This window comes from Lutra lutra, chromosome 6 (assembly GCF_902655055.1).
Source record: "Lutra lutra chromosome 6, mLutLut1.2, whole genome shotgun sequence".
Taxonomy (NCBI): domain Eukaryota; kingdom Metazoa; phylum Chordata; class Mammalia; order Carnivora; family Mustelidae; genus Lutra; species Lutra lutra.
The window spans coordinates 110,095,828-110,240,006 of record NC_062283.1 but is presented as its reverse complement, the minus strand read 5'-3'; the positions used below and the strand labels follow the sequence as shown (position 1 = coordinate 110,240,006).

The 144,179-nt window shown below is 38.8% G+C and overlaps 1 protein-coding gene across 2 annotated transcripts; it reads right to left on the bottom strand.

The window, feature by feature from the left end:
- Nucleotides 1-32,485: 32,485 nt before the first annotated feature.
- On the bottom strand, nucleotides 32,486-129,132 carry HTR1E (5-hydroxytryptamine receptor 1E). 2 transcript variants are annotated; one of them, XM_047733801.1, is made up of 2 exons: nucleotides 128,658-129,132; nucleotides 32,486-34,501 (listed from the first exon to the last, which is right to left on the bottom strand). In XM_047733801.1, exon 2 carries the CDS (start codon nucleotides 34,318-34,320, stop codon nucleotides 33,223-33,225), a length of 1,098 nt encoding a protein of 365 aa, XP_047589757.1. In that variant the 5' UTR covers nucleotides 34,321-34,501; nucleotides 128,658-129,132; the 3' UTR covers nucleotides 32,486-33,222. The 2 variants fall into 2 exon arrangements, with proteins under 2 accessions (XP_047589757.1, XP_047589758.1); XM_047733802.1 differs by lacking the exon at nucleotides 128,658-129,132 and adding an exon at nucleotides 35,376-35,513.
- Between the last annotated feature and the right edge of the window lie 15,047 nt (nucleotides 129,133-144,179).

Genomic DNA, 144,179 nt, shown 5'->3' with positions numbered 1-144,179 from the left:
CAAGCCTGTGATCACGTACAGCCCAGATTGCTATCTAAGTGACAGGAAGTTAGAGTGTTTTAACAGTAGAAAATCCAGGGTGCAATTTTCAACAACTTCCTTTTATCGATGTCAGTATCTGCTTCTAATAATTGTGAAATTAATCTTGGTCTGTTCCCCCTAGGATATAATAAACTATTAAATAATATCTAATCATTTGATGATGGAGAAAGAAATCCATTTCTCACTTTTGTAAAGTCTATGTCCTCAGTGACTTTTCCTCTTCTAGCACACAAGTAAAATTATCACTGTTTTAACCTAAAGATTTGAGTCGGTTCGACTTGAGAATATCAACTCTGTTTTATTTTACCAAGCTTCTAGTTTCAAAAAAAAAAACAACAACCCATATGTAACTGATCTGCCTATCAGATACCTGCATTGTAAAGGGAGTGTTTCTTATTTGAGTTCGTTTTGGCATGACATGAGCAGAGTTTCTGAAATCCTGGTGGAATACATTCTTCAGAGAAGGAGAGGTACAGTATCTCAATCAAAATTCTCTTAAGCATGTTAAAGCTCCCCGCAAATGCAGCAAGAATAAAGATGGCAGAAAAGAAAACTCTACAAGTAATAAAACTGTCTGAAGATTTAACTCCACAAATGTTACAAGGATTCTCCCTGGGATATTTGTTTGTGATGAGTCTCCACTTCAGTTGTCAGTTTTTGCCTCCTCATTGGCAGACGAGAAAAATACTTCAGAATAACTTTTGGCCTGGAGAAATTGGTGGGAAAAACCTATCCAATGTCCTAAAGTTAAGCAAGAATAGTTATCAAGTATGCAAAAGTTTAAAATACCATATTTTGTCACAGGAATCAGAAAAAAATAGATACCATAACTGTAATTGTAATAGCAGAAAACGGAATGACTTTTATCAGTGACAAATTAATGGTTTATTTTGAATGTGCTATAACTTAGTTTTATCATTCACCCTTGGTTCAATTTTGCAATCTCTAACCAATACAAAAACTACAGATATTTGAGGCTTTGATCCATGATTGATCCAAATAACTGTCCAGTTTCTGTTCAGATGGATTGAAATTGAAAGGCTTTTTTTGTGGCTATAGGATGCCATAGGCCACCTGCTTTCTGTATTAAAAAAGACAAAGGAAAACTGTTGTTTTGCTCAAAAGCTTTCATTGTTTCACAAGGCTTCAAATTACTTTCCAAGGAAAGATGCTGTCCTTGTTGTGTGTATTTCAGCCGTTTGGAATACATTGCTTAGATAGGACAGCTGAAAATGAGTCAAACCCAGCTGGTGAAAACTATTACACTCCCACACTCCCTTTTATGAGACAATCCCTCCGATCTCTGAGTTGGTTTCCGGACACCATCCCATAATCCCACTGTGTAGGAAAAATAAAAGACCTCACAATGACCAGTTTAAACAAGAGATTATAGGAGTTGAAGTCAAAGCTGAGGGGAATGGTAGACTTTTATTTGAAATCTCATGGTGTGTCAGTTAGCTTCTACTGAATAACAAACCACCTCAAAACTTAGGGGTTTAAAACAAGAACCATTCATTTAGCTCACACTTCTTTGCATCGGCCGTTGCAGGGAGAGGAAACATGTATGGCTATTTTCCCAACTAGCTGCATAGGTTTTATTGAGTAAGATTAACCATTGGATCAAGTGGGGAATCCTTGTTGTGTAATTTTGGCACAACCCAAAAGCTGTCATTTAAAGAAATATTTCAGAGACTGATCAAAGACAAGATTGATGCTGGATTGTAGGCAGTTCTACTTTTAAATTTTTGAGGAATCTCCACACTGCTTGTTAACTATACTGGGATTAAAATAAATAAATAAATAAATAAGACAGGGTTAATGCGAATAATAGTTATGTCCATATAAAGTCATGTTTTGTCCAAAACCTTTTGAGAGTGCTCAGGAAGAGGGAGTTATGAGCTTTCTCTGCCTGGAGTTACAGGATTGTCAAAGTCTGCATTAGAAAGTGCTGAGAATCTTTGCTTAGGTTCTAGAATGGATATCTTAGGCAATTCAGTGCCATCTATCCTATCCTTTTGTGTGCAGAGTTTTAGTAAAAGTATGTATTTTTATCTTATATGCTTCAAGTGTGTACATAATTATATCATGGATGACTTTTAGAGGAGTGCAGTTGTAAAGACAAGTTAGAGTAAGAGATGCAATTTGAAAGGGTTGAAAATTATTAATTCACAGAGCTCTAAGAGGCAATTTTTCATCACTGTCTTATGTTGTAGTGAGGCCTGTGAGGCCTGAATGTGACCCCTGTAAGCTTATTCTTTTGGAAAGGGGTAGAAGTTGCTCTTAGGTGATGAATTCTCTGATAAAAAAAAAAAAACCAATCACAACCCCCCTGGCCCCGTCCTACCCCATCCCATTCTATCCAAAACTTTGCTTTAGTATTTCTGAAAATTCAAGAGGTTTGCATTTATTTGGTCTTAAGAAAAGAACTAATTTTATTCTTATCATTTAAATAATTCACACCAATACATGTAAACTAATATTAAATCGTTTTCCCACTTAGTACTTCAAGTATGAACTTTCCTTTCTATATTAAAACTTCCCTAGGTGACATTCCTTGGCTACTGCTCAGTGGTTCTTTCCACCTTTTAAAAAAAAATTTGTCAATTTTCAAACCTCTTTTATGTTTCTTTTTTGATATCACAGAGTTTTTGCTCCAGAATTGGTTTGAGATGTCAAGCATGAATAAAATGCCAGATGAGGCACAGCCTCAGTAATTAACATTACTTGGAAAGATTGATTGAAGGAGTGAGAGGTTTGAACTCGAGCTACTTTGAAGAGAAAAATATTTACCGCATTGTGTTTCCACACTGTGTTGAACCCTTTGGATATTTAAAAAACATTCAAAGTCAGTAGTACCTGGCTTGAAAGAATTCACAATTATTTAAAGACCTGCTTAGGAAAAATAACTAGAAAGAAGAGCTGTATGGCATAGCCAGAGGTAGTGGAATGGATCTGGAAATTTAGAGAAGAGCAACTCTGTATGAATTAAATGACTCTCCAGTTGAGAATCTTGGGTATGATTTATAAATACATGAGGAGCTCAGAAAATTTTTAAAATTAACATATAATGTATGATTTGTTTCGGGGATACACGTCTGTGATTCATCAGTCTTACACAATTCACAGCACTCACCATAGCACATACCCTTTCCAGTGTCCATCACCCAGCTAACCTAGCCCTCCCCCTGCACCAGCAACCCTCAGTTTGTTTCCTGAGGTTAAGAGTCTCATGGTTTGTCTCCCTCTCTGGTTTCATCTTGTTTCATTTTTCCCTCCCACTATGATCCTCTGTCTTGTTTCTCAAATTCCTTATACCAGTGAAATCATATGATAACTGTCTTTCTCTGATTGACTTATTTTGCTTAACATAATACCCTCTAGTTCCATCCATGTTATTGCAGCAAGATTTCATTTCTTTTGATGGCTGCATAGTATTCCATTGTGTATATACACCACATCTTCTTCATCCATTCATCTGTTGATGGTCATCTAGACTCTTCCCATAGTCTGCTATTGTGAACATTGCTGCTATAAACATTCGGGTGCACGTGCCCCTTTGGATCATTACAATTGTATCTTTGGGGTAAATACCCAGTAGGGCAATTGCTGGGTTGTAGGGTAGCTCTATTTTCAACTTTTTGAGGAACCTCCATACTGTTTTCCAGAGTGGCTGCACCAGCTTGCATTCTCACCAACAACGTAGGAGAGCTCCCCTTTCTCCATGTCCACAGCAACACCTGCCATTTCTTGACTAGTTAATTTTAGCAATTCTGACTGGTTTGAGGTGGTATCTCATTGTGGTTTTGATTTGTATTTCCCTGATGCTGAGTGATGTTGAACACTTTTTCATGTATCTTTTGGCCATCTAGATGTCTTCTTTGCAGAAATGTCTGTTCATGTCCTCTGCCCATTTCTTAATTGGATTATTTGTTCTGTGGGTGTTGAGTTTGATAAGTTCTTTATAGATTTTGGACACTAGCCCTTTATTTGATATGTCATTTGCAAATATCTTCTCCCATTCTTTTGGTTGTTTTGGTTTTGTTGACTGTTTCCATTGCTGTGCAAAAGCTTTTGATCTTGATGAAGTCCCAGTAGTTCATTTTTACCTTTTTTCCTTTGCCTCTGGAGACATGTCTAGCAAGTTGCTGCAGCTGAAGTCACAGAGGTTATTGCTTGTGTTCTCCTCAACAATTTTGATGGATTCCTGTTTCATAATGAGTCTTTCATTCATTTTGAGTCTACTTTTGTATGTGGTGTAAGGAATGGTCCAGTTTCATTCTTCTGCATGTGGCTGTCCAATTTTCCCAACACCATTTGTTGAAGAGACTGTCTTTTTTCCATTGGACATTCTTTCCTGCTTTGTCGAAGATTAGTTGACCAAAGAGTTGAGGGTCTATTTCTGGGCTCTCTATTCTGTTCCATTGATCTATGTGTCTGTTTTTGTGCCAGTACCATGCTGCCTTGATGATGACAGCTTTGTAATAGAGCTTGAAGTCTGGAATTGTGATGCTGCCAACTTTGGTTTTCTTTTTCAACATTCCTCTGGCTACTTGGGGTCTTTCCTGGTTCCATATAAATTTTAGGATTATTTGTTCCATTTCTTTGAAAAAAAGTTGATGGTATTTTTTTTTAAAGATTTTTATTTATTTATTTGACAGAGAGAAATCACAAGTAGGCAGAGAGGCAGGCAGAGAGAGAGGAGGAAGCAGGCTCCCTGCTGAGCAGAAAGCCCGATGTGGGGCTCGAACCCAGGACCTGGGATCATGACCTGAGCCGAAGGCAGCGGCTTAACCCTCTGAGCCACCCAGGCGCCCCAGTTGATGGTATTTTGATAAGGATTGCATTAAATGTGTAGATTGCTCTAGGTAGAATAGACATTTTCACAATATTTGTTCTTTCAATCCATGAGCATGGAACATTTTTCCATTTCTTTGTGTCTTCCTCAATTTCTTTCATGAGTGTTCTACAGTTTTCTGAGTACAGATTCTTTGCCTCTTTGGTTAGATTTATTCCTAGGTATCTTATGGTTTTGGGTGCAATTGTAAATGAGATAGATTCCTTAATTTCTCTTACTTCTGTCTTGTTGGTGTATAGAAATGCAACTGATTTCTGTGGATGGATTTTCTATCCTGACACTTTACTGAATTCCTGTAAATTCTAGCAGTTTTGGAGTGAAGTCTTTTGGGTTTTCTACATAAAGTATCATATCATCTGCAACGAGTGAGAGTTTGACGTCTTCTTTGCCAATTCAGATGTTTTTAATTTCTTTTTGTTGTCTGATTGCTGAGGCCAGGACTTCTGGTACTATGTTGAATGGCAGTGGTGAGAGTGGACAGCCCTGTGTGTTCCTGACCTCAGGGGAAAGGCTCTCAGTTTTTTCCCATTGAGAATGATATTTGCTGTGGGTTTTTCATAGATGGCTTTTATGATATTGAGGTATATATTCTATATCCCTACACTGTGAAGAGTTTTGCTCAAGGAAGGATGCTGGGGGGCACCTGGGTGGCTCAGTTGGTTAAGCAGCTGCCTTCAGCTCGGGTCATGATTCCAGGGTCCTGGGATCGAGCCCCACATTGAGCTCCCTGCTCAGCAGAGAGCCTGCTTCTCTCTCTCTCTCTCCCTGCTGCTCTGCTTACTTGTGCTCTCTCTCTATCTGTCAAATAAATAAATAAAATCTTAAAAAAAAAGAAAGGATGCTGTACATTGACAAGTGCTTTTTCTGCAACTATTGAGAGTATTGTATGGTTCTTGTTCTTTCTTTTTATTAATATATTGTATCACATTGATTGATTTGTGGATGTTGAACCAACCTTGCAGCCCTGGAATAAATCCCACTTGGTCATGGTGAATAATCCTTTTGATGGACTGTTGGATCCTATTGGCTAGTATTTTGGTGAGAATTTTTGCATCTGTGTTCATCAAGGATATTGCTCTGTAATTCTCTTTTTTGATGGGGTCTTTGTCTGGTTTTGGGATCAAGCTAATGCTGGCCTCATAAAATGAGTTTGGAAGTTTTCCTTCCATATCTATTTTTGGGAACAGTTTCAGGGGAATAGGTATTAATTCTTCTTTAAATGTTTGGTAGAATTCCCCGGGGAAGCCATCTGGCCCTGGGCTCTTGTTTGTTGGGAGATTTTTGATGACTGCTTCAATCTGTTTACTGTTTATGGGTCTGTTCAGGTTTTCTATTTCTTCCTGGTTCAGTTTTGGTAGTTTCTAGGTCTCTAGGAATGCACCAATTTCTTCCAGATTTTCAAATTTGTTGGCGTATAGTTGCTCATAATATGTTCTTATAATTGTTTATATTTCTTTGGTGTTGGTTCTGATCTCTCCTCTTTCATTTATGATTTTATTAATTTATTAATTATTATTTTATCCTTTCTCTTTTCTTTTCGCTAAGTCTGGTCGGGGGTTTACCAATCTTATTAATCCTTTTAGAGAACCAGCTCCTGGTTTTGTTGATCTGTTCTACTGTTTTTTTTTTTATGTTGTTTGTTTGTTTTTTTGTTTCTATTTCATTGATTTCTGCTCTGATCTTTATGATTTCTCTTCTCCTGCTGGGTTTAGGCTTTCTTTGCTGTTCTTTCTCCAGCTCCTTTTGGTGTAGGGTTAGGTTGTATATTTGAAACCTTTCTTGTTTCTTGAGACAGACTTTACCCACTTTCCTCTCAGGACAGCCTTTACCTCATCCCAGAGATTTTGAACTGTTGTGTTTTCATTTTCATTTGTTTCCATGAATTTTAAAAAATTCTTTAGTTTCCTGGTTGACCATTCTTTAGTAGGATGTTCTTTAGCCTCCATGTATTTGAATTCTTTCCAACTTTTCTCTTGTGGTTGAGTTCTAGTTTCAAAGCATCATGGTCTGAAAATATGCAGGGAATGGTCCCAATCTTTTGTGCTGGTTGAGACCTGATTTGTGACCCAGGATGTGATCTATTCTGGAGAATGTTCCATGTACACTAGAGAAGAAGGTGTATTCTGTTGCTTTGGGATGGAATGTTCTGAATAGATCTGTGATGTCCATCTGGTCCAGTGTGTCATTTAAGGCCTTTATTTCCTTGTTGATCTTTTGCTTGGATGAGCTGTTCATTTCAGTGAGGCAGGTGTTAACATCCCCTACTATTATTGTATTATTGTCGATGTGTTTCTTTGATTTTGTTAATTGGTTTATATAGTTGGCTGCTTTCATGTTAGGGGCATAGATATTTAAAATTGTTAGATCTTCTTTTTGGACAGACCCTTTGAGTATGATATAGTGTCCTTCCTCATCTCTTATTATAGTCTTTGGCTCAGACAAAGACTGTAAGGATTGCTTTATCCAGCTCAACTACCCCAGCTTTCTTTTGATGTCCATTAGCATGGTAAATTGTTTTCCACCCCCTCACTTTAAATCTGGAGGTGTCTTTGGGTCTAAAGTGAGTTTCTTGCAGCATATTGATAGGTTTTGGTTTTTATCCCTTCTGATACCCTGTGTCTTTTGATTGGGGCATTTAGCCCATTTACATTCAGGGTAACTATTGGAAGATATGAATTTAGTGCCATTGTATTGCCTGTAAGGTGACTGTTACTGTATATTGTCTCTGCTCCTTTCTGGTCTGTAACTTTTAGGCTCTCTCTTTGCTTAGAGGACCCCTTTCAATATTTCCTGTAGGGCTATTTGGTGTTTGCAAATTCCTTCAGTTTTTGTTTGTCCTGGAAGCTTCTTATCTCTCCTTCTATTTTCAATGATAGCCTAGCTGGATATAGTATTCTTTGCTGCATATTTTTCTTGTTTAGTGCTCTGACTGTATCAGGCCAGTCCTTTCTGGCCTGCCAAGTCTCTGTGCATACTTCTGCTGCCATTCTAATATTTCTGCCATTCTGGGTTACAGACCTCTGGTCCTGAGTTGCTTTCAGGATTTTCTCTTTGTCTCTGAGACTTGTAAGTTTTACTATTAGATGACGAGGTGTTGATCTATTTTTATTGATTTTGAGGGGGATTCTCTGTGCCTCCTGGATTTTGATGCCTGTTTCCTTCCCCAAATTAGGGAAGTTCTCTGCTACAATTTGTTCCATTATACCTTCTGTCCCCTCTCTTTTCTTTCTCTGGGATCCCATTTATTCTAATATTGTTTTGTCTTATGGCATCATTTATCTCTTGAATTTTCCCTTCATGATCCTGTAGTTGTTTATCTCTGTTTCTCAGCTTCTTTATTCTCCATCATTTGGTCTTCTATATCACTAATTCTTTCTTCTGCCTAATTTATCCTAGCAGTAAGAGCCTCTCTTTTTGATTGCACCTAATTAGTAGCTTTTTTGGTTTCAACTTGGTTAGATTTTCGTTCTTTTATTTTTCCAGAAAGGGATTCTCTAGTATCTTCTATGCTTTTTTAAAGCCCAGCTAGCATTTTTATAATCATCATTCTGAACTCTAGTTCTGACATTTTACTAATATTTGTATTGATTAGGTCCCTTGTTGTCAGTACTGCCTCCTGTTCTTTTATTTGAGGTGAGTTTTTCCACCTTGTCATTTTGCCCAGAGAAGAATAGATTAATGAGAGAACAAAATGCTAAAAGGGTAACAATGACCCCAGAAAAATATACACTAACCAAATCAGAAGAGACCTGAAACCAGGGAGAGAAGAATGAAAGAAAAAAAAAAAGAGTATGATTAGGCTGGTGAATAGAACAAGCCTTACAATTGATTTTGGGTGTATTTTGGTGTGTTGGAAGAAACTGTGTCCCAAAATTTTAAAGAAAGAAAAACCTATATATCTATAAAAATAAAGGTAAACACAATGAAGGGATGGAATATGACTGTAAAAATAAAAATTAAAAAAAATTTTAAAAGGAATTGATAAAATAATCAGGTGGTTGAAAAGAGAAAAAAAGAAAAAGAGAGAATGTGATCAGTCTGGAGATTAGAACAAAGCCATATGCTAGATTTAGGGTATATTTTGTTCTGTTAGAAGAAACTGTATCCCAAAATTTTAAAGAAAGAAAAACTTATATGTATACAAAAAATAAGGGAAATACAATAAAGGGATAGAATGTTACTATAAAAATGAAAACTAAAATAGATTTTTAAAAAGGTATTGATAAGAAAATAGTTAAAATAGGTTAAAATAGGAAAGAGGAAAAATTAAAAAAAATAGAAGACAAAAAAAATAATGAAAATTAAAAAAATTTAACTTTGAAAGACTAAAGGATCATGGGAAAAAAGCCATGAATTCTATGCATTGTTTTCCCCTAGCTCTGGAATTCTGCAGTTCTTGTTGATTGGTGAACTTGGTCTTGGCTGAATGTTCTTTCTGATCTTCTGGGGGAGGGGCCTGTTGCCGTGATTGTCAAATGTCTTTGCCTGAGGCAGAATTGCACCACCCTTGCCAGGGGCTGGGCTAAGTAATCTGCTCGGGTTTGCTTTCGGCAGCATTTGTTCCCTGAACACTTTCCGTACATCTTTGGAGGACGGGAATGAAGATGGCGGCTACCCGGTGTCTGGCCCCGAGGAGCCAAGAGTTCAGGTCCCCGCTCCTCAGTGCGCCCTCAGAGAAGAGTAGTCAATCCTTCCCATCTCCCTTGTCTCTGGCCATGCTCTGAGCTCACCCAGCCTGTGACTGAGTGTTTCTATCTCTGGTGCATGGCCCATTTGGAGTCTCCAAACCCAGCAGGTTCCTGCCATGGTGCTCCCCTGCCACTCCTCCCAGAGGAAGAAGGAGGGGGTCTTCCCAGATCTGCCATTTGTGGGGTCCCTGCTCGAAGAGTAGTGGCTTGACTTTGCCTCGGATCATGGTTGATGGCAACCCTGAGCTGAGAGCTCATTACTGGGCTCCGTTTTTGCATCCAGCTTCCCTGCTCTGATACCTGGGAGCTCTGCCACACTCAGACACCTCTGGTCTTTCTGTGACTCCAGGGTCTTGAGACTACACTGACCCAGAGAGAACTACACTCCCTGCTTAGCCTCTGGAGCAATGTCCCTCCATGGAGCAGACTTCTAAAAGTTCCAATTTTGTGCTCTGCTGCTCTCTCACTTGCTGGGAGCCAGCTCCCTCCCCCCGTGGTCTAACTTCCCATGTATCATCTTAGATTTAATTCTCCACACGTCCTACCTTCCAGAAAGTGGTCTCTTTTCTGTTCAAAGAATTGCTGCTATTCTTCTCTGTGATCTCCTGTTGAGTTTGCACATATTCAGAATGGTTTGATAACCATCTAGCTGAATCCCTCAGACCAGGAGAAATTTAGTTCTACTCTTCTGCCATCTTGTTCCTCACCACCCGAGCTCAGAAATTCTTGAAAAGACGTATTTTTGAAGAGCAGTGAAGATATAGTTAGTTGACTAAAGATGAGTAGAAAACACTGAAGGAAGAGCTGGCCAACCTGCTTTCATGGCAAGAATAGGGTAAGTAGAAGTCTGCTCATGACTTACATACCAATGGCAGTGGGTGAAATTTATTCTCTCTTGTTTCTCAATTCTGCAATCTCCTGAACTCTTGCAATTGCCTCAGTGATTACTTTGGCCTCTAGGGTACCAGTGGAAGCTTCAGATTTTCCAGTGTGAATTTCAAATTAGTGATGTCTGAATCAGTAAAGCATTACTTTGAATAGATAATCTTAGAACTCTGAGAAGCTAGAGGACAGAATTAAATTTTATACTTCCATTTTCACATTAACCACCCTGATTTCTGCTCTTATTGCCAAAATGGTTGTGTTATGGACTGAGTTGTGTCATCATTTCCCCACCCCAAGTTCGTAAACCATGGAAGGCTTAACCCCAGTGTGACTGTTTTGGAGGCAAAGCCTTTGAGGAGGCAGTTAAAGTTAAATGAGGTCATAAGAGTGGGGCCCTAATCCAACAGAATTGCTAATTTTGTAAGAGCAAAAGACACCTGAGAGCTCTCACCTGCGAGCACAGAGGGAAGGTAATTGAGGACTCAGTGAAAAGGTGGCCATGTACAAGCCAGGGAGAGAGAGCTCACCAGAAAGGGAATTTTATTACAGCTTGATCTTGGATTTCCAGCTTCCAGAATTGTAAGAAAATCAATTTCTGTTGTTTAAGACACACAGTCTGTGGTACTTTGTTATGGCAGCCCTAGAAATCTAACCCAGGTAGCAACCCTCAAGATGAACAACATGAGGGCCTGTGGGCTGTGGCTTACAGCTGCTTAGCCTGCCTGTAGTCCATCCCAGGCATGGGGAGTATCTAGGCTTGCAGTTTTCTATTAGAAATACTGTAGAGGGGGTACCTGGGTGGCTCAGTGGGTTAAGCCTCTGCATTCGGCTTAGGTCATGATCTCAGGGTCCTGGGATCGAGCCCCACATCGGGCTCTCTGCTCCACAGGGAGCCTGCCTCTCTGCCTAGTTGTGATTTCTCTCTGTCAAATAAATATTAAAAAAAAAAACTAAAAAAAAAAATTTAAGAAATACTGTAGAGTATGAGGCCCCAGATCCTGACTTTGTCATCATCATGTACCTACAGGTCTCAAGTGTCAGGGGATCATATTTTGACGATACCTTGGTAAAGTCTATTGTAAATTTTGATTGTGGGTGAGAAATTCATGAGAAAATTTCCTTGAGGAAATCCATCCTTTTGTGTGGATGAGAGTAGTTATGCTTCTTAAACCAGAGTATTGATTCACAGTCTCTAATTGAAGTTGGTGAGTGACTGATATCTTGACAATAGCAGGGACTGACACATTTGTTTGCATAGCAAGTAGATGGTCATTTGGTTAATGGGCATGACTTGATACTATGCCAACAAACTCTTTCTCTTGAACAAACACGTGTTGCAATTTGTATTTGTATAATAGTTGGTTTCCAGGCAGAATCAATATGGTTTTGAAAGGTGAGTCTTACCTGTGTTTTTCAGATCTCTTTCAGGTTTCCCATTCCCTTAAAAATCAATTTGTATGATTCTAAGGTTAAGCCTGGTTTGCCAGAAACTATTTATTTTGTGCCAGAGGATGCATAATAACAATAATAATAATAATAATAATAATAATATCACTTCCTTCCCTTGCTCCCTCTGTGCCTTCAAAACTACTTGTTTTTAATTTCTTTGCCGTAAAAAGTAAATTAATTCAAGCATAACCTATTAAGATGTCTTGTTTTCAGGTTTTGTAACATTTTTATTTTAGTAGGATAGTTACTGCAGGTTCAAATCAGTTTTGATCATTTGGGATGGAAGCAATCTGGCCTTGCCTGGTATGACTGTAATCTAGAACTGGTGATCTCTGTGGCTCATGCCCAAATGCTAGCTCTTTCTCTTGTGGAGTTTTTCATTGGTCTTTCAGATATCCCTCCCCCTCCCTGGCCAAGAGCCTTCAACATTTCTCTGAAGTTGGCTTTGTGTTCACTGGCTACCCCCTTGCAATGTCCATTCTTGTCTGTGCCATGCAGTATCTTTCTGTGTGGCTCAGCTCACCTCTTTAGCAGTCCTCTGGGGCAGGGTCCCTCCCAGGTCACTCAAGCCTGATTCTGTTCTGCTTGACCCACTATGAGTGTAAATGTCATGTTTTCTCTTTGCCCCAATCAGTCAAAAGTCACTCCAACCAGCCTCTCCTGTAAGGTTTTCTAGATAATAACAGGCCCCAGAATGTTCCCTCTCCAACCCCAGAGGACACAGGTTAAACTCTGTTCCATGGTTACACAGGCCCAGTGCTCAGTAATGTTCTCCTGGGGCTCTCTTCCTCATTGTCCATCCTTCATTTTCCCAGAAAACACCTCTTTCCTCTCTGAGCAGTTTCTGAAAGCCCTATCCTTAGGCTAGTGGCAGGGGATGGCAGTCCTCTAGTGGGGTTGGGGTGGAAATGCATAACACTCAGAGTTCTGGTCAAGGACTCACCAACAACCTTAAATCACTGATTGGCTTGCTTTCCTGTATCCTGGAGATTGGTGAAATGCTATGGATTGTAGTTTTCTTTTCTTTAGGTCGGGGGGGGGGGGGATGCTTCTTAGCCAGTCCTGTATGGGTAGTTGGCACCTCTCTTTAGAACCTAGAGTTAAGTGACACCTATTAGTTTCAGCTGAGATTCGGAAATGTCCCGTTTAACATTCTATTTTAAGAAGAATGATTGGAATTGAGAAGGGGAGGAAAATGTTATAGGATTAGTCAAAATGAAATCTGAATATAAATCATCAACAACTTTCAATCAAGTTAGAATAGTGTAACAGAAAAGTATGTTTTAGAATTGGGAACATCGCAATGCATGTTACTGGGGACAGTTAAAGATAGATTGTAAGTATACCATGTGCTATCTTAGACACGGATTTTATTATAAGAGCTCTTTATAGGGCATGCACATGAAGTGCCAAGCTACAGGGAATGTATTAGAGAGTACAGCTTGCCGAGCATTCATATTAATGGTGCAGCATTCAATTCTTGGGTTTATTAAGTGTTATACTTAAGAATAATGTGATTGTTAATTGGGTTTATGATTAAATATATATAAATGAATGATGAAATGCACCAAAATGTTGTAAACAGCTGTGAAAATTTGATAGAACAGTAGCAGGTATTCTTCTTGATTCTTTAAAAAAAAAAACATTTATGTTAGGACAGTTTCGGATTCACAAAAGAGTTGCAAAGATAGCACAGATCATTCTTGTGTACCATGTACTGAGTTTCTTTTAACGTTTACATTTACATTTACATTTTAACATTTTACATTTGAATGGTACGTTTGTCACAACTAATGTGTATATAATGTATATAATTGTTACATATATTATTATTAACTAAGGTCAATGCTTTATTCATATTTTTGTAATTTTTAACCCAAAGTTCTTTTTTCAGTCCCTGGATCCTGTCCAGTTATCACATTCATTTAGTCATCATGTCTCCTTATCTCCTCTGCTATGACAGTTTATCAGACTTCCTTTGCTTTTGATGACCTTGACAGGTTTGAGGATTATTGCTCAGATGTTTGAGAGAATATTACTCAATTTGGATTTCTCCTGGTTAGACACGACATATGGGTTTTGGGAAGATGACCATGGAAATAGGGTGCCATTCTCATCACATCATATTAAGGATACATGACTTACCATCATGATTTATCACTGTTAACGTTAACCTTATCATCTGACTGAAGTAGTATTTGTCAGGTGCTGTTACTTTTTGTTCCCCTTTCCGTACCGTTCCCCATTCCCTCTTTGGGAGGGGGTCACTATGCATGGTCTACACGTTAAGTGATGAGTTATGCTCTATCTCCTTCAGGGGACACTATATATATGATTTGGAATCCTATGTGGATTTTTTCCTATTTCTTTCATGTTTAACTTAGTAATTTATTTATATCATTATGGACTTATGGGTATTTATTTTATACATTGGGCTGTAATCCAAAACTACATTATTTACTTTGTTCTTAAAATTGTTCCAGCTTTAGCAATTGGGAGCTCTATCAGTGAACTACTGTGTCTCTTTGACACACTCCTATCATTGTGTTTTTTGAGGATACCCTTGCTTTCTGAAACTACAAGGTATTTTAAATTCATCTTGTATATTTCCTGCCTCAGCCTTAGAGTCAGCCATTTTTCTAAGGATCCCTAGTTCCTTTAACTGGAGAATGATCTTGGAAACCAAGGTTTGGGCACTAAATATGCTCATCATTCCTGGGGGGGGATGGTTGTATTTTTAAACTTTGGAATTTCCATGGTATCAGGAAAGAAACAGTTGTGATGTTCATGTAGATCATAGATCAATGAAGAAATTTCCAGCAACCTTTGTACCTGGATCACACAATCTTAGAGAGGTTTTAGAGTATACACTGAAGCTCTTCTGGGCAATTAGGATTGACTTTCTGGGCTGGGAGTGAAGACTTTTGTTCAGAGAAGTAGGAAAGCTTCCAAACTTTAGGAGATGAATTTCCTGAGATTGACAAGGCATTGATGTACCAATTTCCATGGGTATTAGAGTCCTGTGTCCTATTTGTATATAGGACTCAAGAGGTGGCAGAACCTTGCATGATGACTCTATGGGTACCCTACTATGTGGGGCACTTCGGTGCCTCGGAAGTCCTCATGGCAGAGTGGATACCAGGAAAATATAGTAACAGTGGAACAAGACATCTTCAATGGTCCATATCATCTGGGAAAGGAGAATGGCCTGAGAATAAGGACTTTCTTTCATGTTTTTCTGGAGTTCATAAGCCCTGAGTTCACTTATGCTTCTCTGTGTGTTTATTCCAAACAGCAATATTTATTTCTTTTTTTAAAAAAAGAAGCTTATTTTGCTAAAGTACATACAAAAGTATGACAAACTGTGGAAAGAGCCAAGATGCCCTTTAACGGACGAATAGATAAGGAAGATGTGGTCCATATACACTATGGAGTATTATGCCTCCATCAGAAAGGATGAATACCCAACTTTTGTAGCAACATGGATGGGACTGGAAGAGATTATACTGAGTGAAATAAGTCAAGCAGAGAGAGTCAATTATCATATGGTTTCACTTATTTGTGGAGCATAACAAATAGCATGGAGGACAAGGGGAGATGGAGAGGAGAAGGGAGCTGAGGGAAATTGTAAGGGGAGGTGAACCATGAGAGACTATGGACTCTGAAAAACAATCTGAGGGTTTTGAAGGGGCGGGGGGTGGAAAGTTGGAAGAACCAGGTGGTGGGTATTGGAGAGGGCACGGATTGCATGGAGCACTGGGTGTGGTGCAAAAACAATGAATATTGTTATGCTGAAAATAAATTTAAAAAATTAAAAAAAATACTTAAAAAAAAAAGTATAAACCAGTCAGCCTAAACTTTAGGAACTATGTGTTCTACCAGTTTCCTGTGTTCTATGTGCCCTTTTTGGGGGAAGCATATCTAAAAAACATCAAAACCACAGTTGAATGTGATTGCTAGAATATTCCCATTTGAACCAACTGGGACAAGGTCAGGAGCTTGGGTAATAAGAGAAACTAAAACTGAGTGGAGTCATGGTCTGGTTACTATTGCTGCATAAGAAATTGCTGCCCAAACACACTGGCTCAAAACAGCATTTTATTTGCTCACAGTTTGGCAACAAATACTTCAAGAAGGACTCAGGGAGGCAGTTTTTGCTTGGAGGGTCTCACACATTTGCTTTCAGGTGCAACGAGGATTGCAGTCCTCTGAAGACCCGGGTCGACTGGTCACACAATGGCTCACTCTCATGGCAGTTGAAGCTAGTTGACAGCAGGGAGTCATCGGGAGCTGTCAGCCGGAGCACTGGCGCCTGAGCTCTCTCCTGCATGATGATCTCAGAGTTGGCAGATTTCTTACACATGATGGCTAGCTTCACCAGAGTGAGCATCCCAAAAGGACCAGGTAGAGAACTGATGGTCTTTTCTATCTTAACTGAGGAAGTCAGAGTACAATTTATTCCTACTTTATTGATCTAGGTTGGCACAAACACATCTAGAGTTAAAGAGAGAGGATGTGTACTCCATCTTGAGGTGGGAGTAGTATCATGTAATCTGAAGACTAGGTTTTAAAATTGCCATAAGCAATAAGTGTTTCCAACTTTAAATACATTTCTTACCCTAATCTATGTAAGTGTGTCTATCTACTGTTTGAATTTTGATTTTGAATGTCATAGAACAATTCTCACTTATCTCATATCTTTGAAGCATGGGTTCTGGGTGAGTCATAAGAGAGACAAAGCAGTAGATGGCTTGGCAGGTGAAACTCTGAGGGGTCCACATGGCATGGCAGTGCCTGAGACCTGGTAAGGAGCACAGGTTTGGGTGAACCCCAGCTCTGACACTTGCTGGCTATGTGACAATGAACAAGTGACTTAATGTCTAGAATTTGTCATTTTTTCTTATCTGTAAAAAAAGGACAGTTACAGTCTTCATGCAATAATTTTTTCAGGTAATTTTCAAGCATCTATTTTGCACCGAATTTACAGCATTGTTGTGAGAACTATGCATGAGAAACACTTGTAACAGTGCCTGGAACATGGCTACAACTCAATAAATGTTTTTATTATTATTATTATTTAGGTAGTAGTAATATTTTGGCAACATGATATAGATGAGAAGGTAGATGAATCTATGATTCAGCCTGACACTCACCCAGTAGGCCAGAGGAACCAGCGTAATGGTCAACATGAACTGTGGAACTGATCCTAAGGTTGAAAAATTCTGTTTCAGGGAAGGAGAACGCTAGTCTTAAGGCTATCTGGGTGTTTAGTACATTCATTCATATTTTTCCATTTCTTGCACTTCTAAACATGGTATCTCTCAACATTTCATAATTTAAATATTTTTAAAAATTTATTTATTTACTTGAGAGAGGGGGTAGTCGGGGAGAGAGAGAGAGCGGGGGTAGAGGTAGAGGAGAGGGAGTGAGAGAATCTTAAGGAGACTTCCTGCTGAGTGTGAAGCCTGATGTGGGGTTTGATTCCATGACCTCAGCTGAACCCAAGAGTGAAGGGCTGCTCAACTGACTGAGCCACCCAGGCATCCTAATAATTTAAACAACTCTGTTTTTCTGGGTCAAAGTCAGTAATATATTGTTTTATAGATCATCCTTAGGGAATCTGGTGTAGTTGAATAGGTAAATTAAGAACAAAATTCACAGCCTAGTTATATTACTTTGTAGAGCAAAATTAGGTATAACTAGTTGATATAATTTCTTAGCCTTCCAAATGTTGACAGCAATGATGGCTTGTTTCTGGTTTATTTCATTGCCTCAATGTTTTTATTTTTTATTTTTTATTTTATTTTTTTTAAAGATTTATTTTATTTTATTTATTTGACAGAGAGAGATCACAAGTAGACAGAGAGGCAGGTAGAGAGAGAGAGAGAGAGGGAAGCAGGCTCCCTGCTGAGCAGAGAGCCCGATGCGGGACTCGATCCCAGGACCCTGAGATCATGACCTGAGCCGAAGGCAGCGGCTTAATCCACTGAGCCACCCAGGTGCCCCGCCTCAATGTTTTTTATACATTCTTATATACTGTATATTCTTTTATCTACTTATTTTTATTCCCAAAGTAAACCTTTCTAGTGTCCAAGCATGTTATAAAGTAGATCAGTAGGCTAGGCAGAAATAATTAGCATTTCACATTGGTTAATAACATTATGGCCAGTAGAGGGCATCAAGGAATTGTCCCAAGTACAGGTTTTGATAAGACAAAAATATTGGTGTTTTAATTGCAGAATATTTTCAGCCAAAGCTTCTATACAAAAATGGTTCCATGATGTAAATATATTCAAAGCATCGTGGTTATACTATTGAGTGATTTTGGGTCTTGGTCACTATAGATATGCTTTAGTTATACATTTTGAAGCAAGAGTAGTTCTTACTCATGTCAAAATGGAAACTGTTGAATTTTGCATTCTTAGGAAAAATAAAAGGTTAAATTTCAAAATAGTGTAATTTCTAACTTCCAAAATAAGTATACACAGCCCCTTAGTGTCTTCATTTCCTCATCTTTTAAATATGGGAGATTGAGGAAATACTCTCCAAGGTCTTTTCTAGTTATATCATAACGTGATGGCTAGTTTTTATTCATCTTCTGAGAGCACCAGCTCGAAAGGGAGAATTCAGATGCATCCCTATCTCTCAACCACTGGAGGGCTCCCGACATCAGATCAGAACTTGGATTAAAAGTACTAGGTGGTTTGTGGACATGATGTGTCTGATTTCTTAGCGAGCGTTCTTATCAAAATAGAGCCCTCATTACATTGCATTATGTTAGGCAGTTTTAGAGATTTTCTGATTTCATTTCCCATCCTGTTCAATCTTTTCCTCTCTTCTACTCCCTCCTTCCCTTCCTCTCTTTTACTCCCTCCTTCCCTTCCTTTCTCCCTCTTTCTTCTTTTTCTGGCTTCGTCATGTACCAAGCACAGTTCTGAGCATTATGTCATTTAACACTCAGCATGAGCAGGTGGAGGGGCAGAGGAAGAGGGAGAAGCAGACTCCCTGCTGAGCAGGGAGCCTGGCTCCAGGCTGGATCCAGGGACTCAAGATCATGACCTGAGCTGAAGGCAGACACTTAATGCACTGAGCCACCCAGGTGGCTCATTTTTATAGATGAAGAAACTGAGGCTCCAAGAGGTTAAACAACTTCCTGTTGTCACTCATTAATTTTGGGATGGAAATTTAAATCCAGGCTTTCTTACCCCATGTTTAATATTCTTTTCAGTCTACCAGAATAAGTCCACACTTAATTCCAAATATGTTGTTTGCTAAGAGTAACTTACTAAACTATAATTATTCATGAATGTATTGTCAAGAAAATAAGATTTTAGAGGTGGAAGGAATTAGCTGTTCTAATTCCTCATTAGCAAAAATGCTGATGGCTCTATGCATATCTCTACCCTTATTTCATCTTATCTCTTGAGTTGGTCCATTAGCTCAGGCTCCTCTGTGCAGCAGAGAATATGGTCACTGGGTTCTTATGTTTACAATTCTCAGGGAGTGAACATAACTCCTAGGAATGGACTTTGGCTTCCTGGAGCCACATGAAATGGGGGCAAGAGAAAATTCTCCAAACTCCTGAAGGAGCTATTTCCAGAGGAAGAGAAAGATAAAATGGTTTTGGAGAATGGGCTGTTGGCCCAGGGTGGGTGTCTCAAGGAAGATCTGTGGGCAGCTCCTTTATTGGGGGCAGGCCAATAAATGCAGCCAAGAGCAAGTGTAGGCAAGGCCTAAAGACTCTAATGATGTTAAGGACTGATCTTCAGAAGTATCCTATAAGACACATTTTGGTTACCAATGTAACAAAGGCCAAAGAGAACTATGCAAAACCGTGATTCCTGGCTTTTCTTGACAGTCATGATGTACCTTCTTCTTGGGGCTCATCTCCTGCACTGAGGCATTTACCAGGACACACAGGGCTCAGAAGTACAGCTTTCTGGAAGGGAACAAGCTCACTAAATATGGTCTCATAGAGCTCTGGAAGCCAGGAGAGCCATGTTTCAGGATTCTGACTTAGACATTTAATATCTTCTGTTAATGATACAGGTATAAATTGTGGAACTTAAAGACACATTTTAGATGTTATATTGTATTAAAATGCAAAGTAAAGAGCATTCCCTGGGCGAAGAATCTTTCATTGATATCTCCAGATTTTCTGCATTATGTTTCTGTGCCTTGCTGTTGCATTGTTAGGATTCTGGGTTTGCAGTATCCAATATTGTCAAATGTGAAGCAGGCTAACTAAATAAACAGGGGGGACTTCCTTCCTTTTTCCATTTGCTTTCCATTTCTCTTGGCCTATTTATTTATGTATTTATTTAAAGATTTACTTATTTATTTGAGAGAAAGAGTGCAAGCAGAGAGAGGGACAAAGGGAGAGGGAGAGACTCCCAAGTAGTCTCTCCAATGAGCGTGGAGCTGGATGGGAGTTCCATCCCACAACCCTGAGATCATGACCTGAGGCAAAATCAAGAGTCCAACATCTTACTGACTGAGCCACCCAGGCACTCCTCTCTTGATCTTTTAACATGAGGATTAATTGAGGAGATATCAGCCCATGGGATAAAGTACATTTATTTATAGGGTGGTCTATGTAAGTGTAAAAGCACACTGAAAATTATTTAAAAAGTACTGGTATAACTTAATTTGGGGCCAGATGTTAAATACGAATTCTTCTACATTGTGCTGTGATTAAAAAAAAAAATGAAATCCTGTGAGATGAAGTAAGTGTTCTGTCCTGGCTCTTGTCCTCTACAACTCTATAACTCATCTTCTACATTTCTGCTTGAGGTTCCAAGTGTGGGCACTCTCATCCCCATTATCTTCTGTCCCAACTTTCTCAAAGATCAGCTAAGATCCCATCAGAATTCTGCAGATCTACGTGGATGGTGCATGTTATTTTTCTGTTCTTAATTGCCTTTGCTCAAATTATGAAATGTGGGAAATGCAAGAGATTACACTCTCCTGCCAATTTCTTTTCAGATGGCATTGGATGAAGATGTCCTAGACCATGTTACATGATTCTATGCCATGCAGGGTTCGGTTCCTAGACCAGCAACATCAGCATCACTTGGGAAATTGTTAGAAATGCACTACCTTGGGTCTTACCTCAGACCTTCCATATTGGAAGTTGGAGAAATATTGCTCTTTACTGAATTTTTAAAATTTTTGTTAAATGATAAATGAATATCTGCTTGAGGAAAGGTTGTTTGTTTAACTGAGTTGTTAAGTAACCAGTGTGTTTAGAAGGAAAGAGTAGTGCTAACTGTGGAGAAAAATGAGGTGTGTAATTAACCTATTGTAATTTCTTAGGAAAGATTTTCTGCCCAGTTGACTATGATTAAGGAAGGGTAGACAATCTCCAACATGGGAAAAGGATTGGTCTATTTGGCAAAGAAGGTTACTCTTGTTCTCTTCTATTATATCCCCAAATTGTGGGATTTATGATCTGCAGCTGAAATTATTACACATCCTCTTTGGCAGTCTGAAACTTTGCTCCCTTTCAGTTTAAAAAGGTTATCTTCTAGATAAGTCTACTGATTTGTCTGTTCTCTAGTTTTATCTTTGAAATTTCTTCAACATCTTCCACCATGTCTCCTTTTGCTCACTTTCCTTCTCTTTAGTACAGACTCTACCTTTTTTGCTCCCTGGCTTATTCCAACACCTGCTAGTCTGGTCTTCATTCCTCTATCCTCTTTCAATCAAGGATGCTTTCAAAACTTCAAGTCTGATCATGTTCCCCTTTGGTTAGAAACCTCAGGCAATTTTCTGCTGTCTGCAAGATAAGATCTAACATCCTTTGTGAGGCATTTGAGGTCCTTCATGGACACGCCTGGACCACAAGTCTCCTTTCTCCTTCCTACCTCATATGCTGGTTATGGCAGGCCTCTTCTCATTCCCCAAACACCATTTGAATCTCTGTGTCTCCATGGTTTTATTTATGCTGTTTATCAGAATGAATTGTCAGCCAACTGAATTCTTAAAGCATGTTCCATTTCAAATAGCATGTTCCATTTCAAATTTTTAGTGAAGGTTACTCTCCTCTATCTCGCACAGAACTGATAATTTTTTCCTCTGTGTGCACATAGCAGATTGTATATATCTCTACAATGCAATGTATCCTACTCTATTGTTTACTTGGTTTTCTCTTCCAATAGATCATGTTTTTCTTAGGGACTGGGGCTGTGTCTCATTCATAAGACAATATGTAGTGAAACTTGACCAATAGATGTTAATAGATACGTGTTGAATGAACTTTATCTTCAAATTATTATTTAGTAGACTAAATTTCACACACATCCCTTTGCTGGATTTTAGTAATTTCTTCTGGTTATTTTTATTAAGAAGGTGCTCATACCAGTAGAAATATGCTCTTTTGCTGGAGTACATTCAGATCTACAATATTTTATAAGATTAAAAGAGGTGTTTCTATTCCCTAGGATGCTTGTGACAGAGCTAAGCCTGGTTGAATACACAGTGGTCATTAACATCATGACTCTGTTCCCCTGTAGAGATGCTGATGACAGGCTGCCCCAAGATGGACCACATTGGTTTATTGGTTTTAAATGAAAGTTACTTAAGAGACAGCTTGAGCAAGAAGGACACTCAGACCCTTCTCTACCCCCATGAAAGTAGGAATTAAGTCTCCCATGTGAAAGGTACCCTCCCTATACCAGGACATAAAGAGACATCCTTATTACTAGAGATGGGAAATTTAGAGCCAAGAAGTCTATATAAAAAACCCTTGTTACTTTTTACTAATTTATGGCCCCAGCCCAGATTCTGCTTAGAACTGCTTGCAAATTGGGGCACCTGGCTGGCTCATTTGGTAGAGTCTGCTACTCTTGATCTTGGGGTCGAGGGTTCCAGCCCCATGTTGGGTGTAGGGACCACATTAAAAAAAAACACCTTTAGAATTTTTCCTAATTGAAGCTCCCAAAGTTAAATTTTCTTTGTCTGTCAATTCCTCAAAGGTTTATTGTCTCATTGTCTAAAAAGAATAAAAGCTGCCTGTCTTGGTCACTTTTTTAGGTCTAAATTTCATTATTGGGCCTCCATGTGCCCATAATAAAACTTTTTGTTTTTAACCTCCTGTTCAACTGTCTCATATAAATTTAATTCTTATTCCTCAAGGAAGACCTTGAGGGTAGAGGAAGAATATTTCCTTCCCTCACCCAAAGCCCTCCAAACATCTACTGAGGATGCAAGTGTAACTGGTTCACAAACCCTCTCAAGATGACTGTTAGTATTTGTCATGAAATGAATTTTGTGTCTCCCCCAAATTCATATATCAAAACCTTCCTCAGCATTCTATGAGCCACAAGAGGGTCTTTACCAGAACCCAACCATGCTGGAATCATGACCTCAGATTTTCAGCCTCCAGAACTGTGAGAAATAAATTCCTGTTGTTTCTAAGCCAACTGCTCTATGGCATTTTCATTATAGCAGCTCTGACAGACTGACAGTACTTTGGTCTCTCTGCCCACTGCCCCTCCCACCCTGTCCTTTCTATTCCTTTCCGATTCCCAAGGCTAAGAATTAAGGAAGTAAAAGTCAGTTGCTCCTTGGGCAAAGATAGGTTACTTTATCCTGGGCCAAAGCAAAAACAAATAACAACAACCTAAAAATAAAAAACAACCTATGAGGAATAGAATTGAAATTCATGGAGTAAAAACTAAATGGAAAAATTTAGTTTCATGAAGACAACTGAGACCTATCAGAGTAATGGAAACTATGTACATTTCTACACTAGAAATGTCAATGGGAATGAAAAGACTTGACTCTTGTCCAATTGCCCTTATTGTCCGAATGGAGCCAGGGTGTTTGTTCCAGAAGCTTATGGCTCAGAAACCTAGGAACTCTGTGTGTTCAGAATCCTTCCATTGGAAGAAAGAGAATAATACCAGTTACCTCAAGTAGTGGTGGTTGATTGTATTGGTAACTTGCAATGACAGAGAAAGGAGTTGGGGGAAATTGGAGGGGGAGACGAACCATGAGAGCCTGTGGACTCTAAGAAACAAACTGAGGGTTTTCGAAGGGAGGGGGGTGGGAAGTTGGGTGAGCCTGCTGGTAGGTATTGAGGAGGGCATGTATTGCATGGAGCACTGGGTGTGATGCATAAGCAATGAATTCTGGAACACAGAAAATAAATAAAAAAAATAAAAATTTTAAAAAATGTCAAAAAAGAGAGAGGGAGAGAGAGAGAGAAAGGAGTCTTTGGAATATTCTCACAGCTAAACCTCAAGGACCTGGTGCTTGAGTTTGGGAACTGGAAGGTTGTCTGGGATCATAAAAGGCAACTCTAAAGGACAGGCAACATTATTAGTTTCTCAGCAGCAGGAATTAATTGAGCTTCATTCTTGTGCTTTGCCATGGATGCCAGTTGGCTGCTCTTTTTGTTTTGGCTTCACTTTGCTTACCTTTCTAGTTCTGCTTTCACCGACAATAGTATGGCTCTGTATTTTTTGTTCAAATTCTTGAGTGGTAAGAATGTCATCACTGGGTGGCTCAGTTGGTCAAGTATCCGACTCTCAATTTTGGCTTGGGTTGTGATCTCAGGGTTGTGAGATTGATTCCTACATCAGGCTCTAGGATTCTCTCTCTCCCTCTCCTTCTGCTCCTCCCCCATTCTAAAAAGAAAGAAAGAAAGAAAGGAAAAAAAGAAAGAAAGAAAGAAAGAAAGAGAAAAAGAAAGAAAGAAAGAAAGAAAGAAAGAAAGAAAGAAAGAAAGAAAGAAAGAAAGAAAGGAAAGGAAAGGAATGTCATTATCACAAGCAATCACCTTCTGTGTGGGGGGAGTTTTCACCACTAGACCATGTCATAGTGCATGGCTAGAATATAGACCCCCTGTTCTTGGGTCAGGGGCCCAACTGCCCCAACTAACCAGCTGCAGATAGGGGAGCTCAGGATAGGCAGGGGAAGTCACATGGTGCCACAGTGACTTATGCTTAAAGAACCACTTAAAACTGCTTTTCTCAGTAGGAACTATGTCTGGTAACACAGAAGGAGTTTATGGGTAAGGCAAGATTCTAAGGCAAGATCTCTCTACTATACACATATCTTGGAAGCTCTAATCATGATTCTTCTTAAGTATTACCAGTGAAGTTGTTATCTTTTTATCTTCCTATTCCACTTGTAGAATATCCAATAACTATACGTGAAACAACATGTGCATACAGAGCACACTTGGCATTCGTTTCTATTTATTTTTAAAAAGATTTTATTATTTAGAGAGAGAGAGAAAGAGTGCAAGAGAACTCAAGCAGGGGGAGGGGCAGAGAGAGAAGCAGGCTTACCACTGAGCAGGGAGCCTGACACGGGTCTCAATCCCAGGACCCTGGGATCAGGACCTGAGCAGAAGGCAGATGCTTAGTTGACTGAGCCACCCAAGCGTCCCCTGGTATTTGTTTCTAACTGGACTCCTGTAACAGTTCTATCAATGACATCTGCCTGTATAAAACTGGCCTTTGCTTTCCATATTAGAGTTGAAGACATTGTTTTTATTTCTAGATGCAAGTGTATATGATTAGAAAGGGCAGTTAGGCCTTAGGTTTTTGTTAGTGAGAAACAGATAAATAAGAAGTAATCAGGTAAAGTTGTCAGGTAATACTATTTACATTGTGGTTGTGCTTATTGTTCTTTATAAAATACCTCTTCTCTACCCATCCCCTCCAAAGTTCAGGAATAGAGGATGACTGATGGTTTAGCATTTTTATATCACTGCTTCATACATCTGAATGCATATTTTATTAGCATGTTTCTTATGGACTTACATAGATACTTTTTTTTTTTTAAGATTTAATTTATTTGGATGTGGAGTTGGAAGTGAGGCTGATTACCAGGACCCTGAGATCATGACCTTAGCTGAAGTCAGATGCTTAACTGACTGAGCCACACAGGTGCCCCACAGAATTACTTTTGTTATATTACCAAGTTGTTCTCCTTTGCCATCCAAATGCTAACACAGGCTTGATGGCTTAACTGAATAATTCATTTATTCATTTCCCAATTCCTTACCGAGTGCTTAACCATGAACCAGAAACACTTGTGGTCACTGGTCTGGTTATTATAAGATTCCTTATAAATCTACATTTTTCTCAGAGCTGTTTCCATCCTCATTCCTTTGGATGTCTTCATAAATTAACTCTTTTTTTTTTTAAAGATTTTATTTATTTGACAGAGATTACAAGTAGGCAGAGAGGCAGGCAGGATGGGGCGGGGGGAGCAGGCTCCCTGCTGATCGGAGAGTCTGATGCGGAGCTCGATCCCAGGACCCTGAGATCATGACCTGAGCTGAAGGCAGAGGCTTAACCCACTGAGCCACCCAGGTGCCCCATAAATTAGCTTTTCTTAAATCGTCCTTTGATGTACCAATTGTTTGATACCATGCAAACAGGAAACACATGACCTTAAGACCTTTTTTTCTTGTATTCATATTGTTTATACACTTTCTTTGAAGAAACATCTGTTCTCCTCCATTTTTCAGAGTTTTTGGTATCACCTTCCTTTTCCGTAAGATTCAAATGTGCAAAATGCTCTCCTCTGTCTTCTTTCTCCCCAACCCCTTAGGCAAAGGCAATGTTTATGACTCCCACTGAAATGCTGTTTTATCCAAATAGAAAATAACTATAATCAGCTTTCTACAAATCTGCTCTTAAGGTTTGGGTCTTGTAGCAGTTTTCCACCTGAGTTATCTGCTCAATTCCTCCCCTCCCTCTTTCCTTACAGGGATCCCAGTGCCTAGTACAAGGTCAAACTCATGGCCGGTGCTCACTTGATATATGCGGCCCTCAAGCCACCACCAACCTTATCTTCCCAGCTTTGCTCTTTTCATTGCTCTGTTCTTGCTTTCATCATACGATTGCTCTTACACTTTTTCTTTTTCAATGAAGAACTTTTATAATCAACTCAAGCTCACCGCAGATGGTTAATTTTTTTTATTGCCTAATACTCTATTGATATTATCCCCAAATTCCTCCTGTTGCTGTTTCTTTTGTATCGTCATTGTCCTGATCCCCTCTTTTCTTAAGAAAAAAAAAATTAAATATTTGACAACTCCATAGGAGGACATTCCCTTCTTAACCACAACATAGTTCCACTTTTAAATTTCTTGGGTTCTGTAATCAATGTGTTCAATTAAATTTAGCAGGCATGTAAGCTATGTAAATTGAATGCCACCATGTACCACCCTCTGTGTTAGGTGTTAGGAGCTTCCAGGGAGCTGACAGTTCACTTTTCTGAAAAAATTCTCTTCTCCTAGTAATTCTCTTCTATTCTGAAGGAAATAATTTCAAACCATTTTCCTGGCAAAGCTGAAGCCTGCCATGTTTTCTCCAAGGTGGGGTTTATGGGGTGAGAGGAGGACCATGGGATAACTTAAGGGTGCCAGGAACATCCAGGGTCATCCTTCCTACCTTTTGAATATCTCCTGCTTCTAGTGACAAGCACCTGAGATTCTCTTTCAACTCCAACTCTGAAGTGACTTAGGTGAGACCATGTTTAACTTCTGAAAGCCTTTCCATCCGATAAGGATCTGAGTCAATCACCAATACCTCCTCCTTGCTGATAGACATTGTATTGTGTTCCTTTTCTCAATGATCTCTTCCAATGTCATGGGAGACTCTCTAATCAATGTGTTGTCTATATTTGTTGGCCTGACCCTCACTTTGATATTGGGCAGATTCAAATTGGCCTTGCACCTAGGTAACCCTCCATGGCTTGCAAAAAAAGATCATAGCAGCACTTTTGCAATGCTTAGTCTTCTAAATTTTCAAAGAATCCCTAGCCAATACCTGAATTAACATTAGGTTTCTGCATATCCCATGTCAATGGTGGTCCTCCTGTGTTTCTTAGCAGGTAGCGATATTGGTATTTTGGGTGTGGCAATTCTTTATTGAGTGAGGCTTTTTCCTCTCCCAGTTGCAGAATTTAGCCTCCGTGCCTCCTCCTACAAAATACCATTAGTGTTCTCTATTGTGATAGATATGCCCATACGCACTCTCAAACAGCTTTTAGAACTACTGTGTGGTGCTTCATCTCATTAATCATTTTTCCTTGTTTCCTGCTGATTATAGTCAATAATGTAAGCACATTGCTTTTTCACGTGTTGCATATGGTGGTCCTTGAAAAGTGAACAAGGTTTGATCCCATTCTCATACATGGTGCTTGTTGTTTCTAATTTAAAAAATTCTAATTTAAAATTAGAATTTAATTTAATTTTAATTTAAAAAATTGCCTTTGCTTGTATTTCCTATGTAGTCATATGCTCCTTTTCACTAATTTTTTCTGATGCTCTTACTGCATTTACAAGCCCTGTATATCTGGAGTTAGAAGTTGTTGTGCATAGAAGACCTCAAAAACTAAGCAAACACAGCAAACACATGGTAGACTGAGACCAGTATGATGCTGGATGTCTTGTGCTGGTAGCCAGAACAGTTACTGAACCTCACTCTGGAATTTCCCTTGTATATACGTGTCAGAGTTTGCAAACTGAAATTCATAAGTATGGGGGTTATACAGCTGTCCTAAGCAGACAATGGTGGCAATGCTCATAGGGGTTCTTATTGCTACTGGTTATAACTGAACACCTACCAGGTCTCCAAAGGAGTGACTTATATCCAAGAATTCTTTCACCAAGTACACAAGTCAGGAAGTCCTAATTTATTAGTTAACAGGAGTGTTTGAAATGTCACCCCTGGGGTTTACTTTTAATCCTTTAATATTTACACTAGAAAAACTAATGATATTGGAAGGAACGATTATTCAAGTTTTAATTGAAAGCAGCAATGGCAGTCAATACTAGCTAGCACTACTGGTTAAATGAGTAAACCAAACAACAGATTTTTTTCCCCCCGATAGGTTTGATTTATACTAGGAAATAGATACAGATTCTTCTTTGCTAAGGGCTAAGGTAGGTATGAGAGAGTTGCATTTAATTAGGACTTATCTAGTAAATTGTAAATATGTTAGTAAAAATGAGTAAGTGAAAATTACTTGTGCATCTGCTTTTTGTTTTTTATTTACTTAGACTCTTAACATTTTAAAATGCTTAAAATTACCAAGAATTTTCAATAGATGATATGTGGAAGATGATGAGAAAGCAAGTGAGTTGTTCATATCATTTCTAAATATTAGAGGTACAGTCATGATAAATATTGTATTTTCAGCATATGCACAATCTCAGTCCAGTCACCCATAATTTAAATCTCCACATCCTCATGCATAGATCATCAGGAGCTGGGTAGCAATTGACTTGCCTTGAGATACCAGAGCTCTACATACAGAAACCAATATCCCTTTGAGGTAGACTGTTCATTGTTCCTGTGTATTCATTCTCTCGTTCTTCCTTTTATTATAATGTCCTCAATTTTAGCAAGGCATGAGGTGCCCAGCTAGAGATTTACTCTCCTATTCTCTTTTACAACTTGGTGTGGCCATGTGACAAATTATTGCCAATGGAGTACAAGCAGAAGTTATGTGATCCCCACATAACTTAAAAAGAAACTGCTCTCTACTTCTGTCTCTTACTTCCTATGGACTGGAATGTGGATGTGATGGTGAGTCAGCTTTGGCCATGCAGATAAGAGCAAGCCCTGGGAGGAAGGAAGAACCACCTTGTCCTGGATAATGTTGTGCAGCAGAATCTCCTACTCACTCTAGGCTGCCCTCCTGCCTCTCTACTCTCATGTGAGGGAGAAAGAAACTATCTTGTTGAACTATTGTGTTTAGGGGGGGCCCTTCTTGAGAGCAGCTTAACTTGAATCCTATTGCTTAAAGTTTATTCATTTATATTCAACAGACAATCCTTTTCCTTTCCATGTGGAAGATTTTTCTAGCAGTTTTTGAACAAGGTTGGGCAGTGGCAGAGTAAGTTTTGGGGAAAAAGAAAGTATTGTACCATGGGATTTTAGAAGTTTGGTTTTCTCACTGGGAGAAGATGGCACATTGATATTTTCTTTTCCAGAGACATAATTCCATTCACATTAACAGACATTTATTGAGGGTCTACTGTGTGCAAAACACTGTAGAAGTCCCTAAGGATACAGAGATGAACAGACATGGTTCCTGCCCTCAAGGAGCTCACAGTCTATTAGGGCAGACAGCAGAAATACATAAACAATGCACTATAAAGTAGGGTGCATATAGTAATAGTGATAGAAATGGGGTTCTATGGAAGCATAGAGCTGGGAGGGTTTTCATAGTGATAGAGAAGGAAGAAGGATCTCGGAAAGACTTTACAGAGGAGATTGCATTTGTGCTGCAAGATTGCTTGAAGAGCTGGTAGAAGAAGAAGGGAAAGCCGTGGGGTCAGTTTTCTGAAGCTGTGGGAGCTACTGTTAGGGGAGCTCAGAAAACCCAGAAAATAACCAGGCTTTTCTGGAGTATGAGGTGGGTGAGAAAAAGTAATGAGTCACAACTCTGGAAAGGTAGTTAAAGTCACATAGTGAAGGAGCCTTGAATATTATACTAAGGAATCTTTATTTTAAACTGATAGAGAAATAGCAGAGGATTATGAATACTGTAATTAAAACCTGTGGTATGCTTGAGGATAGTGATTCTCAAATCAGAATCTCCTAGAGGGTTTATTAAACAGAAATTTTGCTCTCCAAATTTGTGATTCATTATGTCTTCGGCCCTGGACATTGCATTTTTCACAACTTCCCAGGTGATGCAAATGTTCCTGGTCGGGAGCTGCCACTCTGAAAACCACTGTTCTAGAAGATGTATCTGATAGATGTGCAGGTGTGTGGGGGCGGAGTTGCAGGCGAAGGACTCCAGAGGAAGGTGGACCAGATAAGAAGACTTGGAATAGATGAGGGGACCAACTTATTGGAGAAGAAGGGGGCATATTTCTGTAGAGGTAAATGGAGAAGACTTTAAGACTATCTGAATGTTACAGACAAGTCTTGAAGAGAGAAGATCACATTTATCTAATAGGGATGATAAGAAGCAAGGTAATCCTGTTATCTGAAACTGGGAAGGTGGAAGGAAGAGAAGGTGTGAGTGTGGGAAAATGATCATGAGTTCAGTATGGAAAAACTGTGTTTGAGGAATGAACAGGTTAGTCACAGGAAGGTGTTCACTGGAGGTAATTCATGGGTCTGGAATTTGAGAAACACAAATCTGAACTAAAGACAAAAATTGAAAAGCCACAGGCATGTGATGGGATGGGACAGAGTCTGGAGATACAGAAAGTAAGAGCTGAGGACAATGCCCCAGGAGGAAGAAAAGGAGACTAAGAATGAGGAGGTAGTTGGAGAAGCAAGGGAGTACTGTATTTTGTATTTTGAAAGTCATGGGCTTAACGAGAAAGGGAGGTTTAGCTATTTTAATTGATGAGAGATTGGAAAGTAGATAAGGACAGAGGGAAGGCCATTATATTTGCTTACTGGCAACTCACCAAAGACCTCTGGGAGTTCTGTTTCAAGAGAACTAGGAGGGACAAACTCACATGGCACAGGATAGGAAAGTCAGTGGAAGGTGAGAGGTGAGCAGAACAAAGGATTGATGAGTGGAGAAACTCAGGTGGGAGAGCCAGGAGAGAGACGAAGCAGGCTCTTGTGTGGGAAGTAGGAGTAGAAGAAATGTACACCAGTGTTCAAGATACTTGAGCAAACTGATAAGTGAGATTAAAGAAGAGAGGAGGGGGATGGGAGAAAGGGAGGGGAGAAGGGAGGAAGAGAGGATAAAGAAAGAAGGGGAGTGGCACCTGGGTGGCTCAGTGGGTTAAGCCTCTGCCTTCAGCTCAGGTCATGATCTCAGGGTCCTGCAATCGATCGAGCCCCATGTCAGGCTCTCTGCTCAGCAGGGAGCCTGCATCCCCCCCCTCTCTCTGCCTGCCTCTCTGCCTACTTGTGATTTCTCTCTGTCAAATAAATAAAAATAAAATCTTAAAAAAAAAGAGAGAGAGGAGGGGGGTAGTAGGGAAGAGGAGTCAGGGGTAAGGAGAAACATGCAAGATTACAGAAAAGATTAGAGGGTGTAGATTTTAGGGTAAACTATGGAGGTGGAGAGGGATCAAATTCATGTCTTCTCAGTGAACAAAGGAGAGAGATGACCTGTGGAGAGTGAAGAAATGGGGAGAAGCTGTGGTTGAGATGAGAAGAGGTATAAAATAGTCACCGACTTGAGAGTGTACACAAATTTGCAAACTTTCATTTCCGTCTGTCATCATTCTTGACTGTGGTAAGCTCCTCCACATGACTAGAGCAGGCACCCCAGGTCAGGCAGGTGCTGTGGCCTCAGGTCAGGTTCCTTCCGCATCTGCATCTCCTGGCCACAAGGTGCAGTCTGGCAGGAAGCCACTGAGATCCCAGGGGATACAATTTCATGCTTGTTTAGTCTATGGGTGACCTTTGCGCTAAACATAGATTTTCAACTTTTAATGGTTTTTCTAAGTGCACAACTGATAATGAGTAACATTCTCTAACAAAGTTCTTCAGATAATATATTCCTTCATTTGATTACTCCACCCTGTGAAGCTGCTTGTACTCCCACCCAAATCCTGCCAGAGTCAGGGAGAGTGTGCAAGGCTCAGTGGGACTCTTCTCAGAATGTGAGGAGGTCCAATGTTCCTGTCAGGTAATATAACAACACACTGAAGAAGATTTAGATTATCTTGTATTTGTTTTTGTTTCATTTTCATAGTTAAATACCTAGGAAAGGGCCAGAGTATTCATTCCAGGTTCTTTTTAGAGAATGAGGAAGCATATTTAATCATGAACTATAAAGGACACGTCAGCTGTACTATTTGTGCCTGAAAGGAGTGGGCTATGTAGTCACAGTAAATGACTTTAGCTCAGGTCTGCAAGCAGATGACAGTACACTCTTTTTTTCTTAAATTAATGCTTTATGTAGTCATGCAGTTCCCTCTAAAATTTGCACGGATTTGGAGCCACGACCTCAGATTTAATGGTACAGGAGGGCAAGTTATCAGGTATTTGATTTATAAGTAATAAGAAATTCTGCAAATGAAGATTTATTTTGGCATTCTTTAATCGCAAGATTAACTGAAATGGCTAAAAAAAAGTAGTTACTATTTCACCTTATTATTATGTCTATGAAATTTCTGTCTTTATAGGATGTTTATTTGAAATCATGTACCACAAATAAAACCAGAGGTAGAAAACGGCACACCAGATAACAAACCTCAAACAAAACAGAACAAACAAACAAACAAAAAGACCACACTACCTTACAAACTTTTCTGAACCAACTATGTTCCAGAATTAATAAGTTGAACCCCTTTCCTCTGTCCACAAACAAGGCTGGTAAAAACAATGCCTTTTGGCTTTATGCAATCTACGCATGTTCTCGGCACCTAATTAGCTTTTTAAAAGCCAGTTTAAAGTCTTCATTAAAACTTGTATAGAGCAGAGGGTTGATCAGAGAATTAACATAACCAAGCCACGTTAAAAAATCAGCCACTTCAGAGGACACTGTGTAGGTACTCAGACCCACAATCAACTCTTTGATGAAAAATGGAAGCCACGACAAAATGAATGCCCCCAAAATCAGTCCTAGGATGCGTGCTGCCTTGCGTTCCCTGGTACTAGAGATCTGCTGACGTTCTCCTGGGTGATCTAGATCATTATCGAAGGAAGGGATCCTGATAGAGTTGTGGATCTTTTCAAACTCGGTGGTAGGGTCTGAGGTGGAGAAATCAGACACACAGAAAGTCTGTGTGAGTTTACAACTTGCAAAAGAATTTTGGCTATCTGTGCTTCTGTTGCTTAAGTGCCGGCTCGATCCTCTTTTCTGATAAAGGCTCTTGGCTGCATGGTAGATCCGGTAATACAGAATAAGTATCAAAGTCAAGGGGATATAAAATGCTCCAAGCGTGGAGTAAATGGTGTAGATGACATGGTCATGCTGGATGGTGCACTCACTAGGAGGTGGGCTGAGTTGGCGGTGGCTTCTCCAGAACAGGGGGGGCATGGAGATGAAGATGGAGATGGTCCAGACGGTGAGGATCATCAGCACAGCCCTCTTGGCGGTCCTCTTCCTGGCATATTCAATAGCATTGGTGATGGCCCAGTACCTGTCTAGGGCAATCACACAGAGATGGAGGATGGAGCAGGTGCAGCAGGTCATGTCCACACTCAGCCACACCTCACAGATGAAGTACCCTAGCTTCCAGCTGTCCATGACAATGTACATGATGCTCAGTGGCATGACAAGTACTGCCACCAGGAGATCCGTCACAGCCAGGGAACAGATCAGGTAGTTGGCAGGCTGGTGGAGCTTCTTGGTGGTACAGATGGCCATGATCACCGCCAAGTTCAGTAACATGGTCAGGGTGGTGATGATCACCAGAGTCATGGAGATGAGCATCTTTTCAGTGATGGTCTTGGGTCTCGCAGCCACACTGGCTTCTGTGGTACAGTTAGTGATATTCATGTTTTCCCTGTTTCAATCTACACTGTGGAGAAGCTGTTGGTTATTTTCCTTCAGCTGGAAATTACTTAGACTTCAATGCCTCTCATTTATAAGAAGACCGTAGTTTCTTCAGCTATATAGTTTCTTATGTTCCATTTTGTATGGGTAAAAGGAAGCACCACATCATTTCTTCTGAGGGTTCCTGGAAGATAGTATGCTACTGGTTAATGAATGAAAAAAATCATATTTTTCCCCCTGGAAAATGTTATTGTATTTCAGTACTCATAAATTCTTTACACATTTTTGATATAATTTTCTTTTTATCTCTGGGTATAAAGTTTACCTTTACATTATTCTTCAAAAGATACTTTTTTAAAAAATTGATGTATAGTTGACACACAATATACATAATTTCAGGTATACAACATAGTGATTCACAAATCTAATCCTTATGCTGTGCTAACCACAAATGTAGCTACCAAAAAGATACTTTTTAAAAAGTTAAGTTCCCAAACTCTCATGAAGACATTATCAACTTTTAAGTCTATCTTGCCACCTGAATTACTTTCTTATTTATATTTATTAATGTATATATGCACTTAAACAAAGTTTTTTTTATTTGGAAACATATATTCACCTTGCATCATACTTTAAAATTCTTTAAAATTCTTTAAAATTCTGGGACATTATAGAAAAAAATTATATTGTTTACAATAAGCAGACTTCAAAGCAGTTTTAAAGTTTCATAGCAAATGCTCAACTCCATCATGAAATTGTGCGACTTTTGTCTAATTATTTCTGACATTTTACTTATACCACTGTGCATGTCTTTGGAGAAAAGAGAGGAAAAAAAGCATATAACATTACTTTGATGTTTATGGCAAATTGTTCTCAGAGTAATACCGTAAACTGACAGTGAAACAGCATCATCACCAAGGTCAAAGAATTCCACATTAAAAAAAAATGTCTTTAGTTTTGGTTAACATTTGTGTTCTTTCAATTTCTATCTATCATCTATCTATCTACCTATCTATCATCTATCTATCTATCTCTATCATTTCTCTCTATCTACCTACCATCTATGATCTGTCTCCTGGATAGCTGTGATTAAATTGGGCAATCAGTGAGATAGTGACATTTATTGAATGCATAGTTGTAAGGAATTTTAAGAAAAAGGTACAACAGTCCCCCTTATCTGTAGTTTTGCTTTCTGCACTTTCGGTTACCTTGGTCTTCAAGCTGATGATCTCTCTCTGATGAATCTGCAGAAAGTCAATAGTGGCCTATTGCTATGTCACAAACCTGCATCACTCACCGTACTTTGCCTCATCACGTAGGCATTTTATCCTCTCACATCATCACAAGAAAGGTGAGTACAGTAAGATAATTTGAGAGACTCCATTCACATAATGTTTATTATGGTATACTGTGTGTTTTTTAAAGACTTTATTTATTTATTTGAGAGAGAGAAAGCAAGAGACAGAGCATGAGTGGGGGAGGGACGGGCAGAACGAGAGGCAGAAGCAGACTTCCCTGGGATCATGACCAGAACGGAAGGCAGACGCTTAACTGACTGAGCCATCCAGGCACCCTTAGAGTATATTGTTATAATTGGTCTATTTTTTATTAGTTATTGTTGTTAATATTTTTGTTGTACCTAACTGATAAGCTTTGTCATAGGTTTGTAAATATGGGAAAAGACATAGTACATACAGGGTTCAGTACTATCTGTGATTTCAGGTATTCAGTCTTGGAATGCATCTTCTGCAGGTAAGGGGGGACTACTGTAAGCTCATGAAAACAACATGATCAAAATCCACATAGGAATATTCACAGCCAATGGCTGTTTGTCAGAACATTGATCAAATCCTCTGACTTGTCTCTGTGGGATTAGGTCCAGGATAACTTCAAAGACAACTCAACAGGCATTTTGGCAGTTATAAGAAGGGACATAGATTGATGTGGATTAGCTTAACAGACATTCTCTAATGAGGGCAGGAGCAGGTGAGGCATGTATGAAATGGAGAATGGAGTGGATGAGGGTCCTTGGGTAGACTGGGGACTGGAAGCCAGGCGGGTAGGAATAAAAATCTCCAGCCAGGCTGAGAGCTATCTAGCTCTAGATTTAATTTCTTCTGCCCACTGGGAAAAATCAAGAAGACTGGGGGATGGTTACCATTTATTCTTTAGATATAGAAAGTAAAAGAAAATGATTTCACTAAAGACAAAAAATGGGGCAATTGTTTTTAAAACAGTCTTTATCTTTCTGCAGTGAAATAAGAATCATTCTGCCTCTCTGTTTTCATTATGCTTTTATAGCATTTCTGTAGATGTACCTTCTTGAAATTCATGTTTCCCTACTTCTTCTATGGTTTTTGCTCCACCAACAGTACATTCTTTCTTGTAAATTATTTTATTTTATTTATTTATTTGACAGAGAGAGATCACAAGCAGACGGAGAGGCAGGCAGAGAGAGAGAGGGAAGCAGGCTCCCTGCTGAGCAGAGAGCCCGATGCGGGACTCGATCCCAGGACCCTGAGATCATGACCTGAGCCGAAGGCAGCGGCTCAACCCACTGAGCCACCCAGGCGCCCCTCTTTCTTGTAAATTAAATGTTTCCTTCTCTCCTGGATATTTTCCCTTCTTTTCTAGTCACTTTAAACTTGTATTTATATCTGAGACAGGCTGTAACATTGAAAGTGTATGGGCTTTGGAATCAGAGACCTGGGTTGCACCTGAACCATTTATTAGCCTGGACAAACTGTCTATATTTCTCCCTGTGGCCAACATGTGTATTTCTCTATTTTGACCCCCTTCTCCTTAATTACATGAAATAGAGTCTTTTTTCCCCTACAAACATTAATCCTAAGATATGTTTTTCTTGGGTCCATGAGATTTGTTGGAAGAGTAGTTTTGTTTTGTTTTAAAAGTAGGCTCCATGCTCAGCGTGGAGCCCAATGTGGAGCCCAATGCAGGGCTGGAACTCCAGATAAAACCTGAGCTGAGATCAAGAGTCAGATGCTTAACTAGATGAGCTACGCAGGCACCCCAGAAAACTAGTTCTAAACAAAAAAAGCTTTTCCAATCTGATTGGGAGAATCAGATTCTTCTACTCTTCAATCTTCTCAGATTGAGAATATAGAGAGTAGCCTGGGTAAGAGACAGAAAACTTTAGAAGTTTTAGTTTGATAATAGAAACAACTAGGAAATGCTATTTTAAAAACAAGAAGTTGAAAAAAAAAATCAAATAATTCAGCTTCATCAAGCTTTTAAAAGCTGCTCTTTTTCTGAGCTCCCATACATCCTAGTTCTTATTTCTCTGGTGACACCATCTTCTTCCTTATTTTGTACCTATTTATTTTTCATTCCTCTCCCTCCCCTCCACTCTACCCCCCAGCTAACTACACATTTCTGGAGGTTGGGATGAATGTCTGAGTCCTCTTTTTAACTGTCTCCTCTTAAATTAGCAAAAACATTACTGCTTGGGGCTACATTGTCAGTCCTTTAATGTGACTTTCTGGTTTATTTCATGCCCCAGCCTTTCAGAATAGGAGTTAAGTTTTATATCCTGGTGTTGCCAGTCCCTCGAAATTCCTGCATGCATCCAGCTTGCCATCTTTTAGCTTGAAGTGTGTTCCATAACACCATGTAGAACATAATCTTTTGAATAGCTGGATGGGATGAACTGGGGAGCAATTATGGATTGAACTAGTGTGAGAACTGGGTCCTGGAACTCTTCACTAATAAAGGATCAGAAAGAAAAGGAGGAACCAGGAAGGCAGAAGAGAACAGCTATTCAGGTAGAGGAGAATGATGAGAGATAATTCCGTCCCAAGACCGGATGAAAACAGTATATGAAATAAGAGTGATCAGCTATGTAAGTGCTGCTGACAGGCAGTGGGCAATGAGGACTTGACCATTGGTCTGGGTGATGTGGATGACACCAATGACCTTCACAAGACCCGTTTGGTGCTGTGGTAGAGATTGAAGGCTGAATGTGGTGGTTCAAGAAAGAATGAGAAGAAAGGAAATAGAGACATTGAATAAAAACAAGTATTGAAAGCATTTTGCTGAAAAGGGGAGCAGAGAAATAAGGTAGCTGTGGAGGGAGATGTGGGATCAAGGTTGTTTTCTTTTTAGGATGAGAGATTGTCTTTTTAAACTGGATTATTTGCAGTTTTCTTTACTACTATACTGTGTATTCTTTTTATTGGTACCCAGAGCATTTCTGGAGTGAGTGAAATGTACAAGAGGAAGCAGGAAAGCAATAATGGAAGAAGCTGGAAGTCCATGGGCTGGGGGCAGCAGGGAAGTAGAATTCTTTGATCAATTTAAGGGATTATACTGGGGACTGTGAAGCAGACAAAGATGCAGCCATACTCAGGAAATGATCCCCACTCCAATTATCTTGGATTCCTTTATCTTCTTAAGAAAATAACAGCATGGATTTATAATCACCACCAACTCCTTAGGAGGCAGTATGATGTCTAATTAGAACAGTGCTAGTTAAGCAGCACCTGAAAATTTAAGTATCTTTAGCTTTTTGCATCGTAGGGGAGGAGGAACTATAACACTTAACTCAAAACACCCTCTGCAGAACTAGTCCAAACACCAATATCAATATACCAAACTTCCACTAGTCCATTGGAATGGAAAATTAACTGCAATAATCATAGCTAAAAATGGACATATCCCATGAGGAGTTAATGTAGGTCCTTCTTTGGGGTTTTGTAACTTTTAGTTTCTGCTCTGATTATGACATGGAAAATACCAGTGCAGTCAAAAGCTATATTTATTTTATTTAATTAATTAATTAATTAATTTAAATTTATTTTCAGCGTAACAGTATTCATTGTTTTTGCACCACACCCAGTGCTCCATGCAAAAGCTATATTTAAATGGTTTTTCATTGAAATCACAAACAGGAGAGAATCACTATAAATCAAATGGGTCAATGTATGCTGCTCTCATTTACTGAGATGCTTCAGAATTTCTGATTTGTACTACCCCAATGACAGAATGCCAGGGACAAGAGGTCATGAGTACACTCATTTTTAATTTCACCATCTTATCTAGTCTTTCTTTGGTTTTCAATAATTATTGTTAATTTATCAGAAATATCCTTTCATCTCTTCTTTGGCCACTTCCATTTTGCCTAAATTTCTTCAAATAATTGTAAAATTCTTTAATATAGGATCTAAGAAATAAAACAAAACAAAACCACACTCATAAATCTCATAAATACAGAGAACAAACTGGTGGTTGCCAGAGGGAAGACTGGGAGGATGGATGAAATAGGTGAAGGGGATTAAGAGATACAAACTTCCAGTAATAATATAAATAAGTCATGGGGTTGTGAAGTGTAGCCTAGGGAATATAGTCAATAATACTGTAATAACTATGTGTGGTAATACATGGGAACAAGACTTACCATGGTGAGCCCTTCTTAATGTCTTTAAATATGGAATCACTATGTTGTATACCTGAAACTAATATAATACTGTATGTCATCTACGCTTCAATTAAAAAAAGGAAGAAAAAATCTTTAGTATGTGCCAGTTTCTTTTTTTTCTTTTCTTTTTTTTTTTTTTTAAATTTCAGGAGCAGCTGCTTGCCCTCATATTACTAATTTTATCTTTCCAATTACTCATTAAATTCACTTCCTCAGCCTTCATAAAGAATTTTCTTGGCCTGTCTACAGAAAAGAAGGGGTGGATAGTAGTTTGCTTCTCATTTGGTCTTCACTGGGAGCAAAGGAAGATGTAGAGGAGATACTGGAGTGTAGGGTTCTTTATTCTCTTATTCTTGTTTATTTAAATTGTGACATGTGACATGTGGTCATTATGAGGTTATTATATTCATAATAACAGGAAAACATTATCATTGTAAAAATCAAACAAAACAGAGTACATAGAGTTTTAGGAGATGTTTAGATATTCTGGACACATATCTTTTGTCAAAACAACGTTTTGTGAACATTTTCTTCTACTCTGTACTTGGCTTTTGTATTTTTTAGTGATGTCTTTTGAAAAGCAGAAGGTTTCAATTTTGATGAAGTTTAAGTTACCTATTTTTCTTTATGATTAGAACTTCCTGTGTCCTAAGAAATGACTTCAAGGTCACAAAGATATTTTCTATATTTTCTTCTAGAAACTTAGTACTTCTAGCTTTTGTATTGGAAGAGGTCATCATGGGGACCCTCTGGTGTCCTGTGAGCTGGACCCAGACACTCAGAGGCATCTCACCATCTATAGTCCAACATCCTTGGAATGTGTGTTTGGCCTACTATTCCTACAGTGGGAGCCATTTTCAAGGATACAGCCTTGAGAGAGCAATGTGTTGGTGAGACTATCTGGATGATACACATTATTGAACACAGGTAATTCTTCTATATAAACTTTAAAGATTCTGGAGGGTGGATGTGCAGGGCTACTCATCTCCTGGCCATCCAAGACAAGCCTCCTGTGTAGTTTCCCTTGGTTATTAAACCTGTCACTTACCAATCTGAAGTGGTCTATCTCTTAGACTGTCCTTGCCCTCCATGTTCAGGGGCCAATTTCAGATTTCACCTGAGAAATTCCCAAATTTATGAACCAACAATTCATGATCTATCTGGAATAAATTTTTGTATTTGGATATGAGGAAGGTGTTGAGGTTTATCTTTTTTCTTCCATGTGGATGTCTAGTTGTTTCAACAAATTTTGTAGGAAAGACTTTATTTCCCCATTGAAATGCTTTGATGTCTTTGCAAAAAAATCAATCAGTTGTATGTGTCAGTTTATTTTTATGCTCTCTCTCCTGTTTCTTGATCAACCTTTGTAGTCAGTATAACACTGTCTTTATTACTATAGCTTTTAATGTAAGTCTTGAGATCAGGTGGTGTGAGTCAAGTTTTTTTTCCCCAACCTTGTTTTGACTATTCCAGGTTCTATGAATTTCCAAATAGATTTTGGAATCAAATTATCAGTTTCTACAAAAACCTGCTGGGATTTTAGTTTGCCTTGTATAAAAACTAGACTACGGAGAATTAAAATTTATCAATATTGTGTGTTCTCCAATTAAAGAAAAAAGAAGCATTCTCTAATTATTTTGTTTCTTAGTTTCTCTCAGTAATATTTGTAATTTTCAGTGTAGAAGTTTTGTACATATTTCTTTAAATTTATCCCTATGTATTTGTAAATTTAGTCTTTATATTTGAATAGAAGTGGCATGCAATGTTACATTAGTTTCAGGTATACTGTGTAGTGATTTGACAAGCTTATATATTATGCTTTGCTTACCACAAGTGTAGCTACCATCTGCCACCATACAATACTATTACAATATCATTGACTGTATTCCTTATACTGTGACTTTTATTCCCATGACTTATTCATTTCATAACTGGAAGCTTGTATCTCTCACTCATTCATCCATTTTGTCCATCCCATGTACCCACTTTCCCTCTGGAAATCATGTTTGTTCTCTGTATTTATAGGTCTGACTCTGCTTTTTGTTATTTGTTCATTTGTTTTGTTTTTTTAGATTCCACATATGAGTGAAATCATATGGTATTTGTCTTTCTCACTCTGACTTAATACCTATATACCTATATGACAACGTATTACTGAGTGATACCTTTAGGTCCATCCATATTGTCACAAATGGCAAAAAAAACAAACCCCTCAACCTTTTTAATGGCTGTGTAATATTTCCCCCGCCGTGTGCACGTGCGCGCGTGTGTGTGTGCATACACCACATATTTTTAAAGTATTCATGTGTCAGTGCTCACTTGAGCTTCTTCTAGATCTTAGCTATTGTAGACAATGCTGCAATAAACATAGGGGTGCACAAATTGGTAGTGTTTTTAGAAACTCATAATGAAGTAGCAGAAAGAGGGATCTCTATGTATTTTAATATTTTTGATGTTTCTATAAATGGTACTTGTATTTCAATTTCCATTTTTATTCCTTGTATAGAGAAATATAATGTATTTCTGGATATTGATTTTGAATCTGTGATCTCTTATCTCTTACTGATCCTAGTAGATATTTTATAGATTCTTAAGATTTTTCTATAAAAACAATCATTTCATTTGCAAACAGAGATGCTTTTCTTTTCTGATTTTGTTGCTTTTATTTCTTTGTCTTGCCATGTCATACTGACTAGAACTATAGTAAAATGCTAAATAGAAGTGGTGAGAGCTGACATTCTTCTCTTCTTTCCTACCAGATGGGGGAAAGTTCATCATTCACCATTAATATATTAGCTGTAAGTTTTTCTTAGATCATGTTTATTAGTTTGAGGAAATTTTCTTCTATCCTAAGTCTCTGATAGTTTTTATAATAAGTGGGCATTTTATCAAATGTATCTTTTTCAACTACTGAGACAGTTTATGATATCATGTGGTGAATCATGGTAACTGATTTTTGGAAGTTAAACCAATCTTGCAGTCCTGGAAAAACTTCAGTTAGTTATGATGTATTTTTTAATACATATTACAGAGTTTGATTTGCTAATATTTTGTTAAGAAGTTTGTATTATGTTCAGGAGAGATTGTTTCACAATTTATTTTCTTGTATTGATTTGTGAGTTTAAAAATTTTTTGAAGGAGTTTGAGAAATATCAGTGTCCTTTCTTTTGAGAATATTTGATGGGATATACCTGCGGATCCCTTTGGATCTTGAGTTTTTCTTGTGGGGAGGTTTTCTTCTTTTTAAATATTTATTTATTTGAGAAACAGAGAGAAAGAGGGAGGCAGTGTGGGGGCAAGGAACGGAGAGAGGGAAAGGGAGTTTTAAGCAGATTTTGTGCTGAGCACAGAGCCTGATGTGGCTCGATCTCATGACCCTGACATCACGACCTGAGCTGAAACCAAGTCAGACACATAACCAAATGTGCCACGCAGGTGCCCCAGATGGGGAGATTTTTAACTGTAAATTTAGTTTCTTTACTATACTTCAATTAAAAAAAAATCAACACCACCACCACCATCAAAATCTCATATATTGGGGTTTTTAGGGTTTCTCTTTTTTCTTGTATGACTTGGTAATTTATGTCCTTTAAGGAATTTGTTCATTTAATCCAAGTTGTCAAATTCATAGTCATAAAGTTAGTCATAATATTCCTTTCATGTCCTTTTAATGTCTGTAATATCTATGTGGTATTCTCTCGTTCATTCCTTTTTAAAAAAATTTTTTTTTATTAACATATAATGTATTATTAGCCCCAGGGGTACAGGTCTGTGAATCATCAGGCTTATGCACTTCACAGCAGTCACTATAGCACATGCCCTCCCAAATGTCCATAACCCAACCATCCTCTCCCTACCCACCGCACCCCCAGCAACCCTTAGTTTGTTTTGTGAGATTAAGAGTCTCTTATAGTTTGTCTCCCTCCCAATAGCATCTTGTTTCATTTTTTTCTTCCCTATCCCCCAAACCCCCAACTTTCCCTCTCAAATTCCTCGTATCAGGGAGATCATATGGTAATTGTCTTTTTCTGACTGACTTCTTTCGCTCAGCATTATACTCTCTAGTTCCATCCACATCATTGCAAATGGCAAGATTTCATTTCTTTTGATGGTTGCATTACATATACATAGTATTCCATTGTATATAAATACCACTTCTTCTTTATCCATCATCTGTTGATGGACATCTAGGTTCTTTCCACAGTTTGGCTATTGTGGACATTGCTGCTATAAACATTCGCATGCACATGCCCCTTTGGATCACTACATTTGTATCCTTAGGGTAAATAACCAATAGGGCAATTGCTGGGTCATCGGGTAGCTCTATTTTCAATTTTTTGAGGAAGCTCCATATTATTTTCCAGAGTGGCTGCACCAGCTTGCATTCCCACCAACAGTGTAGGAGGGTTACCCTTTCTCTGCATCCTCACCAGTGTCTGTTGTTTCCTGACTTGTTAATTTTAGCCATTCTGACTGGTGTGGGTTGGTATCTCATTGGGGTTTTTGATCTGCGTGTCCCTGATGCCGAGTGATGTGGAGCACTTTTTCATGTGTCTATTGGCCCTCTGGATGTCTTCTTTGCAGAAATGTCTGTTCATGTCCTCTGCCCATTTCTTGATTGGATTATTTGTCCTGTGGGTGTTGAGTTTGATAAGTTCTTTGTAGATTTTTGATACTAGCCCTTTATCTGATATGTTGTTTGCAAATATCTTCTCCCATTCTGTCAGTTGTCTTTTGGTTTTGTTGACTGTTTCCTTTGCTGTGCAAAAGCTTTTGCTCTTGATGAAGTCCCAATAGTTCATTGTTGCCCTTGCTTCCCTTGCCTTTGGAGATTTCTAGGAAGAAGTTTCTGTGGCTGAGGTCAAACAGGTTGCTGCCTGTGTTCTCCTCAAGGATTTTGATGGATTCTTTTCTCACATTGCAGTCATTTTGAGTCTATTTTTATGTGTGGAGTAAGGAAATGGTCCAGTTTTATTTTTCTGCATGTGGCTGTCCAATTTTCCCAACACCATTTATTGAAGAGCCTATCTTTCTTCCATTGGACATTCTTTCCTGCTTTGTCAAGTATTAGTTGACCATAGAGTCAAGGGTCTATTTCTGGGCTCTCTATTCTGTTCCATTGATCTATATGTCTGTTTTTGTGCCAGTACCATCCTGTCTTGATGATGACAGCTTTGTAATAGTGCTTGAAGTCCGGAATTGTGATGCCGCCAGCTTTGGCTTTCTTTTTCAACATTCCTCTGGCTATTCAGGGTCTTTTCTGGTTCCATATAAATTTTAGGATTATTTGTTCCATTTCTTTGAAAAAAATTTGTATTTTGATAGGGTTGGCATTAAACATGTAGAATGCTTTAGGTAGCATACACACCTTCACAATATTTGTTCTTCCAATCCATGAGCATGAAACATTTTTCCATTTCTTTGTGTCATCCTCATTTTCTTTCATGAGTACATTATAGTTTTGTGAGTACAGATTCTTTGCCTCTTTGGTTAGGTTTATTCCTAAGTATCTTATGGTTTTAGGTGCAATTGTAAATGGGATTGATTCCTTAATTTCTCTTTCTTCTGTCTTGTTATTGGTGCATAGAAATGCAACTGATTTCTGTGCATTGGTTTTCTATCCTGAGACTTTACTGAATTCCTGTATGAGTTCTAGCAGATTTGGAGTGGTGTCTTTTGGGTTTTTCACATAAAGTATCATATCATCTGCAAAGAGTGAGAGTTTGACTTCTTCTTTGCCAATTTGGATGCCTTTAATTTCTTTTTGTTGTCTGATTGCTGAGGCTAGGACTTCTAGTACTATATTGAACAGCAGTGGTGATAATGGAAACCCTGGCCATGTTCCTGACCTCTAAGCAGAAAAGCTCTCAGTTTTTCTCCATTGAGAATGATATTTGCTGTGGATTTTTCATAGATTGCTTTGATGATATTGAGGTATGTACCCTCTATCCCTACACTTTGAAGAGTTTTGATCAAGAAAGGATGCTGACTTTGTCAAATACTTTTTCAGCATCTACTGAGAGTATCATATGGTTCTTGTTCTTTCTTTTAGTAATGTTTTATATCACATTGATTGATTTGCCGATGTCGAACAAACCTTGCAGCCCTGGAATAAATCCCACTTGGTCGTGGTGAATAATCCTTTAATGGACTGTGGATCCTATTGGCTAGTATTTGGTGAGAATTTTCGCATCTGTGTTCATCAAGGATATTTAGTCTGTAATTCCCTTTTTTGATGGGATCTTTGTCTAGTTTAGAAATCAATGTAATGCTGGCCTCATAAAATGAGTTTGGAAGTTTTCCTTCCATATCTATTTTTTGGAACAGTTTCAGGGGAATAGGTATTAATTATTCTTTAAATGTTTGGTAGAATTCCCCTGGGAAGCTGTCTGGCCTTGGTCTCTTGTTTTTTGGGAGATTTTTGATGACTGCTTCAATCTCCTTACTGATTACGGGTCTGTTCAGGTTTTCTATTTCTTCCTGGTTCCGTTTTGGTAGTTTCTAGGTCTCTAGGAATGCATCCATTTCTTCCAGATTGTCAAATGTGCTGGCATATAGTAGCTCATAATATGTTCTTATAATAGTTTTTATTTCTTTGGTGTTGGTTGTGATCTCTCCTCTTTCATTCATGATTTTATTAATTTGGGTCCTTTCTCTTTTCTTTTGGATAAGCCTCGCCAGGGGTTTATCAATCTTATTAATTCTTTCAAAGAAGCAGCTCCTAGTTTTGTTGTACTGTTTTGTTGGTTTCTATTTCATTTGTTTCTGCTCTGATCTTTGTGATTTCTCTTCTCCTGCTGGGTTTAGGCTTTCTTTGCTGTTCTTTCTCCAGATCCTTTAGGTGTAGGATTAGGTTGTGTAGTTGAGACCTTGTTTCTTGAGAAAGGCTTGTATCACTATATATTTTCCTCTCAGGACTGCAGTTGCTGTGTCTCACAGATTTTGAAGAGTTGTGTTTTTATTATCATTTGTTTCCATGAATTTTTTCAATTCTTCTTTAATTTCCTGGTTGACCCATTCATTCTTAGTAGGATACTCTTTAGCCTCCATGTATTTGGGTTCTTTCCAACTTTTCTCTTGTGATTGAGTTCTAGCTTCAGAGCATTGTGGTCTGAATATATACAGGGAATGATCCCAATCTTTTGGTACTGGTTGAGACCTGATTTGTGACCCAGGATGTGATCTATTCTGGAGAATGTTCCATGTACACTAGAGAAGAAGGTGTATTCTGTTGCTTTGGGATGGAATGTTCTGAATAGATCTGTGATGTCTATCTGGTCCAGTGTGTCATTTAAGGCCTTTATTTCCTTGTTGATCTTTTGCTTGGATGAGCTGTCCATTTCAGTGAGTGGTGTGTTAAAGTCCCCTACTATTATTGTATTATTGTCAATGTGTTTCTTTGATTTTGTTGTTATTTGGTTTATATAGTTGGCTGCTCCCATGTTAGGGGCATAGATATTTAAAATTGTTAGATCTTCTTGTTGGACAGACCCTTTGAGTATGAGATAGCGTCCTTCCTCATCTCATATTATAGTCTCTGGCTTAAAATCTAATTTGTCTGATATAAGGATTGCTTTATCCAGCTCAACTATCCCAGCTTTCTTTTGATGTCCATTAGTGTGGTAAATTGTTTTCCTCCTCCTCACTTTAAATCTGGAGGACTCTTTGGGTCTGAAATGAATTTCTTGGGGCACCTGGGTGGCTCAGTGGGTTAAATCCTCTGCCTTCCGCTCAGGTCATGATCCCAGGGTTCTGGGATCGAGCCCCTCATTGGGCTCTCTGCTCAGCAGGGATCCTGCTTCTCTGCCTGCCTCTCTGCCTACGTGTGATCTCTGTGTGTCAAATAAATAAATAAAATCTTTAAAAAAATAAATAAAATTAATTTCTTGTAAACAGCATATATATATATATATTTTATGGGGCATTTAACCAATTTACATTCAGGATAACTATTGAAAGATATGAATTCAGTGCCTTTGTATTCCTGTAAGGTGAATGTTACTGTATATTGTCTCTGTTCCTTTCTGGTCTGTAACTTTTAGGCTCTCTCTTTGCTTTGAGGACCCCTTTCAATATTTCCTGTAGGGCTGGTTTGGTGTTTATAAATTCTTTTAGTTTTTGTTTGTCCTGGAAGCTTTTTATCTCTCTGTCATGGCCAGCACGACAAATTGACCAGGAACGTGAGGATAAGAGGATGAAGAAAAGAACTCGAGAAGCAGAGAGATGGGGGCAAGAGGAGCACTGAGGAGGATGTCCAACAGTGCTAAGTTTATTCAAAATATTAAGGCCATATATATAGTGATATTACAATAGGAGAAGCAATACACCTGTGTCTAGTTAAACGACCACAAGTCCCCATAATAAGTTTCACCTTTGACTATAAGCAGACCTCGTGACGCCAAATGGCTGAAGCCAGTACAATTATTCTGTATTGATACAGCAAACCTGAAAGTAATTTATGGGCTCTACTAGGGCAGCAAGGACCAGCCATGAACTTATGACCCCAACCGAATTTTTTCTCATTTGTTTAGCAAGTGTGTGGGAAGTCATGTAGGCGAGCGCATAACATATAGCACAGACCCTTTCTCAGTGCTACTCAACATTTCCCGTCCTAAACCTTTTGTTACGTTATTTGGACTTTATTTATTTTTTAAAAGATTTTATTTATTTTACTTGACAGACAGAGATTACAAGTAGGCAGAGAGGCAGGCAGAGAGAGAAAGGAGGAAGCAGGCTCCCTGTTGAACAGAGAGTCTGATGCGGGGCTCGATCCCAGGACCCTGGGATCACGACCTGAGCCGAAGGCAGAGGCTTTAACCCACTGAGCCACCCAGGTGTCCCACGTTATTTGGACTTTAAAGGAGGCACAAGTCAGGGCCTGGTTTGGTCCTCGTCTCAAGCCTTATTGCGGCCTCCCACATCTCTCCTATTTTCAATGATATCCTAGCTGGACAGAGTATTCTTGGCTGCATGTTTTTCTCATTTAATGCTCTGAATATATCATGCCAGTCCTTTCTTGCCTGCCAGGACTCTGTGGTTAGGTCTGCTGACAATCTAATATTTTTACCATTATATGTTACTGACTTCTTGTCCTGAGCTGCTTTCAGGATTTTCTCTTTGTCACTAAGACTTGTAAATTTTACTATTAGATGATGGGGTGTGGACCTATTTTTATTGATTTTGAGGGGGGGTTCTCTGTGCCTCCTGGATTTTGATGCTTGTTCCCTTTGCCATGTTAGGGAAATTCTCTACAATTTTTTGCTCCAATATACCTTCTGTTCCCCTCTCTCTTTCTTCTTCTTCTGGAATCCCAATTATTCTAATATTGTTTCATATTATGGTATCACTTATCTCTCGAATTCTCCCCTTGTGGTCCAGTAGTTGTTTGTCTCTCTTTTGGTCAGCTTCTTTATTCTTCATCATTTGGTCTTCTATATCACTAATTCTCTCTTCTGCCTCATTTATCCTAGCTATAATTTTTGATTTCAGCTTGGTTAGATTTTAGTTCTTTTATTTCTCCAAAAAGGGCTTATATTTCTCCAGACAGGCTTTCTCTAATATCTTCCATGCCCTTTTTGAGCCCAGCTGGCACCTTGAGAATCATCATTCTGAACTCTAGATCTGACATATTACCAATGTCCATATTGATTAGGTCCCTAACCTTTGGTACTGCCTCTTGTTCTTTTTTTTTTTTTTTTTTTGTGGTGAGTTTTTCCACCTTGTCATTTTATCCAGATAAGAATATATGAATGAGAGGATAAAATACTAAAAGGCTCCAAAGACCTCAGAAAAATGTATAGTAACCAAGTCAGAAGAGACCCCAAACTGGGGGGAGAAGAAAAGGGGTAAAGAGAAGTTTAAAAAAAAATTAAAAAAAAAATATATCAGACTGATGAATAGAACAGAGCCACTCACTTGATTTTTGGTGTATTTTGGTCTCTTAGAAGAAACTACCTTCCACATTTTTAAAAAAAGAAAAACTAATATATGTATACAAAAATAAGGGCAAACACTGTAAAGATGAAAATTTAAAATTTTCTAAAAAAAGAATTGTTAAGATAAGTTGTTTGGGAAAAGAAAGAAAAAGAAAGTGGACAGAATTTGCTCAGGCTGGAGACTAGAACAAAGCCCTGTGCTAGATTTAGGGTATATTTTGATCTATTAGAAGAAATTAAATCCCAAAAATTTTTTAGAAGAAAAAACCATATATTTATACAAAAAATAAAGTTAGATACAATGAAGGATAAAATATGACTGTAATAATGAAGGTTTAAAAAGATTTTTTTGAAAGTTATTGTTAAGATAAACTAGTTAAAAAATGTTAAAAGAGGAAAGAGGAAAAGTTAAAAATATTAGAATAAGAAAAAAATAAAAGTAAAAAAATTTAATTATCTTTGCAAGACTAAAGAATCATGGGGAGAAAGCCAAGAATTCCATGCTTTGCTTTCTCTTCCTCTGGTATTCTGCTGTTCTCCTTGATCAGTGAGCTTGGTCTTGGCTGGATGTTTTTGCTGATCTTCTGGGGGAAGGACCTGGGCCTGTTGTAGTGATTCTTAAGTGTCTTTGTCCAAAGCAGAATTGTGCCACCCTTGCTAGGGGCTGGGCTAAATAATCTGCTCAGTTTCGCTCTTGGGAGCTTTTGTTCCCTGAATGCTTTCCGTAGAGCTCTGGAGGACAGGAATGAAAATGGCGGCCTCCCAATCTCCAGCTGGGAGGAACCAAGAGCTCAGGACCCCACTCCTCAGTGCACCCTTGGAGAAAAACTCACAATCACTTCCGTCTCCCTGGTCTTCGGCCGTGCTCTGAACTCATCTGCCCTGTGACCGAGCGTTTCTGTCTCAGGCACACACCCCCGTTTGGAGTCTCCAAACCCAGCCAATCCCTCCTGCTCTTCCGGGGGGGGGGGGGGTCTCCGCAGATTGACCACTTGTGGAGTTCGTGCTCAAAGAGCAGTCACCTGACTATACTGCAGATCACAGTTTAAGGTAACCCATGCTGAGGACTCACTCCTCGACTCCGTCTCTGTAGCTGGCTTCCCTGCTCTGATACCTGTGAGCTCTGCTACACTCAGAAACCCTTGACCCTTCTGTGACCCTGTGGGACTTGAGACCACACTGTCCTCACAAGGGCTTCACCCTCGCTTAGCCTCTGGAGTGATGTCCCTCAGTGGAGCACACTTTTAAATGTTCAAATTTTGTGCTCTGTTGCTCCACCACTTGCCAGGAGCCAGCATCCTCTTCCCGTGGTCTGTCTTCCCGTTACTTCAGATTCACTTCTCTGCACATCCTACCTTTAAGAAAGTGGTAGATTTTCTGTTTCTAGAATTGCTGCTCTTCTCTTCGATCTCCTTTTGGGTTTGTAGGTGTTCAGAATGGTTTGATAACTATCTAGCTGAACTCCTGCAACTTGATGTCATCTCAGTCTGCTACTCCTCTGCCATCTTGACTCCTCCCCTCTCTCTTCATTCTTGATATTGGTAATTTTGTTTTTTCCTTGATCAGTCTAGGTAAGGATTTTTAAAATTTATTAATATTTACAAAGGATCAGTTTCTGAATGATTTGATTTCATCTATTATCTATACTTTTCTTTAATTACTTTCAGCTTTTATATTCATTATTTCCTTCCTTTGTTTACTTTGGCTTAACTCACTCTTCTTTTTCTAGTCTCTTAACATAGAAGGTAAGATAATTAGTTTAGAACTTTTTTTCACCAACAACAGAAGCATTTAGAATTATAAATTTTGCTCTAAGCACTATTTTAGCTGCATCCTGCAAATTTTAATATTTGTATTTTCATTATTCAGTCAGAAATATTTTCTAATACCTTCATGGTTTCTTCTTTCATTTATGTAACATTTAGGAGTCCATTTCTTAACTTCAAAAATATTTAAGGATTTTATGTATTCTTTTAAAACTGACTTTTAATATCATCATACCCAGGCTCATAAAACATAGTCTTATGACTTCAATCATTTGAAATTTATTAGAACTTATTTTATGGCTCAGTTTGTAGTCTATCTTGGTGATATTACACATATGATTAAAGAAAATGTGTTTCTGTCATTGTTCCATGTAACTTGCGTGACAGTACTGTTCAAGTTTTCTATACCTTTATCAATATTTTTATGAACTCATTCTATCAATTGTTGAGAGAAGGGAGTTAAAATCTCCATAATTTTAGATATGCCAATCTCCTCCTTTGGTTAGGTCAATTTTTGAGTCATGTATTTTGAAACTCAGTTATTAGATGTATACTCATTTAGAATTGCTATGTCTTCTTGATGAATTGACTTTTATGTCATTGTGTAATATCTCTGTGTGTCCCTGATATTCTATGTTCTGATGTTTACTTTGTATGATATTAATATAACCACTCCAGCTTTCTTTTAACTGATGTTTGCATGGTATATATTTTTTCCTTTTCCTTTTAGCCTATCTATGTTTTTATATTAAATGGGTTTCTTATGGACAGCCTCTAGTTGTGTCTTGCATTTTTGTCCAATCTGACTTTCTCTGCCTTTTAGTTAAGATGTTTAAATTATCTGCACATAATGTAATTATTGATGTACTTGCTTTTAATTCTACCTTTTTTGTATTTACTTTATATTTATTCAAGTCTCCTTTTGTTATTTCTTTAGCATTTGTGATTTTTGAGCATACAAGTCCTGCACATGTGATGGTAGATTTATATGTAAGTGTCTTATTCATTTTTTTTTTTTTTTGGAGTGATTGTAAATGGCATTGTGTTTTTAATTTCAGTTTTGTATGTTTATTTTTAAGATACAGAAAAGTGGTTGATTTTGTGTTTTGATCTTGTTTAAATCACCTATTAGTTATAGGACATTTTGGGCAGACTCCAGAGTTTTCTACATAGATGATCATGTCATTTGCAAACAGGAACACTTTCCTTTCTTCTTGCTTGTCTCTATGGCTTTTTTTTGTCTTATTGAAGTAGGTAGACCTTCCAGTTCTATGCTGATTATTAGTAGTGAGAGCATACTGTTTTAGCTTATTCCCTATTTAGGGAGAAAGCATTCATTCTTTCCCTATTAACAGAAAAGTGATCATTTTTGGGGAATGGAATGCAAGCACAAATGGTATGTGCCACTTCTAGGCCTGGTCTACAAAAACTTTAAATGTACCATCCTTGCTCTCAATCTCCATCCACCAGTAGACAGATGGAAATAACTTGGTGGGAGGGTGGCTCTGAATGACCAGGTGGGGCAGAGTACAACCCCTTCCCCTTCTCACTTCCATTAGACGGTGATATAAATGAGAAGTAGCATTTTATTGTGTTAAACCACTGATATTTTGGGGTTTATCAGTTAAAGGAACTAATTACTTACCATAACTAATATGCCCTTGGGTGATTTAATCATTGGATGCTTGGTTTTACAATTTGGAAAGTGAGGATAATTATATTGATCCTCCATATTTATAGAAAAAATGAAATGAGACAGCATTTACCAAAGTGTTGGCACATTTCCTGACACCTATGAGGTACTCAATAAACATTTGTTCAGTCCGCTGTTTGCTGAGCATGTTCATATGTAGATATATTAATGGATTTGTTATCTTCATATTGAACTAAGAGGTATTTACTTGTGTTTTTGTCCTTGAATATTTAATTTATCCCTTTAAAATGTATTCTTCAGCTGGGATGTCCAGGTGGCTCTGTCAGTTCAGCATCCGATTCTTGATTTTGACTCTGGTCATGATCTCAGGGTCCTTGGATGGAGCCCCTTCATCAGGCTCCTTGCTCTGTGGGGAGTCTGTCTGTTTCCTTCTCCCTCTGCCCCTCCCACCAGCTGGTGAATGCACTATCTCTAAAATAAATAAACATTAAAAAGTAAAATGTATTCTTCAGCAATGAAAGTGATGAACCAAAATGTAAGCCTCATATATATTGATCAAAATATTATGCATTCGTCAGTTTCCCTAACATAGTTTCTTTATAAACAATCATAGTTGAATTCAACTTAAAGGGATGTCTTTAAGAAAATTCATACCACATGTATTATAAGTTATGCCCATACCTTTCTTGCATCTTTTAGAAACAGGATTGTATGTTTCTATGCAAAGATGAGGAGAAAAAGAGCAAGGTAGTTTTCCTCATATGCATAAATTTATATGGAAAGCAGACATATGCCTTTTTTTAAAAAAAGATTTTATTTATATATTTGACAGAGATCACAAGTAGGCAGAGAGAGAGGCAGAGAGAGAGAGGGGGAAGCAGGCTCCCTGCTGAACAGAGAGCCTGATGCAAGGGCTCAATCCCAGGACCCTGAGATCATGACCTGAGCTGAAGGCAGAGACTTAACCCACTGAGACACCCAGGTGCCCCAGACATAAACATTTTTTAACCCATTAAGTCACTTCCCTTCATTCACAATAATTTTTTAATTTAACAATCAGTTAACATATAATGTAGTATTCATTTCAGAGGTAGAGTTTAGTGGTTCCTCAGTTTCATATACCATCCAATGCTCATTACATTGTGTCCTCCTTAATGCCCATCACCCACTTACCCCATCCCTTCATCCACTTCCCCTTCAGCAACCCTCAGTTTGTTTCCTATTGCTAAGAGTCTCTTATGGTTTATCTCCCCCTTTTTTGGTCTTATTTTATTTTTCCCTCCATTCCTCTAAGTTCATCTGTTTCTTTCTTAAATTCCACATATGAGTATATGGTAATTGTCTTTCTCTGACTGACATTGTTTTGCTTAGCATAATACTCTCTAGGTCTATCCACATCATTGCAAATGGTAAGATTTCTTTTTTTTTTTTTTTTTTTTTTTGGTGGCTGAGTAATGTTCCATTGTATATATATACCACATCTTCTTTATCCATTCATCTGTTGATGGACCTCAATGTTTATAGCAGTAATGTCCACAATAGCCAGAATATGGAAAGAGCCCAGTTATCTATCCATCCATTCACAGTCATTTTGAAGGGATTATTATGTAGAAGATGAATCCAAAAGTGTGTCAAATGCAAGAGATAGGATTTAGTTGGGACTTGGGAGTGGGAGCACAGGTTGGGGAGTTTGGGTTGGGGCTGAAACCCTCATGATTGAAAGGTGAGGATGGCCCAAGTAGGAAAAGGAAGTAATTTAGAGAACTGGGTGGCAAGAAGGAGATACAATTTATAGGCAGAATGGTTTCACTACCCTGGAAATGATAATATAAATATCAGGTAGTATTATAATTTATCCTAGATAACTTATAAAGAGAATTTAGAGAAATTTCTCAATTTTTTTTAGAAATTTCTCAAAATTGAAGTGTTTGTCTAAAAGTTATGTTTTTAATTTGAGTCTTTTTTACTATTATTCACAGACATTATTGGATATTCAGCACACTTTTGTTACTTTGGAATCTGGTTAGTTTATTGGTTTGGGTTTCTATCTTATTACTTTTCCTGACCTATAAAGGAGAGCCTCAATTTTTGTTATGTTCAGAATATATTCTGCTTCTCAGATTATTACACAAATAATACTCAGATTATTCAGTGAAGAATATTACTTTTCCTTTTGATTGTGAAATGTGCTGTTCCACTCCCTCCCTAACTTTTGAGCTCACTGAACTTCCCTAAGCCTTCTTTAACTGCGCTTCTTGGATTGGGCAATGCATTAGCTATAGAATTCTGCCAAGCTCGAGGTAGGAGAAAACAATGAGATGAATTTGTACCATCTATTTTTTAAAATAAACTTTTCGTTTTGGTATAATTTTAAATTTATAGGGAAGTTGTGAAGATGGTACAGAGAGTATATCCACCATCCAGCTTTACCCATTGTTAACATCTTACATTACAGAGTATATTTATCAAAACTAAGAAAGCAACATTATTCATCACTATTAACTAAACTCCAGAACTTATTTGGATTTAACCAGCTTTCTCATTAATGCCTTCTTTCTGTTTCATTGCAGGATGCCTCACTGTAGTTAGTTTAGTTAGTTGTCACATTTTCCCAGTCTCCTCTGGTCTGTGACAGTTTCTCACTCTGCGTGTTTTTCATGACCTCGACAGTCTTGGGGAGTACAGGCTAAATATTTTGTAGAATGTTTCCTGATCTTGGTTTGTCTGATGTTTTTCTCATGAGTAGACTGGAGTTACAAGATTTGGAAAGAATACCATGGAATTGAAGTGCCTTTCTCGTTCCCTCACATCAGAGTACATTATATCCATGTGACATCACTGCCAATGTTAAACTTTATCACTTGGTTAAGGCAGCTCTTGTCAGGACTCTCTACAGCAAAGGGACTATTTTTCCCTTTCCCTTCTCTATGTTTTGAAAATGACTCCCTAAGTGTAGCCCACCTTCAAAGAAAGGCAAATAAAAGTTCTACCTCCTGGAGGTGGGAATATGTATATATATTACTCAGAATTCTTCTGTGAGGAAGATTTGTCTGTCCTCTATTATTTACTTATTCAGTGATTTATATTTATATGCATCTAAACATTTATGATTCAGTCCCAAGGAAACAGTAGACTCCACTTTGGGGAAAATTATCTTTATAAAAGTGCTGTTGATGCTTATTTACATTTCTGTTTATCTATATGGACTCATGAATATTTATTCTTTTGGTTATAATCAAAAACTGCATTATTTGATTTTGCTCAAATTGTTAAAGGTTAGGCTATTGAGAGCTCTTTCAGTCAGCTGGTGTTGCATCATCTCTTTTATCACACTGTTTTCCTTCGTCCAGAATGGACTGGCTATACCTCTCTGAAAGGTGTTGGGGAAAAACAATCTGCTCTGTGAAGTGTAGATAAGGTTTTAGTCAATAGAGAGTCTCTATTGCCAGCAAATAAAGCCTTTTAATATGAAGGACACCTGTAGAAGTGTTATTTACTTTTCAGCTGAGAATAATAAAAATGAACTTTATGAAGTGCCTGTCATTGAAGTGAGCTGGTGCTTGAGGTTATATTACCATATTTAAAAAAATGAAATGATTTTTTTTTTTTTACCTAGCTTTAATGATACCACTCAACTCCTTAGAGAAGATCTGGTCTCCTTCCTGTGCTGTGCACACACATTTTTTTAAAAAACTCTTCTGCAATGCAATGTGCCTTTGTGGAGGACCCAAGGGAATGAGCATTTAAGCTATGTGTAGGGCTAAGGTTTCCTACTGGGCTTCCACCTGGAGAAACATTGCTAGCTCTGACTACTTAGCTCTTCTCCAACTAGTTCCAAGGGTATATTCTACAAGAGAGAGGTTTTCAGGTATTTTTTTGGGGGGGGGGGGTTCAGTCCACTTCAAGGTGGAAATAAGAGATAGGGTGTTGAATGAAGTGAAGGGGTCAAGAGCAGAGACATCTGTGAATGCATCTCAGGTATATAGATGGTTGGTTGTGTGGCCCTGAAAAAGACACTCTATGCCTGTAGGTCTCAGTTTCCCTGCCTGTGTAATTAGGACTTCATTATTTCTGAGCATCTTCCAGGTCTAACATCCTATGATTTTTATGCTACAATTTTATGGTGACTGGAAGAGGGGTACTTGCATATATTTACAACTCAGTTCTGAGAGTGAAGTAACCTCTAGTTTTGAGGAAATTACATTTATAAATGTACTACTGATGCCCAATAAAAATGACAATGTTTCCTGACATTTATATAACACTGCTATTTTCAAAATTTACTTTCACCTTAATTTTCTTGTTTCAATATTTATTTTCTGTTTATAACTTTGGACACATAATCTTTCTATCAAACACACACATTTATCTGTACACTCTGACTCTGATGTTGATATTTAGACAGCTTTCCCTTTCTTTGCTGGTTTTCTCCCAGTTTGTCACTTGTCATGGGTGGTGTGTGGTCTCTCACGTTTATGCAAGTCTTGGGATTGCCTTTGTTCCAGACTATCTATTTCAAGGATATTTGCATAGAAAATAATCTTGAAAGGTAGAGATTGGGAAAGAGAGGCATGCTTATTGTTTAGTATGATAAAGATAATGTCTCTTTTTGGGGTAATAGGCAGGACGCTTACTGCCCATTATAAAATATTTGGGTTCCCTAAGCTCAGTAGGCAACCCCTAATGCACTCACTGCATGTGCAAGAGTCATCTGACATTTTTTGCATCACTGTGTGGTTTGGGCTTGGGAAATTGGTACAAGAAAATGCTAATACCCTGGCTACTGCTATTGCTATAATAAAATCCTTACTCTCTGATTCAGGAATCTCCTGTCTTCTGATGGCTTTCATGAAACTGTGGCATGCTTATTTGTTAGCTTGCAAGTAGGATAAGATTTCAGATTTTTGACAGTTAATTCTTTGTAGTATACTTCCTATTGAGAGTTTTTAGTGGATCGCTATTTTGGGGGGGTTGTCCCCTCTTGATTCATATTTACCTCGATCTTGATATGGTACCATAAAAAGAGTTGAGAACTTGGATTCCCAGAGTTGAGAACTTGGAATCCAGTTGAGAACTGGATTCAAGTATGATCTTGGTCACTTTCCAGTTATGTAATGTTGGCAAGTCACTTAATATGTCTGTACTTCCTTCTCTTTTTAATGGAGAAGAACAGCTTTGCCAGGTTATTGTGAAGGTAAAACAAGATTCAATATACCTCTGCTATCCAATATGGCAGCCACTGATGACTATTTAAGTTAAAATTAAATTACATTAAAAATCAGTTCCTTGATTATACTAGTACCATTTTTCAAATGCTCAATAGAGAACTTTGTTATGTTTCTTTTGACTTTGATAAACCCTCTTAGTTGCTAAGCTATTATCAGCTATAGTCCTTTTAGAATATAGTTAATTAGATTTCACTATTTTCCTGCAAAGTGTTGAAGGAGTCTACAGGGATTAGTGGCACTAATCAAAATTTGAAAGAGCACTGATATCTCTATTAATATTATAGGATTATATTTATTTTGTTCTTTTTAAACTGCTACAGGTGAAGTACTTCAACTGTAATAGAAAAGGCAAATAGTTTCACCTCATATAAACTCCAACTTATGGGTCCTGAGCAATGAGAATTCAGAGGTGGTGTCTAGACTCAGAAGAAGAGAATTATGACTGATTAGTGATCATTCACTAGCAACTAGCCTAGATTGGTACCCGAAAAGCTAAGATTTTTTATTTTCCTAGAAATAAAAAAAATCATTATCCTTCCAAATGGCAGCAAAAAGTCTTGAGGACAATTGTCTTGTTTCAATCTAATTTCAGTTCCAGTTCTGCTTAGAGAAAAACCAATTCTTTCAGTCACCATGCTTATGAATTGAAGCTCTTATCTGAAAACTGATAGAATTTTGACCCTTCTTGCTACTTTTTTATTGTTTATAAGAATCACAGCTAGGAAGTGATACAACTTTCTTCCCTTCTCCATAATATCACAAATAGTAAATAACAACAGTAGTGGTTACAAAATACATGCATTTAAAACATAAAATTGTCTTCTAGCCTGGAGGGTGATATAATTCTACTCCCACTAGGAAGTTCAAGACTCTGAGTCATTTTTCACAAATTGCAGTCAAATGTATTCATGTTCTGCAATTTGAGCTGTTGATAAACAGCAAGTGAACACTTTATGGCCCGGCACATATTAATTATGTGTCTACATTCAGTGGAAAGTAAACTAACAAGCAGCTCCATATTGGGGTACCTGTTGAATGAAGACTGATGAAAAAATACAAATAAGAGAATAATACAATATCTGTTCCTGAGTCTGATATTCATTAAAGCAAAATATTAGTGCTTTTGGCCCAACTGTTAACTCTATGAACAGAGGATGTCTTACCTTGTTACACAACATAATGAGTACTTATTGGGTAACAGAAATACATCAAAGTCAGAGTGAGTAAAATTTTAAATATGCTATTGTGAGATGGAGTATAATTATAATTTTTTCCTTTCCTTTTTGTTGTTTATTACATCCCTTAACTTGGCTTGAAAGATATGTTTTCAAACAATTGACAAGAAATTATGGGGAGGTGGGTGGGAGGTTGGGTGAGCCTGGTGGTGGGTATTATGGAGGACACATATTGCGTGGAGCACTGGGTGTGGTGCATAAGCAATGAATTCTGGAACACTGAAAAGAAATTTAAAAAATAAAAATTTAAAAAAAATAAAGGGGAAAAGTAACTTAGTACTCCTGATAGAATAATTAACATAAATTATAAGGTTATTAATAAAGATCTTAAGAACCATTAAAAAAAAAAGAAATTATGGATAAAAGAGAATCTGGTTAGGACATGAAAGCATTTCCAGAAGAGCATTCAAGGGTTTGGCTTCTAGAATGTTTGCCTTTCAGCATTCATCAAGCTTGTTGGAGGGCAAGGTTTCTAGTGTAGTGTAGAATAAATATGATGTGCACTCTGTGGTCAGAATGCTAGGGCTCAAGGCTTGTCTTTGCTGCTTGCCAGCTCCTTGCCTTTGCAGAAAAAATTAAACCTACATAGTCCTTAGTTTCCCTCATTTGGCTGTTGGAGGTGCTGGGAGATGGATGGACTGGAACACTCATTTTCTTGCCTGCAGTTTCCCATGGAGGCATGGGGGAGGTCTGCCTTACTTCCCAGGAGAGAGCAGCAGCATTTTCAGTAACAATTTTCCACGTACTGAAGAAACTTGAAAGAGAGTGTGAGATTGGGGAAAGCCTGGCATTTGTGCCCACCTCTCCCTCTGCTCACAGTCCTGCCTGGGAGCAGGGAAGGCTAGAGTTCACATCCTCAGGCTGTCAGTAAACAGATCATCAGACCATATAACCTGAGAACACCTCAGTTCTCTCTGTTCTAGCTTTATACCATGACACTGGGTGGAAAAGTCAGTATGGTCATTCCCAGGTTATCTTCAGTGCAGGAGAGAGGGACCGAAAAATACATTTTTTTTTTTCAAGCAGGTGGAAAGTGAATTTGCCAACCAACTTGAATAAAGCAGATGCCTCATTTCCCATTTGGAGACTTGTGATGGTTGGAGGAGGATTTGAGCTAACATGTAAAGTCATATAGGTCACAGTTGGCACATAAACAAGTCCTATTTAGGTACTAACTTTGATTAGTATGATCACGATTATCATTATTATTCTCAACTGGCTAAGTTGCAAAAGATTGGCATTAGTATTCCCAAACTTTCAACATGATTCAGTACTGTTACCTGATTCACAAGGTTGTCATGCTCATCAATTTAGATAATATGTACCAATTTGCTTTATAAAGTTTAAAGCATATTATATAATAGTGATGATAATGGAGTATTTAAGGTTTTTATGTGATTCCATGAGGTCATATTTCTAGCCAAGTTCTCACTTCTCTCCTGGCTTTTCCAGGATCATTTCAATCTCTTGGTCAAATAACACAGTTAAGCATTACAGTTGAATTAGTAAGTATTTTGTTGATTTCCCAGCACAAATAATTCATGGTAAAGATATTTCATAAACAGGCCATCTCTTAGCTCTCTGTTGAAACAAAGCTGTCATGGTTCTGGGCTTATGCCCGTTGTGCTATTTTAAAAAAATCCAGAACATTTATGTAAGAACCCAAGATAGTGAATAGAATTTGGACAGATGTCAATAGTATTTTAATGTTAACCCAAACCTGGATTGAACTCCTCTTGCTTTAAATATCTGCTAGTTCTCTTTCTAAGCTAAAGTATAGTCATTGAATGGCCAGGACCATTCCTTGTTCTTAGTATTGTCTTATAGTCCTCACTAACTTTGTCCTAATTTGTTAATTCAGCAGATAGTTATGAGGACACACTTTGTGCCATTACTGTTGCACCTGTTGGGTGATATCGTGTAAATAAACAAATAAAAAACTATACTTTCCACAAGTTTATATCCTGTTCCTAGCATAATTTATCTAAAATGAAATATTAATTGTGTCTCCTTTAGAGACAGACTTAAAAGTACATTTTATATAATTCCCAGGACACTGTAATTTCTAGGAAATGTTTTAAATACATACATACATGTAAACCTTAAGTGTTTATTGAGTTATTAATTTATTTCATCAGATTAACCTATCAGCATTATTTACATATTCATTTTATATATATAATCTCCCATTAGGAGAAAGGACATAATTGTTTTCAGCATAGATTATACTACTGATAGTATAGTTAAATATCAAACCACAGTAGAGTCAAATATCAAGTATCAAGGCAAGTACATGTATTTGACTTGATACTTTTATTTATTTATTTCAAAGATTTTATTTACTTATTTGTCAGAGAGAGAGAGAATGCACAAGCAGGGGGCATGGCAGGCAGAGAATAGAGCAGACTCCCTGCTGAGCAGGAGCCTGATGTAGGACTCCATCCCAGGACCCTGGGATCATGACCTGAGCCAACTGCAGATGCTTAACCCACTGAGCCACCCAGGCATCCCTTGACTTATACTTTTAAATGAGAGCTTTATGTTTTCCTCAACATCTTTCAGTCACTAAAACCTTATTCTAGATCTTGAGATATATACATATTTTGAAAGACTATCTTTAAAGTCTGACTGGAAGAATCTAGCAATAGGGATATGTATGTTTCTAAATCAGCAGCTCTTAAATCAACATGTAGAAATTAATTATGTTTTAGGAAGGAGTTTTCTTTCTGGGTTTTGCTAAATTCAATTGAAACAACAAAGAGTTACATGTTAAATTAGATCTGAAAAATGGTTCTCTGTGTTACAAATTGTAAATGGCTCAAGTCCAGGAAAGATGAAAAGGAAAAGTATTCTTACCAATAGTTTAAGATAATCAAACCTGGCTTATCTATAGAAAACAAAAGAAGAATTTGCATCCTTTCTTTTAATATTAAAGATGTTTCTGAATTTGCAATGCAGTCTGCCATCCTTAACTAAGCTTCTTTTTTGCATGGCCTCTTTCTTTCTCTTTTTGCTTTCTCTATCAGATAACATAGACTTCACACTGGGAGGTTTAGGGTGTGAAAACTGCATGGTAAGTAGAATATAATTAAATTATGTGAACTGATAATGAATCAGTAATATGCTATATTCCATACAGATTTGATTGGCTTTCATTCAAATTACCCAGTTCAGGCTATTATTTTTAGAACTTTCATATTTCATAATCTTTTCTTTATTCCACTTATTTTTCCAGGAGAGAAAGCTCAGGATCTTTTAAATTCTGCATAGTTAGATTTCAGACTGGTCTTTAGAATCTTAAAAAAACCCTTTGTCTGAAAATGATGCATATATACCTAAATTTTATATCTATGTATCAATCTAAAAAAAAAAACACTTTGTCTGGAAGAGAAACAGAAAATTAAGCTGAAGATACAAATTAGATCCACCATTCTGACAGAGTGTAAAGCATTCTATGCTGCTCCTTCCCAGACCTCTTTCCAGGGTTGACCTATCCCTGGGTCCTCCTTCCCTCTGTCCTTTTCTCACTTCTTTGCAGGTGTGTCACCTGAGAGCACTCCCCAACCAACATTACACACACAATTCTTGATCTCAGGATATTTTCAGGACATCCAGTTTAAGACAGAAGTGAAGTGGTCTAGGACACTGCCTCCAATCTTTCTTTATTTCTCAAAGATCAGTAAAGGTAAAAAATTTTCTAAAGCATATTTAGAAAGTAGATGTCTTCTAGAAAGAATTGGAGTTGGGACAATTGGGTAATTATAATGGAAGGAGATAGGAGGTAGATACTTATGAAAAAAAACGTAGTTTATAATTAAGAAGAGAGAAAAGAGATAGGGCTTTTCATGCCTGAAGACATACTACATTGATGTGTCAATTGTCCCTCTTCCAGAGCTTGAGAACACTGATATTTAAGGCCAAGTCCATTTCATTCTCATTCCTGAGGGATTGGTGGATGTTGCTGAAGGGACATGTAGAGGGGCTCAGCGAGCAGAGATATCACTCAAGGGAGAAAGAAAAATTAAGTGATCAGTTTCATTATCCCTGAAAAACAATGAAGTACTTGAGATGTAGTGGTGTGTCTGGCCAATGTTGCCAGAGACACAGGGGATAACAAGAATGAAGGTATTGGCTTTAGGATCTTAGGTTCAAATCCTGGCTCTGTCCCCTATTAGTTGTTGTCTCTGGTTAAGTTACTTGACTTTTCTGGGACCAGAAAAGTGGCAACAATGTCAAGGGAAAAGTGTGAGAATTAAACAATATACACAGTACACTTAATATGGTGTATAGTAGGTATTAAATACACAGGAATTTATACAATACAGTAGTGTTTTTGAATACCCATCTGGCAGCTTGTATGGACTACTTCAGCCTTTGCAGTGGATAAATAGCTCTTTCCTTTGTTCTAGGAGCTGAAGAAGATATTAAGGATATTAAGGAGAGTGTCTTCAATGGAGCTGAATTACAAAGTATATTTCTACTCTAGAGCATAATTTATCCTCATTTCTCATAGCTTTGTGGAATCATTACTTAGGCATGTAAATATTTACCTGTGAAATGGTAAACATAATTTTTGTAATTCAGGGAAATGTTAAGGTTCATGGGAAGCTGTAATTGTTAGACTCAAAAAGTCACTGAGGCTTTGCTGTGTTTTAATGTCATCTGCTAGTTTCTTTATCTAAATTTTAAATTAAAATAGCATATTTAGCATTCTCTATGTCAGTTTGAAAAAGGCCCTTTCAAACTAAAGCAATCAAGAAGCAGCAAAACCGATGGATCCTATTCGGCATGATAATTATGGATGTGCATGAGAACCACAGAATTTTAAAGCTGGAAGTGACATCAGAGACTCTGTGCCTCAACACCTTTGATGGAAATAATAGAGAAGCTGGTGAAGAAACTTGCCAGAGTCCTACAGCTTGTTAATGAAGAGACTGGTTATCGCCAGTGCCTCCCGACCTAGAGCACAGAACACTACTCATTTGTACCACACAACCTGTTTAATCAGTTCTTGAAAAGACAGACTTGATGAGCTCTTGGTGGCATTTGAGATCATCTGTGTACGTGGGCTTTCCACTGGTCAGCTCAGTAAGCTATACCTACCCACGCTCCACACACAATTTATGTTCATAACGACTCAAAAGAGAAATAGGAGAAATTGGAGATGGAGTCAAAGCAAATTGCCTTAAGTTTACAGAAACACTTCATTCTTTGACAGTAATGAAATACTGCCAGGTTTGTGGAACTAGAAGGATATTTTTGCCTGAGGGGAAAAAGTATCGGATTTACTGTGAGAAAGTTAATGATTGTGAAATATGTATTTGTTTATATTCAAAAGTTGTCAACATGAAGTATAATGACTAAAAACTAACATTAACAAAATGGAAAGGATTCTAAAATGTACATCTTTGCCCCAAATGTGTACCAAAGTTGTTGCACAACCAAATGTCTCCATCTTTTAATGAGTCCCGGCTGTGTTATTTGGGCAGTGTCTGTGTTGGGGGTATCTGTTTGCTCTGTCAGATTCCTTTTCCACCCTTGACTCTGGGGCCCCTTCAGACAGGGTAATCTAGCTCATCTTCGCTCAGTTTTTTTTTTTTTTTTAAAGATTTTATTTATTTATTTGACAGAGAGATCACAAGCAGGCAGAGAGGCAGGCAGAGAGAGAGGAGGAAGCAGGCTCCCTGCTGAGCAGAGAGCCCGATTCGGGGCTCGATCCCAGGACTCTGAGATCATGACCTGAGCCGAAGGCAGTGGCTTAACCCACTGAGCCACCCAGGCGCCCCTCTTCGCTCAGTTTTGTGTGGATTTAGCCAACAGAAGTCTTTGACGAGGAGGTCAGAGGATGGGGAGAGCATGAGGATGGTGTGTGTATTTTCCTGGCCTCTTCCCTGTGGGGTTGTGGTTTGGGTTTCTGCACCCCTCGCCTAAGGTCGTAGCTCCTGTCAGGTACACTTTTTTTTTTTTCTTTTCAGCATAACAGAATTCATTGTTTTTGCACCACACCCAGTGCTCCATGCAATGCACACCCTCCATAATACCCACCACCTGGCTCCCCCAATCTCCCACCCCCTGCCCCTTCAAAACCCTCAGGTTGTTTTTCAGAGTCCACAGTCTCTCATGGTTCATCTCCCCTTCCAAGTTCCTCAACTCCCTTCTCTTCTCCATCTCCCCATGTCCTCTGTGTTATTTGTTATGCTCCGCAAATAAGTGAAACCATATGATAATTGACTCTACTTGACTTATTTCACTCAGCATAATCTCTTTCAGTCCCATCCATGTTGCTACAAAAGTTGGGCATTCATCCTTTCTGATGGAGGCATAATACTCCATAGTGTATATGGACCACATCTTCCTTATCCATTCGTCTGTTGAAGGGCATCTTGGTTCTTTCCACAGTTTGGCGACCATGGCCATTGCTGTTATAAACATCGGGGTACAGATGGCCCTTCTTTTCACTACATCTGTATCTTTGGGGTAAATACACAGTAGTGCAATTGCAGGGTCATAGGGAAGCTCTATTTTTAATTTCTTGAGGACTCTCCACACTGTTCTCCAAAATGGCTGCACCAACTTGCATTCCCACCAACAGTGTAAGAGGATTCCCCTTTCTCCACATTCCTGTCAGGTACACTTGTCTCACTAGTCTGGTTTCCGAGAAAACGCCCTCTTTTGGCCTCTTCCTGTTTAGGAGTGTAAATAACATTTATTGTCATCAGTCCCAGGCTCCTTCATCAGCCCTGTGGCTTCATTTAATCCTGTCTGCTTTTCTTGTAAATATAGGTGGTCCCTGATTTACCACGGCTGGACTTAGGATTCTTCAATTTAACGATGGCATAAAAGCGATACTCATTCACAAGAAACTGTACTCTGATTTTTGAATTTTAGTCTTTCCTGGATGAGTGGTCTGTGGTACAGTCCTCTCCTGATGCTAGGCAGCCGCAGTGGCAGCCACAGTTCCCAGCCAGCCACATGATCACGAGGGGAACAACTCGTACACTCACAACCATTCTGTTTTTCACGTTCGGTACAGCATTCAATCAATCACATGAGGTATTCAATACTTTATGATAAAACAGATTTTATGTTAGATGAACTTGCCTAATTGTAGGTTAACACAAGTGTTCTGAGCCTGTTTAAGGGAGGCTAAGCTAGGTTATGATGTTGGGTAGGCTAGGTATATTAAGCGCATTTTTGACTTAGGATAGTTTTGATTTAGGAATGGTTTATCTGGACGTAAACCCACTGTAAGTCGAGAAGGGGTCTGCATTCCTTTTCTTTAAATTTCTTTAGTTACCCTTTTCGATTGTGTCTTAGTTTCCTGACGGACAGATACACATCTAATTTCTACATGCGCCACAATAGATTGTCATCAAATATCTTAAAGTGGCTTCCTGTGTGACTTCCTATGTGTTTGTAGTGTCTCCCACAACAAACTTTAACAGATTCAAATGCATATACAGCCACTTGCCCTATCCAGCAGGCACTTTCCTTGTATCTGTCCTTCCTTGGATTTACCATGACAAAACTTCAAAAATACATCTTATTTTATTCCTTCTATCTACTTTCCCTTTTCATGATAATTTCTCTGACCACCTACAGTTATTATTCAGTCTCCAGCAATAATTTTAACTTTTTGAGTCATGACTCCTTTATGAATTAGATGAAAATAGAATTCTTCTCCTCAGAACAGTATATAAAAATGTATGTGACAAATCTGCATAGGATTTATTTTACTAAATGGAAAATTGATTTTCCTTAAAAATTTTATTTATTTATTTGAGAGAGAGAGTAAGTGAGAGAGAACATGGGGGTGGGGGGGGCACAGGGAAATGCTGAGTAGGGAGCCTGACAGGGGGCTCAGTCCCAGGACTCATGAGATCATGACCAGGGCTGAAGGCAGACACTTAGCTTAACTGACTGAGCCACCCAGGTGTCCTAAACTGGAAATTGATTTTGATCACAAAATACTTATTTATGGAAAAGATTGCATAAGATCTAATAGTGATTTTTTCTGGAAATAATTGAAATAGATCTAATTTGTATAAAAAATCCCCCCAAACTCCCAAGGTAAATATTAACTCTGCCTAAATTAAGGTATCTGATGTTAAACTTGAAAAAGAGGTTGTCATAGTAACATGAAAGTTATCTTGGGCCCTAAGTTGACTTTGACATTTTGATTTTGATGGCAGCCAGTGCTTAATAACTGTAACTCAAAGGTAGGTTGTTATCAAAGAATATCAGAATTTTTCAGGACTTTTCTGGGTTGAATTTATATAGCATCATTTCCTTTGTCCTCAAATCAATAAGTTTACCTTTGCAAAGCTGGTATTACTGATATCCTCTATGCCAGGAAAGAAAGGACTATGAGTACATATTTAAGTTTTAAAGTTGCCTAAATAGAAGGAATCTGTGAGAGAATTCTCCAGGGCTTCTAACTATTTTCAGATTTCTTTCTGCAGGGAAGCTGAGAAGGCCTTGTAACTCTTGACTCTAACCTATAGAAGCACTTTTCCCAGCACTGTGAGGTTGGCTTCAATGTCTCCCTGCAATTCTGGCTTTCGTATTGGAGCTTAGACATGGTTTGATCAACTAGGATATTTTTGGCTGCAAATTAAAAAAATCCCAAATCAAGAAAAAATTATATAGTAAAAAAGTTTTTTTTACCTATATAACAGAAAGTTCAGAAGTAGAATTAGTCAGGGTGGTGACTCAGTAATTCAATGATGGTCATCAAGAATCCATATTCTTTCTATCTTTCTGCTCTGTAATCCTCAGTGTGACAGTGTTGAATTTAGACTTGCTCCTCTTATGGTTATAAAATACTTACCAGTACTATCTGATGCAACATACATTCTTGTTCACACCCTAAATGAGAGAAAATCCTTTCCCCCAACTATAATTGGACCAATGTAGACCATATGACTTCTCTCCTTCCAACAGGGGCTAAAGCAATGCCATGTGCTGACTACTTTCAAGGAAACAGGAACAACTTGACAGTGAGGTCTGTTACCCTCAGTCACTGGGTTGGGGTGGGTGGTGGGGGGGACAGCAGCACTATCCAAGCAAAATCAGGATTGTATTAGGAAAGAAGAAAGAGAAAGGGGTTGGGAAGGTAACTAATATTCTCTATTGATCTTTTCAGTAGTATCTATAATAGCACCTAAAATTATATAAAAAGATTTACCTCAGCTGAAAATATCTGCCAAATACCATAAACCATGAATTAACTCTCTATTGAGTTACTTTGAGAATGAGTATTCCTTTTCTCTAAAAGTTTTCCCTTAAGTTTTATTGTGTTTCAAGAATACTTTTTAGAAATCTGGCAACCAAATGTGTAATAGAGAACAATTTTATCTTCTCTTACACTTAAAAAAAAAAAAGGAATGGTTTGATACCCTGGTTTTGACAAGAACCACAACACTAGGCAAGACATCTTTCTGATGGTTGGTAGGGGATTGAATCTGAGACATTGACATCATCATCTACAGTATATGTAGCTTCTTTATCAAGGCAGCAAAATCAGGTGTGATATTAAGAATTGCAGATGTTCCACTTATACATATAGTATCCATATTTTGCCTCGCTGAAGTTTTGACTGAGAACCTTCTCACCATTTGCAGATATTTTCAAAAGTGACTCTCAAAATAGGAATCATTTAAAGGTGTCATTAAGCAGATAGATAAAATCCAGAAGTTGGCTGTACCAAAATCCCAGATGTCAGTTTCATTCAGTTGTGTATTAGTGAAAGTGTATGAAGTAACTTTCTTCATTACTTGTCAGCAATCTTGGAGTAGAGGATATGTTTTCATTCTGACAGTGACACTGCTTTGGGGCTGATTACAGGATTAGAGCCCTTTTCATGGGATTTGGTGGGTGAACTAGACTCTTCTGAATGGCATCCTGCATTCCCTTTTCACATGTCTCCCATTTAGCCTCCCTTTTCTGTCTTTTCTGTCCTAGGTCTCTCCTCTTTAAGTCTCTCTCCTTGCTCCCTTCCATTGTTCCTACCTTTTCTCAATTTCTCACCTCTCTCCTTCCTTATGTCTTCCCTAATATCTTCCTTGTACCTCCGTTGGTTGTTGCCATTATTCCTGTTACATCAGAAGAATTTTTCTAGCAACAGAATGCAGTAGGCAGTGCTTTTCATTAAAAATACTAATGATTTTATTCTCTTTTTTCCAATTTTTAAAAAAGATTTTATTTATTTATTTGACAGAGAGAGATCACAAGCAGGCAGAGAGGCAGGCAGAGAGAGAGGGAAGCAGGCTCCTCACAGAGCAGAGAGCCCAATGCGGGGCTTGATCCCCGGACCCTGAGATCATGACCTGAGCCGAAGGCAGAGGCTTTAACCCACTGAGCCACCCAGGCACCCCATCTTTTTTCCAATTTTTTTTTCTATACATCTTTATTTTTTTTTTCTTAATTTTTTATTTTTTCAGCATAACAATATTCATTATTTTTGCACCACACCCAGTGCTCCATGCAATCCGTGCCCTCTACAATATCCACCACCTGGTGCCCCCAACCTCCCACCCCCCACCACTTCAAAATTCTCAGATCGTTTTTCAGAGTCCATAGTCTCTCATGGTTCACCTCCCCTTCCAATTTCCCTCAACTCCCTTCTCCTCTCCATCTCCCCTTGTCCTCCATGCTATTTGTTATGCAACACAAATAAGTGAAACCATATGATAATTGACTCTCTCTGCTTGACTTATTTCACTCAGCATAATCTCTTCCAGTCCCGTCCATGTTGCTACAAAACTTGGGTATTCATCCTTTCTTTTTTCTTCCTTTTTTTTTTTTTTTTTTTTTTTACAGCTTTATAAACATATATTTTTATCCCCAGGGGTACAGGTCTGCGAATCGCCAGGTTTACACACTTCACAACACTCACCATAGCACATACCCTCCCCAATATCCATAACCCCACCCCCTCTCCCAACCCCTTCCCCCCATCAACCCTCAGTTTGTTTTGTGAGATTAAGAGTCACTTATGGTTTGTCTCCCTCCCAATCCCATCTTGTTTCATTTACTCTTCTCCTACCCCCTTAACCCCCCATGTTGCATCTCCTCTCCCTCATATCAGGGAGATCATATGATAGTTGTCTTTCTCCGATTGACTTATTTCGCTAAGCATGATCCCCTCTAGTTCCATCCACGTCGTCGCAAATGGCAAGATTTCATTTCTTTTGATGGCTGCATAGTATTCCATTGTGTATATATACCACATCTTCTTTATCCATTCGTCTGTAGATGGACATCTAGGTTCTTTCCATAGTTTGGCTATTGTAGACATTGCTGCTATAAACATTTGGGTGCACGTGCCCCTTCGGATCACTACGTTTGTATCTTTAGGGTAAATACCCAGCAGTGCAATTGCTGGGTCATAGGGTAGTTCTATTTTCAACATTTTGAGGAACCTCCATGCTGTTTTCCAGAGTGGTTGCACCAGCTTGCATTCCCACCAACAGTGTAGGAGGGTTCCCCTTTCTCCGCATCCTCGCCAGCATCTGTCATTTCCTGACTTGTTAATTTTAGCCATTCGGACTGGTGTGAGGTGATATCTCATGGTGGTTTTGATTTGTATTTCCCTGATGCCGAGTGATATGGAGCACTTTTTCATGTGTCTGTTGGCCATCTGGATGTCTTCTTTGCAGAAATGTCTGTTCATGTCCTCTGCCCATTTCTTGATCGGATTATTTGTTCTTTGGGTGTTGAGTTTGCTAAGTTCTTTATAGATTTTGGACACTAGCCCTTTATCTGATATGTCATTTGCAAATATCTTCTCCCATTCTGTCAGTTGTCTTTTGGTTTTGTTCACTGTTTCCTTTGCTGTGCAAAAGCTTTTGATCTTGATAAAATCCCAATAGTTCATTTTTGCCCTTGCTTCCCTTGCCTTTGGCGATGTTCCTAGGAAGATGTTGCTGCGGCAGAGGTCGAAGAGGTTGCTGCCTGTGTTCTCCTCGAGGATTTTGATGGATTCCTTTCTCACATTGAGATCCTTCATCCATTTTGAGTCTATTTTCGTGTGTGGTGTAAGGAAATGATCCAATTTCATTTTTCTGCATGTGGCTGTCCAATTTTCCCAACACCATTTATTGAAGAGGCTGTCTTTTTTCCATTGGACATTCTTTCCTGCTTTGTCGAAGATGAGTTGACCATAGAGTTGAGGGTCTATTTCTGGGCTCTCTATTCTGTTCCATTGATCTATGTGTCTGTTTTTGTGCCAGTACCATGCTGTCTTGATGATGACAGCTTTGTAATAGAGCTTGAAGTCCGGAATTGTGATGCCACCAACTTTGGCTTTCTTTTTCAATATTCCTTTGGCTATTCGAGGTCTTTTCTGGTTCCATATAAATTTTAGGATTATTTGTTCCATTTCTTTGAAAAAAATGGATGGTACTTTGATAGGAATTGCACTAAATGTGTAGATTGCTTTAGGTAGCATAGACATTTTCACAATATTTATTCTTCCAATCCAGGAGCATGGAACATTTTTCCATTTCTTTGTGTCTTCCTCAATTTCTTTCATGAGTACTTTATAGTTTTCTGTGTATAGATTCTTAGTCTCTTTGGTTAGGTTTATTCCTAGGTATCTTATAGTTTTGGGTGCAATTGTAAATGGGATGGACTCTTTAATTTCTCTTTCTTCTGTCTTATTGTTGGTGTAGAGAAATGCAACTGATTTCTGTGCATTGATTTTATATCCTGACACTTTACTGAATTCCTGTACAAGTTCTAGCAGTTTTGGAGTGGAGTCTTTTGATCTTCAGAGGAATAAGTGACACTGAAGGAGTATGAGTATGTCCTACATGTGTGTGATATTTAATAATAAAAAACTGTTACACTTTCTCTTTTAAAATGATTACATTGATGACTGGCCTTTTGGGTAGAAAAGGAGGAATACCTATTCCTTGAGTTTATTTCCCATATTCTATAAAATCAGGGTTAGGCTAAGGACTTTAAGGTATTAAAATGTCTGTAGACTAAAAGTTCTTCCAGTATCTCTTTTCCTTTAACTTAAAAACTTCATTATTTGTAAAGAGAGTGAAGAAGATGCCCATGTATGGGGCAGCCTGGCAGAGTGAAAGAGTACACATGTAGGATGGCCTGGGATGGGTATTGGAGTCCAAGCAGGGTAAAGTCAGCATTCACATGGGAGCCAGTGGTCCAGCATTGGCATGTCAGAGATAGAACAAGCTGAAGAGGGTATACAGGAAAGGGGGTATGTAGAGTAATTTGGCATGGGCTTTTGTGATGGAACAGGGTGGGAAGAACATCCATGTGTGGTCATGGCCTGAGTAGAGTAAGGAGGACATCTATGTGAGGGAGGTGGTAGTTGCAAAGATGAGAGCCTGGTTACATATAGAGGAAGTGTTTAAATAAATAATTATATTGAAGTTCATGGGAACCAGGTTTCTCACCTTGGGAAAAAGGAATTGCAAATATGGAAAGGAAGAAGCTGGAATAAAAGTGGAGTTAGAAGTCTTAATTGTGAAAACTCAAGGTTTTCAGAATATATAGACCAATGTCTTAATAATTATAGATGTAAATGTGTGTAGATTTGTATGTATGTGTATATACACATATTCCAAGATTCCTAATCTCTGTCCACTGCCTGGTCCTAGGAGCACTGATACTCCAAAAGCAGGAAGAACTCCTAGGGCTGAGACCTTGTCTTCTAAATAACATACTTTTTTTTTAAATTTTATTTTTTATAAACATATAATATATTTTTATCCCCACAGGGGTACAGGTCTGTGAATCGCCAGGTTTACACACTTCACAGCACTCACCATAGCACATACCCTCCCCAGTGTCCATAAATCCACCCCCCTCTCCAGACACCCCTCCCCCCATCAACCCTCAGTTTGTTTTGTGAGATTAAGAGTCACTTATGGTTTGTCTCCCTCCCAATCCCATCTTGTTTCATTTACTCTTCTCCTACCCCCTTAACCCCCCATGTTGCATCTCCTCTCCCTCATATCAGGGAGATCATATGATAGTTGTCTTTCTCCGAATGACTTATTTCGCTAACCATGATACCCTCTAGTTCCATCCACGTCGTCGCAAATGGCAAGATTTCATTTCTTTTGATGGCTGCATAGTATTCCATTGTGTATATATACCACATCTTCTTTATCCATTCATCTGTTGATGGACATCTAGGTTCTTTCCATAGTTTGGCTATTGTAGACATTGCTGCTATAAACATTCTGGTGCACGTGCCCCTTCGGATCACTACATTCGTATCTTTAGGGTAAATACCCAGCAGTGCAATTGCTGGGTCATAGGGTAGTTCTATTTTCAACATTTTGAGGAACCTCCATGCTGTTTTCCAGAGTGGTTGCACCAGCTTGCATTCCCACCAACAGTGTAGGAGGGTTCCCCTTTCTCCGCATCCTCGCCAGCATCTGTCATTTTCTGACTTGTTAATTTTAGCCATTCTGACTGGTGTGAGGTGATATCTCATTGTGGTTTTGATTTGTATTTCCCTGATGCCGAGTGATATGGAACACTTTTTCATGTGTCTGTTGGCCATCTGGATGTCTTCTTTGCAGAAATGTCTGTTCATGTCTTCTGACATTTCTTGATTGGATTATTTGTTCTTTGGGTGTTGAGTTTGCTAAGTTCTTTATAGGTTTTGGACACTAGCCCTTTATCTGATATGTCATTTGCAAATATCTTCTCCCATTCTGTCAGTTGTCTTTTGGTTTTGTTAACTATTTCCTTTGCTGTGCAAAAGCTTTTGATCTTGATAAAATCCCAATAGTTCATTTTTGCCCTTGCTTCCCTTACCTTTGGCGATGTTCCTAGGAAGATGCTGCTGCGGCTGAGGTCGAAGAGGTTGCTGCCTGTGTTCTCCTCAAGGATTTTGATGGATTCCTTTCTCACATTGAGGTCCTTCATCCATTTTGAGTCTATTTTCGTGTGTGGTGTAAGGAAATGATCCAATTTCATTTTTCTGCATGTGGCTGTCCAATTTTCCCAACACCATTTATTGAAGAGGCTGTCTTTTTTCCATTGGACATTCTTTCCTGCTTTGTCGAAGATGAGTTGACCATAGAGTTGAGGGTCTATTTCTGGGCTCTCTATTCTGTTCCATTGATCTATATGTCTGTTTTTGTGCCAGTACCATCCTGTCTTGATGATGAGAGCTTTGTAATAGAGCTTGAAGTCCAGAATTGTGATGCCACCAACTTTGGCTTTCTTTTTCAATATTCCTTTGGCTATTCGAGGTCTTTTCTGGTTCCATATAAATTTTAGGATTATTTGTTCCATTTCTTTGAAAAAGATGGATGGTACTTTGATAGGAATTGCATTAAATGTGTAGATTGCTTTAGGTAGCATAGACATTTTCACAATATTTATTCTTCCAATCCAGGAGCACGGAACATTTTTCCATTTCTTTGTGTCTTCCTCAATTTCTTTCATGAGTACTTTATAGTTTTCTGAGTATAGATTCTTAGTCTCTTTGGTTAGGTTTATTCCCAGGTATCTTATAGTTTTGGGTGCAATTGTAAATGGGATTGACTCCTTAATTTCTCTTTCTTCTGTCTTATTGTTGGTGTAGAGAAATGCAACTGATTTCTGTGCATTGATTTTATATCCTGACACTTTACTGAATTCCTGTACAAATTCTAGCAGCTTTGGAGTGGAGTCTTTTGGGTTTTCCACATATAGTATCATATCATCTGCGAAGAGTGATAGTTTGACTTCTTCTTTGCTGATTTGGATGCCTTTAATTTCCTTTTGTTTTCTGATTGCTGAGGCTAGGACTTCTAGTACTATGTTGAATAGCAGTGGTGATAACGGACATCCCTGCCGTGTTCCTGACCTTAGCGGAAAAGCTTTCAGTTTTTCTCTGTTGAGAATGATATTTGCAGTGGGTTTTTCATAAATGGCTTTGATAATATTGAGGTATGTGCCGTCTATCCCTACACTTTGAAGAGTTTTGATCAGGAAGGGATGCTGTACTTTGTCAAATGCTTTTTCAGCATCTATGGAGAGTATCATATGGTTCTTGTTCTTTCTTTTATTAATGTGTTGTATCACATTGATTTGCAGATGTTGAACCAGCCCTGCAGCCCTGGAATAAATCCCACTTGGTCGTGGTGAATAATCCTTTTAATGTACTGTTGAATCCTATTGGCTAGTATTTTGGCAAGAATTTTTGCATCTGTGTTCATCAAGGATATTGGTCTGTAGTTCTCTTTTTTGATGGGGTCCTTGTCTGGTTTTGGGATCAAGGTGATGCTGGCCTTATAAAATGAGTTTGGAAGTTTTCCTTCTGTTGCTATTTTTTGGAACAGTTTCAGGAGAATAGGAATTAGTTCTTCTTTAAATGTTTGGTAGAATTCCCCCGGGAAGCCGTCTGGCCCTGGGCTTTTGTTTGTTTGGAGATTTTTGATGACTGTTTCAATCTCCTTACTGCTTATGGGTCTGTTGAGGCTTTCTTTTTCTTCCTGATTCAGTTGAGGTAGTTTATATGTCTCTAGGAATGCATCCATTTCTTCCAGATTGTCAAATTTGTTGGCATAGAGTTGCTCATAGTATTTTCTTATAATTGTCTGTATTTCTTTGGTGTTCGTTGTGATCTCTCCTCTTTCATTCATGATTTTATTTATTTGGGTCCTCTCTCTTTTCTTTTTGATAAGTCTGGCCAGGGGTTTATCAATCTTATTAATTCTTTCAAAGAACCAGCTCCTAGTTTTGTTGATCTGTTCTATTGTTTTTTTGGTTTCTATTTCATTGATTTCTGCTCTGATCTTTATGATTTCTCTTCTCCTGCTGGGTTTAGGCTTTCTTTCTTGTTCTTTCTCCAGCTCCTTTAGGTGTAGGGTTAGGTTGTGTACCTGAGACCTTTCTTGTTTCTTGAGAAAGTTTGTACTGCTATATATTTTCCTCTCAGGACTGCCTTTGTTGTGTCCCACAGATTTTGAACCATTGTGTTTTCATTATCATTCATTTCTATGAATTTTTTCAATTCTTCTTTAATTTACTGGTTGACCCATTCTTTCTTTAGAAGGATGCTGTTTAGTCTCCATGTATTTGGGTTCTTTCCAAATTTCCTCTTGTGATTGAGTTCTAGCTTCAGAGCATTGTGGTCTGAAAATATGCAGGGAATGATCCCAATCTTTTGATACCGGTTGAGACCTGATTTAGGACCAAGAATGTGATCTATTCTGGAGAATGTTCCATGTGCACTAGAGAAGAATGTGTATTCTGTTGCTTTGGGATGAAATGTTCTGAATATATCAGTGATGTCCATCTGGTCCAGTGTGTCATTTAAGGTCTTTATTTCCTTGTTGATCTTTTGCTTGGATGATCTGTCCATTTCAGTGAGGGGAGTGTTAAAATCCCCTACTATTATTGTATTATTGTTGATGTGTTTCTTTGATTTTGTTATTAATTGGTTTATATAGTTGGCTGCTCCCACGTTAGGGGCATAGATATTTAAAATTGTAAGATCTTCTTGTTGGACAGATCCTTTGAGTATGATATAGTGTCCTTCCTCATCTCTTATTATAGTCTTTGGCTTAGAATCTAATTGCTCTGATATAAGGATTGCCACTCCTGCTTTCTTCTGATGTCCATTAGCATGGTAAATTCTTTTCCATCCACTCACTTTAAATCTGGAGGTGTCTTCGGGTTTAAAATGAGTTTCTTGTAGGCAACATATAGATGGGTTTTGTTTTTTTATCCATTCTGATACCCTGTGTCTTTTGATTGGGGCATTTAGCTCATTAACATTCAGGGTAAGTATTGAGAGATATGAATTTAGTGTCATTGTATTGCCTGTAAGGTGACTGTTATTGAATATTGTCTCTGTTCCTTTCTGATCTACTACTTTTAGGGTCTCTCTTTGCTTAGAGGACCCCTTTCAATATTTCCTGTAGAGCTAGTTTGGTGTTTGCAAATTCTTTCAGTTTTTGTTTGTCCTGGAAGCTTTTAATCTCTCCTTCTATTTTCAATGATAGCCTAGCTGGATATAGTATTCTTGGCTGCATGTTTTTCTCATTTAGTGCTCTGAATATATCATGCCAGCTCTTTCTGGCCTGCCCAGTCTCTGTGGATAAGTCTGCTGCCAATCTAATATTTTTACCATTGTATGTTACAGAATTCTTTTCCCGGGCTGCTTTCAGGATTTTCTCTTTGTCACTAAGACTTGTAAATTTTACTATTAGGTGACGGGGTGTGGACCTATTCTTATTGATTTTGAGGGGGGTTTTCTGAACCTCCTGAATTTTGATGCTTGTTCCTTTTGCCATATTGGGGAAATTCTCTCCAATAATTCTCTCCAATATACCTTCTGCTCCCCTCTTTCTTTCTTCTTCTTCTGGAATCCCAATTATTCAAATGTTGTTTCGTCTTATGGTGTCACTTATCTCTCGAATTCTCCCCTCGTGGTCCAGTAGCTGTTTGTCCCTCTTTTGCTCAGCTTCTTTATTCTCTGTCATTTGGTCTTCTATATCGCTAATTCTTTCTTCTGCCTCATTTATCCTAGCAGTGAGAGCCTCCATTTTTGATTGCACCTCATTAATTGCTTTTTTGATTTCAACTCAGTTAGATTTTAGTTCTTTTATTTCTCCAGAAAGTGCTTTTATATGTCCCGAGAGGATTTCTCTAATATCTTCCATGCCTTTTTCGAGCCGGCTAGAACCTTGAGAATCGTCATTCTGAACTTTAGATCTGACATATTACCAATGTCTGTAGTGATTAGGTCCCTAGCCTTTGGTACTGCCTCTTGTTTTTTTTTTTTTTTTTTTTTTTTTTGTTGTTGTTGTTGTGAATTTTTCCACCTTGTCATTTTGTCCAGATAAGAGTATATGAAGGAGCAAGTAAAATACTAAAAGGGTGGCAACAACCCCAGGAAAATGTGCTTTAACCAAATCAGAAGAGATCTCAAATCATGAGGGGGGAGAAAGGGGATAAAAAGAGGTTCAGAAAGAAAAAAAAAATGAAACAATTAAAAAAAGAAAACGAATAAAGAAAAAATATAAAAAGGAAAAAAAATATATATATTAGATAAACTAGTTAAAAAAACGTTAAAAAAGAAAAGGGTAAAAGTTAAAAAAATTTAGCAGAAGAAGGGAAAAAAATTGAAAAAGAAAAAAAATTAAATTACTGCAAGGCTAAAGAATCATGGGGAGAAAGCCATGAGTTCCGTGCTTTGCTTTCTCTTCCTCTGGAATTCTGATGCTCTCCTTGGTATTGAAACTGCACTCCTTAGTAGGTGAACTTGGTCCCGGCTGGGTTTCTTGTTGATCTTCTGGGGAGGGGCCTGTTGTAGTGATTCTCAAGCGTCTTTGCCCCAGGTGGAGTTGCACCGCCCTTACCAGGGGCCAGGCTGAGTAATCCGCTCGGGTTTGCTTTTGGGAGCTTTTGTTCCCTGAGCACTTTCCGCAGAGTTCCGGAGGATGGGAATGAAGATGGCGGCCTCTCAGTCTCCGGCCCGGAGGAGCCGAGAGCCCGGGGCTCCACTTCTCCGTGTGCCCTCAAAGAATAGCGCCCAATTACTCCTGTCACCCTGGCCTCCAGCTGCACTCTGAGCTGACCGAGCCTGCGACTGGTTCAAGGTAACCCCGAGCTTAGAGCTCACTCCTTGGCTCTGTCTCTGTAGCCGGCTTCCCCATTCTAATACCTGTAAGCTCTGCCACACTCAGACACCCCCGATCCTTCTGTGACCCTGCGGGACCTGAGGCCACGCTGACCCCACGTGGGCTTCACCCCGGTTAAGCCTCTGGAGCGATGTCCGTCAGCGGAACAGACTTTTAAAAGTCCTGATTTTGTGCTCCATTGCTCCGCCGCTTGCCAGGAGCCTGCCCCTCCCCCCACGGTCTATCTTTCCATCACTTTGGATTCACTTCTCCGCCAGTCCTACCTTTCAGAAAGTGGTTGATTTTTTGATTCTAGAATTGCTATTCTTCTTCTCTTCGATCTCCCGTTGGATTTGTAGGTGTTTGCAATCTTTAGATAAGCTATCTAGCTGATCTCCTGCTACCTGAAGTAGTTTCAGCCTGCTACTTCTCCACCATCTTCACTCCTCTCTCTATATAACATTCTTAAATGAGCCAGAGGTCCTTGTAGAAATGGATGATTCCAGTCTGGGACAAGGAAAGTATAAATGAGCGTGAAACATCTTCTACCACAAAACAAGGAAATGCTCAAAGAATGATGAGGAGGAGTCAAAGAACACAAGAACCACTTTGAACAGCCTCCCCTGGCCCAATCTGTGTCAGTTCGAACTTCAAATAAATAATGATAGTATTGGATTATAGCTAATCGAATAAAATGACAGTGAGTTCATACTGATAAAAATACATGAATGAATAAAAGTTTCAAAGTACATCACCACAGAATATTATTAATTCCATAGCGAAAAGAGTAACTTCAGAGTTGAGAAGACTGGCAGAAATCATCTTAATCAAGATATCAATGTAAACCTAATCAATAAGAGAGCAAATTGCAGTCATGTACCATTTAATAGGAAAACAGCATAACTTCTGTGATATTTTTACTAAGGATGCACATAACTTAGATCGAGTCAAGAGGAAATGCCAGAAAAACCCAAACTGATGCATTTTCTACTGGACCATAATTTTCTAGGGTCAAGGTCATGAGAGTTAAGACTGAGACACTATTCCTGAGTGAATGAGATTAAAGAGACATTGTAATAAAGTGCAACACTTGATTCCAAACAGGATCTTTTCCTGTTAAAAGCATTACTGGAATGAGGATTGTAGTATTAATGTTTTGATACTAATTTTCTGATTTTGATGGTCTACTGTGGTTATGTAGAGAATGTCTTTTTTTGGGAAGAAATACATACTAAAGTATTCATGGGTGATGGGGCATTATTAGCTTGGCAACTTACTCTCAAATGGTTTAAGAAAAAGTTTTGTACTATAATTGCATTTTTTCCCCTGTAAGTTGGGTTGTTTCAAAATGAAAATGTGTGTGTGTGTGTGTGTGTATAAAAAGGTAAAAAATGAAAATAAAAGGAGATGAAATGGTTTTCAGTTATGGGCACAAGGAGGATTTTATAGGGGAGAAGGCATTTGAATCAAAACTTGAAGGATGGGAGGATCTGGTTGAGCAAAAATGAAGGGAAGGTCATTCTAGGCAGAGGATACATGTGGGCTATGCCATTTCTTGCCCAGACTGTTGCAGCAGTCTCTAACAGATCTTCCTGCCTCCAGACAAGGAGCCTAGAACCTAATGTGGGTTTTAAGCCAAGGACTTATTTATTTAATTTTTAATAGACTTTATTTATTTATTTGACAGAGAGAGATCACAAGTAGGCAGAGAGGCAGGCAGAGAGAAAGGCGGGGGAGGGGAGCAGGCACCCTGCTGAGCAGAGAGCCCGATGCGGGGCTCAATCCCAGGACCCTAAGATCATGACCTGAGCTGAAGGCAGAGGCTTAACCCATTGAGCCACCCAGGCATCCTGAAGCCAAGGATTTATGATTAGAAGGTAGATGGTAGCACTGGAGAGACTTCACAGAGAAGGAGAATAGTTTTTCCCTAGGAAGATAAATCCTTCTACTGAACACCAAGGAATTACCCAAACTTGCTAAAGTATTATGCCTCCATCTGAAAGGATGAATACCCAACTTTTGTAGCAACATGGACGGGACTGGAAGAGATTATGCTGAGTGAAATAAGTCAAGCAGAGAGGGTCAATTATTATATGGTTTCACTTATTTGTGGAACATAACAAATAGCATGGAGGACAAGGGGAGTTAGAGAGGAGAAGGGAGTTGAGGGAAATTGGAAGGGGAGGTGAACCATGAGAGACTATGGACTCTGAAAAACAATCTGAGGGTTTTGAAGGGGGGGGTGGGAGGTTGGAGGAACCAGGTGGTGGGTATTGGAGAGGGCACGGATTGCATGGAGCACTGGGTGTGGTGCAAAAACATGAATACTGTTATGCTGAAAAGAAATAAAAAATAAAATAAAATAAAATAAAATTCAAAAGGAAAAAAAAAATTTCTACACTATAGACCAAGCTGTGAAGTGCAGCAATGATAACAAACTGGCTAATGAGAAATAGTAGGTATAAAACAAACTTTAGTCTTATAGTCTCTTTTTAGAAAGCATTTTCTAAAGAGGGCTGTATACCTAATCTACCTGCTCTGGGAACCACCATCTAGGTATTGAAATAAAACTCACTCTTACAAAAGCTATATGTATGCATTACAGAAGTTTGGGATGGTAAAAGTTGAAAATGAGAAGCAAAAATTATCCATCTAATAATCACTGGCAAATTTTCTTCTTTTTTAAAGATTAATTAATTACTGACCTACCTAATTAATTAATTAATTAATTTAGAAAGAGTGTGAGCAGGCAGAGAGGGAGAGAGAGAATCTTAAGAAGACTCCACACTAAGTTTGGAGCCTGACGTGGGGCTTGATCCCACAACCCTGAGATCATGACCTGAGCTGAAATCAAGAGTCAAACACATAAGTGGCTGAGCCACCCAGGCGCCCCTCACTGGCAAATTTTCTTCCACATGCCCCCATCCAGCTGCAACTCCACTGCCCATACCCTCATAGATAGCTGGGAGAATTCTCTGCTTCTGGGTGTGTGTGTGTGTTTAATTTTATTTAATAATTATATTAATTAGCCGTCTTGCCAAGCCATGAAGTAATCTCTGAAAACATGATTTCTGAAGTTATAGAAATGCTATTATTGCTAGAAATTTAGATTTTCCCCATAATAAATAGTGCTACAATGACATCTTTTTTGTGTTAATTATTTTCCTAAGATAATTCCTCAGAGTGTAATTGAGTCAAATGCTAAACATATCAGGGATTTTTATACAAATAGGAAAACTGCCCTCCAGAAATAATATCTCAATGTACACAACCACCAATAACAGTAAGGGTACCAGATTCCTGTAAAAGAAGTTTGCTTTATCTAGTTTAGGTAAATTATTTTTCTCAGAATGCCCACAGTAGTCATATATTCTGTCTGGCCTTTAAACCATGCCTAGCTAAAAATATGAAGCATGGAAAAATGCATAAAAATTTTTTTAATACATTTCACAACAGAATTTAAACAGCATTGACTTATGAATAGAATGAATAATGCTTTAGCCATCACTTAAGCTATTTTAAGAAGATGGTAATTGAAACATGAAATTATTCAAGTGGTTTAAAATTTTACAGTTAATGAAAGTCCTATCAACTAAAGTAGGTAAGACTTTTTAAAGTCATTGAAAATAAAAACTATAATGCCACATTAAAAATCATAATGATGCAGTAGAACAAAAAAAAATTCTTATACTCAGTTGACACTTGCCCCTCTGCTTTGTGGATTATCTGCTTTGAGGATTACATGAAGTAAAATTAAAAAAAAATTTTTTTTAAGATTTTATTTATTCATTTGACAGACAGAGATCACAAGTAGGCAGAGAGGCAGGCAGAGAGAGAGGAGGAAGCAGGCTCCCCGCTGAGCAGAGAGCCCAATGCGGGGCTCAATCCCAGGACCCTGAGATTATGACCTGAGCCGAAGGCAGAGGCTTTAACCCACTGAGCCACGCAGGTGCCCCTACATGAAGTAAAATTTTAAAACATATTTAAATGGCTTCTGCTCCTGTCCAGCACAATGATTATCATCTTTATCACCCAGTTAACATATGCTCAGATAATCCAAACTCATTTTGGTGCCACTCTAGGCAAAATGCAATTAGGAAGGAAAATTTACTACTGAACTCATCATAGAACAAGGTCCCCAAACACATATAAATGATTTTTGATTATCCACTACTTTGCATTCTCTCATCAGCAGAGACAATTGGAAGCTGAATAAAAATGTAATTTTATTTGCAGAACTCAGAGTAATCTCCTATAGCCATGATGTCTTCCTTTCAGAGTTTAGAGAGTTCTTTGTGATTTTTATAATCTGTAAAGATTCTGAAGAGAATTGAGCCTATCTATATGAGGAAAAGGTTGAAATAATCAGGTCTAAGAATAAGTATTTGGTATGTCTAGTTATTATTATCACAGTAGGTGTATGTTCCAATAAACCTTTATTTAGAAAGACAGGTAGGGGGCCAGATTGGGCTCATGGACTGTAACTTGCCAAGCACTGCCCTTGAAGGTCCTTGGATGAGCCGCTGTTCAAGGAGACTATGGCCCAGTCCGCTGCTTGGTGAGATGGAAACCACTCTATGGCCTGGTGCTATTCTGACAGTTGCACATGTGGGCCCAATGGAAAATGGTATTTGGGAGTTTAGTAGTGGGTGCAGAAGCTGGAATGTGAAGGCTGTGCTGGAATAGGTTGAGCCTTTCTCATAAGAAGCATGAACTGTGAGCAGAGCATCACCTATAGAGTAGCTGAGTCATTACATTGTTTACCTGAAACTAATGCAACAATGTGTGTATACTATACTAAAAAAAAAAAACAAAAACAGTTGCTAATTACAGATCAGGCCTAAATTTCTCTCCTTTTCCCTTCTTTACACACACACACACACACACACACAGAAATTTAGTTACCAGGACAAAGAATTACAAAAGCTGGGGTGTGAGGGAAAATGTCCACAACAGAGGAGAAAGCATTAAGAAACTAGACTGCTGAACACTAAAGTACACAATCCTGCAGAGAGACCTAAGAGGAATGTTTGACTCAGTCTCAGCCAGCTTAGAAGTAGACCTGGGGAAATAATGTGTTAGCTGAAATATGAAAGAAAAGTTCAGGGGAACATGCCCTGGGCTAGATGGGTAAGCAGAAGCCAGATGAGACAGGTGTGAGAGTTCACATTGCGGAGTCTGGACTTTATCAATGAGGGCAACTGGAATAGGTCTCCTAGTACCCTCTGTATCATCAAAGCATTTGTTTTGGAATTTTCTCTACTTTTTCTCCTCATTTTTTAAAGAAGATTTTATTTATTTATTTATTTATTTATTTATTTATTTATCTATCTATCTATCAGAAAGAGAGAGTGTGCACCCAAGCAGGCAGAGTGGCAGGCAGAGGCAGAGAGAGAAGCAGGCTCCCTGCCGAGCAAGGAGCCCGATGCAGGACTCAATCCCAGGATGCTGGGATCATGACCTGAGCCAAAGGCAGTGGCTTAACTCACTGAACCACCTAGGCATCCCTCTCCTCATATTTTTATCTTAACTTTTCTTTGTTCCTATTTTCTATCTTTTTAAAAAAAAATTATTCATTTATTTGACAGAGTGCAGGTGCACACAGGTGTGTGCAGGAGGGAGGGGCAGAGAGAGAGGGAGGGGCAGAGAGGGAGAGTAAGCACCCATACTTGGCTCGATCATGCCACCAGAGATCATGACCTGACATTATAACCTGAGCTGAAACCAGAAGTCAGACGCTCAAGCCACTGAGCCACCCAGTACCGCCTCCCCCCATCCACCCAATTTGCTATCTTAATTCCAGCTAGGCATTCTGCCTGTTTCCTGCATATTACTTTTTCTGTGTTCCTTGCCCTACACGTCTATGTGGATTAGTAGGTCATTTTTTTTTTTAAGATTTTATTTATTTATTTGACAGAGAGAGATCACAAGTAGATGGAGAGGCAGGCAGAGAGAGAGAGAGAGGGAAGCAAGCTCCCTGCTGAGCAGAGAGCCCGATGTGGGACTCGATCCCAGGACCCTGAGATCATGACCTGAGCCGAAGGCAGCGGCTTAACCCACTGAGCCACCCAGGCGCCCCTAGTAGGTCATTTTTAACACCGGCTGTGGTAAATTGACCCAGAGGACTTTCTACATCCCTAAACTGAATAGCTTTAACATAGCACTACTCTCAGGGCGCCTGGGTGGCTCAGTGGGTTAAAGCCTCTACCTTCTGCTCAGGTCATGATCCCGGGGTCCTGGAATCGAGCCCCACATCAGGCTCTCTGCTTGGCAGGGAGCCTGCTTCCCTTCCTCTCTTTCTCTCTGCCTGCCTTTCTGCCTACCTTGATCTCTGTCTGTCAAATAAATAAATAAAATCTTTAAAAAACAAAACAAAAAAAATAGCACTACTCTCTATAAAAGAATTTAATATATGGTGGAAGTGGCATTTAAAATTGTGGGGGAAAGGTGAATTATTCATTATTCATTAATGCAGTTTGGACCACTTAGTAGCCATCAAGAAAAAAAAACCAACAAAGGTAGATTCCTATCTCACATCAAATAAATAACAAATGGATTAGTAATTTACCTACAAAATCATAGCACTGGATGAAAATGAGGGAACTTCTTTTAAAATAATCTTGCATTAATAAATACTTTTATAAATATGAAGTAAGCCAAATATTATTAATTCACTAATTTATTAAAACTAGACAATTCTGTAAGGCAAAAAGTGTCATTAAAAAAGTCAAAAGACAAATGACATATTAGGAAAAATACATGCAATTCGGATTATGCACTAAGGACCAATTTCACTATTATGAGAAGAATTCCCGAAAATCAATCAGTAAAAGGACAACTACTAAAAAACAACAACAAACAAAACCCAAAAAACTCTGAGAGGATATAAACAGAGTGCACAGAAAATGAAATATTGATGTTTTTTAAATCTTGAAAAAATGTTATAAACCTTGAAAAAAATTCTCATAATTAAAAGGAAGGCAAATGAAACTACCATGAGATCTTATTTTCACTTATCAAGTTATCAAAGATTAAAAAAATTTGATAATATTGTGTTAGTGATAGTGGGGAAATGGGCACTCCTATACTTCGATGCTGGGAATTTTAATCAATACGTATTTTTAAGAGGAGAATTTGGCAACAGGTATTGAAATTACCAATTCATATACATTTAGGCCTGGCAATTTCCTTATAGGAATTTATGGTGTGTGTGTGTGTGTGTGTGTGTGTGCGTGTAAAATTAGATAAGTATATAAGTACAACATAAGTATATATATAAAATAAGTATATAAGTATAAGTATATATATAAACAACTTGCAGAGTTGTTTCTACAAGGCTGTTTATTGAATCATTATAACAGCAGAAGTTTGCAGAAACAAGCGAAACAAAACCCCTAAACATCCTTTAAGAATAGGCTGGTTTAATAAAATATGGTACATTTGTACCTAATATACGATGTAACCATTAAAAATGGAATAATCTCCAAAATATCATAAGAGAGAGAAGTGGGGTGCAGAGCAGTGCATGTAGTATGAAGCCACATGTGTAAAATGTGTGCTAGTGAGTGCATTTGATATCTTGGGAAGGCTACACAAGAAGTTGGTCATGGTGGCTGCCTCCAGGGGGGAAAACTGGCTGAAAGGTGGGAGAGAGAGGGGTTTTGTGCGTATATTGCTTCGCTGCTTCTGCAAAGCACAACTGTCCTTTGATATTCTGACAGGATAGCTGACCCCTCTAAGCTTTTGGTCTTTTGAAATGAAACTACCTCTGTTTAGTGTTTACATTTTCCAGAGACCATCTGCCACCTAATCTAGTGAGAAACATATTTAACACCCTTCATAAAACAGAAAACACTGAACACAAGGAAGGAGTGACTATCATTAGTCCTCAGATAATATTGTGAGTTATGTTAATTTGACGAGTGAAGAAAGGAAAAGTTGGAGCAGAAAAGTACATTTCTCAGATCCCAAGTAGATTTAAGCTCTCCTAACTCCTGTGTATTTAATCCTTTCTTGTCAAAGAACCATATCTTTCTGAAGTTTAGTACGGTGCTTAGCTCACTGTGGGTGTTTAACGAATGTTAAATAATAATAATAGCTATTTATGGATCATTGCGCCACTTGATAATACTTTCCCTCCATTGAATCACACCTTTTAGCAAGCCATTTTTAAAATGTATTCCTAACTAAATTAAGGTGCAATAACTCACAGTGAAAATTGATATTTATATAAAAAGGAGAACTGGCACAAAACCAATGATTTAAACTGCAACTTTCCAATTCTTTCTTGGTGGCATTAATAATGGTGCCCTTTTGAAATGTCTTTTCTTCTTTCAAATACCATATTATAACTGTGATAAGCTGGCTAGAGGATACAGTCTTCCCAGGTGCTGTTTTTTCCCCTTCCCTTTGCTTTCACATTTTGTGATATGCTGGCGAGGGGGCAGGGTATCAAAGGGAATAATAACCTAATTTTAACCTGTAATTGCTCTTGCTCTTTAACTATGTCTGTGTTTTCACACTCTTCCTGCTCATTATGCTGTATCACTTCTTAGCTAAGGCACATGTGTACATGGGAGCTGAGATAATGATCTCTAGAGCCCCTCCAATTCAGACGCTCTGTTTCTCTAGAGAAAAAATGCATTTTATGCGTCTTGTATTGTATGTAAGTATGTCTGTTTAATAAGCCTGTATAAAATATTTAATTAGCCTATATAAAATATCAATCCTTTTACAGGATAAAAATTCTCTAAGTCCTCTAAGAATATGTCCATGGAGTGGAGTTTCAGAAACTTCAGGGTGATGAAAATGCATAGTCATGTCTTTGAAGCGTCACAGAAATTGGCTATTCTTACCTGGAATGCCTTTTCTCCGCCTGACAAACGCCTACTGAGCATTTAAGACTCAGCCTAAACATCATCTCCTTTCTGAAACTTTCCCCAACAAAGAAAAGCCAGCTCTGCTCCCTTGTGATCTTAACAATGCTGCAACACTCTCTTACGCTCTATACTTATTTCTTTTGCGACAGCATCTTCCATCAGAATGCACACTCCTTATTGGCAGGAGTGTTTCTTATCCACCTTTGAATCCCCAGAGGCTGGAAAAAGGGAAGTGCTCACCAAATGTTTCCTGAAGGAATGTATGAATAAAGTATTGGAAGTAAGGAGTCCCGGGTTCTAATCCCAGCTCTACTGCTGATAATGTGTAGCTGAAAAACTAGATTAACTTTCCCAGTTTTCCAGCTTCCTCAAATATAAAATGAAGGGATAATTTAGAAACCCTCTCAGGTGCGTTTGATGATTTTGTCTTCTTAATTAAGCTTACTCCTTTTAGCAGGGATTCTATCTTCTGTGTCATTGTGCATCACACACTGGTAATAAATATTTATTACATCACTCAGAAAAACATATGTCAAAAAAGTAAGCTATGATTGAATTGTTGGGCAAATGACCGGTATCATCTCTAACCAAAGGGCTGGTCTTTATGCGTTTAAGTTTAAAAGAGTATCTGTAATGAATAAATATTTGTTCATGTTCTTATGCATCTTCAAGTTTGATGGGCCACTATAAAGTGGTGGCAGAGGCCAGGTCTCAAAGAGACAATGGTTAATGGAAATGAACAATGATCCTTATTATGAATTGATATTTTATTGAGCACTTATTTCAGGCCAAGTAAATTACACATTATTTCTAATTTTCAACACAACCTTCCAAAACCTTAGAAAACCATTGAACCAAACATTAGAAAAGTTATTTAACTTACTGTTCCAATTATCTATTGCTATATAACACTCACACCCCTCCACCCATCATAAGGGCATAATATGGTGACTATTTTGTTACATTCCTGGATTCCCTGGGTCAGGAATTGAGAAACAGCATATTGGGGATACTTTGTTTCTACTCCTCTATGTCTAGGGCCTCAGCTAGGAAGACCTGAAGCTAGGAATGCCTAGAGAGCTAGGGGTTTGCCCTAGAGGCTGATGCTGGTAGTTAGGGGAGATCTCAGCTGGATCTTGGAGCCAGAACATCTGCATTTGGCCTATACATGTGGTCTCTCACTTCTTCATATCATAGTGAATGGTATCCAATAGAAGTGTTCCAAGAGGTCTAAGGAAAGCTGTATTGCTTTTCATGACATAGTTTCAGAAGTCCTGTAGGGCCACATCCCCTGTAATCATAGGCCTACCCAGACTCAAGGGATGGAGAACATAGACCTGCCTTTCATTAGAAGATTTAACATCTTATTGTAAAAAGGCATGTGTGATGAGAAATCTTGTGAGCATCTTAGAAAATCTGCCACAATAGCCCAAGTTTTCAGAGCTAGAAAGAGGTAGAGATGAGATTCAATCTGTCCATTTGAGTTTATGACCTACACACTTTTCATTACAGCATAGGATCTCAGTCATTTGATGATGTTAATACTTGGAAAGAGATTTCCCTTATTTGTAAGTCTGTTAATTTAAGTAAGGTTACCTTTCCTTAAAATCTCAATTATTCCCTCCTTATTTTTCTCTCTTCCCCTGTATCTCATTTTTTGTTGTTGTTGTTGGACTCAATTACTTCACTTGACATTTGTTTTTTCCTCTCTTTTTTCTTGGTATGTCATTTTTCTCTCTTAAATTCCATATGGCCATAGCATTTCCTTTATTCATTTTTTTTCAAGTCTGGAAAATTATGAAACCACCCATCATTTCATCTCTATTGTCTTCTGAGAAAGACTATTAGTTAGAACTACTTAGTTTAGAGAAAGACCACCTATTTGTAATCATTCCTCAAGCTATTTACTTGTAGCTTGTGTGTGTGTGTGTGTGTGTGTGTGTGTGTGTGTGTATGTGTGTGTTGGGAACCCCTGGGTGGACTGGTCTGGCTATTGGAATTACTTGAGAAGGTGAAACTGGGAGTATGTGTGAAGTTTACTAGGGCAGTGGTTTTCAACCCTGGCTGCATGCAAATTAGAACTACTTGGGGACCATCTGCAAAATGCTGATGACTGTAGCCCACCCCAGAACCATTAAATCAGAATCTATGGGGGCAGGGCCTGACACTGATATTAAAAAGCAAAACAAAACCAAAACTTCTAAGGTGAATAAAACACAAGATCATGTTTAAGAAACACTGCACTAAGGAATTTGATGTTTTCAGTTGAGAATCATTGAGAATCCCTGAACTGGGACTCACAGTAGGTGGAAGGAGAGGTATACATCCCATGCCAGGGAGAGGAGCCTCATTATTGGGTAGGGAGCTCTCCTACAGAAGGTGGTGAACTGCCTAGGGGCAGTGGGCAGCACTGGTCACACTTTGGGTCAGAATACAATGAGCACTGCCCAGGACTGATGGAGACCCCCCCCCCCACCTCAGACAGCTCCCCTAAAGGGGTAGGAAGCTCAAGATGCTGAGTCCCTCAAGTCAGGACTGGTCTGGAAGGCTACCAGTGGGGCATCGAGTGGGTGCAGTGATGGAGAACTCGGCCTGTAGAGGCAATGGAAACAAGGCAAAGGTGATTTTAATTGAACAGATTTGGTTCTGAACCAACAGCCTGAATGACATAATCTGGGGGCGGATGAAGCACAGGAAATTTGGAGACCATGTTTCCAATGATGTTCCTTCTCATTTCTCTTAATGGTACCACATTGTTTTGTTCACTAATTTTAAATTATCAGTTTCAGTCTTATGTGAAAGTTATCATTTCTACATATTAAGTAACTCTTCATAATTCTCCTTAATGTGCAAAAAAAAAAAAAAGAGAAATTCTCCTTAATGTGCAAATAAAAATCTCACCTGCCTTATGTTCCTTTCTTCTTTGCCCATTTTCTGTAAACAAGAAAGGTACATGGAAAAAATGCTCACTTACTTAGATTAGTCTTGGGAACTAAAGGCAAAACAGAAGCACAGGCATGGGTTGTTGATTCATTCTTTCTGCATGATTGCTATTAACCTCAGTAGAGTTTTCGGTGGTGGTAGTATCCTTCCACCGGGATGTATTCATGTTCACGTATCTGTTTTCCCACACATTTTTCAGTATTGGCAGTGTCTGAGGCTGAGCCATGCCCCCAGCATGCACCTTAGGGAAGGAGTGAATAATCCCATGGGGGGCTGCAGTGGACCAGGGACATTTTTACACCTTCCGTGGACAGGTGTCATACACACCATTTCAGATTTAGTATGTCTCCATTCTTAATTCCAGGCACTCACATCATATTCTTCGTTTTTAAAGCAGGTCTGACATTTCCCTTAATGCCAATCATGAGCATGTATGCCTGATCTTGTACCACAAGTTCATGCATTTGTTTCTTATCTTCCCTGCTCTGGATGTCAGCCTTGACTTTGCTTTGACAGCCCAGGAATATAAGTAGCCAAGTGTTAAGGGAATTGGAGTAATTAGAGGGCTCATATTTAAAAAGGGGTTACTCAGATGAAGCTCTGCAAAGGAGATGAATTTAGATGAGGTTAAAAAATGTGGAATACTCCCTCATCTTCACTTGCCACCTATTTCTTCCTTTCTTCCTTCTTTCCTTTCTCTTTTTCTTTTTAAGATTTTATTTATTTATTTGAAAGAGAGATAGAAAGCATAAGTAGGGGAGGAGCAGGCAGAGGGAGAGGGAGAAGCAGACTCTCCCCTGAGCAGGGAGCTGGATGCAGGGCTTGATCCCAGGACCTTGGGATCATGACCTGAGCCAGAAGGCAGTCGCTTAACTGTTTGAGCCACCCCCCACCCGTCTTGCCACCCATTTCTAACATAAGGATCCCTGCAAGGAGGCATATATTTTGTATGTGCACCTGTTCCATTACAAAACCCAAGGGCAAAATGAAGGTGACAGTCGCTATTCAGTGGCATGACCTCATCCCTCTTCTCCTGCTCAGCACACTCTTTCAGTTTCTTCATCCAGAGTCAGAGCCTCTTAACAGCCATGCAGACACCTCTGGCTAACAATACCGCTCTGACGCACTTGGCAAAAGAAGGGCATGGAAGTGAATCATTAAATCCCCTGATAAGGAAGAGAAAATTAATTAGAATAACCAGATGCTCAGGAAAAAAGTAATAAAATTTTACTCTGAGCTTGGGCAAATTAAACTCATATAATTGATTTTAGACACACTTCATTCTTATTCAAGTAGCATATGAAAGAACAGGCAAGAGTTAAAGTCTGGTAGAACAATAAACTGAATCAGAAAAAGTATTCTTTATTTAACATGAGATCTTACACTCAGATGCTTAGCATTATAACTCAGTCTGACTTCTAATTGTAAAGGCATGAAGAAAGGATTTTTTTTATTTACATTTTTTTAATTAATTTTATTTTTTATAAACATATAATATATTTTTATCCCCAGGGGTACAGGTCTGTGAATCACCAGGTTTACACACTTCACAGCACTCACCATAGCACATACCCTCCCCAGTGTCCATAATCCCACCCCCCTCCCAACCCCCCTCCCCCCATCAACCCTCAGTTTGTTTTGTGAGATTAAGAGTCACTTATGGTTTTGGGAGGGAGACAAACCATAAGAAAGGATTTTAAAACAGATGAAAAGCCCATTTGACTTCCATAGCAACAGGAGATCTTCTGAATCAAGTGAGTGGCAAGAATTTAAAAAAAAAATCAACTCCCCAAATATTAGAAGCTTATTTGAAGCCAAAATATTAAAGACTGTAATGGTATTTGGAAATATGACCAGATTCTCTTGATAGTTACTAGCTTCATTTTTCTCACTGGCACAGTATTATTTCCATTTATAATTAGATAAACAGACAGTATATGTGTAAAGCAATTTAGAACCTGTTTTCTGACTCACCATTGTGGGGAAAATCTGTTTTGTATTTTTTTAAATATTTTTATTTATTTATTTGACACAGAGAGAGAGATCACAGGGAGACAGAGAGGCAGGCAGAGAGAGAGGGGGAAGCAGGCTCTCTGCTGAGCCGAGAGCCCAATGAGGGCCTCCATCCCAGGTCCCTGAGACCATGACCTGAGCTGAAGGCAGAGGCTTAACCCACTGAGCCACCCAGGTGCCCGGAAAATCTGTGTTTTTTAATATGGGTTTTGCAGTACTCAAGTGGTAGAAATAAAATAAGCAGCGGGTCGCCTGGGTGGCTCAGTGGGTTAAAGCCTCTGCCTTCGGCTCAGGTCATGGTCCCAGGGTCCTGGGATCGAGCCCCACATCGGGCTCTCTGCTCAGCGGGGAGCCTGCTTCCTCCTCTCTCTCTGCCTGCCTCTCTGCCTACTTGTGATCTCTTGTCTGTCAAATAAATAAATAAAATCTTAAAAAAAAAAAGCAGCAACAGCAGTGTATTTGAAAACACACAGGGTTAACATCAGGCATTAGGAGAGGTGCCTGAGACCCTTATAACCAGCAGAGTGTCTGAGATTAGATATCCTATGAAATTGTAAGGCTGGGAGAGAATCAGAGGGGAAACTGAGACTGGAAGATTGAACAACTTGTCCCAAATTACCCAGAGGGGTGTTAAAACCCATTTGAATTCTGTTCCGTTTACACCAATCTGGTGTTTCATTAACTCCCACTTTCCCGAAGTGGTTGTACATAATCCATTCCTCTCCTCACTAGTGCATCATAGAGCTTGACAAAACACCTGTGGTAACTGAACATGGACCTCAGCTGAGTCATAAAGGTAATCTAACTGGTGAAGTTCCCTGGGTGGGATAAGAGGGACCCAAAATATAAGCTTTTCAAATTTATCTGCCAAATCTCATCCTGATTTATCTGCAGTTTTTCGGTGTGCCACTTAAATTTGCTTATTTAGACAGTCTCTCTTTCAATGTACTTATCCATAAATTGGGTGGAATGGCTTGGCTTCCTTACTAGTGCTCAAGAATGTAGCAACACTAGGAAGGAGTCACTACAAACAAAGCTGGGGATTCAGGGCCACCTAGCCTCCACCAACAGCTTAATCTTGGCTGAGATGGGATTGGAAAGCTAGGGCTCCCATTGCCTAACTTGGCTCCATCTCCTTTCTTTGTATATGTGTTTACACACACACATACACTCACACGTATATTTGTATACATATATATGTACATACATATATATAAGTTGACACACAATGTTACATTAGTTTTATGTGCACAACATAGTGATTCAATGAACTTGGCTCCATCTTCTGATTCTCTTTCCAAAAATTGCATTAAAAAAAGGTTAGGAGAGGTTTGAAGTCTATGAGGAAGTCACATAACACTTGCCCCTTCTTCATACATGCCCTTGTTCCTAATCTTTCACCATAGGACCCTCTGTGTCACCTGTGTCCACTGAAGCACTGTCATCCTGCCTGTGAGGGTTAATTTTATGTGTCAACTTGGCTAGGCCATGGTACCCTGATGTTTGGTCAAATGCTAGTCTAAATGTTTCTGTGAAGATGTTTTTTAAAAATGAGATTAACATTGGGGCGCCTGGGTGGCTCAGTGGGTTAAGCCTCTACCTTCGGCTTAGGTCATGATCTCAGGGTCCTGGGATCAAGCCCCATGTCAGACTTTCTGCTTGGCAGGGAGCCTGCTTCTTCCTCTCTCTCTCTGCCTGCCTCTCTGTCTACTTGTGATCTCTGTCTGTCAAATAAATAAAATCTTTTAAAAAATGAGATTAACATTTAAATCAGTAGACTTTGAGTCAAGCAGACCCTCTATAATGAGAGTGGGCCTCATCCAGTCAGTCAAAGACCTTAAAGGAAAAAGATATGTTCCCCAAGGAAGAAGTAATTCTGCCAGCAGACTGCTTTGTTGCTTAAGCTGGGACATTAATTCTTCCCTGGGTCTCCTGTCTGCTGGCCTGCTGTGTAATTTTGGACATGTCAGCTCCCTTAGTTTTGTGAGCTAATTCCTTAACATAAATCTCTCTCTCTCTCTCTGTTTCTATCTCGGTCTCTCTCTTGGTAGTAGATAGAGTGATGCTCCTGAAGCCAGTGGAACTATTGAATAGGACAAGAGAGGATGAATCTCCAATTCAAAATGTGCCCAAAGGACACAGTATTATCTTACATGTCACAGTCACAATTCTGGAAGCTCTTGTTATCCCCTCCCAGTAGCAGGGCTTGCTTGTCATGTGCTGCTGTTCTTTCATCACACCTAAGCTCTAGAAGGATTACAAGCTTAAATTCATGCTACTTTTTCCCCCTAACCATTATTACTGAGAATTACTTAATTTCATTTCCTTCATGTTTTACTATATATAACATTGTTTATTCCTCTTCTAGAATAATTCATTTCTTTATTACTTGCTGCAAGAAGACAGAGATACTTTGAGACCAATTTTGGATTCTTTTGAACAGTATCATTGCCTCACTAACAGTGTGTGATGGGATTCACAGTCTGATACATGACCAAAGCTCTGTACATAAGATGGTGGCTATAGTTATTTCTTTGTGTTCTCCCCTGTTGGAAAGAAATCCATGTTTTGTCTTTTTATAAAACAAATAGAGCTATACTGTATGGAGACAGAGAGAGCTATTGATTTTGTTTTTCTGGAGAACCCTGACTAACACTCTGCTTCATACTGTTTGGGAGCCCGGCTGACATCTGTAGACGGACGTTTCCCCTTCAAGTCTCTGGCTGCTAGAATCCTCCACTGGGCAAATACTCTCTGAGGCTCTTTAAACAAGTGTCTCTAACAAAGAAGGGAGGGTTCCTTCAGAAGCAGAAGTCAAACTTGAAAAAAACCTGCTATTTTCCTTATAGCTCCTGCCACCTTGGGATGGTGCAGCTGAGAAGAATGGTTCAAGGGCAAATGGGCATTTGTCTCATTCATCCAAATGCTTATTCAAGTATTTATTGAGCATCTACTCTATGACAGTTCTCTTCTAAACATTAGCAAATCAAAATTGAACAAGACTGATGAAACTTATGCAGTCACAAAACCTGACCTCTAATTGGGGAAGAAGCTAGCAAACATCTGTACAAGTTAATTTTGGGTTGTGGCAACTGTTTTGAGTTAAAAAAGGAAAGCAGGGAGAGAGTTAAGGAAGAGAAGTTAATTAAAAAAAATTTTTTTGAAGACAGCTTTTAAAAATTTTCTATTATTTTAAAAATTTTTTTTATTTTTTATTTTTTTAGATTTTTTAATTTTTAAAATATTTTTCATTTTTTAAAATTATTTAAAAACTTTTATTATTAATTATTATTATAATTATTATTATTATAATAATAATTATTATTATTAATTATTAATTATTAAAGATTTTTTATTTTTTATTTTTTATTATTTTAAAAATTATTTTCTAAAGAATTTAATTTCAGTATTGTTGATATATAGTGTTAAATTAGTTTCAGGTATACAATATAGTAGTGATTCAACACTTCCATACCTCCTAGTGATCTTCACAAGTGTTTTCTCCTTAATCCCCAACATTTATTTCACTCCGCCCTCAACCTCCCCTCTAGTAACTATCAGTTTATTCTCAAGTCTGCTCTTTGTTTGTCTCTCATTCTCTCTTTTTTCTCTCTGATTGTTTGCTTTGTTTCTTAAATTCCACATATGATTTCACTTATATAGTATTTGTCTTTCTCTGACTGACTTATTTCACTTACTGTTATACTCTCTAGATCCCTATAGCATTTCTTCTTTATCCACAGCAGTCTGTGGATGCTTGGGCTGCTTCCATAATTCAGCTATTGTAAATATTGCTGCTATAAACATAGGGGTGCATATATCTTTTTGAATTAGTGTTTTCATATTCTTTGGGTAAATACCCAGTAGTGGAATTAGTGGATCATATGAATATTCTATTTTTAACTTTTTGAGGAACCTCCATACTCTCTTCCAGAACGGGTGTACCAGCTTGCATTCGCACCAACAGTTCAAAAGAGGTCCTTTTTCTCCACATCCTCACCAACACTTTTGGTTTTGGTTTTAGCCATTCTAACAGGTATGAGGTGATATCTCACTGTAGTTTTGATTTGCATTTTCTTGATGATGAGTGATGTTTACCATCTTTCTATGTGTCTGTTGGCCATTTGGATGTCTTTTTTGGAGAAATGTCTATTTATGTCTTCTGTACATTAAAAAAATTTTTTTTTGTGTTGATTTGTGTAGGTTCTTTTTGTATTTTGAAAACTCTTTATCAGATGTGTTATTTGGAAATATTTGTCCCATTTAGTAAACTGTCTTCTAGTTTTATTGATTGCTTCCTTTGCTGCACATAGTTTATTTTTCCTTTTGTTTTCCTGGCTTCAAGGGACCTATCTAGAGAAAAGCTGCTATGGCCAATATCAGAGAAGGTACTGTCAGTGCTCTCTTCTAGGATTTTTATGGTTTCAGGTCTCGCGTTTAGGTAATTAATTCATTTTGAATTTATTTTTGTGCATGGTGTAAGAAGGTGGCCCAGTTTAATTGTTTTGCATATAGCTGTCCAGTTTTCTTCACACCATTTTTTGAAGAGACTGTCTTTTCCCAATTGTGTATTCTTGCCTCCTTGTCAAAGATTAATTGACTGTATAATCATGGGTTTATTTCTGGGGTCTCTATTTCTTTTTTCATTTTTTAAAAGATTTATTTATTTATATACTATTTGAGAGAGAGAGAAAGGGAGAGAGTGAGCATGGAGTTGGGAGAAGAAGAGGGAGAGCCAATCTTAAGCAGACTCCCCTGAGTATAGAACCTGATGTGGTGCTCAGTCTTGTGCGGCTCAATATTGTGGGACTTGATATTGTGACCCTGAGATCATGACCTGACCGAAAACCAAGAATTGGGCACCTAACTCACTGCATCACCCAGATGACCCTCTGGGGTCTCTATTCTGTTCAATTGATGTACATGTCCATTTTTGTGTTTTGATTACTACATAGTGTTTTGATTACTACAACTTTATAGTATAGCTTGAAATCTGGGATTGTGATACCTCTAGTTTTATTCTTTTTTTTTTAAAGATTTTATTTATTTATTTGACAGAGAGAAATCACAAGTAAGCAGAGAGGCAGGCAGAGAGAGAGGAGGAAGCAGGCTCCCTGCTGAGCAGAAAGCCCGACGCGGGGCTCGAACCCAGGACCTGGGATCATGACCTGAGCCGAAGGCAGCGGCTTAACCCACTGAGCCACCCAGGCGCCCCAAGTTTTATTCTTTTTCAAGATTGCTTTGTCAATTTGGGGTCTTTTGTGGTTCCATACAAATTTTATGATTATTTGTTTTAGTTCTGTGAAAAATGCTATTGGTATTTTGACAGGGATTGCATTAAATCTGTAGACGTCTTTGGGTAGTATTGACATTTTAACAATATTTGGTCTTCCAACCCATTAGTATGGAATATTGTACCATTTTTTGGTGTTGTCTTCAATTTCTTTCATCAAAGTTTTATAACTTTCAGAGTACAGTTCTTCCACCTCTCTGGTTAGGTTAATTCCTAAGTGTCTTAATTGGTTTTGGTCTGATTGTAAATGGAATTGATACCTTAATTTCTCTTTCTGCTGCTTCATTATTGGTGTATAGGACTGGAATGGATTTCTGCACATTAATTTTATATCCTATGACTTTACTGAATTCATCTGTCAGTTCTAGTAGTTTTTCAGTGGTCTTTAGAATTTTCTATATAGTGTATCTTGTCTTTTGCAAATAGTTAAAGTTTTACTTCTTCCTCTCCAATTTGCATGCCTTTTATTCCTTTTTCATCCCTGATTGCTGTAGTTAGGACTTCCAGTACTAAGTTGAGTAAAACTAGTGAGAATGAATATCCTTGCCTTGTTCCTGACCTTAAGGAGAAAGCTCTCAGTTTCTCCCCACTGAGTATGATGTTTGCTCTGGGTTTTTTATATATGGCCTTTATGATGTTAAGGTATGTACCCTTTAAACCTATTTTGTTGAGGGCTTTTATCATGAATTGATGTTGTACTTTGTCAAATGTTTTTTCTTCATGTATTGTCTATTGAAATGATCATATGTTTTTTTTTCTCTTGTTGATGTGGTGTATCACATTGATTTGCAGTTATTGAATTATCCTTGCATACTGGGAATAAATCCAGTATTGTGGTGAATGACTTTTTTAATGCACTGGTAGAGTCTGTTTGCTGGTATTTTGCTGAGGATTTTTGCATGTAAGTTCATCAAGGTTTGGCCTGTAGTTGTCTTTTTTTTCTGATGTCCTTATCTGGTATTTGTATCAGGGTTATTCTGGCCTCATAGAATAAGTTTGGAAGCTTTCTTTCCTCTTTTATTTTTTGGAATAGTTTTTAACTCATTAACTCTTAAGTTAAGTATTAAGTTAACTATTAAGGAATAGTTATTAACTCATTAACTCCTCTTTAAATGTTTGGTAGATTTCACTTGGGAGGCCATCTGGTCTTGGACTTTTGTTTGTTGGGAGTTTTTTGATTACTGATTTGATTTCATTGCTGGGAATTAGTCTGTTCAAATTTTCTTTCTTCCTGATTCAGTTTTGGGAGGTTATACATTTCTAGGAATTTATTCATTTCTTCTAGGTTGTCCAATTTGTTGGCATATTATTTTTCATAATATTCTTTTTAAATTGTATTTCTATGGTATTGGCTGTCATTATTCTGATTTTGTTTATTTGAGTCTCCTCTTTTTTTTGATGCGTCTGGCTTAATGTTTATAGACTTTGTTGATCTTTTCAAAGAACCATCTCCTGGTTTCATTGATGAGTTCTATTTTTGTTTTGTTTTGTTTGTTTTTTGTTTTTTGATATTTTAATTTTTAAATTTTATGTTTTTCGTTTTTTGTTTTAGTTTCTATTTTGTTTATTTCTGCTCTGATCCTTGTTATTTTCTTCCTTCTACCTGTTTTCAGTTTTGTTTGTTTTTCTTTTCCTACCTCCTTTAGATGTAGGGTTAGATTATTTATTTGAGATTTTTCTTGCTTTTTAAGGTAGGCCTGCGTTGCTATAAACTTTGAAAAAAACGAATCATGGAAACTACATCAAAAACTAATGATGGGGCGCCTGGGTGGCTCAGTGGGTTGAGCCTCTGCCTTCGGCTCAGGTCATGATTTCAGGGTCCTGGGATCAAGTCCCGTATTGGGCTCTCTGCTCAGCAGTGAGCCTGCTTCCCTCTCTCTCTCTCTCTATCTGCCTGCCTCTCTGTCTACTTGTGATCTCTGTCAAATAAATAAATAAAATCTTTAAAAAAAAAAACTAATGAACTGCATGGTTACTAACATAACGTAATTTAAAAAAACCAAAAAACAAACAAAAAACAACAAAAAAGAGTCATTTTTGCTATACTCCAAAGATTTCAGACCACTGTATTTTCATTTCAGTTGTCTTTATGTATTTTTTAAATTATGTCAGTCACCATACAGTATATCATTAGTTTTTGATGTAGTGTTCCATATAACACTCAGTGCTCCATGATATGTGCCCTCTCTAATACTCATCATCAGGCTAACCCATTCCCCCAACCCCCTCCTCTCTAAAACCCTCAGATTGTTTCCTGAAGTCCAAAGTGTCTCATGGCTAATCTCCCCACCAGACTTTCCCCTTTCATTCTTCCCTTCCTTCTCCTAATGTCCTCCATGCTATGTCTTATGTTCCACAAATAAATGAAACCATATAATTGTCTTTCTCTGCTTGACTTATTTCACTCAGCATAATATCCTCCAGTTCCATCCATGTCAAAGCAAATGTTGGGTATTCATCTTTTCTGATGTCTGAGTAATATTTCATTGTATATATGGACCACATCTTTATCCATTCATCTGCTGAAGGGCATCTCAGCTCTTTCCATAGTTTGGCTATTGTGGACATTGCTGCTATGAACATTTGGGTGCATGTGGCCCTTTTTTCACTACATCTGTATCTTTGGGGTAAATACCAGTAGTGCAATTCCTGGGTCAAAAGGTAACTCTATTTTTAACTTTTCAAGGTACCTCCATACTGTTTTCCAAAGTGGCTGTATCACCTTGCATTCCCACGAACAGTGTAAGAGGGTTCCCCTTTCTCCACAACCTCTTCAACATTTAGTTGTTCCTTGCCTTGTCAGTTTTTGCCATTCTAACTGGTGTAAGGTGATATCCCAACGTGGTTTTGATTTGAATTTCCCTGATGGTTAATGGTGTTGAACATTTTTTCATGTTTCTGTTAGCTATTTGTATGTCTTCTTTGGAGAAATGTTTGTTCATGTCTTCTCCCCATTTTTGGATTTATTTGTTTTTTGGGTGTTGAGTTTGAGTATAGATCTTGGATACCAGACCTTTATCTGTAGTGTCATTTGCTAATAACTTCTCCTATTCTATGTGTTGCCTCTTTGTTTTGTTGACTATTTCCTTTGCTATGCAGAAGCTTTTTATCTTGATGAAGTTCCAAAGTCCATGTATTTTGATTTTCTCTTTGATTTCTTGATTGACCCATTCATTGTTTAGTAGCATGTTATTTAACCTCCATGTATATGTGTTTTTTCCAGATTTTTCTTGTGGTTGATTTCCAGTTTCATAGCATTGTGGTCAGAAAAGATGCATGGTCTAAATTCCACCTTTTTGAATTTGTTGAGACTTGTTTTGTGGACTAGTAGTGATCTGAAGAATGCTTCATGTGCACTTGAAAAGCATTTGTATTTTTATTCTTATGTTTTAGAATAGAATGTTCTGAATATATCTGTTAAATCTGTCTGATCCAATGCATCATTCAAAACCACTGTTCCCTTATTGATTTTCTGTTTGGATGGTCTATCCATTGATGTGAGTGGGGTGTTAAAGTCCCCTTCTATTATTGTATTACTATCAATTATTTCCTTTATGTTTATTATTAGCTGCTTTATGTATTTGGGTGCTCCCATGTTGGGTGCATAAAAATTTATAATTGATATATATTCTTGTTGGATTGCTCTCTTAATGATTATATAGTGCCCTTCTTTGTCTCTTAGTATAGTCCTTGCTTTAAAGTTGATTTTTTTCTGATGTAAGTATTGCTACCCTGGCTTTCTTTTTGTTTTTATTTGTATGATAAATGCTTTTTCATCTCTTTACTTTCAATGTGGATGTGTCTTTAGGTCTGAAATGAATCTCTTATAGGCAGTGTATAGATGGGTCTTGCTTTTTCTTTTTTTTTTTTTAAGGATTTATTTATTTATTTATTTAACAGAGAGAGAGAGAGAGGGAGGGAGGGAGGGAGACAGCAATAGAGGGAACACAAGAAGGGGGAGCAGGAGAGGGAGAAGCAGGCCTCCCGCCAAGCAGGGAACCTGATGCCAGGCTCCATCTCAAGACCTTGGGATCATGACCTGAGCTGAAGGCAGACACCCAATGACTGAGCCACCCATGTGGCCCTGGGTCTTGCTTTTTTATCCATTTTGTCACCCTGTGTCTTTTGATTGCAGTGTTTGGTCCATTTATATTCAATGTAATTACTGATAGATGTGTACTTATTGCCGTTTTATTATTATTTTATGGTTGTTTTTGTAGTTTTCTGTTCCTTTCTTCTCTTGCTCTTTTCTCTCATGGTTTACTTTCTCTTGTGATATGCTTAGATTCCTTTCTCTTTATTTTTTGCATGTCTATTACTGGTTTTTCATCTGAGGTTGCTGTTTGGTTTGTATATACCTTCTTTTGGATATAACAGTCTATATTATGTTGATGGTCACTTAAATGTGAACCCATTCCTTACTTTTCTCCCCTGTGTTTTAAGTATATGGTGTCATACTTTACATCCTTTTATTTTGTGAATTTCCTGACCAATTTTTATAGATGTATGCATTTTTTTTCTGTTTTTGTTTTTCCTACTTTTCTTACTCTTGCTTATGGTCTTTCCTTTCCACACAAAGAGTCCTTTCAAACATTTCTTGTCGTGCTTGTTTAGTGGTCATGAACTCCTTTAACTTCTATTTGTCTGAGAAACTGTCTCTCCTTCTATTCTGAATGATAGCCTTTCTGGATAGTGTATTCTGGTGGCAGGTTGTTGTTGTTTTTTTCCCTATCATCACAGAATATATCATGCCACTCTCTTCTGGCCTGCAAAGTTTCTGCTGAAAAATTAACCGATAGCCTTATGGAGTTTTCCTTATATGTACTTGTTGTCTTTTCTCTTGCTGCTTTTAACACTCACTCTTCATTGCTACTTTTTACATTTTTAATTACTATGTGTCTTGGTGTGGATCATCTAGAGGCTGCCAAGAGTTCTGTGCCATGTGGCTTACTCTGTAGTTCACAGAATAGTTGCTTTCTTAAGGCCAGTAGGAGAATGAGGGTATATCTGTTAGCAAAACTCAGTCTTATGTAATGTAAGGGAGTGGCATCACATCAACTTTGCTGTATTTTAATGGTTAGAAGAAAATAACGGGTCTCACTCACATTCAAGGGGAGGAGAATATATAAAAGTATGAATACCAGAAGGCAGAATCATTGGGAATCACGTTATGGTCTATCAACCACAAACAGTTTTCTGAGTTTTAAAATTTGAGATACTGGGCCTGATGGAATCCCCTCACTTTAAACCTCACAGGAACCAATTACAGAAGGAGTGGCTGTTGTATGAAACCCAGGTGAAAAGGAACCATGTTTATATTAGTGCATGAATAGACAGACCAGTGAAACAGAATAGAAACTCCCAAATAGACTCAGGTACAAGTGGAAATTTTGATTATGATAAAAGTGGCATCTACAATCACTGAGAAAATGATGGAGGTGTAAATAAGTGATGTTGGGATAACTGGATAGCAACTTGAAAAAAGATAAAATTAGATCTGTATCAGAATTCCAAGTTAATCAGAATTTTAAATACGAATGTATAGCTGTCTAAGAACAGAAGAAAATACACATGAGTTCCTTTATAACCCAGGGAAAGCTTTGATGATGTCGATTCAAAATCCAGAAGCAATGAGAGAAAATATTAATAAATTTGACTACATTAAGAAAAGTCATGGGGCACCTGGGTGGCTCAGTTGGTTAAGTGTCTGCCATTGGCTCAGGTCATGATCCCAAGGTCCTGGGATCAAGCCTCACACTGGGCTCCCTGCTCAGTAGAGAGCCTGCTTCTCCCTCTCCCTCTGCCTGCTGCTCTGCCTGCTTGTGCACTCTCTATCTCTCTGTCAAATAAATAAATACAATCTTAAAAAAAAAAAAAGTCACATTGCAGAACACAGATATACACAAACTCCCAGGGAGAAAATTTTTGTAGCATTTATTAAAAATAGAGATCTAATCTTCCTAATATAAAAGAACTCCTAAATTGAGTAAAAAAGACCCAAACCCAATATAAAAAATGGGCAAAAGTCATGAATTGACAGTTCATAGAAAAGATATGTAGATGAACTTTAAACATATGAAAACATGTTCAAATTCACTCACAATAAGAGAAATGAAAAAAGTTATACTGAAATATCATTTCTTACCTAGCTGAGTAGAAAAATTTAAAAAATTTGGCAATATACTTTATCAGGCAAGGTTGAGAAAAGAGTATCACTCTCTCACACAGCTGATATATATTTATAACATTTTTAAGGATGTTTAACTATTGTCTTAATAATTTTAATTGTTTAATTTGTTTAATTAAACAAATATAAATTGTTACCTGTGGGGGCGGGTAAGTGAGGATGAAGTGAAGAATAGGTATACTTACTTTTCTGAGTATACTTTGAGAAAATATATTTTGGCTTTTGAAGTCAGTCAATATTTTGTGTTCAAAAAATAATTAATTGAAAAATAATGGAAAAAGCAAATTATGAAGTTTATTGTAAACAGAAATGAATGTACATAAACTGATAATATAGTGACACATGCTCTATAATACAAAATGATACATATTCTAAGGGAAGAAAAGGAACTGCAAAGAAATCTTGACCTTAGAAGTTTTATTGTTAGCAGTAGTATTTGGTTGAGTATTCTGAAACTATTTTGTGTGTACTGCAGGACAGAACACATGAGAATACCTGAATGTAGCTGGAACTACAGAAGAGTTCTCCCAGTGAAAGAAGGGAGATACATACAAATATGAAGCAGGGGATGGTGAGAATGACCTCCAGGGTGCTTGATTTGAATTGGAAACATCAATATAATCTCATAATTTAAAATTGTTTTCCTGGTTCTCCAATTATTGACATTTTCCCACATTGATTTGCCTTCCTATTCCTTCTCTCAGAGAGAGAAAGACAGACACAGACACACAAATTAAATATAAATACACAATGCATGCCCTATTTCTGTTCACCAAAAAGACCTAGAATTGGGGCATCTGGGTGGCTCAGTCAGTTATGTGTCTGCCTTCGGCTCAGGTCATGATCTCAGTGTTGTGGGATTGAGCGCCATATAGGGCTCCCTGCTCATCGGGGAGTCTGCTTCTTCCTCTCACTCCCCTCTGCGCATGCGCTCACTTTCTCTCTCAAATAAATAAATAAAATCTAATAAATAAATAGATCTAGAAGTAATAACACCCTAGTAACAAGTACACTTAAAGCTAAGATTGTGGTTTATAAATACTGTTCTCCATTAAAAGAAACAAGTACTCCTTGGAGAAACAGATGATTCCAAACTGACGTAGAGTAAGTCCAAGATGAGCCCAGAACATCTTGTCACTTCAAATAGTACAACCTGGGCGCCTGGGTGGCTCAGTGGGTTAAGCTGCTGCCTTCGGCTCAGGTCATGATCTCAGGGTCCTGGGATCAAGTCCCGCATTGGGCTCTCTGCTCAGCAGGGAGCCTGCTTCCCTTCCTCTCTCTCTGCCTGCCTCTCTACCTACTTGTGATCTCTGTCTGTCAAATAAATAAATAAAAAAAAATCTTAAAAAAACAAATAGTACAACCTATACATATGAGTGTGTGTATAAATATATATAGACATGTATCAATATGTATAATTTATTTATGTTTAATTTGTATATCTATCTCTATTATCTATCTATCTATCCTTCTATATCACCTATCTATCATCTATATATAGAGAGAGAAAGAAAGAAAGTCAGAAAACAAATGTGGGAGAATGTTAATAATTAGAGAATCTAGAAGGATATATTCATGCTCATTGTACTAGTCTTTCAACTTTTCTGTAGATTTGACATTTATCAAAATAAAATATTAGGGGAGGGGAAAATTTTAACTGTAAGAATGAAAAATAATGGGGAAAGTTACTAAATCCAGAACATAATTTGAAAATGTTCTAGCATTTTGTGAGTCTTTTTGACACTTTGGGACTAACTTCAAGGATGAGAACACATGATCTGTTAGAGAAGAATTCAGAGAAAATCACAGAAGACAATAATGATAAATTTAGGAGAAAATTATGAAGGGATGTGAAAAGATGGGTGGCCCAAAGGGCTTCTAAAGTAGACCAGTGTGACAAACCACCTTTGAATCCACTGGGAAGTCTTCTGGAGGCTTTTTCTAGGACAACCAATCTTTATTAAATTCACACACCTTTGGCCTTATTCTGATGGACTTATTCAAGTGTTTCTCCTTAAAGAGGAAGGCTAGGAGGAAAAGTCTCAAAAACTTTGCAAGAGGCAGCAGCCTCCTGGGGTGGTAGAGCAAAAATTCTATATGTGGTCACCTACATTTCCAGGGTGGGATTTTTTTAAAAAAATCTTTTAAAATTAACATATATTATATTATTTGTTTCAGGGGTAGAGGTCTGTGATTCATCAGTCTTATACAATTCATAGCCCTTACCATAACACGTACCCTCCCCAATGTCCATCACCCAGCCACCCCATCCCTTTCCCCCCCCTCCCCTCCAGCAACTCTCAGTTTGTTTCCTGAGATTAAGAGTCTCTTATGGTTTGTCTCCCTCTCTGGTTTTGTCTTGTTTCATTTTTCCCTCTCTTCCCTTATGATCCTCTGTTTTGTTTCTCAAATTCCTCATATCAGTGAGATCATATGATAACTGTCTTTCTCTGACTTATTTTGCTTAGCATAAATCCTCTAGTTCCATCCATGTCATTGCAAATGGCAAGATCTCATTTTTTTCTTGATGGCTGCATAATATTCCATTGTATATATGTACCACCTTCTCTTTATCCATTCATCCATTGATGGACATTTAGGCTCTTTCCGTAGTTTGGCTATTGTGGATATTGCTGCTATAAACATTTGGGTGCACGTGCCCCTTTGGATCACTACATTTGTATCTTTGGGGCAAATACCCAGTAGGGCAATTTACTGCCCTACTACTTCCTGCCCTACAATTGCTGGGTAGCTCTATTTTCAACTTTTTGAGGAACCTCCATACCGTTTTCCAGAGTGGCTGCACCAGCTTGCATTCCCAACAGCATAGGAGGATTCCCTTTTCTCTGCATCTTTGCCAACACCTGTCATTTCCTGACTTGTTAATTTTAGCTATTCTAACTGGTTTGAGGTGGTATTTCACTGTGGTTTTGATTTGTATTTCCCTGATGCCAAGTGATGTGGAGCATTTTCTCATGTGTCTGTTGGCATTTGGATGTTTTCTTTGCAGAAATGTTTGTTCATGTCTTCTACCCTTTTCTTGATAGGATTATTTGTTCTGTGGGTATTGAGTGATAAGTTCTTTATAGATTTTGGATACTAGCCCTTTATCTGATGGTTGTCTTTTGGTTTTGTTGACTGTTTCCTTTGCTGTGTAAAAGCTTTGGATCTTGATGAAGTCCCAATAGTTCATTTTTGCCCTTGCTTCCTTTGCCTTTGCAATGTTTCTAGGAAGAACCTGCTGTGGCTGATGTCAAAGAGGTTGCTGCCTGTGTTCTCCTCAAGGATTTTGATAGATTCCTGTCTCACATTGAGGTCTTTCATCCATTTTGAGTCTATTTTTGATTATGGTGTAAGGAAATGGTCCTGTTTTATTTTTCTGCATGTGGCTGTCCAATTTTCCCAACATTTTGTTAAAGAAACTTTTTTCCACTGCATATTTTTTCTTGCTTTGTCGAAGATTAGTTATCCATAGAGTTTAGGGTCCATTTTTAGGCTCTCTACTCTGTTCCATTGATTGATAGGTCCATTTTTGTGCCAGTACCATATTGTCTTGATGATTACAGCTTTGTAATAGAGCTTGAAGTCTGGAATTGTGATGCTGCCAACTTTGGTTTTCTTTTTCAACATTCCTCTGGCTATTTGGGGTCTTTCCTGGTTCAATATAAATTTTAGGATTGTTTTTCCATTTCTTTGAAAAAATTGATGGTATTTTGATAGGGACTGCATTAAATGTGTAGATTGCTCTAGGTAGCATAGACATTTTCACAATATTTGTTCTTCCAATCCATGAGCATAGGACATTTTTCCATTTCTTTGTGTCTTCCTCAATTTCTTTCATGAGTATTCTATATTTTCTGAGGTGGGATTTTAACTTCTGTGTGATGAGAATGGGCATAAAATGACTGTGATAATTGGTCTCACTACCAAATGCCTATTAGAGAAGTTCCATTTCTTCTCATATGTAGAACACTGTATTGTTTTCAAGGTGCTACCACATGTAGACATGATCTCATCTGATCTTAATAACCAACATATGAAGTACCAGCAAGAACAGATATTTAAATCTAAATTTTGCATGTGACAAGTTGACAGAGAGGAGGCTCTGTTAGAGGTAACGTGATTGGTAAGTGCAGATGGGAAGATAACATGCATGGAACCCATGTTCCCTCTCAGTCACTCTGTACAAAATAGCAGTGGTGCCAGCAAGAGATATAGTTTGCCCCAAAAAGACTGCCAGGGAAGTTGATTCTTTGTTGGACCTCTAGAAATTGTAGGTAAGTGTGATGGAGTTGTAAGATGTGGCTCAGGGAAGCTCCTGAAAATCAAGCTTGCTATTAGGAAGCAGATATTCTATTTTGCTCTGGTTTATGCTATGCTCATTTCTCAGACATGTCCTGTGATGGTGCTCTGGAATACTTCTTTCAATAGGGCATGTGCCCATGATAAGATAAAGGGAAAAAAGTAAATGAAAAAAAGTACACGACAGATGAAATTTAACTCCCATTAAATACTGTTTATCAACCTTTTAAAAGAACAAAGAGTACTTCAGATTCAGAAGGGATAAAAGAAAAAGACAATCTTGTTTTCAGTTGTTGTTGCAATTGCTTGCTACTGACTTGGTAATAGAGTACTTATATCATTTGAAGAGTTGTCCTTTTCATAGCACACAGGCTTTGTCATCACACAATGGGATAGAATGTGCCTCCTGGCTCTCCCTCTGAGAAGGATCCCATACCTCCTTCCACAGGGTGGGCTCCCACCAATCTTGTGTCTCCTCTGTGGCTTTCTACCCAGACATAGTGGGTGAACTGGGTAAATATATGCCCATCGGTACCAAAAGACACTGTTTTGTTGTCTGTGTAGGTCACCTGAATTGAATGCATGCTCACTGGTGAATAATAGGACTATCCTTTCAGGTCTTACATATACACATAGAAAAGAAGAAAGTCACAGAATAAGGTTAGTTGTCTTATGGATAGAAGCAGAGCAAGAGACTATCTGATAAGAGGCAGACAGCTTGAAGAAAAACTGAAATCTCCTAGGCTCTGGGGGATTTACAGTTCCCAGTTCCAGTGATGTTTGGCTATACATATTATCTTTGACTTGCTTGAAATATCACTCACTAAAGATTGAAAAAATGTCCATAATATTTTGCAGCTCCCATCAAGAGGTGGATCTGTTTCTGCATTCCTTGAGTCTAGGATGACTTTATGAATTACTTTGACCAACAGAACATGGCAGAAATAGAATTGTGTGAATTTTCAGTCTGGGTCTCAAGAGCTTTGCAGTTTCCTCCATTGCTCTTTTAGGACTCCTATGACCACCATGTGAAGACACCTCATCTAGTTTCCTGGATATTGAGAACTACATGGTCCACCTGATTCCTTTGCAATGGCTGATAGCCTGCCAACCCCCAGAAAGATGAAACATACTAGAAGAATTGTGACTAACGTGCCAGTTGTGTGCCCATGCATGAGTCATCTCAGCAGAGACCAGCTGAGGCCACAAAAACTATCCAGCCAGTTTTCAAAGTTGAGTTAAATAAAGGGTGTTGTTTTATGTCATTTAGTTTTGGGGTCATTTGTACTCAGTAAAATCTAACTGATACATCTCTGTACCCTGCCAGTACACTTCTAACTTATATTTTCCCTAAGCTAACTTGAAGTGTGTGGCTTTGTATCTGTGTATATTTGTACTTGCAATCTAAAGAATCTTCACTAAAAGAGAAATTGTATCAATAGAGAAGGCTATAATTAACAAAGCTATAGAAAGAATGTGGAACTGATTGGCTGAGTCACTCAGAGTGGCATACCCAAATAATTCTTTCATTTGCATTATGAGGTAGTAAAGCAGTTGATTAAGCAAAGAACCCAGCCCAATGCCAGTGGATGCCCAAATGTGTTTATCCTACCCTTTACCTTGTAATCCTTGTCCTGTGGGATGCAATATATTCTGTGGTCTGACAACCAATATGTGGTGTCGCAGTGACTGTTCTTGCTTCTTGCATCTTTTCCTATGTGGGAGCATTTGTGGTTCTGATAGCTTTCTAATTTTACCAGTTAAGCACTGCATTGCAGAATGGAAAAGAACAGCGTCTGAACAAAATTGAGTCTGACCTAGAAGTAAAATGGACAAATCTGGAAATCATTCACTATGAAGACAGGGGCCTATTGATGACATTTTTGGTCTCAGTTGTTAGATATGTCTAACTGGATTATCTCCCTATTGGAAGAAGGTGGATAAGAGCATAGTTCAATGTAAGATAGTTAAATCACGTATGGCGGGGATACTTCTAAATGAAGAGGAATAAAGATAGGTATATTCGTGTGTGTGTCTGCATGTGTGTGTGTGTGCGTGTATGTGTGTATGTGTCAGCTAAAGGAAGAATAGAGAGACAGCTTTTGGGGGAGTGTATCTATAACCCATATCCTCATTTTTTCTGCATACTGTGCCTCTCCTGCTAGGTTTAGATTCTCAGCAATCATGTTTACATTCCATAAACTTACCCTCGGCTATCATTGATTGGGCCAGGGGTAGACACCTCGTTACGGCTGGGCCAGTCAGTCTCTTCTAAAAATTTGGACCTTCAAGTAAGAGACACTTAGTGGTCTTCTCTCTGGATTATTTCAACCTGGACATCTAAACTAAATTGCTGTGGAACACCTTCATTTGGCTACATGCTTGCAGATGCACTGAAAGACAAATCCAGCTTAGAACAGGGAGAAGGGGAAGGGGGTTGGAGGAAAACACATGCATACTGAGTCTCAGGTTCCTGATAACTTCCTAGCAGCTAGTTCTGGCTCTTGGATTCCCACCAAATATCCTTGTGTCTTCTAATAAACTCCCATCATGAGTAAGGTAATTTGAAGGGGGAATCTGTTACTTGTAATCAAGAGAGCATTGACTAAGGAAAATTCACATCAATAAGGGGCAGTTAATCTTAATTAAAATTGTATGAGAGGATATTTGCCAATGCCTGGCTATAAATAGTTTCTATTTTATTTTCTGTTACTTATGACAGTACTCAATCTGGGAGCCAAAAATATTGTGTGCCACTTCAAACTCAGGTGACACTATTTGCATTATCCCATTTATATTATTATTAGAAAAACATTTTTCAATTTCCCAGGGTATATTTAAATAGACATATCTATTGTTTTTTTCTTTTAGTGATTTGAGTTTTGAATATATTCTTCATCAATCTTCAATTTGCTTTTGGAAAATGAGTATAAATATCATCACAAAGACATGTTGTAAGAGGAATATTCACTATCAGTTTAAAATGTTTTCTCTGCTTAACAGCCAATGCTCCCCTAGTCTGTCTTTTTCCCTAGTGGTAATTCTTCCTGGAGTTATAAATCAATATAGTTATATTCACGTAGGAAATGGCCCTGGTTTTAAAAGTTGCGTCTTTTAAGGGAAAAAATACCAATTTGGATTTAATGATGATGTATGGAAGCTTTCAGAAGTCTAGTTTGAAAGCAATATTATTTAAATTTAATTTCCTACTTTGGAGTCTAAGAAAAAAAAATCTTAAGAGGACTTCATGAAAAGAAAAACACAAGTACTCCAAAAGCTCTGTTGGGGAAGTATAAAATTAAGGACTGAGAAGTGATTTTCAGGTGAGCTTGATCAATGTAGACAACTAAAAAGAGTACCCAACACCCACTCGAGTTGGGGAGGAGCAAGAGAGGAGGGAGAGGGAGAGACTCACAAGCAGATTCCACACTGAGTGTGGAACCCCGAGATCATGACCTGAGCCAAAACCAAGAGTCAGATGCTTAACTGACTGAGCCACCCAGGCACCCCTGAACACAATATTTTTCTTTAGAAAATGTTTTATTCACTCTGCATTTAAGTATTAGACCAATTCTTGGTGGAAAAATTCACCAGGCAGCTGTGTATTCATTTGCCATATGCCATGTTCTCTCCAAGCCAGACATGATGAAATCTGATTTACATTTAGGAAAGACCAGCTGCCTCCTCCAACAAACATGTCCACCCAGCACTCAGAAGGTAATGGGAACCTACTAACTGAGAGCCAAATGACTCAAGCATTTTACAAGAGCAATTGGTTTAGTGGGAAGGTATATTTTATTTAAAAAATTTAAAAAAAACTGAAAGAGGTACCAACTATTTCTTTTTCAGTCACTTGTTAAATAGAAATTATAATAAAATGCATTATAACTTTAAAATTAAATCAATAACTTTAACAATAAATTTAATTGAATTTATTATAATAAAACCCATTCAGTTTCAAGTTGTAATAACCTACAGTTCTACCAATAGGGTCTGGTCACTGCTGTAACCTACACCTATTTTGGGGCTTCAGACCTTTCTCAAATGCTTTTCACAGAAATATTCAAATATGTGCACAGAAACCCTCTCAGATCTTAATGCTTAAATCTCTGTCACAAAGGTGATGATGTTAACCACACCATCTTTTGAGAAGGCACAACAAACAGAGACGAGAGAGGATTTAAGTTTGAATATAAGCTTTTGGATAAATCTCTGCATGAGTGAAATTTATTCTTCTGTGTTTCACTTTCCACCTACAAAAAAACCCCAAAAAACAAAAAAACAAAACAAAACAAAACAAAACCCCAAAACACAAAAAACACAAAAACAGCAGCAGCAGCAGGCACACACAGGCACACAACAGGTGCCAGGCACTGTTCTAAGCACTTTTACATGTCAACTTATTTAACCCTTCATGGTCCCTCCTAGGTAAGTATTAGCATTCTTCTCATTGGATGATAAGGTAGGGAAACTGAGGTGGGGAAAGGTCTTGCAACTTTCCCTTAGCTACATAGTGAGCAATGGAACTAGGGTTCAGTTCCAGAATTTGCCTGAACCACAATTCAAAAAGTTATAAAGTATGTAGTTACACCATCTTAACCAAAACTCATCTTCATCAACAGAGAGTGTAAGATCTCTGGATTAGTGAAGATTGTTTTAAAGTCATATAGCATAAATCCATTTAAATTGGTTTGTGCAGGGGCGCCTGGGTGGCTCAGTGGGTTAAGCCGCTGCCTTCGGCTCAGGTCATGATCTCAGGGTCCTGGGATCGAGTCCCGCATCGGGCTCTCTGCTCAGCAGGGAGCCTGCTTCCCTCTCTCTCTCTCTGCCTGCCTCTCTGTCTACTTGTGATCTCTGTCTGTCAAATAAATAAATAAAATCTTAAAAAAAATAAATAAATTGGTTTGTGCAAAAACAGGAATGTATTTGCTCATGAAACTCCAGTGTCCGCAGGAGGTCAGGCACAGGTGGATGCAGAAATCCAAACAGCAGAAATAGAGAATCTCATTCCATTTCTTCTTTTCTCTGTGTAAGGTTTTAACCCTTGGGAGTTTCTCTCATTAAATTGGGTCTCAGCAGTTCCAGGCATAGATCCTCAAATTTCCAAAGCCAGTACAGACAGATTGCCTTGATGGTACTGATAAACGTCCAAACTGAGTTTCACTGACTGACTGGCCTGTTCTGGATCATGGGCCATCCCTGAACAAATCACAGTGGCCTGGATAACAAGATACTGTGATTGGTCTAGGTCACATGTAACTTCTGCAGCAAAGCATTCATTCAATTTGACCTAAACCATATGAACTGAGAATGAAGAGGTGTGATTCCTTAGGGAAAATCAGGCCACTATTACCAGAGGACAGGGATGGATGCTGGTGGGCAAAAATATATGACAGACGGCTACCCCAATTAGACTGTTGCTTTGACCATTTCCAGAAATAAAGTCTCTAAATTTCTACCAAAGGGGAGAGGGCAGGGAGGGGTAAGAAAAGGCCATGGGGTATACATAAATCCTAACCACACTTAAATTACCAAACCTTATTTCCTCTTAATGACTTCAAGAACTCTTTTGCTATAGAAATTTTACTAAAATAACCAGAATCATAAAGAACAAGATTTATGTAAAAACTTTTGTTTGCATTATAATTTATAGTATTAAAAAAAAACCCTGGTGATAACCCAAAAGACCAGTAGTAATGATTGGTAAAATCTATGGAATATGCATCCAGTAGAATCTTATATACTTACTAGAAATGATGTTTTTTAAAGAATATTTAATTATATGTGAAAATATTAAAGATATAATGTTAATTGGAAAAATGTAGAAATCAAAAATACATAGCATGTTTCTAATTTTATTTAAAAAATTTCTATCCATATAAAGGAAAAGCAGTAGGGCAGAAATCAATAGTGGCAATCTCTTGCTGGTGGGAACAGAAGTAGTTTAAATTCTCTTCCCTATACTTTTCTCTATCTCCATATTTTCTACAATGAAAATATGGAGATACTTTTAAGCAAAGGAAAAATAACCTCTTAAAGTGAGTTGAATGAACCTTTATGTATTTTGTACCTGTTAAATTTGTGTCACCGTACAGTGAGAGACAAAATGTAAATAGCACAAGAATCAAACATGAAACACTCTTTTAGTTAATCAAGAGTTGGTTGTATTTGACTACTTCAAAAGGCTGTTTTGTGAGTTCTTTCTTCAATCACTATAAAGGTTGATTATATACTAGAAGAATACACATGTGTGCCCACTTCTACAGCACATGATATAATAGCAGAAAATTCAAGCCAATACCATACCGTCTTGATGATTACAGGCCTGAAATTGTGGTGTCTCCAGCTTTGCGTTTCTTTTTCAAGGTTACTTTGGCTATTTGGGGTCTTTTGTGATTCCATATAAATTTTAGGATTATTTGTTCTAGTTCTGTGAAAAACACTATCTGTATTTTGATAGAGATTGCATTAAATGTGTAGATTGCTTTGGGTAGTATGGACATTTTAACAATATTTGCTCTTCCAACCCATGAGCATGGAATGTTTTTTCCATTTCTTTGTGTCATCTTCAATTTCTTTCTTCTTTTTTTAATTTTTTTTTCTTCTAAGATTTAATTTATTTATTTGACAGACAGAGATCATAAGCAGGCAGAGAGGCAGGCAGAGAGAGAGAGGAGGAAGCAGGCTACCCACCAAGCAGAGAGCCCGATGCTGGGCTCGATCCCAGAACCTGGGATCATGACCCAAGCTGAAGGCAGAGGCTTTAACCCACTGAGCCACCCAGGTGCCCCTTCAATTTCTTTCATCAATGTTTTACAGTTTTCAAAGTACAGGTCTTTCACTTCTTTGGTTAGGTTTATTCCTAGGTATCTTTTTTTCTTTTTTTAAAGATTTTATTTATTTATTTATTTGTTAGAGAGAGAGAACACAAGCAGGGAGAGTGGCAGGCAGAGGGAAAAGCAGGCTCCCTGCTGAGCAAGAAGTCGACTGTGGGACTCCATCCCAGGACTCTGGGATGACCTGAGCCAAAGGTAGACACTTACCCAACTGTGCCACCCAGACATCCCTATTCCTAGATTTCTCATTGTTTTTAATTCTAATTGGGGTTTTAGATGAGATTGATTCCTTAGTTTCTCTTTCTGTTACATCTAAATAAAAAGTTTCTTTGTGCAAAGGAGACAATCAACAAAACTAAAAAGCAACATACAAAATGGGAGAAGATATCTGCAAATGGCATACCTGATAAAGGGTTAGTATCCAAAATATATAAAGAACTTATACAACTCAAAACCCCAAAATAATGCAATTAAAAATAGGCAGAAAACATGAACAATCATGTCTCCAAAGAAGACACCCAGATGGCCAACAGACACATGAAAAGATGCTCAGCATCACTCGTCAAAATACAAATCAAAACTACAATGAGATATCACCTCACACCTGTCAGAATGGTTAAAATCAAGAACACAAGAAACAACAGGTGTTGGCAAAGATGTGAAGAAAAAGGACCCCCTCTTGTACTGTTGGTGAGAATGCAAACTGGTGTAGCCACTGGGGAAAACAGTATGGAGGTTCCTCAAAAAGTCAAATATAGAATTACCCTTGATCTAGCAATTGCACTATTAGATATTTACCCAAAGAATACAAAAGTATAGATTCCAAGGGGTACATGTACCCCAATATTTATAGCAGCATTACCTACAATAGCCAAATTATGGAAACAGCCTTAGTGTCCATCAACTAATGAATGAACAAAAAAGATGTGGCTGGCGCACGTGTACACACACACACAGACAACTCAGCCATAAAAAGGAATGAAATCTTGTCATTTGCAACAACATAGATGGAGCTAGAGTGTATTATGCTAAGCGAAATAAGTTAGTCAAAGAAAAACAAATACCATATGATTTTATTCATATGTGGAATTTAAGAAACAAAACAAAGAAGCAAAGGGAAAAGAGAGAGAGAGAGAGAGAAATCAAGAAACAGAGTCTTAGCTATAGAGAACAAACTGATGGTTACCAGAGGGGAGGTGGGTGAGGGGATGGGTGAAATAGATGATGAGGATTAAGGAGCACACTTGTGATGAGCACCAGGTGTGGTATGGGTGTTAAATCACTATATTGTATAACTGAAACTAATATTACACTCTATGTTAACTAACTAGAATTTAAACAAAAACAAAAACAAAAACCTAACGAAATCTTGATTTTTGTTTTGATTTTTCATTTTACAAATATCTTTTACATAGATTATCTAATTTCAGTCTAAGAACAGTACTGAGGTAGTAATAGCCACTGATAGTGAATTGAGTCCTTATCAAACTGCTTTTAGTATACTATCATTTTGTGGTAGACAGCTTTAAGGTGGCTCTCAATGATCTGTTCCTCCTGGTATGTCCTGCCCTTGTGTAACTCCTTCCCTGTGAGTATGGGTTGGCACTAGTGACTTCCCTCTAATGAATGAAATACTGCAGAAGTGATGGGATGTCACCTCTGAGGCTGTTACAAAAACGCCGTGCCTTCTGTTTTGGAATCTCTCGCTCTCAGCCCTTGCTCTGGAGAAAGCAAGCTGGAACATCTGAGAGAAGCAAGCTCTGTGAATAGCCCTGTAGAGAGGTCCATGTAGCAATGAACTGAAGTCTCCAGGTAACAGCCAGCTAAGATCTGAGGCTTGTCAACAGCTACATGAATGAGTTTGGAAGCGTATCTTCCCCCAGTTGAGTCTCGAGATGTTTGCACTCCTGCTTGACACTTTGATTGCAGCTTTGTGAGAAACCTGAGCCAGTGGAGCCAGCTAAGCCATGCCCAGATTCCCAGTCCACATAAACTGTGGGAAAATCAATCTATTGTTTTAAGCCATTAGGTTTTGGGGTAATCTGTGCAGCAACAGGTAACTAACACACATTTTAAATTCTCACAATACCTCTATGATGTAGTACTGTCATGCCAGCCATGTCTAACAAATGAGGAAATCAGGGTTTAGAGAGGTAAAGTAATTTTCCCAAAAGCAAATAGTTAGCAAGTGGCAGAGCTCCTGGCTCATTGGACAGCAGAGCGTGAGCCCTGTGCTGAATTGCCTCCTAGGAGTAAGACAAGATGTGATTTGACTTAACACAGGGATGATGTGAAGGACAGATTCCAACAGTACACTTGATTTGAGGAACCTTCCTAAAAGGGATCTAGGGAGGTACTGCAGGTGTTACTGTCTTATTGTGGTGACGACAAACCTACAGCTCACACAGCCAGGATTCGGGGATGTTCACCTGGCCCTTCATAGTCTCTGTCTATGCTCTGTGCTTTCTCACCCTTAGATTCATGCTCCTTTTTTTATGAAACAGACAGACCATATGTTGCAAATACACACGTTTTATATTATAACAGTAATGTGTGTTGTGTAATAACAATATTACAGAACCATCAGCTATTAACTAAATGCACATCAGTGTTATGTGTGTCTGTGAAAGGAGCGGTTAGTACACTTGAAGCAATGTGAAAGATTATCCAGAAGTCAGTGGGACCTGACATATCTTTTTAGTATGAAGGCATAAATTGCCATGGATGAGCTGGAGAAAATTGCTCCCGTCTGTATCGCAGGAGCACTGCCTCTGCTACCAAACTGAAAACCTAATCAGGTCTTGTGAGCTTTGAGACTTTGGTTTCCTCTACAGTCATTTTTCAACCCTTCTTATAAGGTGCTCCATTTATATATGCGTGACCAAACCCTAGGGTAAGTACATTTTGGTCTTCCAATGCCTTGGGCATAAATTAAGGCCTCAGATGGCCTTAGAAACAGGCTCTATCATGTCACAGAAAGGGTCAGGAGATGACATTGTTTTACTAGTTTACAATCTTTGAAATAAAATATGCTAAAAAATATGCTAGCCAATGTGAGAGTATCTTGTTCATTTATTTGCAAAATTGCTAATTACTAATTAAATATCACATTTAATACTTGATTTTTTAAAAGCATCTGTGTAAGGAACTGAATTAGGTTCAGAGGGAAAGAATGATCAAATGAAAACATAATGGTAAAGGAAACCCTTCTTCTTTCCCTGAATGTTTACTTAAATTGTGCTGGACAATACTTCTGGAGAGATTCATGGTTTACTAAATGCCAAATTCTCATACAGGTGACAAAGATTTCCTTGAGTAGGACAGAGTTCAACGTTAAAATTTGTACTATAATCAAGTTTTAAGATGTAAGCTACTTAAGTTTTAAAGTATACTATTCTTGTTCACTTACAGTAATACAGGAGAGAGTTAATTACAAGACTCCACTGTGTTGTCAGGAATCATGGAGGAATAAATATTACAGAATTCATAGGGATGAGTTGGAATGCAGAGTCCTTTCCTGCAGGGGCCTCTTTCTCCATCTTCTTCAGATGAGGTGGGCTTTCAATTCTTATTTTTCTTCGACTCTGACAGCTGACAGAATCTTTTTACATATCTTAGGTCTGTTTTCTGTCCAGTGATTTGCAGGCTTAGTACAAATCCCTACAATTATATTGTTGCTAATCAGGCAACCTATTGGCTTTTGTGTATTTTATAGCTAGACATCTTATTGAATTTCCACATACTCTTTAATGGCATTTTCATTTATTCACTTATGTTTTCCAAGTTGATAATCATATCATCTGTAAATAATAAGATAGCTACTGTATGATCAGTATTTATAAATTTATGTCACTTCTTTTCTTTTCTTTCTTTCTATTGCATTGATTAGAATGCTCAGAGGAGTGCTAAATAATGGTGTCTTATCTGTATAGGGTTTTATTAATAAGCATGATGTTGGCTATTGTTTGAGAAAGATGTTCTTTTTTTTTAAGATTTTATTTATTAGACAGAGAGAGAGAGAGATCACAAGTAGGCAGAGAGGCAGGCAGAGAGAGAGGGGGAAGCAGGCTCCCTGCCGAGCAGAGAGCCGGATGCAGGGCTTGATCCCAGGACCCTGAGATCATGACCTGAGCCGAGACAGAGACTTAACCCACTGAGCCACCCGGGTGCCCAGAGAAAGATGTTTTTAATGTAAAAAGCTGTTCCTTTCTATTTCTAGTTAACTAAGAATCCTATTTCTATTCCTAGTTTACTAGTTTACCAGTTTTTAAAAAATTATGATCATATATTGAATTTTGTAAACTTTGGTTCCCTTTGAGATGGTCATCACGTGGTCGATGTGATATTCTTTCTCCTATTTTTTTTAAAGATTTTTATTTATTTGTTTATTTGACAGACAGATCACAAGTAGGCAGAGAGGCAGGCAGAGAGAGAGAGGAGGAAGCAGGCTCCCTGCCGAGCAGAGAGCCCGATGCGGGGCTCGATCCCAGGACCCTGAGATCATGACCTGAGCCGAAGACAGAGGCTTTAATCTACTGAGCCACCCAGGCATCCTCTTGCTCCTATTTTTAAAGGCAGTTTGTCTCCCCCATAAAGAGGAGACTCCGGTAATAAAATACTTGCAACATGACAGCAGCATGTTGTCTTGCTTAAAGATTACATGTCTCTAATCAGGTCTGGATTTCTTTGAGAGTAAGTTCCTTTACATATTTTTCTGTTTCTCTGGCTGTAACAAAAACATTAATTTTGTGTGTCCTGCTGACTCCCATAGATCTTCTGCTATGCAAAGTGTGGTTTGCAGATGACCACCATCACCATCCCCTGGGATTTTGTGAAAAATTTAAATTCTTGGCTTCACCCCACCCTGTTGATTAGTAGCTTTGCAGGTGGGGACCATGAACATGAGGTTTAACATGCTTTCCAGGCGATTCTTCTGCACACTAAGATTTGAGAAGCACCATTATAGGAAGCACGAATCATGACTTTCTAGATGCAGAACTATTGCAAATGGAACTCCAGAGTCACATCCTAGGACCAGTCTCTTGTCCTGCATATAAAGAAGGGATTTGTGAGTGGATTCAGGGTGTGGAGATTCAGTGGTTGGAGAAAGTAGCAGGCAAAGGCATTCTTTTTTTTTTTTAATTTTAAAAATATTAAAAAAAAAACAGTTTATTTATTTATGACAGAGAGAAATAGCAAAAGAGGGAACACAAACACTAGGGAGCTGGTGAGGGAGAAGCAGGCTCCCCGCTGAGCAGGGAGCCCGGTATGGGGCTTGATCTCAAGATCGTTGGGATCATGACCTGAGCCAAAGGCAGACACTTAACCACCTGAGCCACACAGGTGCCCCAGCAAAAACATTACCTGGGGCTTGAGGATATATCTGACCTGAGGCAATGTTTAGTAAATAAAAGAGAAAAAATTCTTGCCAATAGGGTTCAGGGCAATGGAACTTGGTCTGGACCCATCTCTATTTTCTCCAAGGCCAGGACCATATTCTTCACCTCAGTTCAGGTCAGGATTATTTGTACACCACCACACACAGGAATAATAATGATAATTGTAATAATATCTAACATTTCTTCATGGCTTATGTTGCACTTTTCTTTACCCCTCACTATAGGTCTCTAAGGCAGGAATTGTCATGCACATTTTAAAGATGGGACAAATTGGGGTGCCTGGGTGGCTCAGTGGGTTAAAGCCTCTGCCTTCAGCTCAGGTCATGACCCCAGAGTCCTAGTTTCGAGCCCCGCATCGGGCTCTCTGCTCAGCAGGGAGCCTGCTTCCTCCTCTCTCTCTGCCTGCCTCTCTGCCTACTTGTGATCTGTCTGTCAAATAAATAAATAAAATCTTAAAAAAAAAAAAGGGAAACCAAGTCTTTAAAAAAATAAAGATGGGACAACTGAGGCACAGAGCAAAGAAGTTACTTTAGGTGATTAGGACAAAGTGAAGGGAGAGCATAATATTACAATCAACAGAAGCAAACTGGAGAATTAAATAAGAACACTTACAGAATGTCAATACAATGAAGGCCAAAAAAACTAGTGACGTTTTCTTAAAAGGTTATGTTTCTTTTATAATGATGCTTTTGCAGATATAAAAACTATTTCTGAAAGGGAACCAAACTGTGGGAGAAAAAACAAAATAACACCCAGGAATGGAACTGGGATGGATGCAGAAAATAGCGTAATTTTGCCCTCTCTGGGCCATAGAAATTTTGTGGAGTGGCTCTCGGTAGCCGTTCACTAAATACAATTGTGGTAAAGCTGGTAAAGCCCCAGCACTGAAGGCAAAGATGGAGTGAATCATTAGGTCAGAGGCATCATCCCCAGCTCAGGAGCTGCTGTGTCGGATGTGAGAGCAGAAATCTCCCCAGTAGAATCTGCTCTGAGAGGTTCTTCAAGCTGCCAAGTTTCAGCCAGCCTCCTGTCAAAAGTGTACTGCACAAAATCCCTTTGTGGGGTACTATGTTACTTAATTGAACACACAGAGATACGAAGGAGAGGTTTTTCCATGAGCAGTTTTTCTGTTATATGTAAGATGTCATGCAGGCCAATCATAAAAGGAGCAGTTATGGCAAAGTCAAAGTCTGTTTCAAGCGTTAAACACACACGTGTACACATACACAGACCCTTTATGATTATTTAAAAAGCTCCTTCTGAAGACGGTTGGCAGGATACCCTCTCTACCTTCTCATGAGAAGTTCTGCATCAAGGGACCTCATGTGTTTATAGGAATTCTTGCCTTCCACCTACTTTCAGTGGTTAAGGGATATATTTACTTGCTGAAAGACTAAAGGTGAAATGGCAAATTATTCACAACAGTCTGTAAACTCCATAGTGACTTGGAAACCTGGATATATGAAATAAGTACATGCAGATCTCAGAGTTGGGTGGCACCTGGAAGGTTATCTAATTTAATCCCCTGTAGCTGAAGTCCAAATAAGCAAATGTACTGAGATGGACACAGAGACATACTGCCCAGATCCCTCTTTCAAGAAGGGGCTTGTAGCCTGCTGCTGAGATTGGATCAGGACAGCCTTCAGCTGTCTGCCCCTTCTAGGATGTCCTTGGCTGTAGGGAGCTGTCTCTCCTAAGACACTGCTCTTCTTGGGGCAGCTCACAATCAGCGCCTGAGGGAGGAAGGGGTTGGAAAGTCTGACCCTTTTGGTCTAGCTTGGGACAACTTTGATGGATCATTGTAGCTCAGACTCCCCACAGGGTTGGCTGAGGCCATTGTTGGATCAACTCTGCAGCTCAGTTTCTCCCTCAGTCTGCCCCTGTTTCCTTCCACCCATTCAGTGTGGTTCTCAAGGGCATTTCCTAATCAACATCAAGCACGATAAACCTCATCTTAGACTATGTTTCTCTTAGAGCATGGAGAACCCAACCTGGGACATGTCCCCAGGCATGCTGTACTTCCCAGTGCTGCAGAGTGCATCCCCCCTCCCCACAGTCTGTGTTTCAGATAGTGTTAGACAGCTCTTCCACCAAGTGCTGGAATCTCCTTCTCTGCACTGTTGTTAACTAGATCTATCCTCTTGAACCAACCAGAACAAGACTAGGCTGTCTGCATTCTATTTTGTTTATTTCCATTCTCTTGCCCAGAATTCTGTCTTGTACCCTAAAAGGTAAGCCAAAGTTTTAGCTGATTCATTACCATCTCCCTCTTTTTTGGTAATTGTGAGACAAATTGAAGGGAAAAGCAAATGATTCATAGGTCAACAGTTCAGGAAACATGAAGTAGTTCATGTTTCTTTTTAGGTGACTAACCATTACAGTTTGGGGTGTTAGGGGCGCTTTTGCAGGAGAAAGGGGCAATGTTGGGAGCCAGGGGAGAAACAAAGTGCTTCTTTCAAACACAGATCTGTTTCTATCTAATATCCGCATCTTATCATTTTCTTTTTCCACTGTAGCCTTAACTCATCCTGTTCTTTTTTTTTTTTAAAGATTTTTTTTTTAAGATTTTATTTATTTATTTGACAGAGAGAAATCACAAGTAGGCAGAGAGGCAGGCAGAGAGAGAGGAGGAAGCAGGCTCCCTGCTGAGCAGAAAGCCCGATGTGGGGCTCGAACCCAGGACCTGGGATCATGACCTGAGCCGAAGGCAGCAGCTTAACCCACTGAGCCACCCAGGAGCCCCATCTCATCCTGTTCTTGTTTCACTCTGTCCATGTCCACTGCTACTACCTTGGCTTGGGCTCTCACAATAACTGCTTCTTCCACACTTACTCTCTCCCACTCCATAGTGTGGAGCTAGAGGGAGGTCTTGATAACACCGACCTGATTATTTTGGTCAACAGCTTAAAATGCCATAATGAAGCATTATCATAGCAAAAACCTGACAACAACCCGAATGCCCATCCATTTTGAGAACAGATCATTTCCTTGTGGCACATTCATAAACACAGTCCTGTATAACAACAGCAATGAATGAACAGATTACTAGCATAACCATCCACATGAACAAGTCTCATGAATATAACACGAACCATGTCATGAAAGATAACATTCTACACAATTTATATAGATATAAAGCTCAAAGTAATCTGTGATGTTGGAATGCAGGGAGGTACATTTAGGGAGGGTGAAGTCATCACTGGGTGGAGACACAAAAGGAACTTGTGCTGTGGCGATGTTCCACTTCTTATCTTGGTGGTGGTTAGTGACATGGGTATGTTCACTTAGAGAAAAGTAACAACTATGATTTGTATGTCTCCCTGTATGAACATTAGTCTTAATAAATATATTTACAAATCCTGTAATTATTCCCTCAGGCCTATAAGGTAAAGTCCAAATTCATAAGATCCCCTCAGTGATGAGCACATTTCTCAAATCTCTCTAGGTATTCTCCTCGTGTATGTTGACTTCACTTAATCTGAATTTTTTGCCTCTCCCTGAAAGGGACAGCAGGGCAGGTGGTTGAGTGATAAATACAGGTTTTTAATGAATGAATGTGGGGTGATAATTGTGGGGCTGATAACACTTACCCTACAGCGCTTTTGTGAGGATGAAATATAAGAATGTACGTGCATTTCTTGGCACAGTTCCTGAAGCATAGCAGACACTCAGCATTTGTTAGCTCATTCCTCCTTTTCCCTCCCACCTTATTAGGGTAGTGTTGCTGAAGTCACTTTTTGAGTGGTATGGCCCATAAATCTCATTATCCATTTGGTGGAGTTTATTCCCCAAAGACACTCTGACTTGTCTCCAATTCCCAAGAACACAAGTCTTGACACAAATGTGACTTTCTTGGGCAAGCTGTCCCAACAAAACTCATACTTTAATGTTTAAGTCAGATGCCTTGGAAATATCACCACATACCCATTATCTGATAAAGGGATAAAGAACAGCTGCAGCTAAGGAAAGACATTTCATGGGGTCTGGTTTTACTTTATTTGAGCACTGTAGGTAGATGGGGTCATTAGAAGGATCTGAGAGTTTTAGAACTCCAAGCTGCTGCTTCTATTGGTTCCTGTTTTTCAAAATATTACCTTCTTGCTATAAAAATGCTTTCTTTCTCGTGCCAGATTTCATAAAGACCTTCCATCTGGTCTGTCCTGATAACTAGAATCTTGAGATGCTCACTCCTCTTACAACTTGTACTTTAAAATGATCCAGATGTAGAAGAATTAGGTTTTATAGCTTTTTCTAAAGGATTTTGTCTTCCTAATCCTACAACTGCATGTATTGAGAACTGACCAACAGGAGAGAGCTCTAAAAATGAACCTATCACAAGTTTTCTGCTGGCTAGGTTATTTTTTATTTGTCATGTCTTAGGAGAATAAAACCATGACATACAAGAATTGAAATCTCTTAGAATAAGGACCATAGTGAATCAGGTAATCCATAGTGGGCAAGACAAAAAGGAGAGAGAGAGAGAGAGAATACTAAGAATGAAAAACAAGATTAGAGTCAAACTCTATTTCTAAGAATAGAGAAATAGAATTCTCAAGGATTTTACCAATTCGTTGTGATCTAGGAGTATGCCAAATTGACTAAATGATCTTTATAAATTCTGGTCCTTAGTTTCTTAATCCACAAAATGTGGGAAAGGATACTAAATTTTGACAAGTAGATGCGCTATTGATGAAAGTCCTTGCACTCCGAGGAGGATGGACTTTGGTAAATTCACTCAGCTGGGCCCCAAGCTATAGGGACCACACAACGACTCAGGGAGGAGGAAACAAGGGAGTAGTTAGCCCACTCTAAAGAGCTGCCCCCTTTCCCCCTTTCTCTCTCCTATTCACCCATCTGCTCCCCTTTCCTTCTTCCTCGTCTACCCATCTGCTCCCGCCTTGCTCATAGAGCATACTTATCGTTAGTGTTTTCCTGAAATTAATATTCATATAATTTCATATGTAGAAAAATGTGGGAGATGGAGAAAAAAGGACAGTACAGCATAAGATGCCCTGAGATGGCCTTGACAGCATATGGTATGAAAAATAAATCCCCATTTGGTTAAAATTCATGTCTTGAGCATCTTCAAGCTTATTTTCTCATGTAAATAAGCCTATAGAAGTGGAGGAAAGACCTCCCCCTATTAAAATATTAGCTTTAGATCTTTTACTTGTAAAGGGTAGCGTAGAAATAAAATTCTAAGAAGGACCACAGACACATGGAAAAAAAAAATGGGATGTGCATAAAGGCAAGGTCTAGGGAATCAGACGTTTGAGCCATAAGAAGATAACCCAATGGTCAGGGCCTACTGTTTTCTGTAAAGGGATATATTTTTGATTTGAAGCCTTGGACTCTTGGTGGTGGTGGTTGTGGTGGTGTAATACGCTGATGGGAAGGAGCTTCAGCCAGTTTGGGCAAGATGCTGCTGGTGATAATCTCACTTTGCTCTCCGATAATAATCTCATCAAACAGCAGGGAATGGGAATAGATTGCAGTGTCACCTGAGCTAGCTGTGTGTCCTAGATTTTCTTTCTTCCTAAATACTCTCTCTGAGACATCCTGACTTGGTTATTTACCTCAAAAGAAAAGAAATTTATTTACATAATTGATGCTCACCAGGCATCAGTAAGAAGAAATGGAGAGCAAATGTTTTAATAGGTACCGAAATGGCTAACAAAGGTGCCATCAGGGTGAGAATCAAGGGAAGTCGTGGTTTATACATGAACATGTGCCCAAGAGAACTGTGTGTCTGGGAGGATACTCAGAAGTGCCTGGCCTAGGAATATGGCCCCAAATAAAGTCACTATGGGCAGAAGAGGAAATGCAAACTTGAGTTTACTGTCGGTGATGTTGATTCCTGTGGAATTTTAAATTTGCCAGCTAGTAGATATAAATGGTCAATTTGAACACTTTTAAATATAAAAATAGTCTGTGAAGTCTTCATCCCTGGAAATCTTTATGAAAGGAACAATTACCATCTAAAGGAATATTTAGGCATGCATTTGCCAAGACCCCAAGAACCAGAGTTTTGGCTACATTATTTATCGAGCTCCTTTCCAGCTCTGTCATTACAAGTCTCAATTTATATAGAGATCTGTAGCGGTCCCTGGGTTTCAAAAGACCCTATCAGGTGATGATGACATAATAGTTAAGTTTTATCAACAATGATGAGTCAGGATTTGAGTGAGTTTCTCTGTATAGTTCTCTAGTGATGAAATATCTGGGCAGAAGTACTTCTCCCACCTCTAGGCAGCAAAATGGTTCATTGTGGAGGTGCTATGCAATTTCAGAAATAAGCAACACACTTTGCTTTAAACATGGTGCAGAAATTGAACTGAGTCCCACTCGGGAGGCTTGCTTCATTTTCACGGTTCTGTGGTCTAGGAGCTAAAGTTCTGAAGGGAAGAGAAAGGCAGGTAGGCATATTTTTTGGTACTTGTTTAGGGGGCCTCCAAAGCCTCTCCTCACTTATTTGTTGAAGATGGGTCATCTCATTTAATTCAGCAAACTGTCAAGTCAGGGAAACCTCAGATTCATGGGTCATGCTGGGTGTTTAAGGTCAGGCACATTATATCTAAATGTGTAACTGCAGAAAAATGTGACCCAGAGTCATGTCAAGTTCACAATAGGAGCATAAACTGTTGGAGTCTAGGGTAAAAGAAGAATGGTAGGTGAACACCACATATTTGGGGAAAATACCCCGCCCCAACTTATTTGACCATCTATTATTCCCTCCTGGGCTCGGAGAAATTTGGTGCAGGAGGCAGGGAAGGACACTGAGGAAGGTTAGGAAGAAGCATCCTGGGATGCTGACACCCTCTGCCTCATCCTCCGAACTCAAGGACAAGCAGGGTGTCCAAAATTGGACACAGCCCCCCAAAATAAAAAAATACTAAAGTATATATATTTTAACTATGCGAAACCATGTATCATCCTGTGATAGGAGCAGGAACCCCTTCCATTTAGCCTGGATGCCCTTTCGTCTTCGTTAAGCAGGAGGCCAGTCTCTCCCCTTGCAGTACTGGGTGGAAATAGCTAAAGACCAAACTTGCTGTCTTAACTCTCACTTTCCAGGTTTATTTTATAATTTAAGAAAATGAGTCAACCCCACCACCTGGGTATTTTCTTTATCAGGACTAGGCACATCATTATTTTCTGAGGGCTGGAGAAACCACACCGTCCTTTCTAATCAAAGGTTTTTCAATCAGCCTTGGCTTTGAAATCACCTCGTCCTCCAGCGGTCCTCGCCGCACACCCATCTCCGCGTGATTTCCACTCAAGTTTTTTTTTCTCCTGGCACCCCTCCCACATTCATTTCATCTTTAAGCCGCCTCAAATCCTTTTGCAAGGAAGCAGGATAAAATTCTTAAACCACAGTTATACACAATGTCGACACTCAGTTTCACACATTTGAGGGTTGTCTGACCGAGAAATGCGTTCCTCACTAAGAGGGTCCAAGGGCAGGCACAGTGCCTAGGCGACCCCGGTAGTCTGTCTCCCCCCGTGCCCCCCACCCACGCTGCCTTTGGCCTCAGAGGGGCCAAAAATCCCTAAAGCAGCGCTTGAGCCCCTCACTCGAGGAGGGGGTGAGCAGGGAAGCCGAGGTCGTCCCCGGCAGCGTGCGCCCCTCACCTTGTGGACCGTGCGTGCAGCCGCGTCGCACTGGGTGACCTGGGGCGTCCCGCTGGTTCCCGAAGTCTCACTCCGAAAACGCTCGGTGCTCTCCTGAGCTTTACCAAAGCACAGCTTCTCTCAACATCCGGCTCTGGGGCACGCTGGGCTCAGGGGGCGAGGGCGCCTCAAGCGTCCTTTGCCCGCGCCGGTGCCCCCAGGCTGCCGCGAGAAGGAGCCAGGAGCGAGGCGCGCTGGGCAGCCCGGTGGCGCTGCGCTTGGAGAAGTCTGGGCGCCCGGACTGGAAGAGGAGGCGAGAGCGAGAGCGGGGAGGGGGAGGAGGAGGAGGAGGAGGAGGAGCAGGAGCAGGAACAAGAACAAGAACAAGAACAGGAGCAGGGGGCAGTCTACTGAATCACCTGGCAGGTTGCAGGCACCCAGGACGCCACTGAACGGCGAAGGGGGTGGGAGGGACGAAAAGGTGAGCCGGGGTGCAATGCGGGCGGTGGCTGCCGAGGAGAACTCGAGGGTCGGAGCTCCGAGGTGTTTCAGGTCTTGCTTAGGCTATAAAAGAAAAATTCTGGAGCGGATGGTGTCCTCATGGCTCCCGGTTGCAAACACTAGAGGGCAGCGCTGTCCATGCTATAAGCCTGGCCTATGGGTTTGGTGGTGTGGACGCGGGTCCCGCATCCAGAGCCCTTTGTTGGGGACGGCCCAGGAGAAGGGTCCAGGTGGTCCAAGGAAAGGCAGATCTTATACTTCTCTTCTGTGGCCAGCCTTGGTTGGGGAGAGAGGAAATACAGTCGTTGGCAGGTTTGAACTTCGCCGCTTTGTGGCTCCTCCAGGCAAATCCCATGGAAGTGAATTACTCATCTTTCCTTGAGGGAAGAATTATAGTCAACATTCACAGGGTGCTTTAAGGGGTTGGATGAGAAGAAGAGGGTGGGGAAGAAGTAGGGGAAGGTTGGGGTGGGGAAAAATGGAAGGCGGCAGAGAGGTAGAGAAAACAAGAGGAGAGAAGGGGAAGTGATGGAGGTGGTATTTCAGGTTGGCAAGTTCTCTGTGCTCTTCCCAGTGTTCCAGGGGTAACCACGGGCTGCAAGGTGAGAGTAGTTGACTGGAGAGGGACTTTATGGAATCCTGACACTGCTGAAGGAAGCTTCCTGAGCATCAGTGGGTTGTTTCCCAGAAGGAACTTGGGTGGCTCTGAAATCTTGAAGCTTTTTATGGATTGATTCCCTGATATTTTGGGAGAAAAAAAAATCAGATTATTTGAACTACAACCCTGGCAGATGGGAGAGGAGAAATGAGGAGTTATAAAATAGAATAACAAATCTTATGCAGACTATATGATCTGTAGACAGCCTGATAAAAACTGAAAGGACTTTCGAACCTCTATAGACAACCCACATATTTTCCGGAATACCTGCCTCACACTTTCCTTTCTAGTGTGTGGTTTAATGGCTGAATTGAGAAGGCTTTATTTGATTTAATTTTTTGGTAGCTTGGCTTCTCTAAAACAAATGAAATCCTTCTAAAATTCAGAATGTAAGAGTGCACGCCCTTCTTCCTGACTTCTGAAGGGCCTTTCAGGATCAGCAGGGGCTGGGTGGTGGTGTGAAGGGGAACGCCACTGAAAAGAGAAAGGAAGGTTGGTAAACTCTGGTTGTGAACTGTGATTTGCTTTTTTGTTAATCCTAAGAGAAAAGGCTTTAGTGTACTAAAGCCAAACAGGAGAATGGGATGGAAGGGTGTTTTCCTACCAAAGAAAGGTAGTACTTCTAAGACATCAGTTTCAACTCTGTTTAATGATAGAGCTGTTACGTAAAAACAAACAGAACAAGAATCCTCACTCATTTTAGAAAGGAACCTCATAGGATTATAATTCTATTTTGGCAACTCTGGAATCCTTCCAAAAGATGAATAAAATTTGAGTTCATTTTGGTCTTTTTTTTTTTTTTTAAGGAAATTAGTTTACTTATTCTTTTATCATTACAGGTTAGCAATTATGGAAACATAACATTAAACATTTGGAAACTCTCCTGAATATACCTCAGCATACCCTGGCTTTGGCAGATTTTAGTTTCATAAAGTTCATGGTTATCCTCAAGCTATTAATTCATTTCTAGGATATACTTTACCAGTTTTAATGAAACTCAACTTCTGCTTAATAGAAGCTGATAATTCAATTTGTGGATTGCCCACTTAAATTTCCATGGGGCTCTTTGGGTACTTTAAGATTGTAGGTACATGTAAATTACATGCTGATTTCATAATGGATAATCATTGTCAATTAAAAATATAATCTGGGGCGCCTGGGTGGCTCAGTGGGTTGAGCCGCTGCCTTCGGCTCAGGTCATGATCCCAGGTCCTGGGTTCGAGCCCCACATCGGGCTTTCTGCTCAGCAGGGAGCCTGCTTCTTCCTCTCTCTCTGCCTGCCTCTCTGCCTACTTGTGATTTCTCTCTGTCAAATAAATAAATAAAATCTTTAAAAAAAATATAATCTATAAAGATATTGGGTAGAGCCTTGGGCACATGGCGTAACAAATTTATCAACTGTGGTGAGAACCTGAAAGTCATTATGAAGGAATGAATTGATCAAATTCATTCATTCTTCAAAAATGTTGGTAAACATCTACCCTTTATCAGGTGTGAGCCAACTTCTAGGAATACAGTAAAGAAGACATAGTTTCTTCTTTGATACACCATAGAATCTAGTGGGAAGACTGATCGACAAAATAACAAAGCTAATCCTAAGTAACAGTTGGGAGAAGGGGAAATAGAGTGTTCTGTGGAAACACAAAGGAGAGCACTCTAATCCAGCCTTGAGTATTAGGGAAAACTGGATGGAGGTGCAGATGGTGGTTATGTGTGTATAGGAGAAGGGGTGGTTGGTAGTGGGAGTGGATGGGGAGCGGGAAAAATGATGAACAATAACTTGTGTTCATCCCCCAAACATGTCTTAATCGTATTTGTTAGCATTCTGCTAGGATGCTGGGAACTTACTTAAATATATGAGGAAGCAAGCATACACATGTTGCATTTTCCTCACAGGAATTAGACTAGACTATTCTTAAGGTAGGGACTATGTATGACTTTTTCATGTCCTCATTATAGAGAAAAGTCAAGACTCTAGTAGACAATTGCCTGTAGTTTCCTATCTCCACTGTGGAAGTGGAAATGGAAAAGGAAGGAGTTGTGATGGGAAGGAGCTCATGCTTACTGAGTTTACACTGTCCTAGGTTCTCTCCATATGGTGCTCCACCAAACAATCCCAACAACCCTATGACATATTTCTTATCTCTTCACTGTCGCCTTTTTTTTTTTTTTTTTTTTTTTTTTTTTTTTTGTGAGAGAGAGAGTGCGGGTGGTGGGGGAGGGAGGGCAGAGGGAGAAAGAGAGAATCTTAAGCAGATGCCTGGGCTTCATCTCACAACCCTGAGATTATGACCCACAGAAATCAAGAGTCAGAAAAAAAAATTAAAAATTAAAAAAATTTTAAAAAAGAGTCAGATATTTAACCGACTGAGTCACCAGGTGATTCTTTACTGTTGCATTTAAAGAATGAACTTCAAATTGCATCCTATGTTCATGGTTATAGGATCAATCATTTCTATTCATATTCCATTTGCTAAAGTAAGTCATATGGCTGAGTATACTTCCTCCAAGGAGGGCTTCCAGAAGGGGATCTGTAGAGATGGGCATGATAGTGACAAACTATGGTGAACAAGTTATCAATTGACAGTAGTCTCCAGGGATGCTTTTGAATGGAAGGTATTTTCTGTTTAAAATATTTGTCATTATCAAACTATGAAAAGAACCTGAGTGACCATTGACTGGTTAATGAATAAACAAGATGTTATATATATATAATTATATAAATACATATTTATATATTTAATGGAATATTACTCAGCCCTAAAAAGGAATGAAATCTTGCCATTTGCAACAATATGGTTGGAGCTAGAGAGCATTATGCTAAGTGAAATAAGTAGAGAAAGACAAATACCATATGATTTCACTCATATGTGCAATTTAAGGAACAAAACAGGTGAACGTATAGGAAGGGGGAAAAAAAGAGAGAGAGGGAAACAAACCATAAGAGACCCTTGAGGAAGAGAACAGACTGAGGGTTGATGGAGGGAGGTGCATGGGAGATGGAGAAGCTGGATGATGGGTATTAAAAAGGGCACTTATGGGGCACCTGGGTGGCTCAGTCAGTTAAGGGTCTGCTTCAGTTCAGGTCATGATTCCAGGGTCCTAGGATCAAGCCTCACATAGGGCTCCCTGCTCAGCAGGGAGTCTGCTCTGGCTCTCCCACTGCCCCTTCCCCTTCTTGTGCTCTCTCTCTCTCAAATAAATAAAATCTTTAAAAGAAAACTACTAAAAAAAAAAAAAAAAGGAAGGTGCTTGTTAGGATGAGCACTGGGTGTTGTATATAAGTGTTCCATCACTGAATTCTACTCCTGAAACCAGGATTGTATTGTGTTAACTAAATAGAATTTAAACAAAGATGTAAGAGAAAAAAAAAATCATTGACTCTATTGGCTAATGGTGTTCATCAACCTTAGGTCATAAGGAACAAAATAATGAATCTAGGCTGACTAACTTAATTGATGATGATATGTCATCAGGATCCAAACTTTACTTCTTGCCCTAAGAAAAACCTCTGTTCTCTGGGCATCCCCTGGCCATTTCTCCATGCCTTATTTCCATAAGGTAATAACTAAGACAGAGTAGGTGGGTAAGGAGAACCCTGTCATGGAACTAAACCTCAAGCTCTAGTGGTATCGACAGTGGCTCATGATCAACAAGCTTCTTCACTGGAAGTGATCATGAGAAGCAGGTCACTCAGTGAAGAGTAGAAATAACCCATTACCAATAAATATTTCTTAAACACCTCCATCCAGGAAATTTTTTTTATTAATTTCTTTTCAGTGTAACAGAATTCATTGTTTATGCGCCACACCCAGTGATCCATGCCATATGTGCCCTCCATAATGCCCACCACCTGGCTCCTCCAACCTCCCACCCCCCGCCCCTTCAAAACCCTCAGATTGTTTTTCAGAGTCCATAGTCTCTCATGGTTCATCTCCCCTTCAAATTTCCCTCAACTCCCTACTCCTCTCCATCTCCCTATGTCCTCCATGTTATTTGTTATGCTCCACAAGTAAGTGAAACCATATGATAATTGACTCTCTCTGCTTGACTTATTTCACTCAGCATAATCTCTTCCAGTCCTGTCCATGTTGATACAAAAGTTGGGTATTCATTCTTTCTGATGGCAGTAATATTCCATTATATATATGGACCATATCTTCTTTATCCATTTGTCCATTGAAGGGCATCTTGGTTCTTTCCACAGTTTGGCGACTGTGGCCATTGCTGCTATAAACATTGGGGTACAGATGGCCCTTCTTTTCATTACATCTGTATCTTTGGGGTAAATACCCAGTAGTGCAATGGCAGGGTCATAGGGAAGCTCTATTTTTAATTTCTTGAGGAATCTCCACACTGTTTTCCAAAGTGGCTGCACCAACTTGCATTCCCACCAACAGTGTAAGAGGGTTCCCCTTTCTCCACATCCTCTCCAACACATGTTGTTTCCTGTCTTGCTAATTTTGGCCATTCTAACTGGTGTAAGGTGGTATCTCAATGTGGTTTTGATTTGAATCTCCCTGATGGCTAGTGATGATGAACATTTTTTCATGTGTCTGTTAGCCATTTGTATATTTTCCTTGGAGAAGTGTCTGTTCATGTCTTCTGCCCATTTTTTGACGTGATTATCTGTTTTGTGTGTGTTGAGTTTGAGGAGTTCTTTATAGATCCTGGATATCAGCCTTTTGTCTGTACTGTCATTTGCAAATATCTTCTCCCACTCCATGGGTTGCCTCTTTGTTTTGATGACTGTTTCCTTTGTTGTGCAGAAGCTTTTGATCTTGATGAAGTCCCAAAAGTTCATTTTCACTTTTGTTTCCTTTGCCTTTGGAGACATATCTTGAAAGAAGTTGCTGTGGCTGATATAGAAGAGGTTACTGCCTATGTTCTCCTCTATGATTCTGATGGATTCCTGCCTCACGTTGAGGTCTTTTATCCATTTCGAGTTTATCTTTGTGTATGGTGTAAGAGAATGGTTGAGTTTCATTCTTTTAATATAGCCGTCCAATTTTCCCAGCACCATTTATTGAAGAGACAGTCTTTTTTCCACTGTATATTTTTTTCCTGCTTTGTTGAAGATTATTTGACCATAGAGTTGAGGGTCCATATCTGGGCTCTCTACTCTGTTCCACTGGTCTATGTGTCTGTTTTTATGCCAGCATCATGCTGTCTTGGTGATCATAGCTTTGTAGTAAAGCTTGAAATCAGGCAACGTGATGCCCCCAGTTTTTCTTTTTCAACATTTCCTTAGCAATTAGGGGTCTCTTCTGATTCCATACAAATTTTAGGATTGTTTACTCCAACTCTTTGAAAAATGCCTGTGGAATTTTGATCGGAATGACATTGAAAGTATAGATTGCTCTAGGCAGTATAGATATTTTACCAATGTTTATTTTTCCAATTCATGAGCATGGAATGGTTTTCCATCTTTTTGTGTCTTCTTCGATTTCTTTCATGAGTGTTCTGTAGTTCCTCGAGTACAGATCCTTTACCTCTTTGGTTAGGTTTATTCCCAGGTATCTTATGGTTCTTGATGCTATAGTAAATGGAATCGATTCTCTAATTTTCCTTTCTGTATTTTCATTGTTAGTGTATAAGAAAGCCACTTATTTCTGTACATTGACTTTGTATCCTGCCACATTACTGAATTGCTGTATGAGTTCTAGTAGTTTGGAGGTGGAGTCTTTTGGGTTTTCCTTATAAAGTATCATGTCATCTGCGAAGAGAGAGAGTTTGAATTCTTCATTGCCAATCTGAATACCTTTAATTTCTCTTTGTTGTCTGATTGCTGTTGCTAGGACTTCTAATACTATGTTGAACAAGAGTGGTGAAAGTGGGCATCCTTGTCGTGTTCCTGATCTCAACGGGAAGGCTGTGAGCTTTTTCCCATTGAGGATGATATTTGCTGTGGGTTTTTCATAGATAGACTTTATGAAGTTGAGGAATGTTCCCTCTATCCCTATACTTTGAAGCATTTTAATCAGGAATGGATGCTGGATTTTGTCAGATGCATTTTCTGCATCAATTGAGAGGACGATGTGGTTCTGCTCTCTTCTCTTATTGATTTGTTCTATCACATTGATTGATTTGTGAATGTTGAACCATCCTTGCAACCCAGGGATGAATCCCACCTGGTCATGGTGGATAATATTTTTAATGTGCTGTTGGATCCTAATAGCTAGGATCTTGTTGAGAATCTTATCATCCAAATTCATCAGGGATATTGGTCAAAAAATTCTCCTTTTTGGTAGGGTCTTTGCCTGGTTTGGGGATCAGGGTAATACTGGCTTGATAAAAAGAGTCTGGAAGTTTTCCTTCTGCTTCAATTTTTTGAAACAGCTTCAGAAGAATAGGTGTTATTTCTTCTTTGAAAGTTTGGTAGAATTCCCCAGGGAATCTGTCAGGTCCTGGGCTCTTGCTTTTTGGGAGGTTTTTGATCACTGCTTTAATCTCATTACTAGATATTGGTTTATTCAGGTTGTCAATTTCTTCCTGGTTCAATTTTGGAGGTTTATAGTTTTCCAGGAATGCATCCATTTCATCTAGGTTGCTTAACTTATTGGCATATAACTGTTGATAATAATTTCTGATGATTGTTTCTATTTCCTTGGTGTTAGTTGTGATCTTTCCATTTTCACTCATAATTCTATTAATTTGGTCCTTCTCTCTTTTCTTTTGGATTAGTTTGGCCAATGGTTTATCGATCTTATTGATTTTTTCAAAAAACCAGCTTCTAGTTTCATTGATATGTTCTACTGTATCTCTAGTTTCTGTCTCATTGATCTCTGCTCTAATATTGATTATTTCCCTTCTTGTGTGTGGAGTTGGCTGAATTTGTTGTTGATTCTCCAATTCTTTAAGGTGTAAAGACAGCGGGTTTTCAATTTTTCGATTTTTTTGAGGGAGGCTTGGAGGGCTATGTATTTCCCCCTTAAGACTGCCTTTGCTGTGTCCCATAGGTTTTGCTGAAGTGTCTTCATTCTCATTGTTTTCCATGAATTGTTTAAGTTCTTCTTTGATTTCCTGGTTGATCCAAGCATTCTTAAGCAAGGTGGTCTTTAGCTTCCAGGTGTTTGAATTTCTTCCAAACTTTTCCTTGTGTTTGAGCTCCAGTTTCAAAGCATTGTGATCTGAGAATATGCAGGGAATAATCTCAATCTTTTGGCATTGGTTGAGCCCTGATTTGTGACCCAGTATGTGGTCTATTCTGGAGAAGGTTGCATGTGCACTTGAGAAGAATGAGTACTCTGTTATTTTAGGGTGAAATGTTCTGTATATATCTATGAGGTCCATCTGGTCCAATGTGTCATTAAATGCTCTTGTTTCTTTATTGATTTTCTGCTTGGATGATCTCTCTATTACTGAGAGTGACATGTTAAGATCTCCTACTATTAATGTATTCATATCAATATGACTATTTTGATTAACATTTTCTTATGTAATTGGCTGCTCCCAAATTGGGGGCATAAATATTTACAATTGTTAGATCTTCTTGGTGGGTAGTCCCCTTAAGAATTATGTAGTGTCCTTCTGTATCTCTGACTACAGTCTTTAGTTTAAAATCTAATTTATCTGATATGAGAATCACTTCCCCAGCCTTCTTTTGAGGCCCATTGGCATGAAAGATACTTCTCCATCACTTCACTTTCAGTCTGGATCTATTCTTAGGTTCAAAATGGGTCTCTTGTAGACAACATGTGGAGGGGTCCTGTCATTTTATCCAATCTGCAACCCTGTGCCATTTTATGGGCACATTTAGGCCATTCATGTTGAGAGTGATTTTTGAGAGATACGTTTTTATTGACATCGTGTTACCCGTGAAGTCTTTGTTTCTATAGATTGTCTCCATATATTTCTATTCAATGATATTCTTGGGTTTTTTCCTCTTTTATAGAACCCCCCTTAATATTTCTTGCAGTGATGGCTTGGTGATCACATACTCTTTTAAACCTTGCCGGTCTTGGAAGCTCTTTATCTCTCCATCCATTTTGAATGTCAGTCTTGCTGGATAAAGTATTCTTGGCTGCATGTTCTTCTCATTTAGTGCCCTTAATGCATCTTGCCAGTCCTTTCTGGCTTGCCAGGTTTCTTTGGACAGGTCTGTTGTTATTCTGATGGGCTTTCCTCTGTACGTAAGGAATCTCTTCCCCCTAGCTGCTTTCAAGAGCTCCTGTCTAAAATTATGATTCATCATTTTCACAATCAGGTGCCTCGAGGTCTTTCTAGATTCTATGATATTGGGGGGAGACCTTTCTGCCTCTAGTACACAAATGCTGGTTCCATTCGCCAGATTGGAAAATTTTTCATGGAGAATTTGTTCAACTATATCCTCTAGTCTTCTTTCTTTCTCCTCCCACTCAGGGATTCCAATAATTCTGACATTGGAATGTTTCATGGCATCATTTATTTCCCTAATTCTGTTTTCATGGTTTCTAAGCTGTTTATTCCAGGCTTCCTCCTGATCCTTTTTCTCTATCAGTTTGTCCTCCAGGTCACTAATTCTATCTTCTGCCTCAGTTACCCTAGCTTTTAGAGAATTTAGATTAGATTGGAACTCATTGGGAGCATTGTTAACACCATCCCTGGTGGCTTTCACTTCTGCCCTAATCAATTCCATTTTGTTCATCAAAGGCTTTCTCCAACCTAGCTATTGCCTGGATAATTGTTAGCCTGAATTCCCTTTCCAACATACTGTTTATGTCCATATCCAAAAGCTCTGATGGAGAGGGCCCAGTCTCTGAATTTTTCTTCTGTTGGGTATTCCTCCTCCTAGCCATTTTGGTGAGAGATGGCTGAATGGATGTGTAGCTGAATGTATCAACCGTGTTGCAGGCAAGGTGTACTCTGTAACACTTCTATTCTTTCTATGTGGTGATCACAATCTTGTATCTTCTGGCATAATGAACCTAATTTGGCAAAAATATGGGAGCTGGTTGATAACTCTTTGTGTTCATACTGATTGAAGAGTAAACAGGTTGGATTTCTCTCAGAATTTCTTCATTTTTCCAACACAGCTCACTGACATTTTCTTCTCTCCAAGTCCACTACTCTGGCTGAGCCAAAGGTTCAGAAAAAGGGTTCCACTTTCTCAGTCTAGAAAGGAAGCTAAATGTTCATTCTGTCCTGTAGTGCTTCCCATTCTTCTATAAGACTTGGGTATTGATTTACTTCTGGACTCTCAAGCCTTTCTTGGAGTAAGACCACCATGGAGCAGTGCCAGGAACTGTTGGGGTTAATGGTGAGCAGGAAATCAGCAGCCACACCTGGCTTTCTAAAATGTAACACAGAGGGCACCTGGGATGATGGAAGGTTTCTGAGGAGGGCAGAGGACTTTGAAAAGCCTGGCCTGCTCCTGACTCTGCTGTCAGAATCTCAAATCATTTTTAACAAACAGAGTTTACAACATAACATATTAGGTGATGATAACACCTTAACTTCTTTGTATATATTTATTGTCTTATTTTTAAAGCCTTACTGAGGTATAACTTTGATAATGTCACATTTGCCTATTGTGAGTATGCAAGTCATGGGTTTGTTAAATGTACAGAGTTGTGCAGCCATCATCACAGTCTAGCTGTAGAACACCTCTACTACCCTTAAAAATTTCCCTCATGCCTGTTTACAGTCAATTTACCTGCTCCCACCTCCTGTCCCAGGCAGCTGCTGATCTGCTTTCTGTCTTTATAAATTTGCACATCAGTGCATATAAATTTGCAATATTATGTGTCTGGTTTCTTTTACTTAGCACAATGTCTTTGGGTTCATCTCTATGTAGCAAGTACCAGTAGTTCATTCTTTCCAATTACTGAATTGTTTTGCATTATATGGGTATGTAGTATTTCTTTCCCTAGTCTTGTCACTAGGTGCTGAACATTTGTATAATTCCCTAACTTTAAATAGCACTTTTACATTTACAAATCACTTTGGCATATATTATCTTAATTGACCCTCGTGAATCAGGGGAGAAGTCAAAGCAGGTCAGTGTCACTTTATCATGACAATAATTAGTAGTTGACATCTATGGAGCTCTTCCTACATTCAATGCTGCTCTAAACATATTATGTGTATGCAATGACATTTATGGAGAAGGCTATTATTATCCTCATCTTTTAAACTGGTAGATTGGTTCAAAGAAGTTAAGCAACATTCCCAAATCTTTATAGCCAGAGAATGGCAACACTGAGGTTTAAAACCTGGCAATCTGGTACCAGTAGTGAGTCCTAAAGAAGTCAGTAGATAAATTATTTAAGGCCATTGCTAGTCACTGGAGGTATACTCTCAATGTAGATATATTTAGTATAAAATTATTTATCAGACTCCAAGAATTTTAGAGAAATCTGACACCTTAGACATTAGTGTATATATATATATATATATATATATATATATATATATTTATTTATTTATTTTTTTGGGTACAGATGTACAGATAAGGATATAGGCTATGAAAAGAAAGATAGGTATGGCCTAACAGACACATGAAAAAGTGCTCCACATCACTCGGCATCAGGCAAATACAAATCAAAACCATAGTGAGATACTACCTCATACCAGTCAGAATAGCTAAAATTAATGTCAGGAAATGACAGATGGTGGCGAAGATGTGGAGAAAGGGGAACCCTCCTACATTGTTGGTGGGAATGCAATGCAATGCAATAGCCACTCTGGAAAACAGCATGGAGGTTCCTCAAAAAGTTGAAATGAGAGCTACCCTATGACCCAACAATTGTCTTACTGGGTATTTACCCTAAAGATACAAATGTAGTGATCTGAAGGGGCATGTGCACCTGAATGTTTATAGCAGTAATGTCCACAATAGCCAAACTATGGAAAGAGCCTAGATGTCCATCAACAGATGAATGGATAAAGAAGGTGTGGTATGTATACACAATGGAATACTATGCAGCCATCAAAAGGAAAGAAATCTTGCATTTTGCAACGACATGGATGGAATTAGAAGGCATTATGCTGAGTGAAATAAGTCAATCAGAGAAAGACAATTATATATGATTTCTCTGATATGAGAAATTTGAGAGGAAGGGCGGGGGGCTTGGGGAGTAGGGAGGGAAAAAAAATGAAACAAGATGGAATTGGGAGGGAGACAAACCATAAGAGACTCTTAATCTCAGGAAACAAACTGAGGGTTGCTGGGCGCTGGGAGGGGAGGGTTAGGGTAGTTGGGTTATGGACATTGGGGAGGGTATGTGCTATGGTGAGCACTGTGAAATGTGTAAGCTAATGATTCACAGACCTGTACCCCTGGGGCAAATAATATATTATATGTTAATAAAAATAATTAATAAAAAAATAAGTATGGCCTTTTCCAAAGTCACACATCTAGTCAGAGGCAAGGTTTGCATTAGAGCCCAGGTCTCCTGACTCCAAAGTTGGTACTTTTTTCATTAACATTCTCCTTAAAGATTGATTCAAAACCTGGTGCGCTGGAAGATAGAAAAAGAGTGAGCTTGTATCGAGGAATATACTGAAACTGGAAGAAAAAGCATCATGGAGACATAATTGCTTTTCTTTGAGTCTGAGGTACATAGAATGCATGTCTAGGGACCCCAAACCTACTTTAGTTCCAGCAAATTCTTGAATTCATAAGTGACTAGGTCAACATGGGAATTCCATGTGTCTATACAGAGAGAATTGGCTACGATCCTTTCAGAAAGTGTTGGTATTTAAAAAGGGGTTTTTTTTTTGAAGATTTTATTTATTTATTTGAAAGAGAGGGAATGAGTGGGGCACAGAGATAGAGGGAGAGGGAGAAGGAGACTCCCCACTGTGCAGGGAGCCCAATGTGAGGCTTGATCTCAGGACCTGAGATCATGACCTGAACCAAAGGAAGACACTTAACCAACCAAGCCATCCAGGCACCCCTAAAAAAAGGTTTTTAAAGTTAATTGCATCAGGCTCTGGAAATTATTAACAAGTACTTCCCAAAGCAATCCTTGGAAGGAAAGTAGGTTGAGTTTCTCGCAAGAGTATCTCTCAAAATTTCACCCCTAGGGACTTCAGACATCATAATGGCAATACCAATTGTGGAATATTCTGATATTTTACCTTTCCCTCGGTGGATTTTCAACTACTTCCTTTCTACTTACATTTTGAGTAAAGGATCTCTGATGTTTTAACTTAAGTGGTCCTTCCCATGGGAGGTGGTTCAAGACTTCCCCTCATGACTGTCCTGTTCTCCATGGCCATGTTGCATGGTGAAGGAAAGACTGTGCCTCCCTCAGCCCTGTTGGTGAGCTATTGGGCAGATAAGGGTTGCAGAGTTGACTCCCTCCAGGCCCTGGATTCTTTCTTCATCACAGCTTCATCAGACTCAGCTTTACATCCTAGGCTCTAGAGGCACAATGTCAAGGCTTGGTTTTTCCTTCCCCATACTCTTTTCTTACCCAGAATAGGTCTATTCAGAATACTGAGTTATTCACAGAAATGATTTTTTTTTCTACTAACCCTACAGGTGAAGATCTATAGCATTTCATGGAGGAGGCAGGATTTAGGATGGTCTGGAAGGAATGATGAGTACAACAGGACAAATTTTGGGAAAGTCCTATTCTGAGCAGAGGGGTGATTTATGATAGCTAATGTGTGAAATTCATTTGAATCATAAGGTAAGGTGTTCAACGAATAAAATAGTTCAGTGTGACTGGCCCAGGGGTGTGTGTTTAGGGGTCAGGGCTGGGGTAATGTTGTGGAAATTAACCTTGAAAGGAAGAGGAAACCTGCCAGTCACTGTAAGGAGTATGAAAGATCTGAGTCTGGATTGGATCACGGCAGGTCAAGACTGCAAACAAGGAAAACCAGAGCTATTACAATCATTATGTGTGAAGTTATATGAATCAGAAATAAGACGGAGGTTATGGATACTATAGAAATAGGGAGGGGCACCTGGGTGGCTCAGTCATTAAGTGTCTGCCTTTGGCTCCAGTCATGATCCCAGGGTCCTGGGATCGAGCCCCGCATCAGACTCCCTGCTCAGCGGGAAGACTGCTTCTCCCTCTCCCACTCCCCGTGCTTGTGTTCCCTCTATCACTGTCTCTCTCTCTCTGTCAAATAAATAAATAAAATCTTTTTTAAAAAAAAGAATTAAAAAAATCAACAGGATTTGATGACCAATGACAGAGGAGGGACAGGAGGGAAAAGGAATGTTGAAATTTCACTTGTTTCTAGGCTGGGAGACCAAAAACAGCTAAGGTAAAAAGAACGTAAGTAGAAGAATCCAGAATGCCATTTTGAATACAAGTACCTAGAGGTCTGTGATAGACTTCTTGAACAGACAGAACCGATTCATGGGTTCCTCAGGTTTGTGTTCTGTTTTTGTACAGACCGTCTAATTGTTGGACCAGAGAATGGCAAGTTTCTTGTTCTTTATCAGAAAATTTCTACATACTGGGGTGCCTGGGTGGCTCAGTGGGTTAAAGCCCCTTTGGCTCAGGTCATGATCCCAGGGTCCTGGGATTGAGCCCCACATCGGGCTCTTTGCTCACAGAGAGCCTGCTTCCTCCGCTCTCTCTGCCTGCCTCTCTGCCTATTTGTGATCTCTGTGTCAAATAAATAAATAAAATCTTTAAAAAAAAAGAAAAAGAAAATTTCTACACACTGATTTCAATTCAACACTTTGATAATTTAAAGTTGTTTTACTTGTAAGAAAAAGGTGGGTGAGGGTTAGGCACGTTTGAGGTGAGAAGAAAACATGAGAGAAGGGGATTTCACTCATTAACTCTATTCTTTCTGATGTGTTTCCCTGGTACAGTGGTTTCTAAACCTGATGACACCTCAGAATCATCTGGGAAGTGTGAAAATAAGAGCGAGAAAACCAGACCCTGCCCTAGACCTACCCAATCAAAATCTCTGAGGCTGTGGTCCCCAGTAGCCCTGGAATCTGTGTTTTTCAGAGACTCCCCAAATGATTCCTTATTCTGTTAAAAAGAAAACCAAAAGACTCTGATATAATGTATTTTCAAAATAGTAGTTTTGTCTTAGGATAGGTTTTCTCTAACTGTTCAGATTATATAGCCCTTCTTTTACCCTGCCAGATGTTTAATGGTTGTCTTCATCTGCTCCAGCTTCCATCACAAAATAATACAGACTGAATGGCTTAAAAAAAAAGAAATGTATTTTCTCATGATTCTGGAGACTGTAAAGTCTAAGATCAAGGTGCTAGCAAGATTCAGTTTCTGGCCAGACTTTCTTTTGGCTTACAGATGGTTGTGTTTCTCAGCCCTTACATGGTGGCAAGAGAGAAAGAGAGAGAGAGAGAGACACACACAAAGATGGTTGGTGGGGGGAGGGAGGGAGAGAGACAGAGAGACAGATTGGGTGTTTCTTCTCTTTTATAATGACACTAGTTCTGTGGGATCAAGGTGATTTCATTG

Excerpts from the sequence above, each read along its gene's own strand:
- HTR1E (XM_047733801.1), bottom strand. The coding sequence starts at position 34,320 with ATGAATATCACTAACTGTACCACAGAAGCCAGTGTGGCTGCGAGACCC.